Raw genomic sequence first — 140,302 nt, 5'->3', positions numbered from 1 at the left:
ATTAGAGAAATGCAAAACAAAACCACAATGAGGTATCTTACCTCGTATTCAGTAAGAATAGCTCTCATCAAAAAGTCTACAAATTATAAATGCTGGAGAGCGTGTGGAGAAAAGGGAACTCTCCTACATTGTTGGTGGGAATGTACCTTTATGCAACTACTATGGAAAATAGTACGGAGGGTCCCTAAAAAAAAATTAAAAATGGAGCTACCATATGATCCAGCAACCCCACATCTGAGTGTACACCCAAAAGAGACAAAAACTCTAATTCTAAAAGATACATGTTCTCCAATGCTCATAGCAGCACTATTTACAATAGTTAAGACCTGGAAGCAGTCAAAGAGTCTATCAGCAGATGAATGGATAAAGAAGATATATATATATATATATATATATATATATATATATATATAATGGAATGTCACTAAGCCATAAAAAGAATGAAATATTGCCATTTGAAGCAATATGGATGGACCTAGAGATTACCATATTAAGTAAATAAGACAAAGACAAATATTATATAGTATCTTTTATATGTGAAATCTAAAAAATAGTGCAAATGAATCTATTGATATTTACAAAACAGACTCACAGACATAGAAAATAAACTTGTGATTACCAAAGGGGAATACAGGGGTGGGAGGGATAAATTAGAAGTATGGGATAAACAGATATACATCACTATATAAAAAGTAGATAAACAACAAAGATTTAATATATAATACAGGGAAGTTTATTCAATATCTTATAATAATTTAGAGTGGAAAATCTGAAATATATATGCATATAGATATGCATTTATAATATATATCTGAACCACTTTGGTGGGTACTTAAAACTCACTATTTATTATAAATCAATTATACTTCAGTTAAATAGATACATATATACATACAGATCAGAAAGTAAGAAATAGAGTTGTTCATTTTTGCAGGTAACATAATGTGTTACAAAGAAAATCCCAAGCAATCTGCTAAAAAAACTCCTAGAACTAGTGAGTGAGTTCAGCAAGGTCACAGGCTGTAAGATGAATATATACACATCAATTGTGCTTTTATAGAATAGGAATGAAAATATAAAAACTGAAAGTAAAAATACAATACCATTTACAATTGCTAAGAAGAAGAAATGCAATAGGTGTAAATCTAACCCAGAAAAAATTAGATATAAATTTAGCTCATGTTACATTGTCACCTGTGATTTGTGGTTCATGCTAAAGCATCATTGTCATTACATCACTGTGAATGATGGCACGGAAGTGTGTAACTTAAGTGACTTTAACAGTTCACCTTTGACTTGAACTGTGGATTGAGATGAGATAGTGATAGTAAAATTTTTAACATTGTCAATATTGTGACCATGTATTTTAAGAGTTCAGATAATGAAAATAATTACAATACCAATGACAATAGGGGAAAAAGGCTAAAGGACCGTGTTTTATTCTAATTATATTTTCAATTGAAGTATAGTTAACTTACAGCATTACGTTAGTTTCAGGTGTACAGCAGATTTGGCTATACGTATATAACGTGTGTGTGTGCACATACATATATGCACGTGTGCTAAGTTGCTTCAGTCATGTCTCAGTCTTTGTGATTCTGTGGACTGTATGCCACCAGGCTCCTCTCTCCATGGGATTCTCCAGGCAAGGATACTGAAGTGGGTAGCCATGTCCTTCTCCAGGGGATCTTCCTGACCCAAGAATCGAACCCAAGTCTCCTTTGGCTCCTGCATTGCAGGCGGATTCTTTATTGCTGGGCCACCAGGAAAGCCCATATGTGTGTATATATCTATATTATTTTAAAATTTCTTTTTCTTTCTAGATTATCACAAGATATTGAATATATGACTATATACAATAGTGCTATAAAATAACTCTTTTTGCTTATGTATTCTATGTACAGTAGTTTGTGTCTGTTAATCCTAATTTATCCCTCCCCACCCCTTCCCCTTTGGTTGCCATAAGTTTGCTTTCTTTTTTAAAATTTATTTTTACTGAATAATGATTGAATTACAATGTTGTGTTAATTACTATTGTACAGCAAAGTGATTCAATTATACATATGTATACATTCTTTTTCATATTCTTTTCCATTAAAGCTTTCACAGGATTTTGAATGCGGTTCCATGTGCTATACAGTAGGACTTGTTTATCCATTCTTTATATACTGGTTTGCATCCGCTAATCCGAACTCCCAGCCCAGCCCTCTCCCATCTCCTTCCCCCTTGGCAATCACCTGTCTATTCTCTGTCCCTGGTTCTGTTTCTGTTTCATAGATACATTCATTTGTATCATATTTTAGATGCCACATGTCAGTGATATCATATGGTATTTGTCTTTTTTTCTGACTTGCTTCACTTAGTATGGTAATCTCTAGGCCCATCCAGGTTGCTGCAAATGGCACTATTTCGTTCTTTCTTTTAGTTGAGTAGTGTTCCATTGTATACCTTTATACAACTTCATTATAATCCTTATGCACATCTCCTTTATAAAAAATTAATTTATTTATTATAATTGGAGGCTAATTACTTTACAGTCGGTTCAGTTCAGTAGCTCAGTCGTGTCCGACTCTTTGCGACCCCATAATTGCAGCACCCCAGGCCTCCCTGTCCATCACCAACTCCCGGAGTTCACTCAGACTCACGTCCATCGAGTCAGTGATGCCATCCAGCCATCTCATCCTCTGTCATCCCCTTCTCCTGCCCCCAATCGCTCCCAGCATCAGAGTCTTTTCCAATGAGTCAACTCTTCGCATGAGGTGGCCAAAGTACTGGAGTTTCAGCTTCAGCATCATTCCTTCCAAAGAAATCCCAGGGCTGATCTCCTTCAGAATGGACTGGTTGGATCTCCTTGCAGTCCAACGTACTCTCAAGAGTCTTCTCCAACACCACAGTTCAAAAGCATCAATTCTTCGGCGCTCGGCTTTCTTCACAGTCCAACTCTCACATCCATACATGACTACTGGAAAAACCATAGCCTTGACTAGACAGGCCTTTATTGGCAAAGTAATGTCTCTGCTTTTGAATATGCTATCTAGGTTGGTCATAACTTTTCTTCTAAGGAGTAAGCGTCTTTTAATTTCATGGCTGCAGTCACCATCTGCAGTGATTTTGGAGCCCCCCAAAATAAAGTCTGCCACTGTTTCCACTGTTTCCCCATCTATTTCCCATGAAGTGATGGGGCTAGATGCCATGGTCTTCGTTTTCTGAATGTTGAGCTTTAAGCCAACTTTTTCACTCTCCTCTTTCCCTTTCATCAAGAGGCTTTTGTGGTGGTTTTTGCCATACATTGACATGAATCAGCCAAGGATATACATGTGTCCCCTTGTCTTGAACCCCCCCCCCCACCTCCCTCCTCATCCCATCCCTCTGGGTTGTCCCAGTGCACCAGCTTTGAGTGCCCTGTTTCATGCATCAAACTTAGACTGGTCATCTATTTCACATATGTTAACATACATATTTCAATGCTATTCTCTCAAATCATCCCACCCTCGCCTTCTCCCACAGAGTCCAAAAGTCTGTTCTTTATATCTGTGTCTCTTTTGCTATCTTGCATATAGGGTCATTGTTACCATCTTTCTAAACTCCCTATATATGCGTTAATGTACTGTATGGTGTTTTTCTTTCTGACTTACTTCTCTCTGTATAATAGGCTCCAGTTTCATCTACCTCATTAGAATGGACTCAAACACTGAGTAATACTCCACTGTGTGTATGTACCACAGCTTTCTCATCCATTCGTCTGCTGATGGACATCTTGGTTGCTTCCGTGTCCTGGCTATTATAAACAGTGCTGCGATGAACATTGGGGTACACGTGCCTCTTTCAATTCTGGCTTCCTCGGTGTGTATGCCCAGCAGTGGGATTGCTGGGTCATAAGGCAGTTTTATTTCCAGTTTTTTAAGGAATCTTCACACTGTTCTCCATATTGGCTGCACTAGTTTGCATTCCCACCAACAGTGTAAGAGTGTTCCCTTTTCTCCACATCCTCTCCAGCATTTATTGTTTGTAGACTTTTTGACAGCAGCCATTCTGACCAGTGTGAGGTGGTACCTCGTTGTCGTTTTGATTTGAATTTCTCTGATAATGAGTGATGTTGAGCATCGTTTTATGTTTTGTTAGCCATCTGTATGTCTTCTTTGGAAAAAATGTCTGTTTGGCTCTTTGGCCCATTTTTTGACTGGGTCATTTATTTTTCTGTTATTGAGTTGCATGAGCTGCTTGTATATTTTTGAGATTAATTCTTCATCAGTTGCTTCATTTGCTATTATTTTCCTCCCATTCTGAAGGCTGTCTTTTCACCTTGCTTATAATTTCCTTTGTTGTGCAAAAGCTTTTAAGTTTAATTAGGTCCCATTTGTTTATTTTTGCTTTTATTTCCATTACTCTGGGAGGTGGGTCATAGAGGATCTTGCTGAGATTTATATCAGAGAGTGTTCTGCTTATATTTTCCTCTAGGAGTTTTATAGTTTCTGGTTTTACATTTAGATCTTTAATACATTTTGAGTTTATTTTTCTTTATACACATCTTCTTTGTCCATTCATCTGTCAATGGACATTTAGGTTGATTCCATGCCTTGGCTATTGTGAATAGTGCTGCTATGAACACAGATGTTCATGTATCTTTTTGAATGACAGTTTCGTCTGGATCTGTGCCCAGGACTGGGATTACTAGACCATATGGTAACTCCAGATATTCGATCTGGATTTAGAAAAGGCAGAGGAACCAGAGATCAAATTGCCAACATCTGTTGGATCATGGAAAAAGCAAGAGAATTCCAGAAAAACATCTACTTCTGCTTCATTGACTACACTAAAGCCTTTGACTGTGTGGATCACAACAAACTGGAAAATTCTTAAAGAGATGGGAATACCAGGCCACCTCACCTGTCTCCTGAGGAATCTGTATACCTGTCAAGAAGCAACAGTTAGTACTGGACATGGAACAGCAGACTGGTTCCAAATTGGGAAAGGAGTACGTCAAGGCTGTATATTGTCACCCTGCTTATTTAACTTATATGCAGAGTACATCATGTGAAATGCAAGGCTGGATGAAGCACAAGCTGGAATCAAGATTAGTGGGAGAGATATCAATAACCTCAGATATGCAGATGACACCACCCTTATGGCAGAAAGTGAACAGGAACTAAAGAGCCTCTTGATGAAGTTAGAAGAGGAGAGTGAAAAATGGCTTAAAACTCAACTTTCAGAAAACTAAAATCATGGCATCTGGTCCCATCACTTCATGGCAAATAGATGAGGGGGAAATTGAAACAACAACAGACTTTATTTTCTTGGGCTCCAAAGTCACTGCAGATGGTAACTGCAGCCATGAAATTAGAAGATGCTCGCTCCTTGTAAGAAAACCTATGACCAACCTAGACAGCATATTGAAAAGCAGAGACATTATTTTGTCAACAAAAGTCCACATAGTCAAAGCTATGGTTTTTCCAGTAGGCATGTATGGATGTGAGAGTTGGACCATAAAGAAAGCTGAGTGCTGAAGAATTGATGCTTTTGAACTGTGGTGTTGGAAAAGACTCTTGAGAGACCCTTGGACTGCAAGGAGATCAAACCAGTCCATTCTAAAGGAAATCAGTCCTGAATGGTCATTGGAAGGAGTGATGCTGAAGCCAAAGTGCCAATACTTTGGCCACCTGATGTGAAGAGCTGACTCATTAGAAAAGACCCTGATGCTGGGAAAGATTGAAGGCAGGAGGAAAAGGGGACGACAGGGGACGAGCTGGGTGGATGGCATCACCGACTCAATTGACACGAGTTTGAGCAAGCTCCAGGAGACGGTGAACAGGAAAGCCTGGCATGCTTCAGTCCATGGGGTTGCGAAGAGTTGGGCACGACTGAGCGACTCAACAACAGCAACAATAATAGTTCTAGTGTTCGTTTTCTGAGCAATCTCCATACTGTTTTCCACAGCGACTACACCAACTTACATTCCTACCAGCAGCAGAGGAGTGTTCCCCTTTCTCCACACCCTCTTCAGCATTCATTTGTAGACTTAAATGATGGCCATTCTGACCAGCATGAGATGGTACCTTGTTGTAATCTTGAAATGTGTTTTTGTAATAATTGGTGATGTTGAGCATCTTTTCATGTGCCTATAGGCCATCTGTATTTCTTCTTTGGAGAAATGTCTCTTTAGGTCTTATGCCCATTTTTCAATTGGATTGTTTTTATTGTTGAGTTGTGTGAGCTGTTTGTATATTTTGGAAATTAACACTTTATTGGTTGCATTGTTTGCAAATATTTTCTTCCACTCTGTAGACTGTCTTTTTTTTAAATAGGGTCTTTTTATAGGTTTTGTTTGTTTGTTTGTTTTTTAGATTTATTTGGCTACCCCAGGTCTTAGGTGCAGCATGTGGGATCTAGTTCTCTGACCAGGAATCGAACCTAGGCCCTTGCATTGGGGGCACAGAATCTTAAGTGCTGGACCACCAGGGAAGTCCTTTAGTTTTGTTTATGGTTTTCTTTGCTGGGCAAAAGTTTTAAGTTTGATTAGGTCCCATTGATTTATCTTTGTTTTAATTTCTATTGCCTTGGGAGATCTGACAGAAGAAAACACCGGTACAATTTTTGCCTATGTTCTCTTCTATGAGTTTTATGATGTTGCATGTTGTGTTTAAAGCTATAAGCCATTTTGATTTATTTTTGTGTATGATGAGAAGGTATGTTCTAATTTTACTGTGCTGTCCAACTTTCCCAGTACCACTTGCTGAAGAGACTTTTTCCATTGTATATTCTTGTCTCCTTTGTTGAAAATTTTTTGCTCTAGGCATGTGAGTTTATTTGGGGGCTTTCTATTATGCTCCATTGATCCATATATCTGTTTTGTCCCAATACCATGCTGTTTTGATTACTGTAGCTCTGTAGTATCGTCCAAAGTCAGAAATGGTTATGCCTCCTGCTTTGTTCTTTTTCTTCAGGATGGCTTTGGTAAATATGGGTCTTTTGTGCTCCACATGCCTTTCAGGATTATTTGTTCTAGTTCTCTGGAAAAGGCCATGGGTAACTTGACAGAGGTAACGTTAAATCTGTAGATTGCTTTGGGCAGTATGGCCATTTTAACAATATTAATTCCATAAGTTTGTCTGTGAGTCTCTTTTTGCTTTATTCATTTGTACAATTTTTTAGATTCCACATAGAAGTGATACCATATAATATTTGTCTTTCTCTGAATGACTGTGATATTATGATGACAGATAGACACATACAACTGGATCAGGGAGGTAAATAATTAAAACAGAGGACTGCACAACATGCAGAAAAGAATCTGGGCTTGAAGAAGGGGCCATGATGCATACACAGAGACTTGCATAGATGGAATCTCGCAAATTTGGGATGAGTCAGGCAAGTAATTATAAATCAATCAAAAGTTTTTCATCTCCTAAAAGACACCAATCCTCAGTCACAAATAGTGGCTCAGGCATCCTACATGAATGATCAAGCATCATTATATTGTTTACTTGATGGCTCTGTGAAACTGAGTGAAGTTACATTTCCTGATTCAGAGGGTGCAACTAAATGTCTCATGGAGGAACAAAAGGAGATGTTTCAATAACTTGACCTCCGAAAGTGGAGAACTGATTTTTCAGATCTCACTAACAGTCATGCTGTGTATATCAAGTCTGAATCATGGCAACAAAAAGATGTTTCCCCTCAGCTCTTAGGTACTTTACTTTGAAAAACAGTTCAAATGGTCATCTTGATTTCTATGACGATTTTAACACATTCACAGAAATCACAAAACTAAAGGTTGTTGATATCCTATCCAAATGCAAACTAATCTTACTCCTCTATCTTGGACATTCAGGAGACAGGCAAATGTAAACTTTAGCAAATTCCATTCAGTCTGTAAACTTCTTACTGAAAAATAGAAAAGATCTAATCTGCCGAATGTCATGAACCTCCATCCATAGTTAATCAGGTACTCTATCAGATCTAGTCCCTTAAATCTATTTCTCACTTCCACTGTATAATCATTAGGGATTTGATTTAGGTCATACCTGAATGGTCTAGTGGTTTTTCCCTACTTTATTCAATTTAAGACTGAATTTGGCAATAAGGAATTCATGATCTGAGCCATAGTCAGCTTCCAGTCTTGTTTTTGCTGACTGTATAGAGCTTCTCCATCTTTGGCTGCAAAGAATATAATCAGCCTGATTTTGGTGTTGACCATCTGGTGATGTCAAAGAATGCTCAAACTACTGCACGATTGCACTCATCTCATGCTAGCAAAGTAATGCTCAAAATTCTCCAAGCCAGTCTTCAACAATATGTGAACCATGAACTTCCAGATGTTCAAGTTGGTATTAGAAAAGGCAGAGGAACCAGAGATCAAATTGCCAACATCCACTGGATCATCAAAAAAGCAAGAGGGTTCCAAAAAAACATCTATTTCTTCTTTATTGACTATGCCTAAGCCTTTGACTGTGTGGATCACAATAAACTGTGGAAAATTCTGAAAGAGATGGGAATACCAGACCACCTGACCTGCCTCTTGAGAAATCTGTATGCAGGTCAGGAAGCAACAGTTAGAACTGGACATGGAACAACAGACTGGTTCCAAATAGGAAAAGGAGTACGTCAAGGCTGTATATTGTCACCTTGCTTATTTAACTTATATGCAGATTACATCATGAGAAACACTGGGCTGGATGAAGCACAAGCTGGAATCAAGATTGCCAGGAGAAATATCAATAACCGCAGATATGCAGATGACACCGCCCTTATGGCAGAAAGTGAAGAAGAACTAAAGAGCCTCTTGATGAAAGTGAAAGAGGAGAGTGGAAAAGTTGGCTTGTAGCTCAACATTCAGACAACTAAGATCATGGCATCCGGTCTCATCACTTCATGGCAAATAGATGGGGAAACTGTGACAGACTTTATTTTTTGGGCTCCAAAATCACTGCAGCCATGAAATTAAAAGACACTTACTCCTTGGAAGAAAAGTTATACCAACCTAGACAGCATGTTAAAAAACAGAGACATTACTTTGCCAACAAAGGTCCATCTAGTCAAGGCTATGGTTTTTCCAGTAGTCGTGTATGGATGTGAGAGTTGGACTGTGAAGAAAGCCGAGCGCTGAAGAATTGATGCTTTTGAACTGTGGTTTTGGAGAAAACTCTTGAGAGTCCCTTGGACTGCAAGGAGATCCAACCAGTCCATCCTAAAGGAGATCAGTCCTGAATGTTCATTGGAAGGTCTGATGTTGAAGCTAAAACCAATGCTTTGGCCACCTGATGAGAAGAACTGACTCACTGGAAAAGACCCTGATGCTGGGAAAGATTGAAGGCAGGAGAAGAAGGAGACGATAGAGGATGGGTGGTTGGATGGCATCGCCAACTCGATGGACATGAGTTTGGGTAAACTCCGGGAATTGGTGATGGACAGGGAGGCCTGGAGTGCTGCAGTCCATGGGGTCGCAAAGAGTCGGACACGACTGAGCGACTGAACTGAACTGAGTCTGAGCGACTGAACTGAACTGAGTCTGAGCGACTGAACTGAACTGAGTCTGAGCGACTGAACTGAACTGAGTCTGCCCAATGTCCTGCACATCCTGCACAGTGCTGCTAAAACGGTGTGACTGACTTACCTGTGACACTGAGGTTTTCACAACGAATTCTTTCAGTCACTTTTACTTTCCTCAAAACGTGCAGAAGCTCTTAATACGTGTGTTGACCTTGTATAAATGGAAGGAGATCGCTCCCTTGGACATGTGTCCACAGGACAGCTATCAAGATTGCTGTCCATGGTAGAGATGTTAGAGTGTTGAGCTGTTGTAAAATCATATTTTTAAAGAGTGAATTTGGAAGTACATTAAAGATGAGAATGGAGAAAGGGATTAGAGTAAAACAAATGTTTATGCTATTTCTCCAAAACTGCTTGATGACCTTTACAGAGGCCACGCAGAGCCTAGAAAAGGATGAACCAACCACATCTGAGTCGTTCAATGTTATTTGTAGCTCGTGACAAAAACTCATATAGAAAAAAAAAATCTCATACTTTAGAAATAAGGCTGCTTCAAGACCTTCTTAATTTCTCTACTAAAACTTAAACTGACTTGAAATCTGTTAGCCTGGGTTCTGCAGAGAATCAGAATCGACAGGACATTAGATCGATATTGGGCTTCCCAGGTGGCACTGGTGGTAAAGAATCCACCAGCAAATGCAGGAGACGCAGGAGACCCGGGTTTGATCCCTGGGTTGGCAAGATCCCCTGGAGTAGGAAATGGCAACCCACTCCAGTATTCTTGCCTGGAAAGTTCCATGGACAGAGGAGCCTGGCAGGCTATAGTCCATGAGGTCTCAGAGAGTCAAACACAACTGACCTTGAATGTACCACATAGAAAGACATAGATAGATGGGGGTGACCAGATCTGCCCGTCTATATCTGTATGTATATAGATACACACTTATTCATGTTAAGAATTGGCTCCTGTGGTTTTGGTGGTTGAGAAGACTTCTGTATCTATGGTCAACAAGCTGAAGACCAAGGGAGCTGACTGTGGTTCCAGTCTGTGTCCCAAGACCTGAGACCCAGGAGGGCCAACGGTGTAAGTTCTAGTCTCAATCTGACACTCAGGCTTTCAAAGGAGTGGATGAGGTCCCCCATGTAGGAGAGAGCAACCTACAGACTCAGTGTATTCAGTCTACTGATTCCAAGGCTAATCTCATTCAGAAACACCCTCACAGACACGTCCAGAAAAATGTTTAACCAAATATCTGGGCACCCCAGTGACCTAATCCAGCTGACACATAAAAGGAACCTTTGCAGAAATCAACTTTGATTTCACAAATTCACATTACCTCTGTGCTCTAAACCATTTTCCTGAAGAAAGAAGTTAAAGTTCTGATGACATCTGAGTATTTAAAAATTATGGACATTTTAGATAGAGATAGTCTATATGATGAACTCATAGATGCAAAAGACTGGATTGATAAACAGCTGGTCAACCAAAACAGGTCTGTAGATAAAAGTGGATGGACATTTCTTAGGAGCTGTGAACTGATTTCCACAATCTGAAAATACTGAAATGTTTTCGTTGAGAGGATTTTTAGTTCGATGTCATCATGTTGGACTGACACAAGGAATCAGTATAATGTGAGCTTGATATGAGCAGAACTGTAGGTCCAAGTGAATTTTACATTTGCCTGTCTGGAGTTGCACTATTACATAAAAGACGAGAAGGCCATCCTAAATAAAGACCTCAGGCAGTTCAGTTACTGGAAAAGAAAACAGAAAGAGTCAAATTGCCCTACCATGCCACAGGACAGGAAGAAAGATGTCATTGCTCTTTTTAAAATTAAATATGGATAATATCTATTTCATTTGTCCTATTATATTTCTGTTCTCCTTTCAAATTAGCCTCCAATTAAAATAAATATATTTATATTTAAAAAAGACATTTATGCATCTTAAGAATACACAGTAATATAGCCCACAAAATTTTAATTTCAATAAAGAGTTTCCAAGAATTAAAATAAATTTATAAAATTATATGAGGACAAAAAGAAAGATGTTATAAAAATATTGTTATATTTGTTTGGTCCTACTCTCAGTGAGTGCTAATCTCCTCTTGTAACTAGTCTTATTGTTTTGTTTACATAACAGCATTTATGGACCAGAAAAGTAAATAATGGAGAATAACACATAATTTCAAATAGATAACTATTTTCATATATTAATGTTAAAGTCATAGCGCATGGATTTTCCATATATGATATTATTATGCTCTTATATGTTTTTCTGGTATGACTGTGTCCCGAGTTGACTTTAAAAAATTGGTCACGCACGTATGAAGTGATTCGCTGCCTTTGAAAGGCAGGGCCAGGGCAGAACTCAGTTCACAGAGCTCAAAGGAGGTCCCCAGGTCCACTCTGTCTCTCTGTTTGCTTTTCGTGCCCCTCCCCTGCAGCCTGCTCTTACATTACCCCCAACAGTCCAAGCCAGGAAAGCGCTTCCCCGGATGCAGTCCTGGGATTGGGTTTCAGCAGGTGCCCTGAACCCCTTGCATGGCCTCCAAATGGAGTTGCCAGCTCCCACACACACAGGTTACAAGAGTGGAGAGGTGCTTCCCTAAAGGGAAATTGAGGGGCTCTTACCAGAAGGGGGAATAGATGCTGTGCAGGCAAAAACAGCCTCAGCTGTCCATTACCCGGCCGGCCAGGAGCCAGAGCGCTATCTGCTAAATCGTTTTTGTCCAGATCCCTGGAGCCAAACAAACACACATCTATTTGATCACTTAGCATATTTATTGAGATGATCTATTGATGTGTCTCTCTTACCGACTGGACAGTGAGTTTCCCAAGGTCAGGGACCACGTCTGGTCCCTGCGCTGTCCTCAGCGCCTCACACTCAGCCAGCTGCTCAAGTCGCAGGTGCTCAGTAATGTCCCTGGGATCCTGCTCTCACATCTGCTCTCAGCTGTCACTTCACACAGGCCTTGCACAATCTCTTCCACTTCTCTGGCCTTTCAATCTGCAGCTCCGGCACAGGCCCTCCCCCCAAGTCCAGAACAGGGCATATACTCTCTTCTGGACACCCTAACTGGGGCATCCCAAAGGCAGCTCAAATACCACCTGTTGGAAACGGAATCTTCCAATATCATCCTAAACCTTGTCCTTCACTGCTCTCCTTCTCAGCAACAGCACCATAACACTCACTGTACTATGCTCCCACCGGCCACAGTCACTCCCCAAGGGCTACTGATCCAGTCTCCAAAATACCTGTCATTTTTCCCTGCCATGTTCACCCCACGGCCCTGCCTCCCCCACCCAACCCAGGCCTCTCTCAACCCGGCCCTCCTCTGTAACAGGAAGTACAGCTCAAAGCCCTTGGGTGCATCATCTTCACCTTCAGGCCCACACCAGCAGCACTTCAGCCCCGCAGACTCCAGCCCTGCCAAGAGCCCTACATTCCCTAGGGGCCAGCTGGGAGCATGTGCCCCTCTCCGAGTCCGTCCTCCTCCTTTAGGGGCTAACCCCTTCTTGTCCTTGAAGACCAAGCTTACCTCCACGAAGCCCCCCATGATCCCAGCCCAGTCCCTCAGCTCAAAGCCCCACGCCTGGGCTCCTGGGACCTCTGTGCTTTTCGCTTCTCTACCTCATGTGTCTATTGTGCTAGACCGCAATCTGGCTTCCTGCAGTAAAACCTCTGTGGTTAGACAGGTGGTCTCTCTTCTACCAGTCTCTCCCTCTAGACTGTGAGTGCCAAGGGGGCAGGATGACACCCTTAACCTTGGACCTCAGTCAGAAGTTATCGCATAGGAAGTGCTCATCAGTCGTGACACGGGTGATCTGTGGACCAGCGACGGCAGGGTTTGGCAAACTTTGTAAAGGGCTGGATAGGAAATATTTCAGCCTTTGCAAGTCCTGTGGTCTCTGTTATGAGAAAGCAGCCACAGTCAACAGTAAATAACACTGTATTTGCAAAATCAGGTTGGATTTAGTCTGTGGACTGCAGTTTGCTAGCTCCTGAACTATATGGATGAACTCCCCCAGTGCTTGGGGACAACTTCCCCCCAACTTTCATGCCCAGTGAGAGCTGTGCCTGCTTGCTGTTCTGACCAGCCTCCCTTCTCAGCCTGCCCCAAAGGCCCTTCCCCCATCCTCTTCTCTCCCCTTCCCACCCCATTCCACTCTCTGCTACTCATTATCCCCTTCGGGTTCCTAGCTACCTGTGACTCAGAGTTCAGCTTTCTTCCCCTGGGGCTCCTCCTGCCCAGCCACATGGACTCCCCATCATTCCCAGCTTGACACATGATTGCCCTTTGGACAAAGGAATGACAAGCAGATATTTACCATGCATAGCATTTCTTTGGCTGATCAGAAGCACTTTCCTTCGCAAAGCAGTTTACCTGTGGTTTTCCACTCTTGTCAGCCCCTGCCTCTCTTACCTTTAGCTGGGTTCCCTGAGGACTTTCCCCTAAAGGCTCAGCTCTCCTGGCCCCTGCCCTGGCAGATGTGCTGTGTGTCAATCAGCAGCGTTGGTCCCCAGGAAGACGAGCATATGGAGAGGGTTATTCTCCTCCCTGGAAAGCTAAGGAGGGGCAGGTATAGAAAAAGCGTGAGAGATTTTGTTTTCTGATAGTGCAGGAGGCAAGGAGAAGATGACATCCAAGGCATCCGCGCTTGCCCAGCCCCTTGGCCTCGGCTGCACTCCTGGTTAGGCAGGTGGCAGAAGGGTTTATGGGAGAGACTTGGAGCCTCTAAGACCCAGCACAGCTGCTCTGGGGCCCATGTGTCTGAGCTGAGCAGCACCCTGGCACCCAAGGGCTTGAGGTTTGGGGAGCACTGGAAGAAAGCACCCTGGTATTTTTCCCAGAGTACCAAGTCGCTTTGGAGTGGTCTTGTGGGCAAATAGTTCAGATGGGGGACTGGAGTGGCAGAGGAGGGCCAGCAGGAGTGCTGCGGGAACCACTGCTTGGGGACAGGTTTGCACTTATTCCTGGGCTTTCCCTTTGGGGGATCCAGAGATCCCTGGTGCCCCCAGTAAAAGCGGGGTCCCTGACCAAGGAGGAAGAAAAGAGTGGATGTCAGGGATGGGCAACCAATGATCTCACCGCACTGGGATGCTTCCTTACAAGGACAGAAAAGAAGGGGACATCTGAGAAGTCATGTTTGTTCTACAACTGGCCCCGAGGGTGAGGAGCAGGACAGGGGATGGAGAGGGTGAAGGCAGCTATGGAAACTGGACCAATGGAAGGAGGGAAGATGTGGACATCAGCCAGGTGTGGAGAGGCAGAGGCACCCCAGTTATAAAGATGGGGAAGCAAAGGCCCAGAGAGAGGCCACGACCTGCCCACAGTCACACAGCGATGTCTCCCATCTCCTGGGCATTTCTCCAGGTTAGAGCCATCAAGTCCACCACAGACCTGGTGGGTCTCCACAGTGTCCTGCTTGATGAGGTGGACAGGCAGTGTGTCTCTGGGCCTGGGTGTCCACCAGGGATCTCCAGACCCCCCCACTCAGAGCAACCTGGAATCTGCCTTCCTTCTTCTAAGCAGAAAGAGGCCAAGTTTTCTCATAGGAATGGAGAGGGAGGAGCCAACAACACATCCTGGCACAAAGCAGCCAGCTCGATATGTTTAGAAGTAGAAGGAGAAACAGGCAGACAGACAGAATTCCTCCCAGTCCTTGGCCTGGCCTCTCTGCTGGCTGACTATCCTGCCTGGGTGAGGGGACAAGAGCCCTCGCATCCTCTTAGGCTTTCTCTGTCTTGAAAATAAGAGGTCAGACCATAGGAGCAAAGGTGAGGGAGAAATCTCTTTCCTTGGAGATTTTAAAAAATACCACTGCCTAAGCGTGCTGGAAAAGAGAAGGGTTGTGACCTGGAGGCAGGAGGAGGGTCAAGGTCACCCTTGGATGAGTCTTAATGGTCTCAATCCAGGCCTGGGAGATTTGGAGAAGGGTGATGCCCGGGCCCTGACCGCCCGCTGCAGTAAGCGAATCGCCACCAGGTGGCAGGCCTGCCTGTTTCTAACAGATGCGGACTTGCTGCTGGGAACTCAAATTGGTTGCCGTATTTGTTTACTCATCCGTCATTTATTCATTCATGGTTTTATTCCCCAAGCACTTTGGACTCCTCATATATGCCAGCGGGCATTGTGCTAGGTGTAAGGAGGAAACAAAAGTGGCCGAGACAAGGGCTGTGTTCTAGGCACCTCGCACAGCTCCTCCCTGCTTAGCAGCCAGTCCCACACGCAGAGGGTCCATGGGGCAGCCACGTATCTGTGGGTCATGTCAGCTGCCTAGGTTGGTTCTTACTGCAGCCACGTGGGATGGTGCCCCTTGCCTATGTTCTGCAGAGGGAGCCAATGGGCCCTGGGCCCTGAGTGAGGTTTGGATGGCCTCCCATCCCAGTGTCAGATCACCCACAGCAGGTCTCAGGTGTAGCCACACAGTGGTCCCTGGGGCTGAGGTTTTCTCCATCTCTGTTCCTCTAGCCAGGAACAACCTCAAACCACCAGCCTCTCCCCCCGCCCTTCCTCTCTTCAACCGCTCTGTTCTGGCAGCTTTCCTTAGAAATGTCCATCCAGAGAGCAGAGAGTGGGCCCCTGGAGCAGACCCAGGTCCTGGATGCCCTGGAGTCACGTCTGCCTTCCTCAACCCCAGCCCTGCTCCGGGCACCCAGGGCCAGTGTTCACCTCCAGAGCACTGGTCTCCCATGTGCTTGAAGCATCGTGTCTTGACTCCTCACTCCATCTCCACCTGAGATACAGTCTCAGAAGGCCAGGGATCTCAACTTGCTCCCCATAGATGCCCCAGGACCTTGCACGGTGTCTGACAACAGATGTGGGCTGAATCACTCAGTGGAGGTGAGGGAATGCAGCTGTGCGAAAGCTTCGAGGTCTTCGAGGTCTCCCCATGGATCCACAGGAAGGCAAGGTGGACAAGGGTAAGCTTGGATGCTAAGAACACACCTGAGACTTTCCAAGTAGCTGCCTTGAATTGAATTAGAGGACCCCCTGGACCAACCTCAGTGAGGACCACCGGAGCCCCAGTCTGCTCCTTATGCACCCGAACTCCAGACCCAGCAGAGTTGGGGTAGCATCCCCTGGGGTCACTCTTTCAACAGGGGCCCCAGATGGCTTCCTCGGCCAGCAGCCACAGAACCCTGTCGTCTGGAAGAACGCCAGCGGCTGTTCTGCCTTGCTTCCTTCTCTCTCTCTTCCTGCCCCAGCTTCCCTGGCAACTGGGAACCCCCTTGCTCAACCCAGCCCTCTGCCTTCTGACTCATGGTGCAGCTCAGCTAGAAAGCATCTGGCCATGCCCAAGGCCCTGGCATCTGGTGCGTTGCCCTACGTGAGGAACACCCCTCCCTCACATCCTTCATGTGCTTCCTCCATTAGAATTATGTCCACTGAAAACTTCCCCACTCCCTAGAAACCCTCTCTGATAAGTGGGGATGGGGCAAAGCACCCCAGCCCCAGCACTCAGCGTCAGGTGGAGTGGGAGTCCCAATCTTATCAGCTCATCACATTCCGAACATTCCCCGTGGGCAGGGGAGGAGGGAAGCCAGGAAGAGAGTGACGCTCTACCGCGCCGGCCCGTGTCTCTGTTTGCCCCAGTTTCTCCCCCACCCCCACCCTAGCCCAAGCCCCAGGTCCCCTCCGTGTGCCTCACAAGCCCTCCTTGGACCCCATGTCTGATTCCTCATCCTTTTCTAGTCTCTTCTGAGAGTTCCCCGAAAGCACCCTTCCATGTACCGGACCAGGAGTGAAGGCCTGCTCCTCCACCCGCCTCCCACATGCACCAGCCTTGGGCCCCCTTCCTCTCTTGCTGGAGGAGGGGCTGACTGCCCGCATTTTTCACACAGCATCTGTGGCTATTCGGAAAAAGTTGTCCTTTTCCTAAACACTTAAACACACACCCCTCTGCCCTCTGGCCACCTCCTAACTCCTACCCAGAGAGCAGTGACTGAAGGGGGAGCTGAGAGCCAGGAACCTCTAGTTCTAATTCTGGCTCCTGCCACTAACTTACTGACATGAGGCTGGTCACCACCCTGCTCTGAGCCTCAGTTTCCCTGAGGAATGACAGGGATGGACTGGTGGTCTCAGGTTGTTGAGTCTAAGGGGAACACTTGGTGATCCCTTAGACAAAAGTTTTGGTGGAGGACATGGGAGGGAGTCATCAGGGAGGTGCTCCCTCTTTGGAGACAACTCCATTTTAGTTTTCTGGAGAGGAGCAGGCCATTCCTAGGGGTGCCCCTTCCCGAAGTGTTCCCCACCCCAGGTCCTCTTCCCTTATCTGAAAAATGTTTCCAACAAAAAAGTACCATGAAGAGTATCACCAAGCACACGCTCACACACACACACACACACACACACGCACGCACACACAGCCAATATCAAGCTTCATGGTGAATTACTGAAAACTTTTCTACTGAGGTCAGGAACCAGACAAGGTTCTCACTCACTATCACCACTCTGACCAGACCTACACTTGGAAGTCCCAGACAGGGCAATGAAGCAAAACATAAAAGCTATAAGAACTGAAAAGGAAAAATAAAACTATTAACATTTTGAGGGGAAGAGTGAATTATATATCTTATTTTTTTTCACAGTATGAAAGATTCTTTAAATTCTGTAGTGCTTCACAATTTTCAAAAGTTTCACACACATGATTTCATATAATCCCATAGTAATTTTCCCCCCATCCCTATATTGCTTCTTCCCACATTTTCCCTCTCTGCATTGGTAATCACTAGTGTGTTCTCTATTTCTGCGAGTTTGCTTCCGATTTTGTTTTATTCATTAGCTTGTGGTCCTTTTTAGACTTCACATATAAATAATACCATGCAGTATTTGTCTTTGTCTGATTTATTTCATTTAGCATAATGCCCTCCAAGTCCAACCTTTGCTACAAACAGCAAAATTTCATTCCTTTTTTATGACAGAGTAGTATTCCATTGTGTGTGCGTCTGTATACCACATCTTCTTTATCCATTCATCCATTGATGAACATTTAGGTTGCTTTCATACCTTGGCAATTGTAAATAATGCTTCTACAAATGTTGGAAAAACTGGTGGTGCTAAGTGGGAAACAGCCCACTTGCCAATGCAGGACACATAAGAAACGCAGTTTTGATCTCTGGGTCGGGAAGATCCCCTGGAAGGGGAGGAGGATTTTCCTTCTCCAGGAAATCTTCCTGACCCAGGGATGGAACCCAGGTCTCTTATATCTCCTGCCTTGCAGATAGATTCTTGACCCACTGAGCCATGAGGGAAGCCCAGCCCCTGTGGCCTAAAGATTTCCCATCTGAGTGTATATCCAACAGGAAAGCACACACGATGCCCCAAAAGACAGGTGTGAGAGTATTCACCGCTGCACTGTTGTTAGCAGCCGCAAATTTTAAAAGCTGGATGCCCATCAGCAGAAGAAGAGACAAACAAAAGGTGATGTGTTCACATGATGGTGTATTTACTTTACAGCAAAGCAAAGGAACAAACTACAGCTATAAGAAACAACGCGGGGGATCTCACAAGCTTGATGTGGAACAACAAAAAGAGCCAGACACAGAAGAACACGCACTTTGGTGCTGTTGATCAGTTCAGTTCAGTTGCTCAGTCATGTCTGACTCTTTGCGACCCCATGAACCGCAGCACGCCAGGCCTCCCTGTCCATCACCAGCTCCCGGAGTTTACCCAAACTCATGTCCATCGAGTCGGTGATGCCATCCAACCATCTCATCCTCTTTTTGTCCCTTTCTCCTGCCCTCAATCTTTCCCAGCATCAAGGTCTTTTCCAACGAGTCAACTCTTCGCATCAGGTGGCCAAAGTATTGGAGTTTCAGCTTTAACATCAGTCATTCCAATGAACACCCAGGACCGATCTCCTTTAGGATGGACTGGTTGGATCTCCTGGCAGTCTAACGGACTCCCAAGAGTCTTCTCCAAAACCACAGTTCAAAAGCATCAATTCTTTGGTGCTCAGCTTTCTTCACAGTCCAACTCTCACATACACGACTACTAGAAAAACCATAGCCTTGACTAGACGGACCTTTGTTGACAAAGCAATGTCTTTGCTTTTTAATATGCTGTCTAGGTTGGTCATAACTTTTCTTCCAAGGAGTAAGTGTCTTTTAATTTCATGGCTGCAATCACCATCTGCAGCGATTTTGGAGCCCCCCAAAATAAAGTCAGCCACTGTTTCTACTGTTTGCCCATCTATTTGCCATGAAGTGATGAGACCGGATGCCATGATCTTAGTTTTCTGAATGTTGAGCTTCAAGCCAACTTTTTCACTCTCCTCTTTCACTTTCATCAAGAGGCTCTTTAGTTCTTCTTCACTTTCTGCCATAAGGGTGGTGTCATCTGCATATCTGAGGTTATTGATATTTCTCCTGGCAATCTTGATTCCAGCTTGTGCTTCATCCAGCCCAGTGTTTCTCATGATGTAATCTGCATATAAATTAAATAAGCAGGGTAACAATATACAGCCTTGACGTACTCCTTTTCCTATTTGGAACCAGTCTGTTGTTCCATGTCCAGTTCTAACTGTTGCTTCCTGACCTGCATACAGGTATCTCAAGAGGCAGGTCAGGTGGTCTAGTATTCCCATCTCTTTCAGAATTTTCCACAGTTTATTGTGACCCACACAGTCAAAGGCTTTGGCATAGTCAATAAAGAAGAAATAGATGTTTTTCTGGAACTCTCTCGCTTTTTTGATGATCCAGCAGATATTGGCAATTTGATCTCTGGTTCCTTGGATGCTGTTGATAGAAAGTCCAAAACCAGGTAAAACTACTCTGGGACAGTAGAAATCAAGGTGATGATTATCTTTGGGGAAGTAGAAATTAACAGGAGGCAAGAGGAGTTTGGGCGATACTGGAATTAATCTATTTTTTAATCTTCGTTCTGGTTACATATTGTGTTCATTTTGTGAAAATCTGTTTCACACAAAAAAAGCCCTTTTCTATCTGTGTGTTACACTTCAATAAAACACTTACGTTACAACAAAATTAAATGGCTCAGAGAGACCTGTGAACTTGCTCAGGATCACACAGCTCTGAGTCGGCCAGTTAGAAGTTCTAGGTTTTTACTCCTGCTTTGTCCTCTGACCTGGAAGGCCCTGGACAATTTACTTTCTATTCTGGGGCTCAGTTTCCCCATCGATATGGAGTGGGAAGAAAACAAAACCACAGTTGCTATTATAAAAGCTGGCAGCAGAATTCCCCTGAGAGGAGACTCTGCCTGGGAAATAACTTGCTGGAATCTCCTTGGGCATGAAAGAAAGAGTGGTGAGGCCCCAGCTAATAGCCTTTAGCTCTCTGGGTTTCAGGGGAGAGTTCTTGAGCAGAGATGTGGGCGAGGGGGCAGGAGACAGAGAGAGGCTGAGAACCCAGGTAACAAGACGGCGGGCGAGCAGGGTGAGATGAAAACTCACAGCTGGCTGTGAGAGGAGAGGACAGCTGTGGGCTCAAAGACCAGTCGTAGCTGATATTCATCATTCCCCTCCAGCTCCAGCAGCCTCACCCTGAAGGAATTATTCCCCACCCTCACTGCCCTGAGTCACTAGAATTCAAGGTGAAACTAAGGATGGGGGGTGTGCTGCATTCCATACCTGGGCTGACAAAGCGCAGAGCCAACAGCCCGCAGGTGAGAGGCTGAGAAGTGGAGAATTCAGCAGAAGCTGGGACCCTCAGGGTAGGGGCTCATGTTGCTCCAGTATGGTTTTTTAGCATGAGAGGGGAAAGGTGAACCTGGAATTTGGAGCACTCGAGTTCCTTGGGTGACTGACCCTTGGTTTCCATGTGAACCAGGCCGGGAGATTGGATATGGTTGAAGGCCCATTGCACTCAGCTACGGAGAAGGCAATGGCACCCCACTCCAGTACTCTTGCCTGGAAAATCCCATGGACGGAGGAGCCTGGTGGGCTGCAGTCCATGGAGTCACAAAGAGTCGGACACGACTGAGTGACTTCACTTTCACTTTTCACTTTCATGCATTGGAGAAGGAAATGGCAACCCACTCCAGTGTTCTTGCCTGGAGAATCCCAGGGACGGCGGAGCCTGGTGGGCTGCTGTCTATGGGGTCGCACAGAGTCGGACACGACTGAAGCGACTTAGCAGCAGCAGCAGCAGCAGCACTCGGCTAACTTCCCCCAAGCCCCTTCCTGCACTGGCACCGGGCTGCAGAAGGTCAGACCCTTTCAGCCAGATGTGACACAGACACACAGACACTGTGGGGAATGTCTGTGGCCAAAGGCCAAGGTGGCTGGAGGAAGCCATGGAGATGCACCCTGCTGACATCACGTCCAAGAGCTTGAAGTAGCCCCCTTCCCAACCCATCTCCACCCTGTCCTGTCCAGGCCTGTCCTTGGGTGAAAGGACCCTGACACCCCCAAGGGAAGAGTCAGCAGCCCTGAGGAGCTGAGACTGAAGGATGGGGTGGGGTCAGGGGTGCCTTCAGCTCCTCCCGGGGTGAGCAGGAGGATGAGTGGGGAGACTCTTACCACAGCACCTCCCTTGCCACTCACAATTGGGAAACCCCAGTCCTCTGCAGTAGGTGCAGGGCCTCACCTCTCACAGACCTGTCCCTCATCACCCTGGGTGAGGTGCAGAAGGGCAAGAAGCATGCTTTACTCCTGGGGGTAAAGGAGGCTCCAGGTCAGGGGGGAGTGAGGGGGTAGCGAGGGTGAACGCAGCCTCCAAGAGCGACAAAACATCCTCATTAAGGCCTGACTCTGAAGGTCACCTCCTCCAGCAGAGCTTCCCAAATGTCCTCATTAAAGAAGCTGTCCCCACCCTCATCCCCAACTCCCACCTCTCAGAACACAGGCATGCCAGCTTCCCACTCCAGTAGGGGTCTGCTCTGGTTATCCCCCCACCACCACTGACCAACTTCTGAATAGCTGGGTCTAGGGCTAGGGCTCCTCTGGGTCACCCCCAGGCTGCCAAGGTGTGCTTTGCACACGGCAGGTGTTCACCAGCACTTTCTGAGTCAACCAGAGAGGGGTCCATGCCACCTGGAAGACTTCCTGAGGGAGGGATCAAAGGAGGGAGCCCAGGAGGACCTTCCAGAGTTTAGGAGAGAAGAGGGGGGCTCAGATATCCTGGGATAGCCACTGCCCACTGAACCCTGATTCTAGGGCAGACATGCCCTTGCTGCCCTGGCTGGGGCCCCCAAAAGGCATGGAAGGACCAGCCCACCCCCCTAATCGGTCCCAGCTGTGGAAGCCCAGGTCTGGGGAGGAGAGGCCATAACTGGGCAGAGGTCCTGTCCTTTCCTGCAGCCTTGGCCCCACAGGGTCTGGAGTCTCTCGGGCCAACAGCCCATCCCCACATGGGCCAGGGCAGAATGAGGCTCCCCAGGAGGCAAGGTGGCTCCCCTCGCTGTGCTCAGGGGTGTTTGCAGGGAAAGGGTAGCCTTCAGGAAGGAGGAGCAGGTGTTTACCTGGTTGGGAGAGGCTTGGCTAAAGTTCAAGTTTAGCTACTTTACCACGCCCTGGGGGAAGGAGATGCTGTTTGCTCCTGGGTTGCTGCCTTAAACCTCCCAGGGAAGGGTGGGGCTAGATGGGAGAGAAGCTGAGTGTCTGGGTCGCCGCCGTGGAGATCCCAGCCACTTCTCCTGGCGTGGCCCCTCCTCCCACCAGACCTCTCTTGGGTGGGCAGATACTTGTCCCAGCATGTCTGGCAGAGATGAGAGATGAGGAGAGAGGGGACAGAGAGACAGAGGAAGACAAGAAGCACTTGGGGCAGCAGTAGGGTGATAAGGGCAGAGGAGGGGGCAAGGGAGAAGGCTCCAGAAGACACTTGGGCAGAGGCCTGGGGAGTGGGGCAGCGCTGCCCATTTTCCTGGACCAGAGGGAGGGAGCCACACAGGCCTGGCCCCTGTACACTACCCAGAAGCGGCATCTTAGCTCTCTGGGGGCCCACGCATGCCTCTAGTTCTAAGGGTGTGTCTGAGGGCTGTGGCGCATGATGGGATGGTGTGCTCTGGGAGGGGACTGCTTGTCAGCAACCCTCCCCGCCCCCCACCCCCCACTCCTGTCAAGCTCCTTGATTATTTTTTCCTGTCAGCTCTGCCTCCAGGGACGGCCTCCCGCCCAGGATGTAAGGCAGGCAGCAGCTTGTCTGATTCAGCCTGGCCCTGGGGAGCCCCTGCTTTTAGGGGGCCAAATAATCTGAGGAAGCCAGACAAGAGAGACTCTTCCCACCGCCATTCTGGGAGTGAGGGAGGCCCCCCTCCCTGCCCCAGCTCTCTAACCTCTCCTCAGAGAGCAGGCCACGAGCCTTTGGGATGCAGCCAGATTCCTGCTGGCGGGTGGGCTGTGGGAGGATCAGCAGGCAGGCTACTGTTCTCTGCATCTCCCATCCCCCTCGCAGGGTGAGCCAGGCTCCTGCCTCCTCCAGCTTCCCCTCCCTGTGTCCAGGGCCTGCTTGTCGGAGTGAGACAAGAGAAATGGAGGCAGTCAGGGCCTGACCCAAGGGCCTTGGCTCTGGGCCCAGTGGTAGGAACACAGTCCGTAAATATTTGGGGAGTGAATGGTGCCTGCCCCTCCCCACACAGCTGACTCCTGCAGCCACAGAAGGCCTGCCTCTGATCTGGGAGCAGCATCAAATATCTCGGGGTTCAGCCTGCTGGGCCTTCGACCAGGTCTGTCCATAAACAGAAAGCATCTTCTTCATTCATTATGAAGGGCTATGTCATGTCAGCCATGCGCCTGCTTCTAGGTTGGCCACAGGGTCAAGTGCAGCCCGGAGACCCCAAGGCTTCTCTCCTGGGTACAGAATGCCTTGCTGATGGATGCTTTTCTGAAGTCCAGCTTCTGCCCTTCAGAGGCCCCTTTACTTGGTATCGGGGTGGACATGAACCCGGTCTGACCTTGGGAAAGTGAACTGAGGTCCTCAGCCTTCTCTACTGTGCCCCTCCTGGAGAGTTGTCTACCTGCTGTCACCCTGTCTGGAAGGGCTCAGCCCTAGGTGGATGCCCCAAACTCCTTGGGGGTCCCCTTCCTTGTCCTGCTGTGACCCTGGAGGGGAACATGCAGCCCTCAACTTCCCTCTCCCATGGCCTTGGATCAAGACAACAGAAATGTCTTTGGAAGGAAGTCTCTGGACAGTTCCCGGGCCGGGCAGCTGGGAACTGGAGAGAGCCACTGGCCACCTGCAAGGGGATGGCTGAAGCTGTCTCAGGCTGCACCCTGCGTGCACTTCTAGGGCCTTGGGACAGGCTGCGAAGCGGGAGAGCCGTAGTCAGGGAAGAGGGTGCTCATGTGAGCTTTTCCAGCGCTGCTGCGTTGGCCTACCCTCACTTCGTGACACCGCCTTGGCCCACTGTCTTGTCAGTTAATGTTGGGCAAGTGATCGTACGCCTCCAGGGCTTAGTATCCTTGTGTGTGAAATGGGGTTCATAACAGTATCTACTCCAGAGGATTGTGGTAAGGATCAGATGGAATAATGCATACAGGGCACTTAGCATGGGGTAGAGAATACAAGAAATATTCAATAAATGGCAACCATTATGACTAAGACTTTTAAGACTCAAAGCCCAAGTTTTCCACTTCCTTCAGCCCTGAGCTCTGGATGTGCTTCTCATGGCCTGGGGGAAGGAAGGCTGTGGAGGAAATAAAGTGTTTGGGGACTGGATGGACCCCTGCCCCAACCTGCCTGTCCTGAGCAGGCCAACCTTCTCCCATCCAGGGTTGCCCTCCCCCTTGGGTTCTCGTGGGACCCCAGATCTGCTACCTTCCCCCACATTCTTCCCACTTAGCCAGCCTGATGCCCATCCCATATCCAGGAAGAAGGACATAAACACAGCCAGGATGGATTAGAGCTCCCAGCATCCTCTCCGGAAGCACCAGGATGGTTGGGGCTCAAGGGAGGTCCGGGGGGCAGGGGAAGCACCATTTCAGGAGCTTAGGAGAGAGGGAACAAGGTGGTCCCAACTAAAGGTGGTGTTCAGACCCTTGCCACCTCGGCCTGCGCACATAGTAGGTATGAAGTGGTATCTCCTTGTGGATTTCGTTTGCTTTTCCCTGATGACTAGTGATGTTGAGCTTAGTGCTTATTGGTCATTTGTTTATTTTCTTTGAGGAAATGTCTATTCAGATGCTTTTTAACCACCTTGCTGGCAGCAAGTCACTGGTTTGTCCTGCCTACGCCCATTCTCCCCACTGCAGCCTGTCCTCTGCTAAGTGAGGCTCTCGCCAGGCTCTTCCTTGCTTAAATCCTTAATGGTTCCCCTTTGCTTGCTGCTGAACTTGCCAAACTGTGTTCTGTGAAAAGTGTTTGGGGAGAGGTCAGGAGAGGTTTCTTTGAAGATAGTTCCACGGTCAAGTTATGGTCATAGTTTTGGGAAAAGTTATCTTCTCTCACCCATGCCAGGAGTTTGCCAACATATGTTGGCCCAGAGAAGTCCCAAAGCACACACTCCCAACATTTCCCAAATGAATTTGATGATAAATTCACACTCCCCTCACCTTTTATTTTCTTTCTGACAGATTTATTGAGATATAACTCACATATCATACAACCAACTCCCTTAAAGCATGCAACTGAAAGGTTTTAGTCACAGAGACGTGCTGCTGCTGCTGAGTCTCTTCAGTCATCACTGAAGGTTGCTAACTCTTTCCGATCCTATGGACTGTAGCCCACCAGGCCCCTCTGTCCTTGGGATTCTCCAGGCAAGAACACTGGAGTGGGTTGCTGTGCCCTCCTCCAGGGGATCTTCCCAACCTAGGGATCAAACCCGTGTCTCTTACGTCTCTTGCATTGGCAGGCGGGTTCTTTACCACTAGCACCACCCGACTTGCAGCCATTCATCAATTTTGGAGCATTTTCATCATCCCCAAAAGAAATTCCATACGCCAACCTGCCCTCCTCATTCCCTCCTCTCAACCCTGGAAAACGACTGATCTACTTTCTATTTCAATATTTGCCTGTAATGGACTCATACTGGATGCAGCCTTTTGTGACTGATTTCTTTTCACTCAGCAAAATGTTTTCATGGTTCACCCACATTGTAATGTGTATCAGCACTTCATTCCTTTTTGTGGCCAAATAACTGTCCATAGTGTGGATAAGCTACATTTTGTTTATTCACTCATCAGTTGATGGACATTAGTGTTGCTTTTACTTTGGAGCTATTTTGAATAATGCTGCTATGAACACTCATGCACAAGTTTCTGTGGGAACATGTGTTTTCATTTCTCTTGAAGTACATACTTGGGAGTGGAATTGCTGGGTCAAACGGTAACTCTCTGTTTAACTATTTGAGGAAATTCCAGACTATTTTGAAGCAATTGCATCATTTTACATTCTTGCCAGCAGTGTATGAGGGCTCCAGTTTCTCCACAACTTTGCCAACACTTATTTGACTTTTTGGATCTAGCCATCCCAGCAGCTTCCTTGGTAGCTCAGTGGTAAAGAATCCACTTGCAATGCAGGAGACGTGGGTTGATCCCTGGATTGGGAAGATCTCCTGGAGAAGGAAATGGCAACACATTCCAATATTCTTGCCTGGGAAATCTCACTGACAGAGGAGCCTGGCAAACTACATTCCACGGGGTCGCAAGAGTCGGACACCACTTAGAGACTAAAACCAAAACAAAACAGAAAATCCCTACAGGTGTGAAGTGATATTTCATTGTGGTTTGATTTGTATTTCCCTAATGATTAGAGCGGAGAAGGCAATGGCAACCCACTCTAGTACTCTTGCCTGGAAAATCCCATGGATGGAGGAGCCTGGTAGGCTACAGTCCCTACGGTTACAAAGAGTCAGACATGACTGAGCGACTTCACTTTCACTTCTCACTTTCACGCATTGGAGAAGGAAATGGCAACCCACTCCAGTGTTCTTGCCTGGAGAATCCCAGGGACAGGGGAGCTTGGTGGGCTGCCATCTATGGGGTCGCACAGAGTCGGACACGACTGAAGCGACTTAGCAGCAGCAGCAGCAGCAGCAGCAGCAATGATTAGAGATGTTGAATATTTATTCTGTACTTGTTGGCTATTTGGATATCTTCTTTGGAGAAATGTCTCTTCAGTTCCTTTGCCCATTTTCAAACTGGGTTACTTGTCTTTTTATTACTGAATTGTAATGTTATTTATATACACCAGATACAAATCCCTCATCAGACATATGATTTATAATTATTTTATTTCATTCTATGTGTTATCTTTTTGCTTTCTTAAAGGTATCTTTTTATTTATTTTTACTTTATTTATCTTGGCCATCCCATGTGGCATGCAGAATGCTAGTTTCCTGACCAGGGATTGAATGCATGCCCCCTGCAGTGGAAGCATGGGCTCTTAACCACTGTACCACCAGGGAAGCCCTGAAACGTGTCCTTTAAAGCACAATTTCGATTAAGTTCATTGTCTCAATCTATTCAGTCTGCTATAATGAAATACCTCAGGCTAGGCAGCCTCTAAGCAACAGAAGTTTATGTCTTACTGTTCCAGAGGCTGGAAGTCCAAGACCAGGGTGTCAGCACGGTCAGGTGAGGGCCTCTTCTGGGTTGCAGACTTCTTGTTCCAACCTCACATGACAGAAGGGGCTAGGCAGCTCTGTGGGCCTCTTTTATAAGGATACTAATCCCAGTCATGAGGGCAAATCCTTCATGATCTTATAACCTCTCAGAGGCCCCACTTCCTAAAATCGTTATCTTGGGAATTAGGATTTCAACATATGAATTGGGGGGAGGGAGACACAGACATCTGGATCAGAGCATTCAATTTATCTATTTTTCTTTTGTTGTTTGTGCTTTCCGTGTTCTATATAAGAATCCATTGCCAAGTAGAAGACCACAAGGACTAACCCCTATGTTTCCTTCTAAGAGTTGCACAGGTTTACCTCTTATATTTAGGTCTTTGATCCATTTTGAGTTAAGTTTTGTGTATGATCTGAGGTAGCTATCCAGCTTCATTCTTCTGCATGTGAATATCCAGTCCTCCCCTGAGGCTCCCTTGTATATTTACAAAACATTCAGTAGCATCTCACGGAAACCTGGGGCTTCAGGGAACACCACTTGGGAACTGCCAACCTACATGATCAGGTCCACGTCTCTTAGCCTAGTCAAAGCCTCTCACCATCTGCCCTCAACTGGCCTCTTGCTGTTTCTTAAACTTGCACTGGGTATTTCTGCCTCCACAGCTTAGTATATGCTGTTCTAACACTTCCCCCAACACTATCACTATCACATTCACATGTAACACTTGTCTTTTTCTACCAAAATTCACTCATCCTCTAAGGAATAACTATCCCTAACATTTATTGGGCACTTGTTATGTAGCATGTTCCTAAGTGCTTTATTTGTAACAGTATCTAATTTAATCCTTACAATAACCCAATCCTTATTATAACCCTCAGACATATATATGCCTATTATCCCCATTTTACAGATGAGGGAATTGAGATTCAACATGGGTAAGTAAACTGCCCAAGGCTACACAGTTAGCAAGTGATGGAGGGGGAATTTAAATCCAGACCATCTGCCCCTAGAGTTCTTGTAACTCACTGTCCTCCCATCAACCTTCGCTTATCACCACCACTCTGCCAACTACCTCACTGGCACCAAAATATATTTGTTGAACTCCACTATGTGTTTCCCCCTTTATGGGTCACAGCCTTGAGGAGGTGAAGGGGCTTGCATAACTCAATGAAGCTACGAGCCATGCCGTGCAGGGCTACCCAAGACAGATGGGTCATAGTAAAGAGTTTTGACAAAATGGAATCCACTGGAGGAGGAAATGGCAAATCACCCCAGTATTCTTGCTGTGAGAACTCCATGGGCAGTATGAAAAGGCAAAAATGATATGTCACTGGAAGATGAGGCCCACAGATCAGAAGGTGTCCAACCTACTACTGGGGACGAGCAGAGGGCAATTACTAACAGCTCCAGAAAGAATGAAGCGGCGGGACTAAGGTGGAAACGACACTCAGTTGTGGATGTGTCTGGTGGTGAAAGTAGTCTGATGCTGTAAAGAACAATACTGTAAGGGAACCTGAAATGTTAGGTCCATGAATCGAGGTAAATTGGAAGTGGTCAAGCAGGAGATGGCAAGACTGAACATCAACATCTTAGGAATCAATGAACTAAAAGGGACAGGAATGGGCAAGATGACCATTCATCTGATCATCAGTTCAGATGACCATCATATCTACTACTGTGGGCAAGAATCCCTTAGAAGGAAAGGAGTACCCCACATAGTCAACAAAAGAATATGAAATGCAGTACTTGGGTGCAACCTCAAAAAACAACAGAATGATCTCGGTTTTTTTCCAAGGCAAACCATTCAACATCACAGTAATCCAAGTCTATGCCCCAACCACTGATGCCAAAGAAGGTGAAGCTGACCAGTTGTACAAAGACCTATGACACCTTCTAGAGCTAACACCAAAAAAACAGATATCCTTTTTATCATAGGGGATTGAAATGTAAAATAAGAAAGTCAAGAGATACCTGGAGTAACAGGTAAGCTTGGCCTTGGAGTGCAAAATGAAGAAGGGCAAAGGCGAACAAGAGTTTTGTCAAGAGAACATGCTGGACATAGCAGATACCTTCTTCCAATGACAAAAGAGATGACTCTACCCATGGACATCACCAGATGGTCAATACCAAAATCAGGCTGATATTCTTTGCAGCCAAAGATGGAGAAGCTCTGCTGCTGTTGCTGCTAAGTCGCTTCAGTCGTGTCTGACTCTGTGCGACCCCATAGACGGCAGCCCACCAGGCTCCGCCGTCCCTGGGATTCTCCAGGCAAGAACACTGGAGTGGGTTGCCATTTCCTTCTCCAGGAGAAGCTCTATCAGTCAGCAAAAACAAGATCTGGAGCTGACTGTGGCCCAGATCACGAGTCCTATTGCAAAATTCAGGCTTCGATTGAAGAAAATAGAGAAAACCACTAGGCCATTCAGGTATGACTTAAACCAAATTCCTATGATTATACAGTGGAGGTGATAGATAGACTCAAGGGATTAGATCTGGTAGACAGAGTGCCTGAAAGACTATGGAAGGAAGTTCGTAACATTGTACAAGAGGCAGTGACCAAAACCATCAGAGAAAGATACATAAGAATGCAAAGTGGTTGTCTGATGAGGCAGCAACGGAGAAAGGGAAAAATATATGCAACTGAATGTAGAGTTCCAGAGAATAGCAAGGAGAGATAAGGCCTTCTTAATAGAACAATGCAACGAAATAGAGGAAAACAATAGAGTGGGAAAGACTAGAGATTTCTTCAAGAAAATTGGAGATATCAAGGGAACATGTCATGCAAGGATGGGCACAATTAAGGACAGAAATGTTAAGGACCTAAGAGAAGCAGAAGAGATTAAGAAAAGGTGGTAAGAATACACTGAAAAACTGTATAAGAAAGGTCTTAATGACTCCATAACCATGATGGTGTGGTCACTCACATAGAGCCAGATATCCTGGAGTGTGAAGTCAAGTGGGCCTTAGGAAGAATCATTATAAACAAAGCTAGCAGGGTGATGGAATTCCAGCTGAGCTATTTAAAATTTTAAAAGACGATGTTGTTGAAATGCTGCACTCAATGTGTCAGCAAATTTAGAAAACTCAGCAGTGGTCATAGGACTGGAAAAGGTCAGTTTTCATTCCAATCCCAAAGAAGTACAATGCCAAAGAATGTTCAAACTAATGTAGAATTGTGTTCATTTCACATGCTAGTAAGGTTATGCTCAAAATCCTTCAAGCTAGACTTCAACAGTATGTGACCCAAGAAATTCCAGATGTACAAGCTGGGTTTAGAAAAGGCAAAAGAACCAGGGATCAAATTGCCAACATTTGTTGGATCATAAAGAAAACAAGGGAATTCCAGAAAAACATCTACTTCTGTTTCAATGACTACACTAATGCCTTTGACTGTGTAGATCACGACAAACTATGGAAAATTCTTAAAGAGATGGGAATATGTCTCCTGAGAAATCTGTATGCAGGCCAAGAAGCAACAGTTAGAACCGGACATGGAACAACAGACTGGTTCAAAATTGGGAAAGGAGTATGACAAGGCTGCATATTAGCACTTTGCTTATTTAACTTCCATGCAGAGTACCTCATGCAAAATGCTAGGCTGGATAAATCACAAGCTAGAATCAAGATTGGTGGGAGAAATGGCAACAACCTCAGATACGCAGATGATACCTCTCTAACGGCAGAAAGTCAATAGGAACTAAAGAGTCTCTTGCTGAGGGTGAAAGAGAGGAGTGAAAAAGCTGACTTGAAGTTCAACATTCAAAAAACAAAGATCATAGCATCTGGTTCTATCACGTCATGACAAATGGAAGGGGGAAAAAGCAGAAGCAGTGACAGATTTCATTTTCTTGGGCTCCAAAACCACTGTGGATGGTGACTGTAGCCACTGAATTAAAAGATGCTTGCTCCTTGGAAGAAAAGCTATGACAAACCTGTGTTAGTCGCTCAGTCTTGTCCGACTCTTTGTGACCCCATGGACTATAGACCACCATGTTCCTCTGTCCATGGAATTCTCCAGGTAAGAATACTGGAGTGGGTTGCCATTCCTTTCTCCAGGGGATCTTCCCAACCCAGGGATCAAACCTGGGTCTCCTGCATTGTAGGCAGATTCTTTATCTACTGAGCCACCACGGACAGTATATAGAAAATGACAAACCTAGACAGTGTATTGAAAAGCAGAGACATCATTTTGCTGAAAAGGTCCGTATAGTCAAAGCTATGGTTTTTCCAGTAGTCATGTATGCATGTGAGAGTTGGACCATAATGAAGGCTGAGTGCCAAGGAATTGATGCTTTTGAACTGCGGTGTTGGAGAAGACTCTTGAGAGACTCTTGGACTGCAAGGAGATCAAACCAGTCAATCCTAAAGGAAATCAGTCTTGAATACTCATTGGAAGAACTGATGCTAAAGCGCCAATATTTTGGCCACCGATGCAAAGAACTGACTCATCAGAAAAGATCCTGATTCTGGGAAAGATTGAAATCAAAAGAAGAAGGGGGTGGCAGAGGATGAGATGGTTAGATAGCACCACTGACTCGATGGACATGAATATGAGCAAACTCTGGGAGATAGTGGAGGACAGAGGAGCCTGGCATGCTGCAGTCCATGGGGTCCAAAGAGTGGGACACGACTTAGCAACTGAACAACAACAATGCATTTTGTTGAAATACCAAGTTATCTAATGGGTAAAAGAATTAATAGAACTGCACTGACAGAGCTGGAAGGGCCTCAGGCTTCCTGGAATGTGCGGTACATTTGAGGATAACAACCCGATCTGATGGACATGGAGCTCTGTGACATACCCACGGTCACAAGGTAGGGCAGAAACCAGGTCAGGACCAGGTCTCTTCCCCTCCTGGCAGTAGCTCTGACACCATGCCTGCTGTGTCTCCAGTCAGCACACATTTACCGAGGTCCTTCTCTATGCCAGGCCCTAGTCTGAGCTCCATCTGGGGCAAAGAGAACAAGACCCCCGGGACCTGGTCCTGCCTCTTTCCCTGGACACAGTGGGGCTTAGGCCTGATGCGGCTCCTCCCGGGTTTCAAGGGCTATCCCCTGGGCTCCGACTCAGCTTTCCCTGCTCCTTTGGAGGAAGCACTGTGAATGGAAGGTGACAGGCCGTCAAAGGCACAGGGCTGGCGGGGAGGAAGGGCCCCAGGTCCAGTTCATTTCCTGGCACCCTTGTTTGCCGTGTGCCCTTGACTTCCGGTGGCTGTTTCCGCCCCACCCATAGCCTCCCTGGCTGAGTGGGCAGCTGGCCTGGGACTGGAATTCTCCCGCCATCCTCAGTTTGAGCTGTCTCTCAGCTGGGCAGTCCCCCAAAGCCCAGTAGAGCCAGATGAGAATCCTGCTTTCTCTTTCAGCTGCATGACCTTGGGCCTGTCACTTTGCTAGGCTGGGCCTTTGCTTGCTCTTCTGGAAAAGGGGATGATGAGACTGACCTCACAGGTTTGTCATGAAGAATGAAGGATGTGCTATACATAAGGGGCCTGGCACAGTGAGACTTCCAGTACAAAATATTGTCTCTTTTCTCAGGCTAGCTGTCTCCAGTTTTCTCCTCCAGGAAGGCTTCCAGAATACTCCCTTCCCCCTGTGTCCTCATCCCTGTGTTGGGGTCCCAGTCTGAGCCCTGGGGAAAGCCAATCGGGCTCCTCTATGATGGAGGTGCTATGATGGGGTTCCCCAGATGCTGATACCTCCACAATCTCTCAAGTGTCCATTTCACCCACACTGATGTGTCCACGTACCATAAGGAATGGGGCTGAAGGGGACCCACGAGGAACTTCAAGTGTTTTTCAATGTACCCATTCAATTCAATGCACATTATTGATCTCCACGCCAAGCAGAGTATTGTGGCAAGAGCTTTTGGCAGGGTGGAAAGAGAGGGGGCCTGAGCTTGACTTTTCCTGGAGGACTGAGCTGTAGAGGGAGAGATAGCCACTGTCTCCCCACTCCAGTCCCAATTAAAAAATAATATTTATTGAGTTATTACTATGTGATAGGCACTGTACAAGTTCTCTTTTACTCTCCATAATGATGCTATGGTTAGGGTGCGATTTGTAATTCAATCTTACAAATACAGAAATTGAGGCACAAAGAGCTTAAGCAACTCCACTCAAGTGAGTAAGTGGCATCTGGCCAAATGTGACAAACACTGGATCAGAGGGAGAAACACGGTTATGCTGGAGCAGAAAGCATCCAGTGAGATCCAGGGAGCTTGGGAAGACAATGGGTTTTGGTTGGTTTTGAAGGAAGGGGAACTGTCCATGGGCAGGAGGAGGCTGGAGCACCGCCTACAGGCAAGGGCCTCAAGAACGGGGTGAGCAGGCATTTGGGAGATGCAGATCTGCCTGGCAGCTGGGCTGTGTGGGGAGGACAGGCATGTGGAGGACAAGGGCAGAAGGTAAGCAGGACAGTCATGGGGGACCTCAAGACCCCGCTGAGGACCTGGGCTTGGGTTTGGTTCTGCAAGGCATCTGAGGTAGGGTGTGGAGTGGGGTCAGATCAGAGGAGAGGTGGAGGGCTTCCTGGGGCTAGGTGATGGTTGTCTAGGAAGAGAGAAGGGAAAGGCACGGTGGGTGGCCCGCTGTCAGCTGGTCCCCATGTATGATCAGTTACCCTTCCAACAGTCCCTAGAGATGGGCATGATCATCACCCCTTTGCAAATAAACTGAGGCTCAGAGCTGTCCAGAGGTGGGTTAGAGGTGAGTAACATTGGGGTAGGGGTAAGGGCCCCCTCCCTGGGGTGGGGCCAGGGCCAAAACCATGCTTCCCCAGTAGTGGCAAGGGTGGGTGTGTAGTGCTCTGAGGTCTTCTCAGAGTGTCTGTGGGTACAGAGAGGAGGGTGATTATGGAATGAATGAGGTAGGGCCCCTGGGATTACAACTGGGGTCACCAAGAGCTAGAACCCAGGGGGCTGGAAGGAAGAAAGGACAGAGCTGAGGGGCTGGAGCCCAGGGTGCAGGTGATGGGAGACCTAGTGGGTTGGGACCCCAGGGACTACCCTCAGTGAGCTTGCTTTGGGCCCAGGCTGACCATTGGAACCAGGCTGACAGGGCCTGATCAATAGCAAAGCTCAGGCTAGTGCTCCTGAGGAAAGGCGCTGGAGAATTTTCCTCTGCAAACCTTGGTGTCACTTCTGGACTCTGGCCTTCTTGTCTATCTCCAGCTCTGTCCTGGGGCCTTGGGCAGATTGCCAGCCAGACCTGCATCTCCACTTAGGAGGCCCTAGAGGTCCCCCAGACTTACTGGTTGTCCTTGTTGTGGATCCCACCCATGACCCCTGCCTCCCACAGCCACCAGCTCCTTCCTGCCCACACTCCTTGCCCAAACATTTCACAAATCTACAGTAAGGCAGCTCCTCACCCCTTATCATTTCCAACCCCACGTCTGCCCACAGATGGGTCTCCCTGACTCCAAACCAGAGGAAGCTTTTGACTCCACAAAGCCTGACAGCTTACTCCAAAGCATGAACCTGTCATTTCCCTTCAGTTCCAAGGGAGGCAAGCTGAAGCCCAGACTCCAGGCTCTAGTGCTTTCCTGGGCGTGTCCCTTACAGCCAGCTGTGCTTGTGATTGCTGCCCACAGCCCTACCTACTGCATATCCGTGCCCCCTCCCGCCACACTTCTGGCTCTTCCCTTCCCACCCCCACCCTCAAGTTCCCTTCTCCCTTCCTGTAGTAGGCTGTGTTCTCACCCTACCTCAGAGCTACATCTGTCAGCAGCGAGGCCCAGGGCAGCTCTGTCATTAAGGGAGTGGTCTTGACATCCTCCAAGTTCCATCAGTTTCCTTCCCTCAGATGAGCCCCTGACATCCAGGACAATCCTCCAGAGGCAGAAGGCTACATCTCTCAGGGAGTGTTTTACAGGAAAGTAAAATCTCCTTCATCGTTGACCTCATCATGCCAACACTTAACTGAAGAGGGCAGCGTCAGGGCCTGTCTGGAACCCCTGCCTGCCCCGCCCACCCCCACTAAATCATTCTTTGTCCCAACTCTTCCCTCAGCACCCTTTCCTCCCTCTCCCCACCCTCCTGGCTGCCTGAGTCATTTATAACCCAGGGCCCTGGTTTTTGTGGGTGATGCTGTAATATCCGGCCTTATCCCTGCCAAAGAGTCCGCCTGCTCCCCTGTCAGGTAAGGCTCCCTGTATTTCAACAGGAACCTTCAGGAGATAGGCCTAAAGCCACAGGAGGGTTGCCCAAAGGTGAGAATTTCTGTGATCCTGGCAGGAGAGGAGAAGGCCATGAGGAGGAGGAGGAAATTCTGCTGCCTCTCAGATCAGACTCCAGACAGGCACCCTGCTTTGCACATCAGACTCTGGGTCCTGAGAGCAGGCTTGCGTCTCCCTCCTCAGTCTACCCTGTAATCTACTCTTTAGCTCGCTGAAACTTGCAAGCAGATTTCAAGTCGGCACTCACCAGCCCCACAGACCTTCTTGCCACTGCTGGCCGCTCCAGGGTGAGGTTAGAAGTGAGGGGCTTGGAGAGTTGGGGGGAGCGCTAGGATGAGGGGCGAGAGCTGGGAGGAGGCTACAACCTGTGTTACTCAGGGTCTGGCCTGAGTATAATCACACTAGAAGCCCAGCCTACAAGTCCAGAGAGGCAGGGAGGAGGAAGTGAGTCAGTAGGCATAGCCATTCATGCCTCAGAGTTCTGACTTTCCTTTTCAACCCACTGAGCCAAGACATTTGTCCCAACATGATCCCATGGTGGGGGAGGGGCAGGGAGCAAGAGGGTATTTATGAGACAGAGCTGGCCTCTCACTCACTTCTACTAGGTTCCCTTTGTTAGGGTCATAAAGAATATGTGGCCAATTCATATGTGTCTGAATTCAGACACGCTATGGTTGAAGATCTACTGAGTGCGAGGGACTGTCGTGGGTGCTGGAAATACAGGTGTAACTGACATTGAGCACAACTATCAGTGAGATACTTCTGGGTCCCAGTTCTGCTGTTTTTCAACGAACCTCTGAGTCTGGTATCTTTATGTTCAAATTATAGTGAGGAGACTAAGAGGTGGAGAGACCTGTCCAAGGTCATAGTCCTATCCCATCACAGAGCCTCTTGATGAAAGTGAAAGAGGAGTGTGAAAAAGTTGGCTTAAAACTCAACATTCAGAAAACTAAGATCACGGCATCTGGTCCCATCACTTCCTAGCAAATAGATGAGGGAAAAATGGAAACAGTGACAGACTTTATTTACTTTGACTCCAAAATCACTGCAGATGGTGACTGCAACCATGAAATTAAAAGACGCTTGTTCCTTGGAAGAAAAGTTATGACCAACATAGACAGCATATTAAAAAGCAGAGACATTACTTTGCCAACAAAGGTCCATCTAGTCAGAGCTATGGTGTTTCCAGTAGTCATGTATGGATGTGAGAGTTGGACCATAAAGAAAGCTGAGCGCCAAAGAATTGATGCTTTTAAACTGTGTTGTTGGAGAAGACTCTTAAGAGTCCCTTGGACTGCAAGGAGATCCAACCAGTCCATCCTAAAGGAAATCAGTCCTGAATATTCATTGCAAGGGCTGATGCTGAAGCTGAAGCTCCAATACTCTGGACACCAGATGCAAAGAACTGAGTAATTGGAAAAGACCCTGATGCTGGGAAAGATTGAAGGCAGGAGGAAAAGGGGACGACAGAGGATGAGATGGTTGGATGGCATCATCGACTCAATGGACATGAGTTTGAGCAAGTTCCGGGAGTTGGTGATGGACAGGGAGGCCTGGAGTGCTGCAGTCCATGGGGTTGCAAAGAGTCAGACACGACTGAGCAACTGAACTGAACTGATAGTCCTATCAGTCTATAACCACTATGAGCCCAGCCTACAATTCAGTACAAGGTCTGGAAGATGCAAAAATGATTACATCTGTGTGTGTGTGTGTGTGTGCGTGTGTGTGTGTGTACTCAGGGTACAAGGGGGCAGGAGTGAAGGAATACAGTGAAAATTCATGAAAGATTTTGAAGAACAAGTGGAGATTTTCCAAGTGGACAAGGGAGTATGGGGTATTCCAAGCAGAGGGCTCAGCTTGTGCAAAGATCAAGCGGCACAGACCAGCCTTGGAGTGTCCATGGAATCCTGCTGGGGGTGAGGCATTGAGATAGAGGTTGTTATAAAGAAGCAGGCGGTGAGGACAAGGGGAAGGTGCTGAGCAAGATCTGGACACTCAGAATCTGGGAAACCTGTGGGTGGCCAGCTGGAGGTGGTTGACAAGAGCTGAATATCAAGGCTGGGGCCTGGAGGCACTTGGGTGGGGGTCATCAGCAGGGAAGGGAATGCTAATACACAAACAGTGATGTGGGGAGGCAGAGGGAGGAGCAAGAACAGAAGCCCAGGGTGGGCTGAGGAGTCTTGCAAAGAGGGTGAGGTGCTGGGAAGAGACAGAGAGGAAGGAGGACCAAGAGAGGGCGAAGAGGGAGGTCACCAGGGTTCCTGCTGCCACCCCAGAGGGGTTAGGGGCAAAGAACCAAAGACTACTACCGGGTGTGCCCCTCAGAGGAGGCTGGTGCCCAAGGAGATAAGGTTCCAGTGAGGGCAGAATACCTACTTCAGGGACGTGACTTCTAAGCTGTAGAGACTTAGAAGAACAGAAAGCAGCCAAGATGATTGGGGCATGGGGAAAGCAGGGTGCCTGGTATCTTGGGTACCTGAGTACCTCGGGCATCTCAGTATTTTCAGCTGTAAAGTGGATGACATCTCCACCTCATAAAGCTATTAGAAGATATACATAAAGGGCTGGCTACATAGTAGGTGCTCAGTAAACATTAGCTCCCTTTCTGAATCCAAATGTACATAAAACATTCAGAGACAAATAGTCACATAGGCAAACATGTATAATGTGTAAGGGATGACATGCACAGACACGTTCCAACCTACATGTGTGTAGGAATGCTCCGAAGACAACCACACACACATGGCCCTCCACCCCTAGCAGAATCTCTAGGACGTTAGTAGGAGTGGGAGGGGGTTGTAGAGGAAGCCCGGCACCTGTCCAGATTTCACACCTGAGCACAGAACTCTGCCAATAAGAAGGCATCTCCCCACGGGGGCTGGTGACTCAGCTCAGCTGGGGCCACCAAGTGGCCTCTCAAACTTGAAGGGGCCACCTTGGCATGAAGTAGAGATGCTGTAGAGCCCACCCAAGTCCTAAACTTCCAGTCAGAAGGCCTAGGCCATGGGGGACAGCAAGGGAACCATGGAGAGGGTCAGAGGAACTGGAAAGGCGAAGCGGTTGGCCAGCACAGAACTTTCCTGATGTCTGGGGCCTACTCACCAGGCCCCTGTGGGGGTCACTCTAGTCTTTCCTTCCGCTACCCCCTGCATAACACCCCCCCACACACACCTTTACCTAAGTCCAAGTTAGATCAACGCCTTGGGGCCTTCTCACTCACTCTCTCCCTCCCTCCTTCTGCCCCTTTTCATCCCACTTCACCTACTGCCCAAATTATTACAGCTGCCCTCCCAGCCCAGTTCCTCCTGGCAATGCCAACTTCATGCTATAGCCAGAATGTTCTTTCTAACAACCCTCCATTGTTTCATAATCACCAGCCCTAAAATATAATGTGATGTGGATCTAGCCTCTTAAAATCTGAGAGCTTTCAGAATGTGAGGCCAGATGAAACTCTGGCCTCTTGAAGATGCTCTCATTCATTTTTGAGCCTCTGGAGGTTCTCAGCTCTGTGCCAGGACATAGCAGGTTGTCAATGAATGCTTGAGACTGACAGATTCTGAGCCAGAGACGTTTCTTGGCCTGGGTGCCTGTTCTGCCCCCATATCTGGGTCATAAGAGAAAGGAAGTCTGATAAACCCATTCATGCTTCACTGCTTCCCTCTCCCTCCCCAGTAATTTGCATTTTCAATTCAAGTCAGAGACAGAGACCTGAGGCTTAGTTCAATAGCTGAGATTTGGTCCACTTAGTTCAACAAATACTAGGAGCCTTGGGACACAGGGATGTCAGGTGAGGAATAATAAGGGATTTCTTCCAGCTCTTTCATTTCATAGATGGGGAAACTGAGGTCTGGAGGACTTGACTTCTAAGCTGTAGTGTCCTGGAAGAACAGAAGGCAGCCAAGATGATTGGGGCATGGGAGAAGCAGGGTGCCTGGTGGAGGTACCTTGGGCATCTCAGTATTTTCAGCTGTAAAGTGGGTGACATCTCCACCTCATAAGGCTATTAGAAGATATACATAAACGGGTGGCTACACAGTAGGTGCTCAGTAAACATTAGCTCCCTTTCTGAATTCAAATCTACATAAAACATTCAGAAACAAATAGTCACATAGGCAATACGTAACTTGTACAAGGTGAGAGGGCAGAAGATAGCCTGCATTCAGCCCCTTTGGCACCACAGTTCTACTCCATCCATCTCTCTCCATCTACATGCTGACTTTCCTGTGAGAAATGAGGGAGCAAGTGGTGTGGTCTGGGGATCTGGGAGAGTGAGATGGGGGCAAGCGGAGTGTTGCATGGGGCGGGATGCAGAGGAAAGCTGGTATGAACACATACATGGAATAAATGGAAGGTCCTTTACTGCATCTGATGTTTTCATATTACAACTGGGAAAACTGTACCCCAAGCTAAGCCCTGACTCTTCTCTTTCCTCTCTCTTGAGGCACCCTCTTGCTAGTCCTTTCCTTCTCACTCGTCCAGATATTCCTCCTCTAGGAAGCCTCTCTCGCGCTACAGCAGAACCCACAGTTTCTATGTTGTCGTGGTCACCCACAGAGACAGATGGACCCCCATCCAAGATTTGGTTCAGCGTCAAGACTGATGATGTCACACGCACGCCAAGACGGAATGAAAAGTTTTATTATTTACGTAATTGAGGTCTCTGGAGGAACAGCGCTGGCTTCTCAAGCAGGTCCAAAATGGCTTGAGAGAGGGAGGAAAGGAGACTGGCCAGGGTTTTTACTGTGGTGAGGGAGTGAGGTTGGGGGAGCATTTGTGAGGAAAGAGGCTTGCATGGTTCAAACCTCCCATGGACACCAAAGGAGGCAGCACAGCACTCAGGCTGAAGAGGGAGAGGGGACAGCTGACGCGGTGTCAGCAGTCAGACATCAAAATATGGTCTCAAACTCCTCATTACACATGCTGTTCTCTGGGTCAACGTCTCTAGTGGCTCCCTTCTCTACAGGGAAGAGTTGGCCTGATAAAGTCAACTGAGGGATGAGATGAGGCTGTGGATGATAATGCCATTGGACTGTGGATTTCTCTTTCTGCATCCCTCCAGCCCAGAGACCCTTCCAGTCCCTCCATCTCTCCACCTTCATTCCATCTCCCCCAGATCTGTCTGCTGTGCTGTGCTCAGTCATGTCCGACTCTTTGCAACCCCATGGACTGTTGCCTGCCAGGCTTCTCTGTCTGTGGGGATTCTCCAGGCAAGAATACTAGAGTGGGTTGCCATGCCCTCCTCCAGGGGATCTTCCCAATCCAGGAACTGAACCAGGGTCTCCTGCATTGCAGGTGGATTCTTTACCAGCTGAGCTACCAGAGAAGCCTCCAGATTCGTTAGCTTGGGCCCTCCCCCTACCAGATGCCCCCTGCTCCCACTTCCACATTCCCTCTGGAAACTCCCCCACAGTGGAAAAACCATCCCTCATCCCTTTCCTGCTCCCAAGCCTGGGATCGGACATGCTGGGCATTCCTGTTTGGGATGGCCAAAGAGATAACACCTGGCATGGAGCCCATGTGTCATGACAGAACTCTCAAAGCTGTTTCAGGCGGGACCCCTGTCCACACTGAGTGTCCACCCTGGCCCCTGGGTTCCTGGTCCTGGCTGTTTCCCCTTCTCCAAGAATTAGGTGGAGGACCCAGAAGCCAACTGGAAGGACAGCAAGGTAACTGTTCAATCCAGATCAGCTTCCCATTCCTTAGTCCCACATCTCCTAACTCCTGGAGGCTCTGGGCCACAAAGCGGCCTGTGGAGAGAGGCTGGGCACCTCTGAGAGTCACAGCTTGGGAAGAAATGCTGCTCCAAGGGCAGACAGGGACAAGTGTCCTCTCCCCAAACACTTTAGAGAAACACTGCTATCACAGCTGCTTTTGTTCAAGCGTGTCTGGCTTTCCAACCAACATCTGCCTGGAATTTGTCTCTTAAAGACACAGCTGTGGCCAGTGGCCTCCAGTTCTAGCTCTGGCCTCCCATGAGTTGTGCGACCTTGGACATCTAGTTTTCTCCTTAAGTTGAATGAGGGCAAATGACAATGAAATGAGAGTCTGTAGGTGAAAGGATTCATAAAAAGAAGTTCAGCTTGAGTCCCTTCCCATGCTCTGAATCTAATTTTGTACTCTGAATTCTTTATCCTTTTCCTTAAAGAGGGCTTCAAATTGTACAAGCTTCAGGCCCCACCAAACCTAGTTGTGCCCTGTGTATGGTTTGAATGTTAATTATTAGCACAAGTGGTCACAAAGGGCTCTAGGGTCAGAAAGCATAGGATTAAAATCCAAGTTGCGTAGCCTTCAAGTTGCTTAACCTCACTGAGCCTCAGTTTTCTCACCTTACAACAGAGATAACACCTGAAAGATTGTTGTGAGGATTTAATTTACTAATATTTGTAAAGCAGGTAGCATAGTTTACACTGCCCAAACACTACAATATAGTGATCTTATTACCATAAACTCTCAGAGATAGGGGCTCTAAAATGAACTTTGAGAAGTAAGCTCTGAAGAATGAACTGCTGTACCACAGTAAGAAAACTCCTTAAACCTAGAAAAAAGAATGCTCCGGGGAAATGGGTCTTTGTGCTGCAACAAAAGAAATCTGAGTTAGACTCAAGAAAACAGAGTGATCTCTTCAAGTTTCCATTTAGTTAGATTCTTCTGCAGAGAACCAGATCTTTGGACTCCGCCTACCTAACTGAACCTCGTGCCACCCACGACATACCTGTCGGGGCTGAAGTCCCTGCCCAGTCTCCAAACACTCAGTTAGAGCCTGGGTGGGAGGAAGGGACTTTCGGGATTCTGCTGGGCTGGGGCCTGAAGGCAAGGGTGGATCAGAAATGGGTACAGTCTGAGCCTAGCTCCCTGGCTACGGAGGCACTCTAAAGAGAAGGGACTTCTTTCTACACCGACTGGATATGCATGATACAGTAGATGTCAGAGGGCGTAGCCCGTGGGGGAAAACGCTGTCGTTGCCAATTATAATTAGCGATGCTTGGTTATTACCACTGCTAAATATCTGATTTTGCGAGACCATTCCCCGCCCGGGTCAAAGTGGGTGGGAACAAGCGGGTAAGAGAAAAAATCCTGACAAGAAAGGTGAAGGGGCTGGGTACCAGGAAGAACGCTCAGAGACCGCTAACCTCTCAGGGACTCACAGCGCGGCGGCGGAGAGCAGAGCCTTCCAGCCGGTGGCTTGCGGATATTGGTTCCCAGATGCGCCAATGCCGGGACTCTCCAGCCGGACCCACAGAGGTGGCCGCGCCCGGAACGGCCTTTCCAGCGGCCGCAGCAAAGCAGCGGGACAAATCCCACCCCCGGCCCCGCCCGTCCAATCCATCTTGCTCGGAAAGCGACGCTTCTCTGGAGGAGCAAGCGGAGGGGAGGGGAAATCCAAGCTTTTGGGGTCTCCCGACAGGTGTTTGGGGGAGAGGGCGGAGCCGGCTCAGGAAGGATGAGGGAGGGGCGGTGCTGCCCCTTTAAGAGGCGGCGGCCGAGCCGGGACCTTTTCCCTTTCCCCGGAAGGAAAGCTTAGCCCTGGCTGGGCGCGCAAGGTGGGGAGGTGCGGGGCTGGGCGTGGGGAGGCGGGGCGCGTGCGGGGGGACACCCCTCCTTCCTGTCTTCCTTGCGGTGGACTGGTCTGCCTGCTCAGATCCGCCGCCGAACCCGGATCGGAGGCGACTGTGCGGTCAAGTGGGCGCGGCCGGTGCGAGCTGAGGGGCAGGGTGCCCAGGACAGGGGGGCGGTGACCCGGGACAGCGCAGGCGGGAGAATAGACCCGCGGACCTCCGAGGGAAATCTGAGCGTTCAGACCGTGAGCGGATGTAAAATTGACCAAGTCTGGGGGCCAGAAACTGAGCAGCGCTGCGGGGCTTAACTACGCGGCCGGCGGGAGCGTTCTTCGGTGGCGCGGCGGAGCAGGTGAACAGGTCCTCGCTCCCAGCTCCACGCCCTCACTCGCTCTCGCCAGCGGCCAGGTTCCCGCCGGCAGCCATGGGCCCCGGCCCCAGCCGCGCCGCCGGCGTCCTACGCCCGTTGCTCGGCATGCTCGCCTTGATGGTGGCCGCAAGCAACCGCGCCGCCTCCGCCTTCAACCTGGACACCCGATTCCTGGTGGTGAAGGAGGCCGGGAACCCGGGCAGCCTCTTCGGTTACTCGGTCGCCCTCCATCGGCAGACAGAGCGACAGCAGCGCTACCTGTAAGTGAAACTGGCCGGAGTGGGGTGGGAGGGAGAGTGTGCGCACAGGATGCGGATCTCAAGCTGAGTCCGAGCCCTAGGGCCCGGTGGCTTCTAGGCTCGCAGGCCGTCCGCTTTGGGGAGCGAAGATTGAGAGGGCGGGGACCCAGGCAGCTCTCCTGCTGCTGAAGCTTGGCGGGAAATGAGGGACTGGAAGTGGGATGGGGGCAGTAATCATTTGCAAGTGCTGTCCTGGCCAGAACCTGTTTAGACTCAGCCCCTCAGCCTTTTAAACCTCTGTTGAGAATAGAAGTGGAGTCCCCGTTTCCTGAGACCCCTCCCATTCAGTGAACCGGGAATTTAGTGTACCGAATGCCTCTTCTCTCCAGGGCTGGGAACTGGGGAAAACTGCAAGATAAACGCCTTTCCCCTTTCCCGGGAAGAACCTACGGGCATATGCATTTAAACCCGCCCCCACCTCACACTTAGTGTGTGGCCCCGCCAGCCACACCCTGCGTGCGCAGAACCAGACTGGAGGGCCTTCTCAAGTGCTTGGTGGTTGGAGAGAGAGGTGAGGGCGAAGTCTGGGTGGCTGGAGCTGTCCAGGTGCTCCTTCAGACCCCTTGAGGATGCAGAAGTAGCAGTGAGAGGAGGAGCTGTCTCAACTCCCCCAGGGTTTCCTGCACCCCACCCCCACCCCCGGCAGTGATGCCCTCCCACTAGACGTCTCAGTCTCCTCGCATTCCACGGATTCATGTTGAATCTTCAACCCTGAGTGTGTTTGTTTTGGTTTCAGGAGGGAAATAGTGTTTTTCTCTTCTGGTCTCCTTCGCCAACAGCTGCAAGGAGAAGGAGGGGAAAGAGCTAGAGAGGGAAGAGAGGGGAAGGAGACACATCCAGCTGCTTATGTTGTGCCCCCCAGCCTATGTCATGCCCAGAGGGGCATGTCCAAGTTTGAGAAGTTTCTCTGCGTGGGCTCAGTGTGCTGAGGTTGGCAGGTGGAGGAAAAGGGCAGCTGGGGAAGGTGAGGCTGTCCAGGAGGGAAGGCTGTTAGGACAGCTCAGGCAGGCCTTCTTTGGGCTCTTCTGTTTGACTGAGATGTCAAACTCTGCTGGGCAGGAGGACAGGATCAGATAAAGGGTGTGTTGAAACCTTGCCCAATTCTGGCTGGAACCTGCAGAAACTTGAGGAAGCTGGAATGTCCAAAGTCCAGACTCTGCCTCAGCCTTGGCCCCTGCCCTGCTGGCCCAGCCCCTGTCCAGTCTACCTGCCTACTTGGCCTCAATTCCATCTGGCTTCTGCAGAGGTTAGGGCCACCACACCCTTCGCAACCCGGCCCCAGCGGCTGCGGTCTGGCCTTAGCCAGTCCTCCATCTTTTGGAGACCCTAAGTGACCATCAGCTTAAGTTTCTATATTAGTGCTCTTTCTGCCCCAGCCCAGAAAAAGATTTTCATTGCAGAATCAACATAATATAAAGGAATGTAGTGTAAAGAGAACATCAGAAAAGCAAGGGTAGGTAATGGAAAGCTGGAGGAAATAATAGATTCCGTAATATGCAATACTCCCCCCGCCCCCACCTTTTTTTAATTTTTATTTTCTGCTATGTGACCTTAAGCAGGATATTTCCCTTTTCTGGACCCATTTTCCCGAGAAAGGGGTTCAGCTTGGATCTATATATGCCTTCCTGCCTCTGTTGGTCTATAAAAGGCAACTTACTAGTTTCCCATCTAGAATCTGTCACTAATACCTGACTCTTCGCATATTAGGGCACTTTCTTCATGGAGGTAATAGTGAGGTTTTAAGGAGATGATTTGGGGTAAATACTGCATCAGCTGAGGGCTCTTGTGCTAACCAAGGGCCTCACTCAAGGTGACTTAGTGGAGGAGTCCTGCTTTTCTTCCTGGGCAGCTAGAGATGGCATTAGGCCTTTCAGGAGCCCAGAAGTTTCTAAAACTGATGAATCTCAGAGTGACAGGTAGTTCTGGGTGACTCATTTGGGTATCTTCAGTCTTTCCAGGGGTGATTCTACATCTTGGCTCATCTCCTCATCTCACTGAATTCTGCCCCATGACCCTTAGGGAGAACCAGCTGGGCCAGCTGGGCTTCGCTGCAGCCAGCTGTGTAGCCAGATGTAAACAGCTGCCTGAGTACACAGCTCAGGGGAACCAGCAAGTCAAGTGGCAGTCTTATATTCTGTTAGCTTCAAAGTCCCTTTGGAAAATGGGGGAGGGTTCATGATCCTGAACAAAGTCTGAGCCTGGAGTTCCTTGCAGATTTTCAGGAGCTACAGGGACCCTGGAAAGTGTATGCAAAGTCATGCATGTCTGTGCATTGTTCTGGAGCCAGGAGGTGGGGAAAAGCATAGTTTTCATTATATTCTCAATGAAGGCCTTATTGTAGTAATGGTTAAAAATGAAGATGTGTCTTTGTTCCCCATCACCTTCATCTCTAGACTGAGGTTCCATGCCCGCAATATCAGAGGCTTACTCTAACCGCAGCCCCAATTGCCCAGTCTCTGGAATCTCCAGTTTCCTGGTGATCAGGAGCAGGGCAGGGAAGGGGAGAGGACCAGGGTGCTTTGGGCTTCTTAGTGAGATGCTTCCTCTGGGGAAGCAGAGGGACTATTCCTCTGGGAGATGGTCACGGACCTCCCCTGCTTTCCCCCGGTACCTGTTCTGTCATTTCTTCCTGGGAATCCAGGTGTCCTGGGTAGGTGACCTGACCTTGTAGACTATGGGAGATACCCTGGGGCCTTTGCTTGGAAATGAGGGTGTTTGGGAAGCCTGGGGCAGGGGGTGGCCACAGCTCCTGGAAGATGAGGTCATACCTGAGGTAGACAGGAACCAGGCTTACTTGTTCTCCTAAAACATGTTTCCTTGGGTAGGGCAGGCACCTGGCAGCCTGCAAGGCTTGTGCCAGAGGAAATGGGCAGAGCAGCTGTGGCTGCAAGCAGAAGCCCTGGATCCGTACTGTCCTTTTTCTCTGGCTTTCTCCAATGACCACGCCAGGCCAAGGCTCTTAAAACTGGATGGGAGGTAGGGGCAGCCTGATCTTGTAGAAAATGAAGTGTAAAGGGCTTGGTCAGAACTAACAGCAAGAGGGATTGAGGTTAGATGACATGAAAAATGCCCTAAGGGATCAGATGTGGGAAAAAAATACTAAGGAGCCAGAGAAAGGGAGAAGAAATGAGACAAACAGTCTTGTTCTTTATTACTGGAGGCTTGAGCCAGGCCTCTTTCTCCTGTCCTCTCTCATTCTCTCATTTCCCCAGCTTGGTGCTGGGATTCTAGGCTGAGTCACCAGAGCGGAAAGGGGACTGGGGGCAGCTGGGGAGGACGAAGAGGCTGCAGTTTCAGCTAACACAGGAGTGGCCTCTGGGGACATGGCTAATTCAGGCAGAGGGTTGGCACAGAGCTGGGATTCAGGCATCAGAGAGCTGCCCCCTACCCCACTGCCCCCGACCCCACCCAAGCACTCAAAGCTGGAGTGGGACCCTCCCTAACTGGCTTTCTGGCCAAAGGAGTAAGGCATGGGGGCCCATGGCCTGAGTGTTGGACTCGCTGGCCCCTCAGTGTTAATTGAAGTCTTTCCACTGGGGCCACCCCAGTGCCTGCCTGAGGTGATGAGTCTGGGAAGTTGAATCTTACGGGCTGTTTCTCTGAACATCATCCTGCCCCAGTAGGCCCCAGGGAGACTTCTCTGGGGTGAACTGACGGGTGCCCTGACACCCCTGGGCCCTGTTCCCCAGCCTCCTTTGATTCTGTTGCTTTCTACTTGGCTGCTGCATTAGCTTTGATCTGCCCCAGGAAGAGTGGGGGGGAGTGGCAGGAGTGAGAAAGGGCTTCTCTGGATTTGGAGCCCAGGGGCCTCTACAAAGGCCAGGAGGGGCTGTCTGGCTGGAGCCAAAAAGTAGGGTGAAGAGGCAGCTGTTTGAACGCCCTTGAGAGGTCATTTTACTCATCCTGGAGGGGCACCAGCTCCCACCCAGCCCAGCCTGACTCTAGGAGAGAGGCCGTCCAATCTCCTTTCTCCCTTGCTGCAAGAGCTGAACAAAGTATCCTGCCTTGTATCCCACTTCTGACCGCTGCTGGGAGGGTGACCTCAGTGGTGGTCTGGGAGGGATCAGCTTCTGATCTGATCTGATCTGGACCAGATCCAACAGCAGGAGCAGTGTGCTCATTTGCTTAGTAACTTATATTCATTTACAACAGCAACAAAAAGATCTTTCCCACCCTCTGGATTTTCCCACACCTGACTGTGGATGGAGGAAGCTGGACCCGGCCCTCTGCACACCCTCCTTCCCCCTTCTATTCCCAGTCCTCTGACTGTGGATCCATGGGATCCTGGGCTGGGAGCCAGAGGGCCTTAAAGGGCCTCTAAACAGGCCAAGTAGGAGCTAAAAATACTCCAGGGAGGTGGGGGGAGCACCTTGTGGAATCTCTGGGGAGGGAGGGGCCTGGGATGCAGGGCTAGGGTTAGCGTCTTACCCCACTGCCCCTCGGTGGGCACAGGCTGGTGCAGGGTGAGAGTGGAAAGGGTATAGGTAGTAAGGGGTTTTATGTCAGTCCGATTGCTCTTCATGCCCAGCTCTGCCTTCTCTGTACCATAGGAGGCTAAGAGAAGGGGGTCCCTCAGGCCACTCCCTCTAAGATGAGGCTGCTGGGAGGGTGTGGCCACCTGCTCCTCAGCCATTCCAGCACTTAAACTAGGGCCTGGAAAGCAGCAGGCATAGCAATACTTCCCTGGCACTGCTCACCCTGGAATGCAATCTGGGTTCTCCAGGGACCCCTTGCCCACTGAGGCCTGGACCCACCCCTTCAAGGTCATTGTAGCCAACCCCCAACTGCTACCTCCAGCCAAATCTGAGCTCCTACCCTCAAATGACTAGCTGCCAGTAGCGCATTGACCTGACTGATGGGCTGGTGTCTTTCAGCCCCAGAAGTGTTACTTCCACATTACCCTCTGCCCCATCCAAACACCTGAACTAGTCTGCCCAGTGCGCTCTGCTTTAGATGCCCTCATCTGGCAGGGCAGAAATTCCTGGGTCCCCAGAGCAAGGCCTGGGGGTGTGCTGGGGCCATCCTGGTGCCACAAGAAAGCAGAACCACCGTGCTCACATGGGCCTCGGCTTCATAGTCAGAAGGCCCTTCTAAAGAATGAACCCACTGTTCCCCCAACCATCCTGGAGGCTGGTGGGGCAGCTGCTGGCCCATTTTACAGATGAGGCACTCACGGCTCAGAGGGAAAGGAAATTGTCCATTGAGGCAGAACATACCTAGAACCAGACCCCTCAGCTCCAAGGCTGAAATATTCCTTTTCCACGGGCAGTAGCTCCCCGCTCTCACCTGTCAGGCACACAGGGGGCAGATGTCTACAGGTGGTGAGGCCATGAGCTCACTAGGTACCCATCTCAGCCCAGACCAAGGATGACTAACAGGGCCTGGCTGCCACGCTGGTCCCCTGCCAGCCCTTCTGTTGGAGTTGCCCGCCCTGCTTTGCACAGAGAAGCTGCACCCCTGCTCTCAGGAACTGTTCTCCAGGGTGAGGTCTGAGCTGAGTTGTGAGGTGCAGGCAGCGGTCCTTTCACGGTACCCCCAGGCAGCGCATTCCTGACACCCAGTGGGCGGAAGCACCCAGGCCCCGGCATGCCCAGGCCCGGCCCTGCCTAATCCCTGCCGCCCTCTCTCTCAGGTCCCAGGCAGGAGCTGCAGGCAGAGCTGTTGTTTTGCATATCCAGGCTCTAACAGGAGGCCTGGCGCCCCAGTTCTGGGCTGGGAGCCTCAGGAACCAGCATTGCCAGGGCAGATGGAGGAGTACCTGGGAGATGTCTGCCACCCAGGAGGCAGGGTCCAGCAGGATTGAGGAAGCGGTCTTGCCAGAATGTCCAAAGGCTGCTGACAGATGATGCTGGGAGAGCAAGGGGTGGTAGAGCTGGGTTCTCAAACCACGATGTGAATATTTGGGGTGTATGTTAAATATGTGGGTTCCAGGGCTCTACGCTCAGATTAAACTCAGGCTGTCTGTGGTGGGGGAAGGAATTTGCCTGTTGAACAAATATCACAGGGATTTTTTATTCTAGTGGTCCAGGAACTACCTTTTGAGAGAATATGTTAAGGCTGGTCACTTGCCTTCCTCTCCTCTAGTCACCTGTCTGGGATGGGATGCGCTGCTAGAGCCCTAAGAACCCTTGTAGGGACTTGCAGGTGGCATCCTTAAAGATGGGCTCCAGGCAGACTGGGGACAAAGTGACTGACAGTCCTCATCCACCCCCACTCTCATGCGCACCATTCTGCCCAAAGGGTCAGGTACCCAGCTCTCCTGCTGTCACCCCCATACCTCATAAATCTGTCTCAGTGTGGTAGAAAGGGGGCGAGAAGACACTCCAGGGTCCCTCAAGGACCCTGCTGACTCAGCTCACCCAGCTGTGGTTTGGGGTCATTTGTCCTTTCCTGCCCACATTCTTCAGACCACCCCAAGATCTAAGTCCTCCGATGGCTTAAAGAGGTGGGACCCAACTATCCACCCCTCCCTACCCCCTCACACATCCTTTCCCCAGATCTCTGGAAGTTTGAATCTTGTGCCAGGACAATGCCACCTTCTTCTTTTCCCATCTACCTTCATCTCAGAAGCCAAGCGTTCTTTCCCCAAACCAGATCTACTTATGTCAGTCAGATACCAAAACAGTCCTTCCAAACCCAGATCTCGCCATCTTTCTGCCTTGCTTAATATCCCTCCACAGCTTCCCTTCTCACCCTGCCCTCTTGTTCCTCCCCATGTTTCTGGCCTCCGGCTGTACCGAGGGCCTGGCAGATCCCTGAGTCACCCTCTTGCTCACAATTCCTGGCTCTTGCACATGTCAGACCTCAGCCTGCAGTGCCCCTCCTCCCCTTCTTTACCTGGTGAGCCCTGGGCAGCATCCTCAGACTCAGGCCAAGGTACTCTTCTATGGGCCTCCCTGATTGCCCCCATGCAGAGGCGGGGCTGCTTTGCTCCCTGCTTTCCTCTCACGAGGCACTGACCACAGGTGTCTGTCTCCTTGCCTGCCTTCCCCACCCTGGGCGCTCCTCGAGGGAGGGGCACAGAACCATTCGTCTCCTGCTCTCGGCCTGGCACAGAGCAGATGCTCGGTGCATGTACATCAAGCAGTGAGTTGTTTGAAGCAGGCTTTGGCAAGTGTGAGCCTGAGTCTACTACCTTCTTGCCCCCAGGCTCCTGGCTGGTGCCCCCCGGGACCTCGCTGTGCCTGATGGCTATACCAACCGGACTGGTGCTGTGTACCTGTGCCCACTCACTGCCCACAAGAATGACTGTGAGCGGGTGGACATCAAGGAGAAAAGTGAGAAGAGGGCTTAGGAACTGGTGCTGGGTCAGGAGCCGGGTGGAGGAGGTAGCACAGAGAGAATGACTAGAAGAGACAGAGGGCTCGGCTGGGCAGTGTCAAGTGCTTTCTTGCCCAGCTGGGAAGAGGGAGCCCTAGGGGAGAGTGGGACCAGATGGGATTTGTGGAGCTCAGACTGTGATGGGCTGGGGAAGGCAGGGAGGGAAGGTGGCCCTGCTGGAGTGGGAGATCTGGGAGGGACCAAACTCCTGCCCTCTGGAGGCTCTGGATGCCTAGACGATGGGGTGAGGTGCCCTGGCTCATGAGCCCTCTCATGCCCACAGGTAACCCTAACCACATCATTGAGGATATGTGGCTTGGCGTGACTGTGGCCAGCCAGGGCCCTGCGGGCAGAGTCCTGGTAAGTCGGGGCTCACCATCGGATCCCCCTCCAGACATCTCCTTTCATCTCCCGGGAGCTGCAGAGGGAAGCAAAGGGCAGGAGAAGGGACCCTGGTGCATGAGCTTGCAAATGTCGATTTCTGCAGCTGTATGTCTCTGTGGACATGTGTGTCCTTTCATCCTGCACTTGTGGCAGGGGGATGGGGAGGGTGTCTGGCGCGCTCCCAAGGGCCAGCCTGGGTCCTTTCTGAATCACCCATTCCCCCCACCCTGGGGTGGGGGCGGTGCTCACCCTTTGTGGGAATGAGTCGAAGGGACTACGAGATGGAAAGGGCAGAGAGAGCCTCAGGCACTGTGGCCTGGACGCACTCCTTCCGAGGAGGCCAGCTGACGGAAGAAGCACAGCCCTTCTGCCCCAGCTCATCCGGCTTGGGTTGGGGGCCACTCCCTGCTGTCACTTGTCACCCCTAGCCTGCATTCATCAGTGCTGGCCCCTGGGATCTCAATTTTTGAGTCCCAGATCGACAATTTATTTTTCATTTTTAAATTCGTTTAACAGTTACATACAGTGAATGTACAGATTTTAAGTTTCAGTTGCGTTTTGGCAAATTATAAACCCAAGTAATCAATGCCCATTAAAGAAATGGCATGCTTACATCACTTCAGACATGCACTCCTTTTCAGCCACTGTCACCCCCATAGTCATCACTGTTGTGATTTCTGTCACCTTTGAACACTGTTGTAAGCTCCGGGTTTGACCAGCTCACTGAAACACCGTTTCTAGTCTCTTATAAGGATGGTGGGTCCAGAGCTCCGCCTAAGTCAGTCTAGATCTTGGGTCCTTCCACAGCCTTCTACTTGCCCATCCTTTCATTCAGTTTGTTTTTAGTGAGCGTGTCCTGCGTGCCAACACTAGAAACTTCCCAGTGACTCGGCAACAAGAACTAGGTCTGGTTCTGGGTTTCATCTGGCCCCTGGCTGTTTTACAAATACCCTGTTCTTGTTGATTTGCCCAATAAACATTAATGGAGCACCTCTCATGTGCCGCGAGAAGCTTTGAGAGAGAGAGCACAGTCTGGTGCTTAAGAGCTTGACTCCGGAGCCCGATAGCCTTGGATTGAGTATTCCCTGCCTCTCTCTGGATGTGAGGTTGCTTATTTCTCTGTGCCTCAGTGTCCTTATCTAAAATGAGGAAGTAATTATCCCTAGCCCTTAGAGCTGGTAGGAGGCTTAAGGGAATTAATATGCAAAAAGCTCAGACTTGTGTCTGGTGTATACTTACTAAGTAAGTAAGCACTCAGTAAGTATTAGCTACTGCTGCAGTGGTGGTGGTTGTTATTCTAATATTGATCTGTTTATTAAGAGGCAGGATCATCTGGGGACAACAGAGAAGCAACTTTCTAACCTGCTCTATGTCTAGCTCCTTTTAGACCCAAGAACCTGAGCCCTACATCCCCTCATCCTTTTCCCTTTTTATTTTGTCGAGATCTCTACGCCACTCTCAAATCCAGTACCTTCTGGTCTTCCAAAAAATGTTTCTAACCCTCAGGGTAGGTTTTGGAATTCTGGAAAGGCAATGCGGGTCCAGGCATTTCTATGGGAAGGGAGAAAAGCCCGGAGACCTCTTTCCACTCCTCTCCTGCAAAAGCAGAGGTGCATGGGGCCATGGAGACTCCGTACCTGAGTTCCTGCTGTGGGCTTAGCTGTGTGTATTGGGGGGGCGTCCCCCAGGTCTGTGCCCACCGCTACACCCAGGTGCTGTGGTCGGGGTCAGAGGACCAGCGGCGCATGGTGGGCAAGTGCTATGTGAGAGGCAACGACCTGGAGCTGGACGCCAGGGATGACTGGCAGACCTACCACAACGAGATGTGCAACAGCAACACTGACTACCTGGAGACGGGCATGTGCCAGCTGGGCACCAGCGGTGGCTTCACCCAAAACACCGTGTACTTTGGGGCTCCTGGTGCCTACAACTGGAAAGGTAGGGACCGTGGGGGAAGGGAAGAAGAGCAGAGACCACTACCCTTGTTAGGCCCTGAAGCAGTCTGCCAGAGCTTCCACACAAGAGGGCAGAGGAGAGCACGCCCTTGCCAACATCAGCAACCACCTCGACCTCTGATATTTTAAAGCACTTTCTAGGTACCAGAGGTACACCTATTATCTTAATTAATCTTAAAATGCAAGTATTATTATACCCATTTTACAGAAAACTGAGCCTTGGAGAAGTAAAATAAAGTCAAATAAACTGAGCCCCAAGGCCAGTAGTAAGTCCTGAAATGTGTATTGGAATGTAGGTCCATCTGATGCCAGGTTACCATTTAAAAACTTATTAAAAAATAAAACACATTCCTGGTACAACTACTAAATGGTACAGTCAATTAAACAGGAAGAGCGCCCATCTCCCACATCTCCCTCGTCCCATTTCCCAGTGTGTACTGCTAAGTGTCTCGTGGGTCCTTCCAGACCTGTTTTAGAATATGTAGGTATCTTAAGAAACACACATACCCACACAGAAAATCATTTTAAATGTATTGTTCTGCTACTTCCTCTTCATGTATCAATAAATTTCAGACATGTTTTCACGTCAGTACATACAAGGCAATCTTTTGAGAGTGCTGCAGAGTATTTTCTTGTATCAAAACCCATGCTTTGATTCTGCCACACCACATACTGCCTTTCGGGCATCTGATGGCTCACACACCCTCCACCTGCCTCTCTCCACCACAGGCTATAGCAACAATGACCTCTTTTCCCTTACTGCACCTACTATTGCAGAATCAACAAGCAGAGGGAGCCCAGAATCTTTTTTTTTTTTTAATTGCAGTATAGTTGATGTACAATACTATGTTAGTTTCAGGTGTATAACACAGTGATCAGTATTTAAGTACATTGTAAAATGATCACCCCTAGAAGCCAAGAAACCATCTGTCACCCTTCAAAGTGATTACATTATTATTGACTATATTTTTTATGTGGTATGTTACATCCCAATGATTTATTTATTTTGTCCTCTTGACCAACAGATTGCCCAGGGCATAGTCACAGCTCTGGGCTCACCTGAGGCTGAGGCCTCTGCTCACTTTGCTAGTCTTTCTTCCCACTCCTTGGCAGGGCCAAGGGACTCTCCAGCAGCAGCCTGGGGGCAGGGGAAAGCAGGTAGCCTGGGGACAGGATTAGGAGGAGATAATGGTGTGAGTCTGGCTTCCTTGTCTAGGGTGGGGGAAATGTCATCTGTTGATAGTATGCTGGTACCCAGATGACTGGATTCCAGCCATGACTGGACATCCCTGAGCCTCCATCCCTGAGCCTCCATCCCTGAGCCTCACTTTTCTCATCTGCAAAATGGGGGTCATCATGCTAGCTCAGAATTGTTAAAATAAAGAGTAAGTGATTTTCAAATGGCAAAGTACTCACAGATAAAAGAGGTTATTGTTATCCTTGTCTGGAGTGGGGGCTGGACATAGTGGAGAAAAGGAGTGGTGGCTTATACCCCCTTCCTCAAATCTTTATGAAGGAAACAGCTACATGATTCAGCGGAAGGACTGGGATTTGTCTGAATATAGTTACAAGGACCCAGAGGACCAAGGAAACCTCTATATTGGTGAGTCCAGTGGTAGTGGCCTTTTGGTGGGGAGGAAAAAGGGGGCTCAGTCCCTGGCACACTGGTCCTCTCTGCTTCAGTGTCTGGGAGTAGAGAGGCCAGGCTGCCCTGAGACCAGTAGCATTCAGTTCAGCTAGCACACACTTACTGAGCACCAGCTGTATACTCCACCCAGAGGCAGAGTCATGACCCTCATGGAGTTCATGGTCAGGGTACAGTCAGGACTTGGGGCTGGGCATCCAAGGTCCACTTTCTTGCCCAACTTAGAATAGAGGAATAGAAGATAATGGGGGATCCTGGGAGATGACCAGAGTACAAGGGGACCAAGCTTACTGGAGTCTCAATTGACCACCTTCCCCCCATCCCAGGCTACACGATGCAGGTGGGCAGTGCCATCCTGCACCCCACAAACATCACCATTGTGACAGGTGCCCCGCGGCACCAACATGTGGGCGCTGTCTTTTTGCTGAGCCAGGAAGCAGGTGGAGACTTGCGGCGGAGGCAGGTGCTGGAGGGCACGCAGGTGGGAGCCTATTTTGGCAGTGCCATTGCCCTGGCAGACCTGAACAATGATGGGTGAGGATCCAGGGACATTTCTCTGGGGCCAGGGAGAATGATGAGGGGGTGGGCTTGCACGAGTGAGGGCAGAGAAATAGAGGTTTGCAACTGTGCGTCTTTTTGCATGCTGTTTGCAGGGATTTACACATCAGTTTTGCATGTTGATTTGCAATCAGACTTTATGGGATTCGGGGTGTTTGCATGTCAATTTCATAATGCCTGCATCTCACTGTCTGTGCCTGTCATTCATATGGCCCTAGTGGATATGAGCTGTTTGGGTGTGATCTGTGTGTACATGGCTTTTCCACAACCTGTGTTTTCTATCAGATTGGTCACATTGACACTTCCAAGTCCTTCCCACAACCTGTGGCCAGAGGCATCACTTGTAGAGTTGTGTGCCCTGCCTGGCGCAGTTGTGTCTGCTAAATAACAGTTATGCTGCATGTTCCATCTCCCCCTCCTTCTTTCCTTTGCAGGTGGCAGGACCTCCTGGTGGGTGCCCCCTACTACTTTGAGCGGAAAGAGGAAGTAGGGGGTGCGATTTATATCTTCATGAACCAGGCAGGCACCTCCTTCCCAGACCGCCCCTCCCTCCTTCTTCACGGCCCCAGTCGCTCCGCCTTCGGCTTCTCTGTGGCAAGCATTGGCGACATCAACCAAGACGGATTCCAGGGTACGAGCCAGCACTCCCGCCCCAGCATCCACTGACTGAGAGCCAGCTGCATACCAGGCTTGATAGGGCCCAAAAAGGAGACAGACTCGGGCCCAAGTCTGGGGAGCTCGCAGCAGTGCAGACGGAGCCCCCAGGGGTGAGCTCAGTAGACCTCCTGGAACAGTGGACATACCACTGGGCATCAAAGGCCAGGCTGAGTGTACACAATGGTGGGAACAGAAGGGGCAAAATGTGAGTGTGGTACATTTGGCTGATGTATAGTGGGTATGAGGTGTTCACATCAGAGATGTGGCTGGAGAAGTGGGGTGGGGGTGGGGTGGACACACTGAAAACCAGGCAGCAAAGCTAGGGCTTTATGCTTGGGTTATGGTAGAGGGGTGTCGGAAAAGATTTGAGGGCAGAGGTGTGACGTGATAGCTTGGTACCCTGAGAGATGATTTTGGAGGGAGATGTGGGCTGGATGGAGGTGGGTAGCAAGGCTAGGGATATTAAAATCAAGAATATAGTATTACCTATGGCTGATTCATGTTGATGTATGGTAGAAACCAATACAGTATTAAAAAGCAATTATCCTGGTGGCTCAGATGGTAAAGCATCTGCCTGCAACGTGGGAGACCCTGGGTCCGAAAGATTCCCTGGAGAAGGAAATTGCAACCCATTCCAGTACTCTTGCCTGGAAAATTCCATGGGCTGAGGAGCCTGGTAGGCTACAGTCCATGGGGTCACAAAGAGTCGGACATGACTGAGCGACTTCACTTTCACTTTCATCCTCCAATTAAAAATTTAAAAAAGAATATACTATTACTATACCAGGTGTGGAACTTCCCTGGTGGTCCAGTGGTTAAGAATCCATCTTGCAATGCAGGGAACATGGATTCAGTCCCTGGTCAGAGAACTAAGATCATGCTGAGGGGCAACTAAGCCCACATGTCACAACTAGAGAACCTGCATTCTGCAACTAACACCCGATGCAGCCAAATAAAGAAAGAAATATTTTTTTTTAATATATATATAGTATACCAGGTATGGATATTAAGCACAGGGACACGGTAGAAGTTCTGGATATAGGGGATGCCAATTACTATTCCGCTGGACTGGAGACCAATCAGACCTTGCATGTCAAGGAGAGGGATAAATCAAGGGGTTTAGCTTGGTTGCCTTGGGATCGCCTGGCTTTTCTGGAAGTCATTTCTCTGACAACCTCAATTTCCCAGAATATATCTGAAAACCAAAAGGAAGGCAGAGGAACCTCTCAAGAGCCAAAATAGGTGCTAGAAAGTTCAGTTAATGAAGCCCAAGCACTTACTGATTGAAGAGTTGCCCAGTTGCCACTCAAGACCTACTTATTCTTCTTTTGCCTACTTTTCCTACAAGCTTGACTTGCTAGTTACCTAGGCCATATCAGATCAAAAGCAGCAAACTAGAAAGTTTAAGAAGACAAAACATCTTGGAGTTATTTTGTGGAAATAATGGTTAGAATTTAACAAGAAAAGTTATAGTGTTGTGATGAAAATCCCAGCCCCCACTGTTAGACAGACATAGGCTCAAATAGCCTCTTCTCTACTCATTAGCTGTCCGACTTTGAGTTTTCTGAGCCTATTTCCTCATCTGTGAAGTGGGGACGGTATTACCTACTGCCAGCACTCTTGTGAGGACTGGATGAGATGAGTGTTTGAGAACTATCTGGCCAAGTCCCAAATGGGGAACACCTGCTTTTGTGAGCCTGCTCTTAAATATCATGAGAAGAACCAGGTGTCTGGAGGGGCGGTTGACAGGGGAGAAGGAAGGCACAGTAATAATGGAAAACAATAGCCAGTGGTCAGGAATCTGGGGTCTAGACCTGCTGGAGACATTAACTTGCTGTGTGATTTTGGTAAGTCACTTCCCTCTCCTGGACCTAATTTCCCATATATAAAAGGAAGCAATTGGGTGCCTAATGGTCCCAGTTTTAATCCTAAGTCACAGAACTCTGTTCCCTGATGCTCTGAGCACTGCTTGGCAGGGAGGTCATGCCATGCTGGGCTCTGTGGCCTGGAGCATAGGACTGGAAAACCATGGGGCCCATAGTACCCGGGGTGACCCTGAACTGTCTCTCTTTCCCAGACATTGCTGTGGGAGCCCCCTTCGAGGGCTCGGGCAAAGTGTACATCTACCACGGCAGCTCCAGGGGGCTCCTCAGACAGCCCCAGCAGGTACAGACGGCCAGGGACAGAGGCACCTTCTTCCTTTTCCTCACGCACTCCTGCCTATTCCCCATGGGCCCCACTCTCTGGAACCTTCCCCAGAGCTTGTCCCCACCACCTCCCCCTGCCCCCAGGTAATCCATGGAGAGCAGCTGGGACTGCCTGGCTTAGCCACGTTTGGCTACTCCCTGAGTGGGCAGATGGATGTAGATGAGAACTTCTACCCAGACCTGCTGGTGGGGAGCCTGTCAGACCGCATCGTGCTGCTGAGGTAAGCCAGGGCAGTGGTGGATGGGGGCCTCTCTCTTCCTTCCCTGTCTGCACGGAGCCCCAGCTCTGTCCACCGTCAGAATCAGGTCCATACAAGCCTGAGCCCTGACCCTGCCCTGCCCTGCCCTGGGGCAGGCCTGAGGCACTGATGTCTGATTTTGCTATGCAGGGCCCGGCCTGTCATCAACATCCTCCACAAGACCTTGGTAGCCAGGCCATCCATACTGGACCCTGCGTTCTGCACGGCCACCTCCTGGTGAGACCCTCTGGCCCCAGTCTGCCTATTCATTCCTCCTGATGTTTGGGAAGCCCGGGAGGGACCCTGGCTTTCAAAACCCTTCCCTGGCAACTCCTGATACCCCACCATTAAAGGGTTGATTCTTGGGAAAGCATTGCCCTCACCACTCAACCTCATTAAAGAGCAAAATTCCTTGCTAATGGGTGAACTGTGTGGGTGCGGGTTGGGGGGCGGGCAGGTAGGGCATGGTGGTTGGAGCTCTGGTCCACTTGGTTCAGATTCCAGCTTTGCCCACTGCAATGGTAGGGATGGGCTCTAGGGAGTGGTAATATTAATAACCAATTCACAGAAGCTAACACAACGCTGTAAAGCAACTATACTCCAGTAAAAAAAATTTTTTAATTAAAAAAATATAATCAATTTAAGGGTTGTTGTGATAATCAAATGAGGTAATGTACAAAAAGCCCTTAGCATGGTGCTTTGTAAATCCTAAGTGCTCAAAAAACATAGTTGCTAAGATGGTTACAATAATGACAGTGATGACCCCAAGGTCTATTAGTGAATGAGGATAATGGATCAGAAAGCTGAGGGAGATGGAGTAGGGAAGCAGCGGGTGGTGGGGAAAGAGATCTGGACTGGGGATCCTGCCTAAGACGAGGCTGGGCCAACACTTGGCTTCAGGCAACTCCTTTAGTCTCAGGACCTCAGTTTCCCCGTTGGTGCCCTCTAACCCTGTTTGCTAGGGCCTAAAGACACCAGGGACACCCCAGCCCAGCTCTGTGGACTCCTTAGTTTTGTCTCTGCCTTTCCCCCAAAGACCCTGTTTCCTCTTGCCCAGTAAAGGGGGTGAGAGCTGGGACCTGGGTATCTGGGTTCCACCGTGACCTGACCCTCCTGTATGTCCCCCACCCCCAACAGTGTGCAGGTGGAGCTGTGCTTTGCTTATAACCAGAGTGCAGGGAACCCCAACTACAGGCGGAACATCAGTGAGTACTGGGCTGTAGGGCGAGGAGGGGCACACTCACCTGGTCACTTGCTGACCAGCCTGTGCACCCACAGCCCTGGCCTACACGCTGGAGGCTGACCGGGACCGCCGCCCACCTCGACTCCACTTTGCACGCAGCCAGTCAGCTGTCTTCCACGGCTTCTTCTCCATGCCTGAGATGCGCTGCCAGACTCTGGAGCTGCTCCTGATGGTGAGGGAGGGGTGAGGGGTGGTACATTGACTCCATGGTCCCAGGAGAGTCCTGGAGGTCAAGGGTGAGGGAATGAGTTCTCTCCAGAGACAGAGGTGGTGGATTGGCCTGGAAGGTAAGTGGAGGCTACAGTGCACAGCATCCAGCTCACAGTAGAGAACAGAAACCTTTGGAGTAGGGATGGGGGCCAAAGAGAAGTATGTGAGATTCTTAGCTCGTCCCTGGGGAAAAGGCATCCAGAAGCAAGGACAAGCTCAGGCTCTCTCTGGGACATCAGAGTGAAAAGGGAAAACTCAACTTGGGGACCCCAGGAATGGGAGGCTCAATCTTCCTCCAGAGGAGTCTCTGGAGACGAGGAGGCACATCTTTCCAAAGCGGGTCAATTTGGTGAGCAGACCAGAGGGGTTTCAGCCTTACAGGGGTTTTTTAGGGTTGAGGGAGAGGGGCACAGCTCCTCCCTAGAGCCTTAGGTTTGTATGAGGATACAACTTTGTTTGGAGGGCAGTGCAGAGCTGGGTTCAGTTCACCTTCCTTTCCCAGGACAACGTCCGCGACAAACTCCGACCCATCACCATCTCCATGAACTACTCTTTACCTTTGCGGTTGCCTGATCGCCCCCAACTGGGGCTTGGGTCCCTGGATGCCTACCCGGTCCTCAACCAAGCGCAGGCTCTGGAGAACCACACGGAGGTGGGTGGGGCCGGGGCCGGGGCTGCGGCCGGAAGGGCACGGGCCTAGAGAGCTATGGATGATGTGGCCCTTCACAACTCCCGCCACCCCCAGGTACAGTTCCAGAAGGAATGCGGGCAGGACAACAGGTGCGACAGCAATTTACAGATGCGGGCGGCCTTCGTGTCTGAGCTGGGGCAGCGGCTGAGCAGGTGAGCTCTGGGCGGGGCTGGTTGGCCAAGGTGGGCCGGACTTCATTGGCTATCAGGAGTTGAGGGGCGGGGCCCTATTGGTCGGAAAGAGTGGAGAGAACTGTTGAGACCTAAGGAGAGGGGTCTCACAGAGAGGCAAGTCGGAGAGGAGGGACCTTAATTAGCCAAGAACTATAAGATTGGCCTTCCCTGGCCAGAAAAGGGGCTTTCTTCTGAGGGGCGGAGCCTAACAGGTTGGGGCGGGGCTTTGGGCTCAGTCTCGGGCTGCTGCTACCCTCTCAGGCTCCAGTACGGGAGAGACCTCCGAAAACTGCTCCTGAGCATCAACGTGACCAACACCCCAAGCCGGAAGCGGGCTGGGGAAGATGCCCACGAGGCGCTCCTCACCCTGGAAGTGCCTCCCACCCTGCTGCTGTCCTCAGTGCGCCCCGTGAGTACCCTCTGCTTCCTCAGAGCCCAACCACGACCCAGTGCGTCCTTTGTACACGTGTTGTTATTTGCCACGTGTCTCCCCGCCCCCCACCCTAGTCCTCTGGGCTGGGCTTCCTCAGGTGCCTCCAACGTCTCTGTTGCTAGGGGAACCCAGTGCTCAAGCCTCGGGCCCTCTGCCACAGGAGAGGGGTGGGACAAGCCTTAGTCTGACCACTTAGATTTGATTTGTCTTCTTTCTTCAGCCCGGAGCCTGCCAAGCCAATGAGACCATCGTTTGTGAGCTGGGGAACCCCTTTAAACGGAACCAGAGGGTGAGTGCCCGACTGTACTCTCCCAGGGCTGTGGGTCCAAGGCTCCTTCTCTGATGAATTCCTTATCCTCCCTCTGCCTGCCTGCTTCCCAGGCTTCCTTGAATCAAAGAGCTAGAGTTGGGGAGGAGGGGTGCAGTAGGGGCTGGGGAGAGACCCAGAGACAGGAAGATGGAGCCACTAGGGAGCTATGCACAAAGCTAGAGCAGGTGGAGGCGAGAGCAGGTGGAGGCGAGGAAACTGATTTTGCTGAGCACCTGCTGCGTGCCAGGCCCTGAGCCCAGTTCTTTCATATATTTCTCACAGCCTTCTGAGGAAGTTGGTGCTGATTTACAGAAAGGAAACATAGGCTCAGCAAGCTTGAGTGATTGCTCAAGGTCGTGTAGCTCAGAAGTATTGAGCTACATGAGCTATTACTAACAGAAAAGACTGGGAAGAGGGAAGCAGATGAGGCTAGGAAGGTGGAAGAGTGGAGACAAGTGGGAGGTAGACACCAGAGAGGCAACTCCCTAGCACAGCACTCAGCCCCTCTCTTCCCCATGGCATCACCCCTGCCTGGTCTCAAGCAACCTCTCTTGCCCTTATGGCAGATGGAGCTACTCATTGCTTTCGAGGTCATCGGAGTGACCCTACACACAAGGGAACTCCAGGCGCAGCTGCAGCTCTCCACGTGAGTGACCTCAGGAAGCCAGTCTGTATGGGGATTGAGGTATCCTGGGTGCCCCCCAGCCTCGGCTGACATAGTCCTCCCCTACCCTCTGTATTCCTTCCTCAGGTCAAGTCACCAGGATGACCTACGGCCCATGACCCTGCCTCTGCTGGTGGACTACACACTCCAGGCCTCACTCAGCATGTGGGTACCGCCCTAAACCGCAGCCTGCTGAGGAGCCTGGGCCTCCCTTCCCTAAGGTGTCTCTCAGGCTCCTCTGACACACCTTCTTGGCCTGGTATTCTCAACATCACTGTCATTATTGTTACTATTATTGTTGTCCTTGCAGAGCAGCTAGCAGTGGAGGAATCAGCAACTTTGGGTGAAGGTGTTGGTGTGTCCCTGCCATTTCATGAGAGCCCATTGTGCTAATGATTTTATATACATCATGTCGTTGTCTTCTCACAATGGCCCCACGATACAGTGACCCCACTTTAGAGATTAACCTTACTTTACAGTTGAAGAAACTGAGGCTAGAGAGGATAAATTATTTGCTCGAGGCTTTACAGCTAGTAAATGATAGAGCTGGGGTTTGCCTCAGGTCTGCTTGATGTCAGAGGAGCTGTACCTTGGTACCCACCCCTGCAAGTCCCCCTACTGTCTCCTGTCACTCTAGCATCTTTCTCACCCCCAGGGTGAATCACCGGCTACAAAGCTTCTTTGGGGGGACAGTGATGGGTGAGTCTGGCATGAAAACTGTGGAAGATGTGGGAAGCCCTCTCAAGTACGAGTTCCAGGTAAAGGGACCTTTGGGTCCACGGTCAGAGGGTGTGAGGATTGGGGGTTGGTGAGACAGAGGTGGTTTCCCAGGAGAAAGTAGCCGTGACATCCCTTGTCCTCACAGGTGGGCCCAATGGGTGAAGGGCTGGCAGCCCTGGGGACCCTGGTCCTGGGGCTGGAGTGGCCCTATGAAGTCAGCAATGGCAAGTGGCTGCTGTACCCCACGGAGATCACTGTCCGTGGCAATGGATCCTGGCACTGCCGGCCACCTGGAGACCTTATCAACCCTCTCAACCTCACTCTCTCTGTAAGGACACCAGGCAGCGCGTTCACTTGTGGCCCATTTCCTTTGCTAGTTGCAGAGCAGAAAGGCCAACATTTTCCTCTCCCTGCCCTTTCCTCCTCTCCTCACCTCTGCTCCTTCCACCAGTAAATCGCCTCTACCCTCTTCAGGTTCCTGGGGACAAGCCGCCAGCTCCACAGCGCAGGCGGCGACAACTGGACCCAGGAGGCCAAGGCCCCCCACCTGTCACTCTGGCTGCTGCCAAAAAGGCCAAGTCTGAGATCCAATTGGTGAGTGGCCAGGGCAGGGTTGGGGGGAGTATGCCCACCCATCATAAGGTGAGTGGGCACCTCGAGACATACGAAGCAAGATAGGTGCCACTCTCCAGGAGACCCCAGTCTGATCTGGTGATGTGGCCCTTGCCTTGTGCTGGGGAGCAGCCAATACGGTGAACCAAAAGCACAGACACTGATTCTATTCCCAGGACCCCCAACCTGTTGGGGGTGATATAGCTGTTCAAAGCTTTGGACATTAGAACTAAGGATGGGGAGACACAAAATGAAGACAGGGTGCAGGGCGCCCTCTGTCGGAAGGGAGCGGGGAGCAGGCCTGTGCAGCAAGGTGAAGTCTAGCTGGGTGGAGAGGGAGGAGTAGCCTCCAGGGGAGGAAGCCCAGTGTGGGAAGGTGGTGTTCAGGATTGGGCGCCGTGTACCTGAACAGGGACCAGATTTCCTGTTTTCCATGTCGCTGGCATCTATATATGCGTGGTCCAAAGAATGTGCCTTAAACACATATATGCAGGGTTGGCGGGGAATGTGCTTGAGTGAAGGGATGGGGACAGGCCCCTTCAGTTTCAACCATAGTTGGGACAAAGCCTGGAGCAAAGTCTGGAGAATCTAGAGACCCAGACTGTCTGGGACTGTGTTCCCTGCCTATCTCAGAGCTGTGGCAGTGACCACACCCACTGTGTGTGGCTGGAGTGCCCCATCCCTGATGCCCCTGTCATCACCAACGTGACCATCCAGGCACGAGTGTGGAACAGCACCTTCATCGAGGTCAGTGCCGGTCTCAACTGCCACCCACCTCGGGCTGGGAGAGCAACAGGGAGAGGGTGAGGCCAGACTACACATGTGTGCCTGAGTGTTGCTGGTGACTGACTGCATGGAGATGGAGGCATGCTGGGTTATGCACCTGTTACCGTGTGCCCTGTCAGAGTTAGTCTGTGCATCCCTGTGTGGACATGACATCATTTTGTCTCCATAAAATAACATCTCCTGTGTCTGTTATTCTGTTGTGTATCCATTACTTTCTCACCTCTCTGCGCTACCCCATGCTGCTCCTTTCCCCTGGATGCCAGCTCCCATCTGTTACCTCTGCATGTGAACTCCAGTTCAGCCTTCACAGTCTCCCTCAGAGACCACCAGCAAGATCTTTCCTGATTTCTTAGCCGACAATGACCTCTCCCGTCTAGACACTCACAGAACTTTCTCTGAAGCCGCACATGCCACTTAGCACACTCTGCTCTGGGTTGCAGTGCCAGCCAACCTAGACCAAACCTCTTCTGTGGATGACTAGATCCACATCTCTTTTCAGCGCTGTGGGCCACGTGCTTTCTGTTGTAGGTACTCAATTCTGGATTGTAGCAGACTGCTACAGACAGTATCTACTACAGACAGTACGCTGGTGAATGGGCGTGTCTGTGTGCCAGAAACACTTTATTTACAAAAGCAGTTCCTGGGCCAGATTTAGCCCGCAGTCCAGACCTTCACTGTCCCTGCTGTCCCCAGCGTCCAGCATAGGACCTGACACAGAGATGAATGAATGATGTGCATTCGCGTGTAGAGGAGAGGCCTGGTGACAGGTCCTTTGGAGTGCTGTTTAAAGATGCTCTGTGGAGGGAGAGTGTCCCGGGGGCTGGTCAAGAAGGAGGCTCAGAGGGACTTCAGCTGCTCCTTTTGACTCATCATGCCCCTCTCCAGGATTACAGAGACTTTGACCGAGTCAGGGTAGCCAGCTGGGCCACCCTGTTCCTCCGAACCAGCGTCCCCACCATCAACATGGAGAATAAGACAGTGCGGGTGAGTGAGCGCGTTAAGCAGACAGCAGAACCTGGCCAGGGCAAGGGAGTGCAGGGTATCTTCTCAGAGCACTTCCACATACTTTAGCTATTTGGTCTCAGTCTTGGCAGCACACTGGAATCCCCTGGAGGACTGCTGGTTTCTGGACTACACCCCTAAGTGATGAAATCTAAGTCTGTCGAGGTGGGACCCCAGTATTGGAATGCTTAAAAGTACCCCCAAAGATTCTACTGTGCAGCCAGGGTTGAGAACCTCTACTTGGGCTCATTTGATCTGCGTGTAAAGATGTTGCATTTCTGTGAAAACCTGAAACAAAGTTCCCAAACTTGATTCTAAGATATATATGGAAAAATAAATACCACAAAATGGCTATAATTTGTTATGAAAAGGTTAGAAGGGATATGTATAGGAGGTGAATGATGGGTTGATTAAATACATTATCATACATTTCCTAAAATAAATTAAGATAGCAGAGGAAGGGAGATCAATGGAACAGAATAGGAATTTACTTTTATTATACAGATAGCATTTTAATAAGGAGAAAAATATAGATGATGAAGTAGTATTGGGAGAACATATTTGGAAAGTAAAGACAAACCCCTGCCTCACACCATAAACAAAAACATATTTGAGTTAGATTAAATATTTAAATGTAGGAAATAAAACCTAATATGCCAGAAGAAAATTCAAGAAATACTTTAATAATAATCTTTAATTATTGGGAGAGGGAGTTATTTTATTAAACCCAGAAATCACAAAATTTGAAAAATTCAACTCTGAAATTTTAAATCTGTATACAGCAAAAGAGATGGTAAAGAAACTAAGAGGGCAAAAGACTTATTACTGTTTTAAAAGTTTATAGCAGGGATACTCTTTCTACCCCCTTCTGATGTCTATGTCAGAAGCTTTCTCTATCTCCTTTATACTTTAATAAAACTTTATTACACAAAAGCTCTGAGCGATCAAGCCTTGTCTCTGGCCCCAGATTGAATTCTTCTCCTCCGGAGGCCAAGAATCCTGGCGTCTTTGCATGGTTCAACAGCTTTTCAAATCTGCCTGCTATGCAGGAGACCTGAGTTTGATTCCTGGGTTGGGAAGATCCCCTGGAGAAGGAAATGGCAATCCACTCCAGCATTCTTGCCTGGAAAATCCCATGGACAGAGGAGGTTGGCGGGTTACAGTCCATGGGGTCGCAAGAGTCAGACACGACTTAGCAACTAAGTCACCAAACCACCATAGACAGTTAATTTACAACAAAGGAGCAAAGAATGGAGAAAGGACAGTCTTTTCAATAAGTGGCGCTGAGAATACTGGACAGCCACATGCAACAGAGTGAAACTGTGACACCAGCCTTATGGCAGAAAGTGAAGAGGAGCTAAAGAGCCTCTTGACGAAAGTGAAAGAGGAGAGTGAACAGGTTGGCTTAAAGCTCCAACACTCAGAAAACTAAGATCATGGCATCCAGTCCCATCACTTCATGGGAAGTAGATGGGGAAACAGTGGAAGCAGTGTCAGACTTTATTTTGGGGGCTCCAAAATCACTGCAAATGGTGACTGCAGCCAAGAAATTAAAAGACGCTTACTCCTTGGAAGGAAAGTTATGACAAACCTAGATAGCATATTCAAAAGCAGAGACATTACTTTGCTGACTAAGGTCCGTCTAGTCAAGGCTATGGTTTTTCCTGTGGTCATGTATGGATGTGAGAGCTGGACTGTGAAGAAAGCTGAGTGCCGAAGAATTGATGCTTTTGAACTGTGGTGTTGGAGAAGACTCTTGAGAGTCCCTTGGACTGCAAGGAGATCCAGCCAGTCCATTCTAAAGGAGATCAGTCCTGGGAAGCTCCAATGCTTTGGCCAAGGGAAAAAAAAAGTTTATAGCATATATGACAGAATATTGATAGACATTTTTAATATGTAAAGAGAAAGGGTGGCATACATAGGCATTGTACGTATGGTGAAATATAACAGCAATAAGATTTTTTTTATATCATATGAGAAAATATTAAAAAGAAGAATCCTGTCTTGTTCTGATAAGGTAGAAGGAAATGCTATTGACTGGAATATAGATCGATGGATTCTTTTTAAAGATGAATTTGTCAATATCTATTAAATTTTTAGTTGTATATTTCCTTTGATCTTGTATATGATAATATATTAAGGAGCTAATAGGACAAATTTGCAAACATAAATACATGGGGCTATTTTAAAGCATTGTTTATAATGGCAGAAAATTGGAAACAATCTAAATATCTTTCAGCATGAGATTGGTTCAGTAAATTCTGGCACATTTCCTACAATGACGTGCAGTCGTCAGAAGAGATTAGGTTGATCTTTATTAACCGACATCGAAAAATGATGAAAAAGGTAACAGAAGAGTGTGTATAGTACACACAGATCCCATTTATGTGAAAGAAAAAATATATATGTTTAATATATACATTTAAAAATATAAAATAATAAAAGTAACTTTTTAAGAAATCATGTACAGTCAGAAAAATATTTTTCTATAAATAAATATATATGCAGGGGCTTCCCTGGTGGTCCAGTGGCTAGGCCTCTGCACTCCCAATGCAGGGGGCCCGGATTTGATCCTTGGCCAGGGAACGAGATCCCACATGCAGCAATTAAGACCCAGCACAGCCAAATAAGTAAATATTAAACACACACAAAGGAAGTTTAAAATATATATATGTGTATATATATGCAAAATATGTACAATAACTATATTATAAAACCTGTAATATAATATTATATATATATATATATATATCTTCATTGTAGGGGAAGAAAAAATGCTACTATATGCTATGCATTCTATTTTTTTGTAAATATTTGTGGAAGTGTTGCTCTATACCAGGTATTTCTCAAAGCAGTTTACTCATATTAAACACATTTAATCCTCCCAGCAACCTATGATACAGATATTATTAGCATATTCCCTATTTCACAGGTGAACAAAAGAAAGGTTAAGTAACTTGCCCAAGGTCACACAGCTAGTGAATAACATAGTTAGGACTTGAACCGAGGTAGTCTGGCTCCAGAACCCATACTTTTGGCTGCCCTACTATACTATGAGGTAGGCATTACGATCCTATCAGAGAGCATGAAATGGAGATTCAGAGAGGTGAAATTACTTGTCCAAGGTCCCACAGCTTGTGAAGGATGGAGCTGGTATCCAAGCCTGGATGTGTGGGTCACAAACCGGACTCTAGGCTGCCTCCCAGATCTGAGATCTTGGTGTCTGCCTCTAGGAGAAAGGAGAGGACAGAGGAATCTGCGCCTGTCAATGGGCTGGCAGGGGCTTTTCCAGTCCCTGTGTGCCCCCTACAGGCAATAAATCAAACAGCAGGGTTCTGGGTCCAGCTGAAACAGGAAGGATGAGCTCAGGGCCTAAGGGGGTGGACACATGGCTGAGCCCCTTCTCACCCCTTCCAGTTTTCCGTGGACATTGACTCTGACCTGGTGGAGGAGCTGCCGGCTGAGATCGAGCTGTGGCTGGTGCTTGTGGCTGTGAGTGCCGGGCTGCTGCTGCTGGGGCTGATCATCCTCTTGCTGTGGAAGGTTAGAACACCCAGCCTGCCACTGGGACTCCCTCTCTGGGACCCACTGCCAGCAGACCCTCACCAACTCTCCCTTCATCTCATTCCATCTCACCCCACCCATCACCCAAGTCCTCCCCACTTTCTCTCCAGCTCCTGGTCCTGGGTTAATGGGGGACTTGCAAGCCGGAAAGGGGAACCAGGAGCTCTGGCTCCTGCCACATCACCAAGCTGGGGCTGGGAACCAGGCATCCAGGCTCCCCAGCCCTCAGCCCCAGTTCATGAGTGCTGCTGGCAAGGACCCCCCAGCTCCCCCTGACGGCCCCTCCCCACCTCCTCCCCTCCGCAGTGCGGCTTCTTCAAGCGAGCCCGCACTCGCGCCCTGTATGAAGCTAAGAGGCAGAAGGCGGAGATGAAGAGCCAGCCGTCAGAGACAGAGAGGCTGACGGAAGACTACTGAGGGGGGCAGCCCCCACCCCGGCCCAGCTGGGTAACGCGGCCTCCGGGCCCTCTTCCCCAAGCCCCCAGCTGGCTGGGGCCTCTGACTCTCTCCTATCTGCTCCTCTTCCTTTATGGGCCCTCTCTGCACTCCACTCTGTCTCCAGCACCACCCCCAAAGAGCAGGTCACTGCCAGTCTCCCCTCCACATCCTCGGAGAGCCCGGGGTGTCTGCTCTCACCAGCCTCCCCACTGAATCCTTCAAGAGGGAGCCATAAACCCTCCCTGTGCCCCTTATGCTTTCTGGGGATTGGAAAGGGTCAAGGCTAGGCCCCATGTTTGTAGGCCACAAGACAGACTTCAGAGCGATTCCATACCGCCATCCCCACCTCCAGAGAAGGAGGGGACTAGTAGAGCCCTTCTTCCTGGGAACCAGCACTTTTCCTCTTGGGACCCTCTTGGGCTGACAAACTGACCCCTCCCGACCTTGTGGTCACTGTAGATCCCCACCCCTCCTAGCCATTCCATCTGCAGTCTAGGCGACTGCCCCTCTGACTCCATCTGCCTCTCCCTCTCCTCTCTGCTTTCCTCAGCTCCTCCTTCCTCTGGGGTCTGGGGTGGGGAACCTTGTCCTCTTCATCTCAGGGCAGGGAGATGGCATTGTGTTTGGGTAGGGGTCCTGGCTTTGAGGACCTCCTGGAGAGGAAAGAAGGGACTGGGCCTATCTTCCCGCTGGTGTAAATGCTGGCTTCTGAGGGCCTCCCTCTTCTCCCCCTCCTCCAGTGTGATTTCTTTAAGCGGACCCGCTATTACCGGATCATGCCCAAGTACCACGCGGTGAGGATCCGGGAGGAGGAGCGCTACCCACCTCCAGGGAGCACCCTGCCCACCAAGAAGCACTGGGTGACCAGCTGGCAGACTCGGGGCCAATACTACTGACATCCTCCCTGATCGCACCCTGCTCCTCCAGTGTCCTCTTCTTCTATTTATCATAATTTAAGCCCCGACAGACCCCAGGGGCTGCTGCCTCTGGCTGGCACCAGCAGGCTCGGGCACACGCACCTTCCAAGTGCATGCACGTGCTATGTGGCCATGGCCGTCTCCCTGAAGGAAGGCTGGGGCTGTGGCCCGTGCACTGCTGAGCACTGCAGCCCTGTGCCCTGGCCACATATGAGCACATGGGGGCCCCACTGCTTGTGGACTGCGCTTGTGCACCCCGAATGGTGCACGGCCATGCGTGTCCCAGCCTTTCCCAGTGCCAAAACCAAGCCAAAGGCCTTCTGCCAGAGCCAGGAGGAAGAGGCCCCCAGTGTGGTGACCCTTCCTCTGTTCACACTGGACCCATCATGAGCCATAGGCACTGGATTGACCCTGACCTCGAGATGAAAACTACTGACAAGGAGCAGCCCACAGACCCCAGTGGAGCTCTCAGCACCCATGGCAGAGAGTGGGGAGCCTGCCTGAGGGCATTCAAGGAGGTGTTCAAAGGGCCCGGCGTGCTCAGACCAAGAGCAGAATGAACTAGAAAGAAGGTCCCCAGGGGGGCTCTCTTTCATGAATTGCTGGGAAAACCTCTGAACTCAGCCATGGCCATTACGCGCACTCGTAGGAAGCGCAGCCTGAGGACACAGAGGTGGACATGCTGCTAGACAACCAGGACAGGCTGTGCTGGGACCACTCTGGGAGCATGATGGTATCCTCAATAGAGTGGGGACCAGTCCTGGGCCACAGAGATGATGGACAGATACAGAGCAGATACCACTTCTCACCCACATTTACCATCCTGACCTTGAGGCCTGGAGGGATCTCCACGCGATCACAGAGGAGCGACGCTTGAATGTAGAACAGGGAGGAAGCCCCATCACGGCCCATCGGCCAGACCCTACTCTGCCCTCACTGACCGTGGGTTGGAGACCTGGAAGTGGAGCTCTTGGCGCTCTTTGGCTTTTGGAGCCAGTTTAGCTTTGCCGTCTCACCTGTGGCCCATTCTAGAAGTTGAGCTATTTCCAGAAAACCTCTCCTGACCCCGGCCTGTCAGCAGGTCCCCTCCTCAGCCCCTCCCCCCTTTCATGGTACTGTAGCAGGGGAGCTCCTTCCCCCTCCTTGTGCCTTCTTTGTATATAGGCTTCTCACGGCAACCAGTAAAGAGCCCCCTGTTTGTACACACTGCATCTGCCTCCATCTACCCCCACGTCTTACCAACACCATTCCATCTGATGGATCATGATACCTAGGTGATCCATAGGTGGACAGAGCCAGGCGCAGAGCTCTGAGAGGTTGGGAGGGTGAAGCTCTATGGCAGAGATAACAGCTCCTGTTCTCAGGGGTGCCCCAGACTTCAGGGATGGTCACCGTCCCATAACTGAGATTCAGAACATCAGATGAGGAAAGGCCCTGAGTAGACTGTATGGAATCCAAAGCAGCTTCTTGGTGGACACTGTGCCATCCTGGGGAAGGAGTGGGAGTAGAGGCGGTGGTGTGCAGGGTCTGGAAGAGGCAGGAAGCCACTCTGCTGTAGAAGCAGGTAGTCCTGGCTAATGATAGAGTGAGGCTGTGTGCACAGGTGGAGAGCTGAGAGCCCTCATCTGATGGCTACCTTCAGATAAGAGCCTGGTTACTGCCTCGGTTTCCCCACAACCAGACCTAGATACCATGATGAGTAGATCAGATGGTGAACCAGTGACCCAAGGGTGGAAAAACTGAAAAGTCCTAGTGTCCACTCCCTAGCTCTGGGAGGGAGAACCGGGAGCCCTGGCCTGCATCAGCTCTTCCAGACACACTTCTGACCTGAGCTCACAGGCGCAGAGTTGGGTTGAGCTCTCTGCTGCCTCCTCTGGCTAAGGCTGTGGACTGTGCTTGTACACCCTGAATGGTGCGTGGACACGCGTGTCCCAGCCTCTGCTAGTGCCAAAACCAAGCCTCAGACGTGGGAGATGGAGCAAGGCTGCTTACCCTGTGACTTCTCTGTCCTAAATTGTGTCACAAGTCCTTCTGTTAATTGTTCCCAAGGACCTTTGACAAGAAGTATTATCGCTTAGTCATGTCCAACTCTTTGCGACCCCTTGGACTGTAGCCCGCCAGGCTCCTTTGTCCATGGGATTTCCCAGGCAAGAATACCAGAGTGGGTTGCCACTTCCTTCTCCAGGAGATCTTCCCGACCCAGGGATTGAACCTGGGTCTCCTGCATCGCAGGCAGAGTCTTTACCATCTGAGTCACCAGGGAAGTCTTTTTGACAAGAAAGCTGGAAATTACTACTCAGAAAAGCCTAGAGGCAGATCTTCAATTCAGCTTCAGCTGCCTCAGGTGGCCCCCTGTGGCAGCTGTCTGCCCTCTACCCTCTCTATGAGAGCCCACTGCCTCACTTTCAATGCTGGGATTTGTCACTGATTGACAGTGAAATGGTCTAGTTCCTCCAAGAAAACCCCAGCCCCTACCCACAACCAGTGACCAGAGACCTCAGTTCTCCAAATCTGGGTTATTCTCTACGTCAGAAAAAACACACATGTAGGTCGTCAAAGCCTAGCTCAAGTTGATCAGAGTTCAGTCCAGCCCGGTCCAGTCCTTTGCTGCCACTGAAGAATGAAGTGGGATCTATATATCGCTTTGACCCAGGCCCAGCCCCCATCTCCTGTGAGCACTTGTTTGGATGAAAACATACCATCTGTCTCACACACACTTGTGAAAGTAAGTAGACATTTTCAGGACTGTTTCAGCTACACTTTCATGAAAGAAACATACTGGCAGAGATCCAGCAATGCCCACTTTATAGAAAAGAACCCTGTATTATGCCAAGTTTATTGAGTTCCTTGGAGCTGCAGTACCTCCAAACACTTTAAAAGAAGTGTCTTGGCTCTTGTATCAGTTAAAAAAAAAAAAAAACCCATCAGATGATTCTCCCTCTCCTGGGCACAGGGCTGGATTGCACTTCCTAGGTCCTCCTGGTTGGATGATGCCATTCTGGCCAATGAGTTGTCAGCCGGAGGGAAGGGGATCAGTTTTGGGCTGAGACAGTTAATTACTGGGTGAGACTCTCCCAGTTCTGCTTCTCCCAGCTCCGATGCTGTGGAAGCCTGTGTTGAGATAAAGTTTCTGTCAGTCTGAGTCCCTGAGAACGCCCCACCAACCCAAGTTGAACATATAGTGGAAAATTTGGGGATTTGTGCCTTTTGTTACCTGCACTCCATTCAGCTAGCAATTAGGTCATTGACGATTTTGGTGAGTGCAGAAGAATGGGTAGGTGAAAGTGAGAAGAAAGAATGATCCATGGGTAGGAGACCGCATTTGCAACAGTGGGGAGATTGAAGTCTGGTTCAAGGCACTAGATAAGTATGGGTGGGACTTGAGCAGGGGAGTGCGGAAGAGATGAGGCTAGAGAGTTAAAGTAGATCATGTGAGAACTGGAAAGGCTCCGGTAAGAAGTGAAAGCCAAGGCTGTGAGCAAGGGAAGTAACACCTTCAGATTTGCAGTGGAAGATGGTACCTGAACCTGTTTGCTCAACTGTAAAATGGTGGTAACAGCAGCACGGTAGAGCTATCTGGAGAATTCAATGACATGATGCATGCAAAGAGTGCCTGGCATATGGAATATTATTCATTCAGCTAAGAGAGTCCCTTCCATTGTGAAGCCTTGCACACAGCTCTGCACTGGTTACAACTGCATCTGTTGTTAACTATTTAATTATTTACTTATGCAGCTCTCTCAACTGAGAAATGAAATAATCAAGCCAAAAGACCATGTCCCAATCCTGTCTGTGTGTCCCAATCCAGTCTGTGTTTCCCATTCCCAGCATATAAACCTAGCAACTATTTGGCACTTGGTGAGTGTGGGCCAAGGATTGAAGCGGAAAAACACCTCATAGGGGCAAGTGGGTGGGATACCGGGACAGGACATATCCGGCGTTGGACCACAAGAGGACGAGCTTTGTTCCCACGAGAGATCCGGACTGCTGTGAAGTGCCGGCTCTTGGCCTCCAGCACAGATCATCTTCCAGGACCTTTCTCTAAGAAAGCCAAGTGCGAAAAAGGTTGCTTTCTCGGGTCAAATGCTGCTGCTAAGTCGCTTCAGTCGTGTCCGACTCTGTGCGACCCCATAGACGGCAGCCCACCAGGCTCCCCCGTCCCTGGGATTCTCCAGGCAAGAGCACTGGAATGGGTTGCCATTTCCTTCTCCAGTGCGTGAAAGTGAAAAGTGAAAGTGAAGTCGCTCAGTCGTGCCCGAATCTTAGCGACCCCATGGACTGCAGCCTACCAGGCTCTTCCATCCATGGGATTTTCCAGGCAAGAATACTGGAGTGGGTTGCCATTACCTTATCCAAGAGTAGAGAATAATAAAGGTGATTTTAAAAGTTCATTGTAGCCGCCGCTAGGCGTTAATGAGGGGGTTGACTCGGTGTTTTTTAACTGGAAAAGCAAAATGCTGCCTTGTCCTGAGCTGCTTGGATCTTTGTGGAAGTAGCTGTGTTACACGTCTATGTGAGGGATTAGCATGGGCTCGCATCCCGGTTCATCCACAGTCCGAGTCACAGTCGTCCAGACTGGGAACCCACCAGACGCCCTGAGGGAGAGCAGGTGGGTGGAAATCGGGACAGGTGAATCGGGCCCTCGCGGGCGGAAGAGGATGCGTTGAAAGCTCTCGAACAACCTCCGGGCAGGCAAGTGAAGGAGATTCGGGGAGGGAACGGCGAAACGGAGTGTAAGAGGAAAGGGAATAACGGGCCTTTCGGGAGGGAGGGGTTAATCCGGGCTAGGCCGGGAGGAAGAACTCGCGTAGTGACGCCGGGGAGGCGGGCTCTCGGCGCTGCCTCTTGAAAACAGCAGGCCGCTCGGGGCAAACACTGGGTTAAGGGGGCGGGCCCAGGGGGGAGCCACGTGCCGGGGGGAGAGGCTATTGGCTCTCCTGGAGTTGTTTGTGAGACGCCATTAGCGACGTCGGGGCGCCGCAACAAGCCAATTGGCCGGGACTCGGAGCCCAGTCGGGGTCGCGGTGGGGAGGAGGCGGCCGCCGCGGCACCGGGCTGGGCTGGGCTGAGCCGAGCGCCAGCGCTGCCCGCGCAGGGTCCAGAACCCGAGCCCGAGAAGTGGTCGCCACCGCCATGCGCTGGGTCCGCGCGCTGCTGAAGAATGCGTCCCTGGCAGGGGCCCCCAAATACATCGAGCACTTCAGCAAGTTCTCCCCATCCCCGCTGTCCATGAAGCAGTTTCTGGACTTCGGTACGAGTGAGCAGGAGGCGGCTGGCCCCGGGGGTCTGCGAGGGGCGGGAGTGGGGAGGTTGAGTGACAGGGAAGGTTTGCTTGCAAACCTTGGAGTCCAGACAGGAAAGAGTTAACGGGGAGGCAGGGGCCAGTTGGGTTTGAAAGGGTTAAGGGCACCCCGGCTGAAGAGACTGGACTGTTAGGGGGAAGTGGGGGCACTGAGAAGGAGGGGGTCCACGGTATCTTACTGGGTTTTGCGAGGAGTCTTGGGAGAGGAAGGGGCAGTGAGTCAGTGCCGTTGGAGCAGGAGGGTGTATCCAGGCACTGAAGGGTTACTAGGGATTGTCCTGGCGACTCCAAGAGTAAAGGTCAGAGAGGAAAATGGGGGGTGTTGTAGGAGTGACTGGGGGCATTGCGAGCCTTCGGGAAGGAGACCTGCCCTGGGGGTCTGTTAGCGGGAGGGACTCTTTCAAATGAGTCAACAGGAGAGAGGCCCTGACTGGTACACCTCCCCCCACTGAAAGAGCTGGCCCCCAGCTGTCTTGGAGGACAAGGACGCTTGAAGATCAAATCTGCTGTGGCCTGGCCGTCTGTCTCCAGCTGGGTAGGGGTCCAGGGCACCATGAAATGGAGTCAGACAGCTTGTACCCATCCTTGGCTGCCCCTGGGTTCCTGGGCCAGGGTCACCTACCACCAGTGATCGGGGAGTGGGAAGGCTGTGCCAACATGGTGACTGAAACAGGCATTGTTTAGACAGTTTCTGTTCGCACGGAATTTCTATGGTGCCAGCTAGGGACTAGAAGGGGTTGCCCAGGTCTCAAGAGTTGAGGAGACAGTGCCTGGCTCAGGTTACAGCTGCGTCACTGATGGGAGGGGGCGGGGAGGTGGCAGCCAGGACACAGGGCATCTGTTGCCCGGTTACTTGTTCACCTGCTTCCCTCCGTATTTGAGCTCCCGCCATGTGGGAAAGCTGCCTGAGCCCACTCCCAGCCTCCAGCAGTTGTCTAGTCCAGACTGGACCCCAGTTAACAGAACTGTCACAGCAGGGAGGGACTCACAGTAGAGTGGTCCACTTGGAGTTCAGTGGGTAAAGCAGATCTTCAGAGGGATAGTGACATGCCCTGGGTGACAGAGTTAAAAGCAGAACCTGGACTTAGAACCCAGGTCTCCTGACTCTAGGCCATGACCTCATTCAGTCCTCTACTCACTCTTCATCTTCAAGCCAGACCAAGAGTCTAAGTATCTGGGCCCTAGTTCCCCTGTCTACCTCTCAGGTGGGTGGGCATTAATGTAGGGGCAAGTCTACTGTGGACATAAAGACCACCTGGGCCAAGATGATGCCAGGACCCTATGGCTGCAGTGGTCTGAGCATAGCTTCTCTCAGCCAGGGGAGCTCATCTCAAGGTAGGATGGGTTTCCCAGGCTCCTCTGCCCACAAGCCCTGCAAAGTGAGAGTCTACTAGGAGGGAAAGAAAGAGAAGAAGTGAGATAACTTGGGCTAGAGGCAGCACCCAGGGGGCCCAGGGTGGCCCTGTCCCCTGTGGTTGAAGGCAAGCAGGGTTCAGCTGGAGGTGGCGAAAGGACACCACCTCCCTAAGGGTTAGGCTGGGTGGTGTGGTGGCCACTGCATGGGTCAGGAGGGGCCCCTTGTCCTGTGCCTCCTTGTCTTCTTGTCTCTTCTGAACCTTCAGGAAATGAAGTATTTAGTGACCTGACCCCTTCCCCACCACTAGGAGGTCTTCTGGCTCCAGTGCTTTGTAACTCTTAGGCTCACCTTTCCCTCTCCCTGCAGGGTCCAGCAATGCCTGTGAGAAAACCTCATTCACTTTCCTCAGGCAGGAGCTGCCTGTGCGCCTGGCCAACATCATGAAGGAGATCAACCTGCTTCCTGACCGGGTGCTGAGCACACCCTCGGTGCAGCTGGTACAGAGCTGGTGAGACCCTTGGCTAGATCCCCATGCCGCCCACTCCATTGTCAGATGCCCGATGCTCCCAGCAGCCTTGCAGGAGGTGGGGAAAGAGGAGAGGCACAGGGGCTTTGAGAGGTAGGGCAGTTCTCACAGTCAAGTGGGAATCCTAGGCCATAGCAGGGACTCAGATCAAACTTCCAGCCTCCATGTCTCTGAGACAGCCCTATACCCACCACCCTCCATTCTCTGGAAAAGGAAATCATCATTTTCACACCAAAACCCAAATCAGGCTCATGTCAGCATTTGCCACCAGCCCTGACCCTGAAAATCTAGCACCTGTTGGATAACATCTAGCTGGGGCAACTTTGTGGGAAACAGGAAGAAGTGAATCTTCAAGCTGTGTAATGCAAACAAATCAGCCTGTTTTGGATGTTGGAAAACACTCAAATGGACACAAGGATGGCACAGTACCAACCCCAAAGAGCTTTAGACGGGCAAAGACCAAAAGTTTATTGCACAGAGCAGCAGTAGCAGAGAGAAATTCTCAGTAAAGTTTACTCAAAAACTTTGTCCAGGGATAAGTATTAAAAACTGAATGACATTAACCAAAAGCCAATCACATGAAGAATAAACAAAAATTTGCTCTGTAACTGGGTGTGTGAGTAGCTAATCATGGTTAATCTTCACTGGCATGTGTGCAGAAATCTTTTGCCTGTTTTTCTGGCTGTGGCAGGTCTGGTACTACTGTGGCTTCCTTTTTGATTCGGGGTATCCACACCTACTTGGAGCTCAGTGCTGTGTTTAGGTCAGGGAAACAGCAGCAGCAGCTGCTCCTCAGGAGCCCATAATCTCATGGGGAGAATAAAAGGGGCAAGCTTAAGAGCTCCATAGTGGCAGGAGCAGTAAGCTACTGAAGAGTTTGTTTTATTTCAATTAAAAGCAAAATAATATTATTTTAAAATAATGTTGGTTTCTTCCCCTCGTTGAAGAAGTATGACATGCTTACTTTGACATTTGGAGGACACAAAGAAGTAGATAAAAGAAAATGTCAACCCCTCTCTTCCACCCTCTAACCAAACATCCAGGTTTTGTAAGTGCCCTTTATTGATGCCCTTCCAGCTTTTTTCTGTGCATGAATGTGCTATAAATGACTTATTCTAACTAAATGAGGATAAAGTAAGGAAAGACCAGGCACATGGTCTGCGCACAGTGAATTTCAGTTGAATCAGAACATTGTGGGGAAGTTGAAATGGAGGCAGAGTGGGGGTGACGTGTCACTGGGCCTTATAGGTTGCCTAAGTGAACTTTGACCTAGAAAGGAGGGTAGTGTATTCAGACCAAAGGAACTGCGTGTGCAAAGGTGTGGAGGCAGAAGAGAGCCCGGCTAGGGCATCCGAGCACTCACTTTATGGACAGGGCAGTGTTAGTGCAAGTGATGAAGGTGGATTGGGGGACAGAGGGCGGAGCCTGATTTTTGTGTGGCACAATGAGGTCACCCCTGACTGGGGCCTATCCCTTAGAGGTCCAAGACCTCCAAGCCAACCGGCATTTCCTGCCATGGGGCAGCGTGGAAGGCATGGGGAGGAGACAGAAGGTGCCATCTGTTCTCTCCATCCCTCCTCCGGCTCTGTCCAGCTGAGTGACCGGGCTGCCTTTCCAGCTGGTCCTTAACTCCAGGACAGGGCTTCTCGGGCCCCTCCTTGGACACTTGTTTCCTTGGAGAGTCAGGAGATGTGGGGAGGGAGGGCAGGGAGGTGCTGATTGCCCGTGATGCCCCCAAGGCCCATAGCGCCCCTTCTTTTTAAAAAATATTTATTTATTATGTGCTGGGTTGGGTCTGAGCTGTGGCATGTGGGATCTTCCTTGTGGCATGGGGGATCTTTCATTACGACACATGGATTCTCTACTTGCGGTGCAGGGGCTCAGTAGCTGTAGCACACAGGCTGAGTTGCTCTGTGGCTTGTGGGCTCTTAGTTCCCTGACCAGGGATTGAGCCCATGTCCTTTGTATTGCAAGGCAGATTCTTAACCACTGGCCCATCAGGGAAGTCCCGGAGTCCCTTCTTGAAAATCAGTTACACATGTTGGGGCTTGGCCTGACTTAATTCTTCTCTCAAAGCTGGGAAGTAATGACCAGCAGGAGAGAGTGAAGTGAGACAAGAGGGAATGCTTCCCAATGGATGATTCATTTAGAGGAGAGCAGGAGAGGGCAGTGGCACCCCACTCCAGTACTCTTGCCTGGAAAATCCCATGGATGGAGGAGCCTAGTAGGCTGGAGTCCGTGCTAAGGGTCGGACACGACTGAGCGACTTCCCTTTCACTTTTCACTTTCATGCATTGGAGAAGGAAATAGCAACCCATTCCGGTGTTCTTGCCTGGAGAATCCCAGGGAAGGGGGAGCCTGGTGGGCTGCCGCCTATGGGGTCGCACAGAGTCGGACACGACTGAAGTGACTTAGCAGCAGCAGACCAAGGTATTGCTAGAGTGTGCTGACACACTGAAGAGACAGCCTGCTGAGACTCTTTCCAGAGAATGGGCATCAATTGCAGCAAGAGAGATTGTGGTCTGAGGGAAGGAAGGACTTCCTGAGATAGACCTCCCTCTCCATAGGAACCCCCTTGCCAGCTTGGATGATGGAGGTGGTGGAGGTAGGCAGTTTCACGAGAGGAAGGGGACAACCTACCAGAGAGCTTGGCAAGAGGGCTACTGGCCTCAGAGACTGGTGAGTGAGCAGTAAAACCTTTCCTTTGGAAATGGACAGGACCTGCGCATGTGCTATTGGTAACAGTGGTGGCAATATTTAACGTGGCAACAGCTAATGGAGTTTTTACTCAGCTGGGGAGAGGTTCTAGGCAGGAATCACTGTGGGGAAGTGGAGAATTCCTATTTCTAAATGAAGGTGAGTGTAGTTGCTCAGTCATGTCCGACTCTTGTGACCCCGTGGACTGTAGCCTACCAGGCTTCTCTGTCCATGGGATTCTCCAGGCAAGAATACTGGAGTGGGTTACCATTTCCTTCTCCACGGGATATTCCCGACCCAGGGATCAAACCCGGGTCTCCCGCATTGGAGGCAGACGCTTTAACCTCTGAGCCACCAGGGAAGCCCTTTCTAAATGAACCTGATGTATTATTTCAACTGGACTGACTTGGGGTCATGGGATCCTATTTTGGAGGTGACTGGAAGGTAAAGGAAAGCCCTGGGTGTAGCACCGGCATGCCTGACTCTGGGGCTTGGCTTTTGTGCCTGCTGGACACTTAACGTTTGGCCAGCCACATGGCCCCTCTGAGTCTCGGCTTCCTCATCTGTAAAATGGGTGAGACGCCACTGCTGGATGTGGAAGTACACGGAACGCTACACACGAGTGATGTCTGTGGTCTTCTGGCAGCAACACCTTCTGGCCAAAGATAATGTGTTGTGACAGAGGTTCTCTTAAGAGTGTAGTCATGGCATGGTGGCAGGGCAGACACACCTGAAAGGCCTGCTGGCGATCAGGAGCTGCTCTGAGCCTGTCCTTACTCATTGACCCTGCACAGCAACCTTGCGAAGCAGGCCTTTTTATCATCCCTGTTTTGTAGATGAGGAAACTGAGGTTCAGAGAGATTAAGAAACTAGTCTGAGCTCATCAGGTAGTAAGTGGTAGAGCCGGGATTCCAACCCAGGCTGTGTGATCTGGGGGCTGTGCTCGCAAAGGAAAGGGAGAGAGCCGTGTTCTGGAGGAGTCAGAGATTTCTAAGCAAAGCAAGTCAGTGGGAAAGTAGATTTTCTTTACAGAGATTGTTTGATGGCTAGCATTGCGGGGGCCCAGAGGGGTAACCTTGACATCTTGCTGGGGAGAGTGACAGGCTGACAAAGGGCGTGGAGCTGGGGATGTATCTGGAAAACGGAGGGTTGAGTGAGCGTTGCAGAGTAGAATCGAATGACAGTGAGTCACTCCTGTGGCTTTGCAGGGGTGTAGTGGGAAGGGGGCAAGAGTGGGTGCCGCAGCGCCTTCTCACGAACCTCCCTTGCCTCAGCAAGGTGTGTGGACACTACACCCAGTAGTCTTCGCCCTTGAAAAGAATGACCGCCTCACTGGTTCCGGGCACCCAGGGCCTGCTCTGTGCCAGGCCCGGGGCTGTAGCCAAAACCTGCCATTGAATCCCTCAGCCGTCACCTATGTGCTCAGAGTGGAGGCCGGCCGCCAGCATCGCCTCCTCTGATCTGCTCCTGCTGCTGCGAGGCCCACGTCACACAGTGGGGCTGGAGAGCAGCGCCATCAGCAATGGGACCCGGGTCGGCCTGGCTCAGGGCCGCGCCCAGCGCCCCTCCGCAGGCAGCTTCCAGACACTGACTCGCCTCCACCTCTCCCTCCTCACAGGGCCTTTGCCTTGTTCACAGCCTGGTCCCCAGCGGCTGTGGACACTAGTGTGCACACACACACCCACAGGCGTCCAGATTCTCACAGGCTCCCCACTCCTCTGCCCGCACAGCCTGTGTGTGCCTCCTCCCCCTCTGCCAGGTGCTTATTCCGACATCCCTACACCCAGGCTCACCCGCACACACTCACACAGGCGCACACGTGCGCCCTGCTCCCACCAAATTCACCACTCCCCCCTGCCAAATCCAGCTCTGGATTGGCTGGAAAGCCCCAGAAGGCAGGGTCTGGGGCCTTCACGTTACTTGGTGTCGGGGAGGGACACTCCGGATGTCACCCAGGAAGTCCCGGGCGGCCTTGGTTGCTGCTGAGGGTGACAGGCCGGGCCTTCCCTAGTGCTGCCCCTTGGCCCCCTGCCTGTTCTGCCAGGCCCAGGGCAGGTGAGGCGTCTGTTGTCGTGTCACTGCTCCAGACTGTCCATGTCTAAGCCCAGCTCTTTCTCTGACCCTCCAGGGTGGCCAGCCCTGGAGCCAGCATCACGCCCTCCCCAGCATCTTTCCCTTTTCAGGACCCCCGGTGAGGTCTGGCCTGCCGGACTCTTGAGGGGGTTCAGGCCCAGTCATGGTTCCCCTGGAGAATTCTCGTCATCCTTCCTTCTGGGAGTACACTCAGGACCACTCCCCTGATGGAATGTCCCCCAGAGGAAGGCGGGCAGAGATTCTAATCCCTGCTTCACAATCCAGGAGACTGAGGCCTGAATGAGGCTGCAGCTCTCCTGAGAGCCCTGCCAGCTGGCGCTCCCACTGCCAGTCCATCCTGGTGCCCTTTGTTTTACTTCACGCCGCCCCCCTTGGTGGTTCATTAGGTAGCCACGGGGGGCGGGGCCAGCAGCAAGAGTGCTCATCCTGTCCCCAGCGCCCAGGCCTGGCCTAGCTGGTCAGAGCCCCGTAGTTCCAACCTCCTCCCTCTCTGTTTGCGCCCTGGGTCTTGGGAAGGGGTTCCAGGGCACCTACCCCTCAGCTGGTCTCCTGTCTCTCCTGGCTCTATCTGTTCTCACCTTTGCTTACCTGCAGGTCCTCCTGTCAAATCCCCTCTCCCTCTAAGATTCACATGAGCATGAAGCTTTCTCTTGGGCATGGGATCCAGGGATCTGGAGTAACACAGGCCTGTGAGAGAGCATTCCAGCTCTGCATGTTGACCTCCTCATCTGTAAAATGGGTCCAGCAGTAGCACACCCCCCACAGGGTCATTGTGGAGGTTAAACTAGGGGAGCACAGAGCAGAGCCCCAGCACAAGGCCAGCACCGGTACATACTGGCCGCCCTCACCATGGACATCAGCAGCACCCCTGTTAGGACCAATACAGACAGTGAGCACTTGGCCAGGTGGTGTAGACTTGGCATCAGACAGACCTGGGTTTGAATCCCAGTGTGAATGCTTACTGTGTGACCTGAAACATACTATCTGCCCTCTCTGAGCTGATTTTCTTATCTGCAAAAGGGGGGAATAGCGCATGTTCAGAGATGAAAGCCCTTTCATAGACTGAGCATATGTGAGCACTGATGGTCACTGAGTAGGCGTTGGCTGTTGTTATTCTCCAGGAATTCTGAGGTGAGGCTGTAGGAGGGCCGTTCTGACTGTCTGCTGGGGCGCTGAGGATGGTGAGTGGGTTCCAGGGGGAGCTGATTGCCTCTGCTCTCTGGGCTCTGCTACCAGTGACTCTGCCACCTCCTGCCAGGTGCTGTGCTGGGCCCTGTGTAGGGAAGGCAGGCAGCAGCAGCAGGGCTGGGAAAGCCCCATCTGTTCTCCGTGGCCGTCCAGAGCGTGACAGATTCAAACATGGTGTGATTCAGAGCCTGTGCCCAGGGCAACCAGGAGGAGTGCGTCACGTGCCGCCTGGGGACTAAGAGGGCGCACTCAGCTGCTGGCAGTGTCTGAGCCACTGTTCATAACAAGAGCAAGCACTTAAAGTGCTCACTATTTGCTAGGCACCGTGTTAATTACCACATTGCATTCTCCCCAAAAAGCAGTGACAGCAGTAGGTACAATACCCTCCCTTTTTCTGATAAGAAAACTCAGGCCCAGAGAGGTTCCATGACTTCCCAGAGCCACACAGCTCAAAGTGGACAAGCCCAGCCTGGGACTTGCAGAGCCAGCTTCAAAGCTAGCTCTTTCACTGTCTTCTCTACTGGGTTAAGCAAGAGAGGGGAGAGTGGCAGTAGGTGAAGGGAGCCGGGCATTCCAGGCAGAGAGAACCACAGGACCAAGGGGCTGAGCCTTTCTGAGCAGCCAACACTGTATAGTGGCAGGAGCGCTGGAGGCCTGTCTTCAGGCAGCTGCGGAACTGCCTCAGGCCTCAATTGAGGAGACTGTGAAATGGGGCTGATTCCTGCTGTTCTTACTGTTAAAGTCAAAGCCCTGCATACAGGGGACTTTGGACTATGGTGGGAACTCTTCTAGAGGAACTGTTAGGCCCCAGGGCCCTCCCTGGTCAGACTGTCAGTGGCCCCTCCTTCCTGCCAGCCAAAGTGTTTCTGCCAGAGGGAGGCTGAACTCTCTGCCTTCCCCAAGAGAGCGAACTGCTGTAGGCTGAGGTGTTGGTAGGAAAGCAGTGGCTCCCTGCCTCCCAGTCCAGTTTGGCAGCATCTGAGCCCCTTCAGGCTCTCCGTGGGCTCCAGCCCCACCCCGTGTCAGAGCTGGGCATGCCCAGTCCCCACCAACTCCCCCCGACCTTGTTTTTCCTACCCACCACTTAAAATCTAGTTCCCTAGGAATTGGGAATTGGATGACAGCTCCTGGTGTCCAGAGTCAGCGTGTGAGGTTGTCTCCTTGGACCTCTGCTCTGTGAGAGTGCTGGGCTGGCCCATGCGATACAGCAGCGACCCTGCAGGCAGACACTAGGTCTGTTTCCACGACGGCCGGGGAGGCCTTGCTGTCACTGCTGGTCTTGGGCAAGGCCCCCTCCCCAGTCTGGCCCTCAGTCTTCTCACCAGGAGCCCTGTGGGTGGGGCAGCCACCAAGCCCCTTTGAAGACTGCTCTTCTAGGACAGCAAAGCAAAGGCCCTCTGAGAGCCAACAAATTAGAGGTTTTCTTGCACAGTAAGTTTACTGTGTTGTCGGGGAGAGTCACATACAGATGGAGCAGAGTGAGGAAATTGGTGATGCAACTTGTCAACCCGTGCAGCCCACTGCGTGCTGCCCACTGAAGGTGAAGGTGAAGTCGCTCAGTCGTGTCCGACTCTTTGTGACCCCGTGGACGGTAACCTACTAGGCTTCTCTGTAAATGGGATTCTCCAGGCAAGAATACTGGAGTGGATTGCCATTTCCTTCTCCAGGGGATCTTCCCAACCCAGGGATCAAACCCAGGTCTCCCGCATTGGAGGCAGACGCTTTAACCTCTGAGCCACCAGGGAAGCCCAAAGGCACAGGGTAAAAGTTGGGTCAGCAGATCAGGGGGGCAGGGGCCTGGCCCTGAGCTAAGGTGATGCCGCCTCCCCTCCTGCACAGGTATGTCCAGAGTCTCCTGGACATCATGGAGTTCCTGGACAAGGACCCTGAGGACCATCGGACCCTGAGCCAGTGAGTGAGGCCCTGGCTAGGGCCGGGAGGGCAGGTGTGAGCCGCAGCCCCAGGGGCAGAAATGCCTGTAGGGTGACGGAAATGCCCCTGTCCTTGGGGATATCCAGGGTGAGCAGGGAGACAGCCCTCAATCCTGGTTTGTCTGGTGGAGGGGGACCCAGGACCCACCCTGTGGAGCTCCCAGGCTGTCAGGCAGGCAGTGGGAGGTCTGGGGAGGCCTTCTGGAGGAGTGGGCTGGGAAGAGTCGAGTGGGTGAAGGCGCTGTGGAGAGAAGGGCAGAGCAGGGAGGGTCTGAGGGTGTCCCAGAGCCAACATCTCCCTGCCTCGCAGGTTCACTGACGCCCTGGTCACCATCCGGAACCGCCACAATGACGTGGTGCCCACAATGGCTCAGGGCGTGCTGGAGTACAAGGACACCTATGGCGACGACCCCGTCTCCAACCAGAACATCCAGTACTTCCTGGACCGCTTCTACCTCAGCCGCATCTCCATCCGCATGCTCATCAACCAGCACAGTGAGCAGGCACAGGGCCGTTCACCGTTCAGAGGTTCACAGAATGTAGAATGTGTGGGAATGAGACTTCGGAGAAGGATGTTTCAGGCTTGCAGAGGTCCAAAACTGGCCTGATTCGAGGTTGTAGGGTCTGGTCAGAGGAGAGAGGGTAGGAGGGTGGGGAGAGGGTGTTAGGGTCAGAAGTGTTAGAAATAGAGGTGGGGTCCTGGAGAGCCAGGGGAAGAGGGAGGGAGCGCTGAGGCACATGGCCCCGCCAACTGCACCCACCGTTTCTGCCTGTAGCCCTGCTCTTTGACGGCAGAACCAACCCTGCCCACCCCAAACACATCGGCAGCATCGACCCCAACTGCAATGTCTCTGAGGTGGTGAAGGGTGAGTCGTCCTCACTGTGCCTGGCCCACAGAGGAGCCCCAGTGTACCCCCAAGTTTACCTGGCCAGAGGGTGACCCATTCCCCAGTGGGTGGGGGCCACATCCTCATGGGTTTAATGTTGGTGACACCCACTGTTGATACCAAGAGAATTGCCTGCTGCGGGGAGGCTACCCCATTCCCTGATGACCTCTGCTTCTCCCAGATGCCTACGACATGGCCAAGCTCCTGTGTGACAAGTATTACATGGCCTCTCCTGACCTGGAGATCCAGGAGATCAATGGTGAGTGAATGAGGCTGTGCGTGTCTAAGGGCGGGGGACATGGGAGAGGGAAGTGATGAGGAGTCAGGAAACGAGGGAGAAGCAGAGCTATTACTACATAATTATTATTTACCTAGTAAATATTTATTAAGCAGTAAACACAACAGGCAAGGTCCCTGTTCCCACGGAGCTCACATTCTTGGTGTTGGGGAGGTTGGGAAACGGAGCCTTTAACCAGTGAGTGAATAATAAGCTAATTTCAGGTCATGATATGACAGGAAGGAAACAAAATGAGACAGCCTGACAGTCATGGGTAGGAGCAGCGTATTAGATGGGATGCCAGTTTGGCTATCTTCCTGGAATCCAAAAATGCTTAATTTGAGAGAGAGGTTTTCCGCTTGCTAGCCCCTGGGATAGAATGGTCAAAGCCGGCTATACCCCCTCACGTCCCAGTTCCAGCCTGGCGAAGTTTTGGGAAAGAGGATGTGGAAGGCAGGGCCTGGGAGTTGATCACACCACTTCCCTAAGTCTCCCAGCTGCAGAGGAGGCTGAGAATTTAGTGTCTAGCTGGGCAGTTACATGATAGTTAAAACTTTGGGGGAGGGAGGCATCTATTACTGAAAGAAGAAAGGGAATGATGGACACAGAGGACAGCTACAAGGGTCCTACTTTGGATGGAGTAGTTGAGAAACAGAAGGACCAGTGTGGTGGGTTAGGAGATTGAGGGGTGAGGGGCGGGAGAGAGAGGCTGGGCATGCAGGGCCCGTGGGCTGCAGACGGGAGCTGGGATTTGGAGAAACCACTGGAGGTTTGAGGCACAGTGATGACAGGATCTGAGTAACATTCTAAAGATTAATTTAGAGGTTGGAGGAGGCAGGAGAGGACCCAGGAAGACCAGTTAGGAGGTCACTGCAGGTTTAGGCAAGGGGAGGGGAAGGCAGCAGAGAGGAAAAGAAGGGGGTGAACTGGATAAACACCTTGGAGGTGGAGGGGTGAGAAGGACCAGAGACCTGGAAGTTACCTCTCTCCTCCCCAACCCCCCCCGCCCCTTCGCTCCTCAGCCCCTCTGGCCTGTGCACCAGAAACCTGAGGCGCTCATGCCTCTATGCCTGGAAGTCGCACTGCCCATATCCTAGTCTTCCCTTAAGAGCCCATTCAAGTCCAGCTCCTCCGCAAAGCCTCCCCAGACCTCCCAGAGAGGAGTTAGGCCCTGCCTGCCCCAAGTGGACCTCTGAATTGCACTGTTTAAATTACTCGGGGGCAGAAACCGAAGGGCGGAGACAGGCCACTTTACTTCCGGATCCCCAGGGTCAAGCCCAGAGCCTTGCACACAGCTCTGGGCACACCTGATGTGAAAGTGAGGTGTGCATTTCTCTGTCTAGACATGAATTTCTGAGAGGGTAGGGCTGAATTCTATTCAACTTTTTGTCTCCACTTGCCCAGCACAGGGCCCCAGATTCCCTCATTCATTGATCCATTGCACATTTATTGAGCTTCTGCTACATACAGAGCTCTGTGCCAGGCACCAGGAAGATACTCAGTCCCTAAAACCAAGAAACTCTCCAGGTTAGAGTGATTCTTAGGAAGTAGGATGCTGGTGTCAGGATCACCTGGGTAGCCCCTTCCCCTCTCCCCTGGGTGAAAAAGCTCTCCAGGGGACTCTGGTATCAAGGTGAATGCGAGTAGGCTAGGTATAGCACAGATAGATAGATACTATTTGAGGGGATAAATGATGAACAGATGGATGGATAAACAGTGGATGAATGGAAGGATGGATCTGTACTCAGAGTGAATGGATAGATGGAAAAGATAGACGTTTGAACAGATGAATATACTGAAAGACAATTGGATGGTTGGATGTGTAGACAGGCATGAGTGGATGTTGAACGGATATGATTGATGAATGGGTGGATACTGGATGGATGGCTGGACAGACACTGTATGACGGATGGATATTACATGGAGAGGTAAATGGATGAATGGATACAATGAATGAATAGATGGACAAACGAATGAGCAGATGGATGGACAGTGGATGGGGGTTGAGTGTGGGTGTTAGGTGCTGGTGAATGAATGCTGAATGGTGACCTCTTGACAATCTCCTGATCTTTGGTCTGGACTTCCCTGGCAGCATCCAACTCCAAACAGCCAATTCACATGGTCTACGTCCCCTCCCACCTCTACCACATGCTTTTTGAACTCTTCAAGGTGAGGAGACCGGGGGATGTTCCTTTGTGAGGGTGGGGGGTGGTTAGCTCCAGGCTGCTCTCAGCGGATCCTATCACCTTCTCCACTGCAGAATGCCATGCGGGCAACTGTGGAAAGCCACGAATCCAGCGTCAGTCTTCCACCTATCAAGGTCATGGTGGCCTTGGGCGAGGAAGATCTTTCCATCAAAGTATGTGACCCTTGATTTTGAGGGCCCGAGAGCAGTGGTATGGAAACTTCCCTCCTGCCAGGAGATGGGATTAGGGAAGATGCTGGGGGTGAGGAAGACCTGAGAAGATCAGGATGGGGTGTAGAGAAAACTGAGGTCTAGAGACCCTGACACGTCCCGTCTCCCCTAGATGAGTGACAGAGGTGGAGGTGTTCCCTTGAGGAAGATTGAGCGGCTCTTCAGCTACATGTACTCCACAGCCCCCACGCCCCAGCCTGGCACCGGGGGAACCCCACTGGTGAGCTGGCTTCACTCCAGTTCCCCCTGACCTCCTGAAGAATGCCTGTCAGTCTTCTTGTCTCTTCTTATCAAATTGTCACTCGTGCCCATCACTCGCTTCCCTGCCTCCCGCGGCCCCTCCATCCTGTAGGCTGTGTGATGTCGGTCAGCTCTTCCGGGTCTCTCCTTGTTCCTCCTCCGTCTCCCCAGCCTGCACCTCCCTACCTATCTGTGGGTGTCTGTCTGTTGCTTTTCGTCAGTTCTCCCTGTCTTCTCTCGCTCTCCACGAGTAACTACCTCTCTCGGCATTATTCAGCTCACCAGCACCTCCGTGTCCATTCCCAGTGGAATAGGTGGGGCTAAGTGTGGGAAATAGAGACAAAGAGGTGCCCAGTGACCTGCGCAGACCCCTGACTACCAGGGCCAGCCCCCTCTCCTGCCCTGCCTGCTGCTCCCCACCCCCGCCCTGCCCTGCAGCCTTCCTTCCCCAACTGGACTGAGTCCCTCTCCCCACAGTCCCCGTCTCGTCTCCGAGCTGTCCCTCTCTCCTGTCCCCTCCTCACCCTGGTGCTGGGGCCCCCGGTACGACCCAAGCTTAGCCATCCTCATTCAGCATATAGGTCTCTGCAGCTCCAGGGAACCCAGGCCCAGTGTCTCAGAGCGCTCCCTTCCCACCTCCTTACAGGCTGGCTTCGGGTATGGGCTCCCCATTTCCCGCCTCTATGCCAAGTACTTCCAGGGAGACCTGCAGCTCTTCTCCATGGAGGGCTTTGGGACCGACGCTGTCATCTATCTCAAGGTGAGGGCCCCTGCCTGCAAGGCCTGCCCAAGGGGCCAGGGTGGGTTGCTGACAGGTCAGGCCTGTTCTTAGGTTTCTTTTCCACCCCTCCAATCTTTTCCTGATTTCAGACTGAGAATCAGAGCAGAGCTATAGTTCCCCAGCCACCAGGCACTCCTAAGTTGGCAGGCAGTTTCAGTGAGTCTGGTGCATGAATGAGACCCTGTTCTGGGAACCCTTGACTTGTGAGGAAGCATGGAGAACTCATTCAGCTCAGGGGGCGGCGACGGAGGCCCAGAGCTGATGACCTTTTTCAAGGTCACACAGCCTGCCTCCTCCCTCTCCCTCCCTGACCTTTAAGTGAACAGCCTTTTTAAACGGGCAAGAGCAAGCCACAGAAGGGACAGACGCTTTCATGGGTCTTTCTGGTTTAGTCATCTCAACCAATGTGGCACCTTGCTGGGCTGACATGTGGGCCATAGTTAGTGGCCACTGGAGCCCACCACTGGGCAAGGGTGGTCTGCCAGGGAGTGGGCAAGGTGCAGGAAAGCAGGAGAGGCTGACCCTGATGCCCCTCAGGCCCTGTCCACGGACTCAGTGGAGCGCCTGCCTGTCTACAACAAGTCAGCCTGGCGCCACTACCAGACCATCCAGGAGGCCGGCGATTGGTGTGTGCCCAGCACGGAGCCCAAGAACACGTCCACGTACCGTGCCAGCTAGGAGCTACCCAACTCACCTACACCCAGGAGAATGGACTGCTGTCGCTGGGTCCAGCCTCTGTGGTGACCCTCCCCATTCCCCGCCCCCCCAGGTGCAGGAGACTCTCCCTGTTGACCAGCTTCTGTCTCCTTGGAAATCACTGCAGTGAGCAGTCTGTGGTGGCCCCTAAGTGCCAATCTCTGTCTCCATGGAGACCCCTTGGTGGCCTCCCTGGGTCCAGTCTCTGTGGGCAACGCCTGAGGGTTGGAGGGTGTCTCCATCCTGATGGGGTGTTCCAGAGACACGTTTCCATGGCAGTCTTCCTCTCTGAGCCCAGAACTGCCACTTCTCTGCCAGGGGCCCTAGGTCCCCCTCTCTGCCCACCACAGCCCTGGCCTTCCAAGTGGACGCCCCTGCTTGCCTTACTGTCCTGGCCCATGCCGGTACCCTGGCACTGGTCTGGTGTCAGTGTTGGGAAGGGGCCAGGTGCCTGCCACATCTGGGGTAGTGGGAGGGGACCCCTGGTTGGGGATCTGGTCCTATAGTCTCTCCCTCCTCTCTAAGGTCAAAGGTAGGAGGGAGGGGTTTCTCACCTGGGGCTCACCCCTAAAGCCGAATAATCTGGGAGGACACAGAGGTCAGCCACCCAACCTCTCCTCCCTGTAGGTAACCCCAGCAATGTTTCTGCCACCTCCCAAGCCCTTCCCCTGCATGTCCTCATGTGCATACACCTACCCACCACCCACGGTCGCCCCTGAGCTCCAGACCCCAACTCCCACTGTGCCTGGACATGCGTGTGCTTGGGGTGGCTTTCTCCCTAGAATGTTGTGTGTGTGTATAGCTAGTTTTATAGCCCCGAATGCCCCTGCCCTTCCCCTTAGCACACAGGGGGTTAAAGTTGTGTGCTCCTCCCAGTGGCTATGATGGTGACAGTGACATCTACAGTAAAGAGGAGATAGAATGAGACTGCGGCCCATCTGCTTTCCTGGGGGAGGGAGATCCTCTTGTACAAATGGATGCAGACTGCAGTCCCTGTGATGGACACGTGACATGCTCAGGACAAGACCCAGTGCATGCCAGCTACAGCAGTGGACACAGCCGTCCGTTCAGAACACTTGACAGTGCAGCACCCAGTGACAGACCTGTGGCCCTGCTGCACTCAGAGCCCAGCCCAACCCCCAGCTGGGGCAAACAGGAAGGCCACTGGCACATCATAAGTGTTTATTGAGAGAATCTAAGTGCCGCCTCCCCCTTCACATGCAGGTGGGCGCCCAGATAGCTCCTGATGGCTTCAAGGACTTGGGAGCTTTCCATCCTCCCCACCAGCCCCTCTGGGGCCCAGGTGGTACTAGTGCCCCCATGTCCAGTCCCCCCTCTGAAGCCCCTCTCCCAGCACAGACAGCAGGAAGGAAAAAAGAATTGAGACCCAGAGAGCAGGGGTCACAGCCACAGCCCTTGGGCTGGAGCAAGGGGAGTGGGTGTATGGGGGCCTGTCTGCTGCTCCACGCTGGTGGGAGAAGGTGAAGGGAGGTTTCTAGTCTAAGGCCTCTGACCTTACTGCAAACTCTGGCCAGTGCTGCAAAGGCTGGCCAGCACCATGCCTGGACATGAACACACTCACCCTAGAAGGACAGACACCTTCCCTGGGCCGCTGGGATGGCTTCTACCCCCACCCAGGGAGCGGGCCCCACCCCTCCTGTCGGCCAGTTCTGGAGCCCACGGAGGCCCTGATAAGAACCAGGACAGGTTGGGGAGGGCTGATGAACCTTTCAATTTAGCAGCTTTCAGGGGGCTTCCCAGATTTTGCCTCTCTGCCTGGCTGGGATGAGAATTCACCAGTTAAGGGCCATCTAGGTATTGATGGGGATGTCATTTGTCCCCACCAGTTCCCAAGTTTGCCATCTTCAGGGAGGTTCCAGGTGGCCTCTGCAGGAGCAGCAGAAGTGGGCCCAACTTGGAGAGTCGGTCAAAACCCAGGCTTTGTGTGGGCCTCAGGAGGGCCAGACCGGCAAGGGCATCATCTTACTGCTGAGAACCCCCCTTCCTTCTAAAGCCCTTGCAAAGATGACACAGGATAATTGGGCTGCCTTCTCTGCTCTCCTGTTGAGGAGTGCAGACTGGGAGTTTACTTCGAGTGCAACTTGCTGCAGGCCCACCAGCCTCCTGCAGAGCTCTCGACATAACAGTCACCTGGGAGAGCTGGAAAGGAACTACTTTATCCACCTGCTGCTGCAGAGAGGCTCAGCCCATATCTCTGAGCCCAGGGCCTTTGGAAGGTATGCAGGCCTCCTAGTTCACTGGCAGCCCCAGGACCCCCATGGCCTGAGGGAACAGGGTCAGAATCACTCAGGCACCTCTGGGCTCCCTGATTTGCTTCAGCCCTGGCCTCTCTGCCCATAATCTGCCACTTCCCCAGGAACTTTGTGCCAAAAAGTCCTTGCAAGGGGATTTATTACTGGGTCCTCTCCCCTGGGTCTCTCTTTCTGAGGGATCTGGGTCCAGACAGATGACAGGGTGAGAGGGCTGTTCCTCCTGAGAGCATGGAGCCAGGCCAACCCAAGCCTGGTGCCCAGGCCCCTCCTCCTAAGGCGGCCTGTGCCCGCAGAGCCCAGCAGCTTCCCGAGCCGGGTGCCAGCACCTGCCCGCCCGTCTCCCTAGCTCTTCTTGGCCTCCTCCCTGCGCCGGAGCTTCTCACGCTGCCGTGCAGCCTTCTCCTGGGCCTTTCGCTCCTTCTCAGCTGCCGCCGCCAGCTCCTTCAACTTCCGCTTCACCAGCGCCCGATCATGCGAGTTGCTGAGCCCCAGACTCTGGGGGAGGGATCCAAGGGTGAAGTGAAGAGCCCCAGAGCCCCACACCTGGCCAACCCAAGCCCGGGATTCTCTGTACCCCAGGTGTATTCTCGCTGGAGCTCTGCCAGCCCTCAGCCTCCACCTCCCAGGCTTGCTGATGGATCAGAACCCTCAGGGCAAAAATTTGGAATGGGAGTGGCTGGGAGAGATGAGGGTAAATGGTGCAGGGTTCCAGGCCCTTTGCCCCTTCCCCACCCTAATCCTTGGCTCCTATCCCTCAACTCAGGATTTCAGCCTTGGAATAACTGCCAGATTCAGTGAGGCCAGAGATAGGAAGTGAGTTTGTCCGAGGTCACACAGCCAGTCAGTAGCTGAGGCCCCTCCCTGTTCCAAAGACTTCTCGGGGACTCTCCTCACCACTGCTCCCCCAAGCAACTAAACAGACGGTGCAAAATAGGCCAGAAGCCCCCAGAACAGAGCCCAGAGCACCACCTCTGACACCCTCCCTCCCTCCCCCTACTTGCCTCCCACAACCACCAGCCTCCAAGATTTTTAGTCTTCGAGATGAAGACTCCAAAATTCAGATGAGATGACCACGGGTGGCTCATTAGAGTCAAGAGTCAGATGACAGGCTAGTCCTCAAGATCATAGATCAACCTGAATGGCTGGAGCTTGAACGTCAGATTGAGGAACAGGGCTGGAGTCAAGACTGGGAGGGAATCCATGCTAGAGAGCAAAGATCAAGGATCTTGCCTAGACATCAGAGGTCAGGGCAGTGGTCTTAAAGGGAGTAGAAAGGTCAGGATGAGGGGATCCCAATCCTTGAAGGCTGCCTCAGGAATCCAACTGAGTGGTGGTCCCCCCACCCCAACCCACCTTCAGTTTGCTTCCATCCAGCTGCAGTAACTGCGGCCCATCTACCTGCCGCGCAGCAAACTCGGCAGCATACTGCTCCAGGTTGAGGCTCTGCAGCCACTGGCCCACCTGCTGACTGGTCCAGTGGTAGACGGTGGGAAGAGGCTCATCCAGAAACTGGGGTGGAGACCAAGGAGAGTGAGGGGGCAGGGTGTGCCCTGTGGCCCACACATCTGGCTGTGTCAGAGGTCAGGGCCTGCTTACCTCATCGGAAGACTGGGACAGAGTGTGGTAGGGGTAGGAACACTTGGCCGCCTGCCGGGGACCACTTGGGATCTTGGGGCTGCTGCTGGGGGGTGTGGAATCATCACTCAGGGTGGATTCCTAGATGGAAAGGGGGCATACTGCTGAGGAGAGAGCTCACCTCAAGCCCAAGGCAGCAACCCGCAACCCACCATCCCCATTCAGATGGAGCTGAAGTCCAGGGCCAGGCATCAGGAGTTTCTCAGGGCCCTTGGATGTGAGCCAGAAGCTGGGCAGGCACACAGAGCAAGGCTGTAGGGCTAGAACTGAGCAGTTAGTGGGAATGGAGGTCACGCTGCTGTCGCTTCCTTGACAGCTGACTGGGATTCCCCCGGGCTGGGTCAGGTGTGTTCCTGCCTTGAGCCTCTCCAGCATGGCCTCCAGCACCCCAGCTTATAAAAACCTGGTTAGATGTCGTGTCTTCACTGGACTCAGCTCTACGAGGGCCTGGGCTGTGTCTGTTCACCAGGGCCCAGCACAATGGAAGAAAGGGAGGGATGGAGGGAGGGTGTGGGAGAGGAACCCTTTCGCTCCTGAATTTATAGTTTTCTGATCTTCTCTGACCTGGCTACACACAGGAACAGAATCACAGAACAAGCACAGGGCTGGGGGTAATTAGAGCCTGGGCATCTAAATCCAGTTGAGTCTGTAGGCAATTCCCTTCAGTCTGGGCCCGCATTTGCCCATCTGTACAATATGAGCTTCCCTGGTGGCTCACCTGGTAAAGAATCTGCCTCCCATGCGGGAGACCTGGGTTCAATCCCTGGGTTGGGAAGATCCCCTGGAGAAGGGAATGGCTACCCACTCCAGGATTCTGGCCTGGAGAATTCCATGAACTGTACAGTCCAGGGGGTCACAAAGAGTCAGACACGACTGAGTGCCTTTCACTTGACTTCACTTCACAATAGGGATGAGTGTGCCTGCCCTCCCTACTTCACTGAACCTTTGTGAGGGTAAACAAAAGTGCTTTTGGAGCTTTGTAGGCCACAGAATCCTAGTGAACAGAAATAGGCGCTCACTGTTGCTTCCGTTCCTCAGTCTCACTTCACCACAGGGTTGTGAACTTTCCAAGCACTAGCTAGGTTGCGGTCCTGTTCTCTCTGTTCCCCCCAGCCTCACTGTACCACATGTAGTCCAGCTCCTAATACAGGATATGGAGTCAGAACTGAGCCAGGCAGAAGAGTTAGCGGGAACAGAGGAGCCCTACTCTTGCCTGGAAAATCCCATGGATGGAGGAGCCTGGTAGGCTGCAGTCCATGGGGTCGCTAGGAGTCGGACACGACTGAGCAACTTCACTTTCACTTTTCACTTTCATGCATTGGACAAGGAAATGGCAACCCACTCCAGTGTTCTTGCCTGGAGAATCCCAGAGACAGGGGAGCCTGGCGGGCTGCCTTCTATGGGGCTGCACAGAGTCAGACACGACTGAAGCAACTTAGCAGTAGCAGGCTGGTGTACTAGGGGATCATAGTGCTCAGTTACGTGTGTTGGATGGAGACAGCGATGAATGAATCAACAGAGGAACCACTTGGCATACAAACAAGTGAACAAGTGAATGCCTGAACTCAGAGACTGGATGAATTAATGATCACTGAATGGCTCCTTGGATGGACAGATGGACTCCAGGAATGCCTGGATCCAGGCCCAAGCCAGGGTGAAGTATGTCCTCATGTCACCTGAGTCTGAGGGCCAGGGTGGAGGCCAGGAGGCCATGGACTCACCTGAGAAGCTGACTTCTTAGGGCTGAAACCCTCGCGTTTAGGGGAGCAGGACGGGGAGGTGGTGCTGCCAGAAGATGCGGAGCCTTTGCCACTGTCTGTGAACCAGGAAAAGGGCAGGAACGGGGAGCCCCCTGACCTGCTGGACCCCTCCACCGACTCCCTGCAGAGAGAGTACGCTGCATGGGTGCGGGCACCGAGGAGAGGGCTGGAACCACAGGGAGTTATAGGCAGAAGCTGTGGCTGAGGGGCTGTGGGTACCTCTCACCTGCTGCCCATGGACAGACGGTTGCTGCCCTTGTCCTTCCGGCTCTTGCTAGTGGATGCTCGGCGTAAGGTGACCCTGTGGGGAGGGCAAGGGGGAGTGGAACAGTGCTGCCCATTGTGCTACCCAATGCCCAAGCCTTTCTGGTCACTCACCCCAGGTCCAGGAACTTGCGGCGAGTCTTCTTATCCAGGCCAATGGTAGGGCTGGCGGGCTCAGGTGGGCTGGCATCCCGGCTGTCATCTTTCGAGGAAGAAAAGGAAGGAAATTGCCTATGTCGTGGCTTGTCTGCCTCTTTCAACTTCCAATAAGGTGACAGAAATTCTCTTGACTTAGAATCAGGCAACCTTACTCTGATGCCCTTCACTAGCTGTGTGAAGCTAGTGAAGCTCAGAGGTTCCTCCTGCATCTTAAATATGGGGCTAATAACACTGCCTATTTCATGAGACCTAATAGGATGAGATAGTGGACAGGGAAGCCTGGCTTGCTGCAGTCCATGGGGTTGCAAAGAGTGGGACACAACTGAGCGACTGAACTGAACTGAATAAGATGTTTATGAAAGCCTTATACAAACCATAAACCACTCTGGAAAAGTAGGGATCGCTACTCTTTACTGTTAATTTTATCTTGGCCAACTTGTAACCAACCTTCTAATCTTGGCTCACATGTCACTTCCTCAAGAAGACTTGCAGGAGGCTCCCAACTTCTCCCAGGATGTTTTCAACCTGATAAATGTCCTCCCGCCCTGCGTTCCCTTTCTCAAATAGCACTCAAGATCCAACCAGTCCATTCTGAAGGCGATCAACCCTGGGATTTCTTTGGAAGGAATGATGATAAAGCTGAAGCTCCAGTACTTTGGCCACCTCATGTGAAGAGTTGACTCATTGAAAAAGGCTCTGATGCTGGGAGGGATTGGGGGCAGGAGGAGAAGGGGACGACCGAGGATGAGATGGCTAGATGGCATCACGGACTCGATGGACATGAGTCTGAGTGAACTCCGGGATATGGTGATGGACAGGGAGGCCTGGCATGCTGCGATTCATGGGGTCTCAAAGAGTCGGACACGACTGAGCGACTGAACTGACTGACTGAACTGACACCTTGTACCTACCTATACATTTAATTAAGAGATTGCTTCCCCTCAAACTATAAGGAATTCTTTGACTGTTTCCCCTAGAACTTGTGAGCCTCGCGAGGACGAGGACAGCATCTGCTTGCTCTTTTGTGTGTCCCAGGGCCCAGACAGTGTCTGGCACACATTAAGGCTCTCTGGAAATAAATGAATGAACCGTGGTCTTTATTCCCGACCTCCCCTGAGCCACCCTGTGCCAAACCCGAGGTCCGGCCAATTGCTTCGGAGCCCAAAGAAGTGCTTGCCGGCAGGGGGCGCCGCGCCGGCCGCTGCTCACCTTCGCTGTGCAGCTCGGCGCGAGGGTGTCGGCGCACAAAGCTGGGCGAGCTGTCGGACGAGGCAGCGGAGCGGGGCGGCGAGCCTGAGGCGGCGGCCAGACCCTCGTGCGAGGCGGCGTTGTGCAGGGGCCGGTAGCGTGCGAGCGGTGAGGGCGGCGGCTCGTCCTCGTCCAGGCTGCGCCGCAATCCCGGGGGCTCCAGGCAGAAGGAGCCCCCCGCTGGGGACCCCGGGCCCGAGTGCAGAGGCGAGCGCAGCCGGTGCAGGGGGCTCCCGCAGCCGTCGGCTCCCTGGAGGAGGGGCAGCTGCTCACCGCCTACCCTCTTCCCCTCTTCCCGGAGGGAAGCCCGGGCTCCTAGGGCCTCCTCGGCCTGGAGGGAGGGCTTCCTCGTGCCTTGGGCCGAGGGGTGGCTGGGCAGCGAACAGTGAGAGATGGATCTTCCGGTCACAGAGGCAAGGGCTGCATCCGGCCTCCATCACTTACTAACTGTGTGACTTTGTTAGTGAAACTCTTAGAGCTTCAGTTTCCTCATCTGGATAATGGGGTAATACCTTCCTTGAAAGGATTAAATGAGCCAGAATTGAACTGCAGCTAATATTTGTCAGCCTTGTTATTTGAGAAGTCTAGGGGTGTGGTCTCCCTGGAAGAGTGGTTTGGAGGGATTATCCAGGGGCAAGAAGGGTGGGTAGGGTATGGTGATTGAGGGGATTGCCCCAACCTTGCCTCCAGGCCCATCGGAGCCTTCACCATCCTCTGCAGAGCTGGCACTGTCCCGAAGCCTGGAGCGAGAGGGCCGGTGTCTTCGGCCCTTGGCCAGTAGTTGGGCCCGGGCCTTGTGTAAACTGCTGTCCAGTCTGACGGTTTCTGGCACTGCCAAGTCCAGGTCTGCAAACCAGGGAAGAGGGACAGAGACCAGATACACAAGGACAGCACACCCAGAGGCCCGCCTCAAGTGGCCACCTGCACACATACCCAGACATTCAACAATGTCTCAAGTGTTGGGCGCTGGTAGTCCAGTGAGACGGAAAACCAGGTCTCTCACAGTCTCCCAGGGAGCTGGAGATGTCAGCTTGTAAATACAGTGTGTGATAGACCCTCTCACAGGCACAGAGGACAGGACTGTCCTGTTTGGAGGAGGAAACACCAAAGCTGGGTCTTCAGGTCTGTCTGGGAGTTTACAAGAGAGGAGGCTGGCAAAACTGGCATATGCTACACTGAGAGGAAGGGAAGCTGGGGGCAGGATGCCTCCAGAGCAATGAGAGGGCAGGTTTGTGGAGGGAGACACTGGAAGATGAGGCTGGAGAGAACACAGATGTAATGGCTGGCACTGAAGAAGTGCCAACTACGTGTCAGAATGTACATTCATCACCTTGTCTACTCAGAACAACCCACAGGCTAAGGATAGCTTGTATTCCCATTTCACAGCTAAGCAAACTGAGGATCGGAGAGGTCAAGTCTCATGCCTGAGGCCCGCAGCTAGCAAACAGTCTGGGATTTGAGCCTGGCTAATCTAGCTCTGGCTCCAGGTGGTGCAGTGATTAAGAATTCACCTGCCAATGTAGGAGACACAAAAGACACAGTTTCAGTCCCTGGGTTGGGAAGATCCTCTGGAGGAAGGGCTGGCAACCCACTACAGTATTCTTGCCTGGAAAATTCCATGGACAGAAGAGCCTGGTGGGCTACAGTCCATGGGATCACAAAGAGTTGGACATGACTGAGCATGCTCACACAGTCTTGCTCCAGAGACTGGCCCTGCTGGGGATGCTGGCTTTCTGTGCCATGCCCAGGATCACACTCCGAGACAGTACTGTTGAGCAGCTAGATGACTCGCAGTTAACTAGAGGGAGCCCTAGAAGCCAGTGGCAAAGAGGAGAGCCCACGGACCCCTGAAGCCTCTCTCTCCCGTCCTGGGGTACATGGCCCAGGGCTAGGTCCTGGATGAGGACAACGTGGAAGAGCAGGCAAACCCAACAGATTATGCACAAACCCTACAGCTCCGAGTTTCACTTTCCATTTGTTCCACCTAAAATACAGACTTCTTTCTGCAGTGTCCCTGAGATTCTCCAGGCAGAAAGAGTTCTTCCCATATCATCATGGCTTAAGACCTTTCTTCACCACTCCACCCTCCGTGATCTCAGGGACCCCATCCCATCACTCCTGCCTGCCCTGCTTTGCCTGCTCCTCTTCTCTTGTCTGTAGATACACCTTAAATCACCCCTGTGGCTGAACTACCACCTATATCTATTTCCAGCTCTGATTCCTCCCCTGAATTCCAAGTCTGAGCACCTCAACTGCCACATCTAAAGCACCCAGACACCTCAAACTCAGTCCATCAGACAAACGCACCGCCTTGCCTCCGTCCCTGGCTCTGTGAAAGACCCCACTGTCTACCCAGTCACCCTCTCAGACCTAGTGAAGTGAGTGAAAGTCACTCAGTCGTTCCTGACTCTCTGTGACCCCCTGGACTGTACAGTCCATGGAATTCTCTAGGCCGGAATACTGGAGTGGGTAGCCTTTCCCTTCTCCAGGGTATCTTCCCAACCCAGGGATTGAACCCAGATCTCTCACACTGCAGGCTAATTCTTTACTAGCTGAGCCACAAGGGAAGCCCTCTCAGACCTAGACCCAGTTGGTAATTCATGGGTCCAGCTCCCTACTTGACACCTCCACTTGGATGTCCAATGGATATCTTCAATGTACATGTTACAATTGGACTCCTGACGTCCTTACCCCACAAGCTGCCCAGTCTACCCATCTCAGTGAATGACAGCTCCAGTTCTTCCAGCTGCTAAGGCCAAACCGTGGAGTCACCCTTGATTCCTCCCTCTCCCTCCTACCCTACAAACTGATCCAACCACAATTCCTGTTAGCTCTACTTTGGAAATATATCTAAACATGCTGAGATATTTTTGGTGAAATGACATGATGTTTTGGATAAGGTTCAAAATAATCCAGGAAATTAGGAGGGAAGAGAGGAAGGGGATGTAGCTGAAACAAGACTGTCCATGAGTTGATGATACTTGAGGCTGAGTGATATGTACATAAGTGTATGATGGGGTACTTTGTGCTGGTCTCTACTTTTGATTTCCCGCAATAAAATATTGTGCATATGTGTCTTTGTATACACACACTTACATACGTGCCTACATGTGGGGAGAAAGAGGAAGGGAGAGGAAAGGAGTAGAACACACAGATCCCTGGTCTAGGTCACCATCACCTCTTGACTCATTGTTACAGATCCTCCCAGCTAGTCTTCCCGCTGCCTCCCTTTCCCATTTACAGTCTATTTCCAACCCAGCAGCCAGAGTGATCCTGATAAAGCATGTCAGCTCGTGTTACTCCTCCCTCCACGCAGAACCTCCACTGACTTCCATCTCACACAGGAAGAAGCTGAGTTCTCAGCATGGCCTTTAGACTCAGGCTGTTCAGAAACGCTCTCCCTCTTCGTCCCTCTGCTCCAGCCACCCTGGCTCTTCCTTATACAAGCTATCCTACACCTCAGGGCCTTTGCACTTCCCCTTCCCTTTCCTGCAAGGCTCTTGCCATAGATTTCTGCACAGTTCCTTCTTTCAGCTCCTTCAGGTCTCTGCTTAAATGCTTTCTCTCACTGAGAGACCACTCAATTTAGAATATCCCCAAAACCCACAGCTAAATTTTTTCCTATATCATTTATCATTCTCTGGCGTATCATACATGTTATTTAGTTTATTGTCTCTCTCCACCTATCAAAATGTCAGCTCCGTGAAGGCAGATGTTTTTCTATTTTGTTCATTGCACTAACAGGCATAGAACATTGTGTGTGTGACAGTGTCTGTGTGTGTACAAGTGTCCTAAGTGTTTTATAACTACTAGCTCATTTAAACCTCCCCACAACCCAAGGAGACTCCAGGAATTCTCCGGGCAGCCTTAATTTGCCTGAGGGTATAGGGCTGGAAAAGCTATGGCAAACCTAGACAGCATATTAAAAAGGAGAGACATTACTTTGCTGACAAAGGTCCATCTAGTCAAAGCTATGATTTTTCCAGTAGTCATGTATGGATGTTAGAGTTGTACCATAAAGAAAGCTGAGTGCAGAGGAATTGATGCTTTTGAACTGTGGTATTGGAGAAGACTCTTGAGAGTCCCTTGGACTGCGAGGAGATCCAACCAGTCAATCCTAAAGGAAATCAATCCTGAATATTCATTGGAAGGACTGATGCTGAAGATGAAGCTCCATTATTTGGCCACCTGATGTGAAGAACTGACTCATTTGAAAAGATCCTGATGCTGGGAAAGACTGAAGGAAGGAGGAAAAGGGGACGACAGGGGATGAGATGGTTGGGTGGCAGCATCATTGACTCAATGGACATGAGTTTGAGCAAGTTCCGGGAGTTGGTGATGGACAGGGAGGCCTGGCGTGCTGCAGTCCATGGGGTCACGAAAAGTTAGACACGACTGAGTGACTGAACTGAACTGATAGGGCTGGTGAAGAGCAAGCCAGGGTTATAGGCAGTCTGGCTCCAGAGGCTCAGCGAGTAGTTACCAAGCCCTTCCCACCTCCTCTGAGGCAGAGATGGAGAGACTTGTGAATTCAGTCCCTTAGTCTACAGGCACTTACTCTCCTCAGAGAGCAAAGTTCGGCCCAGAATGCAGAGGGAGCGACGGACAGCAGGCAGGACTGCTGGTAGGCAGCTGATGAGCATCCTCAACCAGTCCAGCCTTAGCTGGTGTCCAGCTGCCCTGGGCCAAGGAGAATGGCCCTCTGCACCTGAATCCGGGCCACGTCAAACCATGGTCATCTTACTGTGGAGGGTCTAGGGAGCAAAGGGACTCCCTCCTAAGGGGCTTGGGGATTTCCGAGGCAAGATGGGGTCAGCTTCTCTCCTGGTGCCTTGCTCTAGCAGGCTTCTCTCATCTCCTTCCATCCCTCCTTCCATCTCTCTCTCCCTCTCCCTCTCCCCCTGGGAGTTAGCCAGCCCCGGCTGTGGGAAGTCATGAATATTTCATCACCTTTCTCTTCAGGAAGCCGGCCAGGCTGGCAGCTACCTCTGCAGGTTGGGGAGAAGGAAAACAGGAAGGGTTGGGCTGGGGTTGGTGGCTGAAAAGCCTAAGGAAGGGGGAGTTCACCTCTGCCAGGCCGGGTGTAAGGCTGGACCTGGGTGAGGATGGACAGATTCAGAGTCTGAGGCCCAGAGACTGTTTGAGGCTAGGGGAGTCCCCAAGGCAAAGCTTTCTTGCACAGGCCCCAGGGAGCCCGGGGCGGGAAGCAGTTCCTCAGAAGCCAGGAGGCAGCAGTTCCAGGCATCGCCAGGATCTGCGGCAGCCCCAGGGGAGAGTCAGTTGAGCAGGGCTGGAGGAAAAGGAAGCGCAAGGCAGGTAGAGATGAGGAGAGGCAGAGGAGGAGATGCTGGAGGCCCTATGACATTCCACACCTAGGAGCCTTTCCCGGCTTGAGAGCCCTGATGGCTGTGTACATGACAGCTTTCTCTTCCACCTCTCCCGCCGTGTGCCTCCACCTTCTTTTGCTCACTGACTCCTCCACTGAATCCAGCTGGGAAACGGCCTTTCCACCCCGGTGCATGCTGGGAACTCAGTCCCCTCAGTGGTCTTTCTCTAATCCACACAATAAAGACAGCTGGAGGCAAATAATAGGGTGTGTGTGTGGGAGTCCACGCATCTCAGAACAGAGCGGGTCGATCCTGGGTCCCCCGGGGGTGTAGATGCTAAGTGTGTTATGCATTTTTTATTTTCCTGCACATCTTGTAGATGAGGTCCCTTATTTATGGGACTCGGCCGTAACCTGTGTTGCCTCTGCTGGAGGATCCTGGTATATGGCACAGTGACTGCCAGCAGGGAGTTGGGCAGTCTGGAGTTCTTGTCCCAGCTCTGCCACTAAACTGCCCTGTGATCTTTAAAGCCAGTCACTACAGCACTCTGGGCCCTAGGCTTAATGTCTGCTATATGGGTACACTTCTTAGGATTATTGTGGGGTTAAAGTGATACACCCCCTTCATGGATCACAGCCTTGTCGTGACAAACGGGCTTGTGTAACTCAGTGATGCTATGAGCCATGCCATGAGGGCTACCCAAGATGGACAGGTCATCGTGAAGAGTTCTGACAAAACATGGTCCTGAAATGGTATGGACCTAACAGAAGCAGAAGAGATTAAGAAGAGGTGGCAAGAACACACTGAAGAACTACACAAAAAAAGGTCTTAATGACCTAGAGAACCACAATGGTGTGGTCACTCACAAAGAGCCAGACATCCTGGAGTGTGAAGTCAAATGGGCCTTAGGAAGCATTAGTACGAACAAAGCTAGTGAAGGTGATGAAATTCCAGCTGCGCTGTTTAAAATCCTAAAGATGATGCTGTTAAAGTGCTGCACTCAATATGTCAGCAAATTTGAAAAACTCAGCAGTGGTCACAGGTCTGGAAAAGCTCAGTTTTCCTTCTAATCCCAAAGAAGCACAATGTCAAAGAATGTTCAAACTAAACATTGTAAAATTGTGCTCAATTCACATGCTAGCAAGGTTATACTCAAAATCCTTCAGTATTACATGAACCAAGAACTTCCAGATGTAGAAGCTGGGTTTAGAAAAGGCAGAGGAACCAGAGATCAAATTACCAATTTTCTTTAGATCATGGAGAAAGCAAGGGAATTCCAGAAAAACATCTGCTTCGGCTTCACTGACTACACTAAAGCCTTTGACTGTGTGGATCACAGCAAACTGAAAAATTCTTAAAGAGATGGGAATATCAGACCACCTCACTTGCCTCCTGAGAAACCTGTATGTGAGTCAAGAAGCAATAGTTAGAACCAGACATGGAACAACCGACGGGTTCAAAATTAGAAAAGGAGTACTACAAAGCTATATATTATCACCTTGCCTATTTAACTTCTGTGCAGAGTACATCATGTGAAATCCAGGCTGGATGAATCACAAGCTGGAGTCAAGACTGTGGAGAGACATATCAACAACCTCAGATATGCAGATGATACCACTCTGATGGCAGAAAGTCAAGAGGAACTAAAGAGTCTCTTGGTGAGGGTGAAAGAGGAGAGTGAAAAAGCTGGCTTGAAACTCAACATTCAGAAAACTAAGATCATGGCATCTGGTCCCATTACTTCATGGCAAATAAAAGGGGAAAAAGTGGAAACAGTGACAGATTTTATTTTCTTGGGCTCCGAAATCATTGCAGACAATGACTGCAGCCATGAAATTAAAAGATATTTGCTTCCTGGAAGGAAAGCTTTGACAAAACTAGACAGCATATTAAAAAGCAGAGATGTCACTTTGCCCACAAAGATCTGTATACTCAAAGCTATGGCTTATCCAGTAGTCATGTACAGATGTGAGAGCTGGACCATAAAGAAGGCTGAGTGCCAAAGAATTGATGCTTTTGAATTGTGATACTGGAGAAGACTTTTGAGAGTCCCTTGGACTGCAAGGAGATCAAACTAACTAAAGGAAGTCAACCCTGAATATTTATTTGAAGGACTGATGCTGAAGCTGAAGCTCCAATACTTTGGACACCTGATGTGACGAGCTGACTCATTGGAAAAGACCCTGATGCTGGGAAAGATTGAAGGCAAAATGAGAAGCAGGTGGCAGAGGATGACATGGTTAGATTGTATCACCAACTTAATGGACATGAATCTGAACAAACTCCGAGAGACAGTAAAGGGCAGGAAAGCCTGGTGAACTGCAGTTCATGGGGTTACAAAGTGTTGGACAGGAGGTAGTGACTGAATAACAGCAACAACAGGTGGGATACAGGGCATGTGACACGGCCGTGCTAGCCTGGTACCTGGCGTGAGACAAGCACTTAATAAATGGGGACCCTTATTATCATCACTGTTGTTGTAACTGGATATCTACTCAGATAGTGGTGACAAAGACTCAGACTTTAGGGCCAAAATACACACACCCTGAAGTCCCCGGGACTGCCCCTCCCTCAAAACCTCTTAGCCTTGGCTAGAGATAGAGTCAAAGAGTACTTACCAAAAACCTCGTCCACAGGTTCTCGGAGCTTTGAAGAAGCCATGACTCGAGAGAGCTGGGAGGACAAGAGAGAGAGGAAAAAGAACCATGGATAAGAAGGAAATAGACCACAGCTGGTGCAGGTAAGGGAGCTGCCAATGGCTACCTGTTCCTGGCCTTCTAGCCCCTCACCTTTCCTTACAACTCTTCCTCCAGCCCCTTGAAGAGAAACCATCTGAACCATACCCCAGATGGTGGGCTTGGGCAGGAGACAGAAGCAAGTCCAAGGTGCAGACAACAGGCTCTCCTGTGGCCCCAGTCCGAGCTGATTTGCCTCCGCACAGGTCACTGAACATCTCCCCTTCACCATCCTGAGCCTTTCCATCATTAGCATTTTCTTAAAACATTTAATTATCATAAACTGTCCAACATCAAATCTGGGAGAAATCTTGAAGACTATTAAATCCAATCCTCTCATTTTACAAATAAAGAAACAGATGGGAGAATGATAGACCTAAGATCACATTATAAGTTATGGCAAAATCAGAACCAGAACCCAGGTTCTTCCATCTACTCATCACCTACCTCCCTACTTATCTGTGCATCTACTTGCCTATTTACCCATTCATTCAGTCAGTCATCCACCATCCACCCTATTCAACCATCTACCCATTTTTACATCCATCAGTTTGTACCATCCACTCAGCCATTTTCCCACCCATCACCCAGTCCTGCCTCCCTCCACTCTCATCACTGGTGCAGTCACCACCTGTCTTTCTGAACACGAGCTGTTCAGGAAGCTGGCATCATCAGCAGGGCCTCTGTTCTTAACAAACTCACAGTTCTTACAGTTCTAGACAGACTCACAGACACAGAAGGGTATAAAGAGTACCCACAGCAGAACAGTGGATAGCCAAATATCTGTGATGCATCATGCATGTTCTGGCAAGAAGTTGGACGGATAGGGGTTTTGTTTTGTTTATAGGAGGTAGGAAAGGAAGGGCAGGTGGGGTAGCAGGATATATGTAGCTGAAACAGTTGGGGCAGGCTTCCTAGCAGATGTAGGATTCAGCATCCCTAAACCAAGGCCTGAGTGCTAGAGAGGCGGGTGGATAGCAGATGAGGGGAGAAGGAAGAAGCTCAGGGTCAGGACCACACTACATGGCTGGGACATGATCTCCAGTTATTTCTAACTCTCAGGTCCCCACGAGAAGGAGAGAGCACTGGATTGGACCATACATTTGACACATTTAGGGAAGCTAGAACATATGCCTGCTGGGTTGTTTTCCAACTCTCCTCTTCTGTTATCACGTAGATATCATCTCATTGCATGCTGGCTAGGCTTGGGATTCTTAGCATCCCTACTTTACAGATGGGAAAACTCAGATGCAAGAGGTAAGAGGCTGAATGCAACCTTGATCCCCTCAGCTCTATCCTGGGTGGTGTTCTGCAGCTTTGAAACCTACTCATAAGGAAAGAACACTGCTGGGAGAAGGCACAGGATGGATAGAGTAGGGGAACTGATCCATACTCACTAAGACTCGGTACGTCCACCCCAGGCTCCATGGACACTTGGGGCTACAAGGAGGAAATGAGGTGTAAGAAGGGGCCAGGGATATGGAGCCTCCAAGAACTCTCTTCCATTTTTGAACTCCGGGTGCTAGTAACAAAGAAGTTCTAGACTTCCTCTTCCTGTCCTGAAGGCAGATGGGAAAAGAGGCTGCACCAAAGAATGAACCAGACTCCCTCATTCCGTTGCAAAATCTCATCTGAACAGGACCCAGCTGCCACCTCCACCAGAAAGCTGTCCTAGATAGCCATTACTCCCCTCATTCGTTTATATAATTTCTAAATCCACCCTTCCCTGCCACTAGGAGATGAGTAATTTTTCATACTTCATTGATTCCCTAACTAGGTCACATCTCCCCCACATCAGACAGGAGCTCCTGAGGAGAGGGGCCAGTATTCCCACCAGCAGGGACTCTCCGAAGAGAACTGCCTCTCCCATCAGAATGGAGGCTCCCTGAGCGCAGCAGTGCTGCTCCTCTTAGACAACTTGAGAACGGAAAGCCCCCGTGTGTATGCTCAGTCACTTCAGTCATGTCTGACTCTGTGTGACCGTACGGACTGTAGCCTGCCAGGCTCCTCTGTCCATGGGATTCCCCCGGCAAGAATACTGGGTGGGTTGCCTTGCCCTCCTCCAGAGGATCTGCCTGATCCAGGGGTCAAACCCACGTCTCTTATGTCTGCTGCATTGGCAGGCAGGTTCTTTACCACTACTGTCACCTAGGAAGCCGACGCAAAGCCCAAGTGCTCTTTATTCAAGATCCCAGTCTAGGAACGAGACCCTCTTGTGGATGCCACCCTCTTTTAGATACCCTCTGGGGTGAGCTGGGGCTTCCAGCTCACACCAGTGCCCAGTACATTCTGATTCAGCACAAACTGCTTTCTTTAACAAATGACTCCCTGAGGTGTGTATGGGAGACCTTCCTTGCACTGTCCCATGGGGAACTCTGGCAAGCATGACATCAGGATGTCTCCAGGCCCCTCCTACACCACCTTTCAAAACTGAACCTTGCAAAATTAGAGAACCCCCCATTTATACTCCTACAGCTCTACACTCCTATACACACACACACACACACACACACCATACTCACTCACATTCAAACCAGGTAAGCACTACAAGGTAGAGATGAACTTGTTCTCTGGACACACTGTGGGCTCTAACTCTTGCAGGCCACTCCTTCCTTCCCAAATTTCCCGATTCCCAGAGGAAGAGCACCAGTAGCATTTGTCCCTTCCCTAGGAGAAAGGGAGGCAGGTGAACTCCAAGTTCCCTGGGACCCAGGGGAAGGAGAAAGAGAAACAACGTGTGCCCAAGTCCTGAAGAGGGAATAGAGTATAGGACAGAGACGGACAGGTTGGTGGAGTGTTAGTCCATAGAGCTGCAGAGAGGAAGGAGAAAGAGCAAGAAAGAAATGAGCCAGAGAGCAGCAGCAGCAGCAGCAGGGACAGGGGAAGCAGGAGAGACCGGGCTCCAGCAGCCCTGAGTGAGGCCCTGGGGAGGGGTGGAGAAAGCTGCCAGGAGAGGGGCAGCCCCCAGTGGAGCAGGAAGGAGGAAAGGGGCTCTGGAAGAGGAGAAGGAACCCAGGAGAGAAGTGCAACTGGAAAAGCCTGAAGAGGGGTGTTTGGGAGAGGAGGCTAGGGCTCGGGTGGCAGTGTAGAGCTAGAGAAAGTGGTGGCCCCCTCCCACAAGGCCCAGGCTGGGGGCATCTGGCAAGAGTTCATCTGTCCCCTCACAAGCACCGCTGGAGATGGGGTGGGGTGGAGAACAAGGGGCATCTTCTGCACCCCAGGGACCTTATGCCCCAATCAGACCCAAGTGGCTACTTCTGTTCAATCCATCAGTCTCAACTCCTCACCAGGCAAGAAGGAGTTAAGCTTCACCCCTCCCCCAACACCAGTTTGTTTTTTTAAATTAATTTATCCAGGCAGCGGGCTGAGGGAGAGGATTAGGGACACAGATCCTATCTCCACCCCCTCCCCTGGCAGCCCAGCACCCTACCTCAGTGCAGCACCCCCTAGGGACGAGGGAAGAAAGGTCCTTGTCTCTTGGCCCCATCCAACCGCACTAGGGTTCCCACCATGAGCCCGAGTGACCCCGCGTCCTCGTCCACGTTAGGGATCTTGGGGTCCCAATCCCTTACCTCTGGCATCTGTCATCTTCAGCGTCTGGCGCCTCGGAACCCCCTCAGGCCCATGGTGCTTGGGGCGGGGACCAGGTGGGAGAGGGGCAGGGAGGTTGGGGGGCTGTCACCCCGGCCGCGGGGGGCTCCGGGCTGGCTCCATCCACTCCATCCCAAGAATAGGGGTAGGGGTCAGCGAGAGGGGTCCTGGAACCGGAGGAAACGTGGCGGGGTGGATATTTCGGAGAGAGAAGGTTTGCAGGAAGCAGGAGGCGAGGCGGGCGGGGCAGGACCAGGAGATCTGACTGGGAGGATGCTCTGTGCGTGTGTGCGTGCGTGTGTGTGTGCGTGCGTGTGTGTGTGTGTGTGCGCGCGCGTGTGTGTATGTGTGTGTGTGTCTGAGAGAGAGAGAGAGAGAGAGGAGGAGGAGGGAGAGGGAGAGAGAGAGAGAGAGAGAAGGAGAGGAACCACCTCCCGCCCTGCCAGGCCCGGCTGGATGCGGGGGTCCCCGCCCCGCAGGCAGATACTCGTAGCGTCGCTTCTGCGGGGATCCGCGGGGGTCCCCAGGGAAGAGGCAACGCGGAGGGCGCGTGGCGGCGAGGCGGGAGACAAAGAACGGGTGGAGGGAGGGAGAGTGGAAGGGAGGGGCGGAGGCAGCGGGAGCACGAGGAAGGAGGAGGCGCCCGGGTGACGGGATTCTAATTGCCGATACTCCGCGGCCAGTGGGAGTCGGGCGGGTGTGAGCGCCTGGAGAGGCGGCCCCATCTTAGGACGCAAGGGGCTTCTGACTCCTCTGCAAGGCCTGTGAGGGCTCCTGACTCATTCAATAGACAACCACAGAGCAACTGGGAGCGCTGAAGTGGGAGGGGACCGTGAGGAACAGAATCGACCTGGTCCTGGCCATCGTGGCTCACAGCATTGTCAAGGGGACAGACGAGCAGAGAGGCCCTCAGGAGAGCGGCCCGTGAGCCTGGGTTCACAGAGGACACTTCAGCGTGGGGAGAGCCCACCCAGGGAGCCCCTCCTTGTCTGTGGGTGGCTGAGGAGGTGGGGCAAGGGCTGTGTGTGGAGGAAGGACTACTGAAGAGGGGCCGCATTGGCTACTTCTGCAGGCCAGGCTAGGGTAGAAGCGCTAGTGGCTAGCGGGGGGAGGGAGGAAAAGGGAGGAAGAAGAAGGACGCACGGGGTGGGGAGATTGCACCTTTTCCTACCAGCCATAGTGGGAAAAGTAAGAGGAGTGAGGGGCTCCGATCTGCATTTTAGGAAAAACACGTTGGTTCCTTTGGAGAAGGTAGCCTGAAGGCTGTGGCACGCCTCATGAGGCTGTTGAGTTGATGGTGGTGGGCTCGAAGATCAAAGATCACGATGAGAACTATTAAGGATATAGAACTGAACAAACCGACAGGGTTTGGGGACTGGCTGGCCACTGAGGGAGAAAGAGGGTCTAGATGATTGCAGGTCTTGGCTTGAGGCCCTGGATGTAGAGGGGGATGGGAGTGGATGAGATCAGACTTGGACCTGGTGAGCTGGAGGTGATGGTAGGCCAGCCAGGGGAGACAAAAATCAACTAGCTACTGTACTGAGACGGCTTGGTGGGGTGTGTGTGTGTGTGTGTGTGTGTGTGCACGGGCACACGCGTGTGCATGTGCACGCATGCTCTAAGCACCGTACTAAGCACTTTTCTCAATGTCACCCTCATGATAAACCCATGAGGTGGGTGTTTCTATTGCCCCCTTTGTTTGTTCAAGAGCAGGTGGTAAGGTTGGACGAGTGGGTCCAGAGCTCAGGGGAAAGGTTGCACACCTCTATCCCTCGTTCGGGAGGGGTAGAGTTGCCTCATGGTCTGCCAGAGTCGCTGCAGTCCCAGGTCTCTGAGGAGCTATGGGAGGTGGCGTGTTGAGCCCAGACGGTCTTGGGACCATAGGTGAGGATGATAAATTTTAGGGGTTAAGATCCAAGGAGATCTATGGGAGTTTGGGTATCTCTGTCTTCAGAATCTGCTGGCAGCTGTGAGTTGCTGGCTAGATTGTGGAGGTCTGGGGAGGTCCTACTGGGGCTGTCTGGGGTCTTTAAAGAGAACATGGTTTGCAGGCATTTGGTGAGATCTGGGTGGTAGGCTGGAGTCGGGGATTGATTATATAACTCTCATAGGGAATGGGGAGATGATGGGTATGTAAAGTCAGGGCTGGGGCAGGTTCTGTGGGAGGGTGCCTATAGGTCATAAGACCCCCTGTTCCTATAGGCCATAGGACCCCCAAATGAAATCCCCCTCATCTGATTTCCCTCCCTTGCGGCAAGTGTTGGGCTGTCACAAACCTGCTCAAGCTCCTAGGAACTGGGAAGGGGGCAGGGCTGGACTGGAGTAATGCCTCACATAGGTTTGCCCATGTGGCTTGCCCTTGATGTGTCTCACAGGTGAGTCATATCTCAGGCCTGAAAAACCTTGCAAAGCTATACCCACCATCCCCAGCCACACACTATACTTAAGATTTGGGGGGCTACTTTCTGAAAGGGTTCCACCTTTTGGAACGTACAGTGTGCAAGCCCCTCACCTAATACACAGGACAGACAGGCATAGGATGCTCAACTCTGATCAGATCAGATCAACAGAAGCCTTCATCACAACTCCCATGTCTGCCTCAACACCCAGGGAGGTCCAGCCACTTCACTTCTGGGAACTTGGCTAGGTTGCCTGAGCAGGGCCTAAGTCACCTGTAAGTCAGGAGATATGACCAGTGACCTTGTGGTTTGGTGGTTTCTGATCCTGGGATTCAGCCACCTGAAACTCTCTTCCCTGAAGTGTTCCAAGGAAGATCCACTTGTAAAAGAAGATGGCTCTCATGAAAATGCATGACCACCATCTCCAGGTTGCCAGGTGATTCTCGAGTGGCAGAGCTGGACTGGTTCTATATGGCCCTGAGGTAACTAGGACTTTTGAAGGGAAGCTATCAGAAGCCAGAATTTGGCTTGACATGGAGACTTGGGTGACGAGCCATCCAGAAGGGAGTGGCCAGCACAGGAACTGACTGCAACTGGGAGTTCTGGTTGAGGTCACTCATCTCAGGTTTATCAGGGACCCACCAAGGTGATCCTGAAGGGCCCTAATTTGGGGACTTCCGTTCTTTAGGGCAGAGAGGTCTGTGAGAATCTTTTTTTGGGCCAGGCAAACTGAAGACAAGTGCCTTGTGGTTCAGTTTTTTTCACATATAGCACACAGTTTCCCAAAGCAAGGAAAGGCTGGTGTTGGGGGTGGGCCCCCTGCTCTCCTCTCTCTTTGGGACTTGTCTTTGGAACCCTGGCATCTGGACTCCCAGACCCATTGGGATTAGAACTGGTGAGTTAGCAACCAGAGCTGCGGGCAGGATAGAGGGCTAGGACTACTTCTCTCTGGCCAACCCCAGAGGGATTTTCTAAGACCCTGGGCACAAAACTGCTCTGACTATCACTTCCCATCCCCAGCTACCACCTCCACCTTTAATCTTTCCTGTACCTTCTACAGGGTGCCTAGTGGGAGAGTAGGGGCTGGGTATCTCCATTACCGTATCTAACACATCCTCTGAATTCCATTGGAGGCCTTATAAGAAAGGGTTGAAAGTGATGAGCCTAAGGAATGCTCTAGAAATCCCAGTCCAGAGGGATGGGAGCTAGGGTGGCAAATGGAGTTTGCAAGAACAAGGGTTCTCATAAAGCTCCTCAGGGTCAGAGGTAGCACTGGCAGACCGCCTGACTCAGACTGGCCTCCCTCACCCACTCCCGCGAATCAAGAAACCAGGCGGCAAAGCTCTGGGGACTGCTTTTATGGGGGTGACCTGACAGAGGGCATGATCCGTACAAAACCGGGAACAATACATACATATATATATTATATACAGAGACGCAGTCCTACAAAAGGCGGGGCTAGGGTGGCCCTCGGCCGGAGAAACCGGAAGCCCCCCCAGCAGCCCCGCCCCTGGCCCCGCCCCCTCCATCTGCTGAGGCCGAGGAGGTGAATTGCACGGGCCCAGGCACTGAGACAGCCAGCTCTTTCAGGGGGTAGGCGCACATCTCGGGGCAGGAAGAGATTGCTGAAATACTGATTGATGGCATGGCCTATTTACAAGGGACGAGAGGAAGCCAAAACGGATGGTACAGGGGTTGTTTTTTTAAAAAAGAACAAAAACCCAGGCTGAGGCAGGGGCATGAGGAAGGGGCAAAAATGAGATGGTTTCTGAAAGGGGAGGGGACCTGAGGTAGGGGTCTCACCTCCCTTGGTCCAAGCCCCGATTTGGGGTTAAAGTGGGGAAACAGAGTCGATTTCACTTAGAAAGCAGGCTGCTAGCAGCGCAGCCCTGGTCTCCAAAAAGAAGAAAAGTAGTAAAATTTTGCCCTCCAGTCAAAACACTGGAAAACTGTGGGTGTGGGTGGGGTGAGGCTGAATCTCTGTGATGTTAGTACAAGGCTTCCAGGTGTGGCCCTGCATAGGGCAGGACGGGACTTGGCTCTCCAGTAAGAAATGTTCCCCTTGCCTAAAATCAGGCCCTCTAAACTGACCTCTTCTCCTCCCTTGCATTGCCAGGCTTGGCCAGGACACCTGGACCCCAAAGAGGCCACACAATGGTTCCAGGAGGAGGTTATGGCTATTTGGCACCTGGGGGAGGGGAGGCACAAGGAGAAATTGAGGGCTGCTGCCCCAGGAGAAGGGGGAGCTGGACACCATGTCCTGGACTCTCCCCTTTTCATGAAGGATACATGAGAAATCAGTGCAGGGTCAGGCCCAGCCTCCAGGCTCTGAGCGGACTCTATCCCTCCTGGGAGGGTGGACAAGGATGGGAGGTGTGGAGACAACCCTTCCCAGCAGGAGGATAAGAATGCAACAGAACAGCACAATGGTAGGGGAGGAGGGAAGGGCCAAGACGGCAGAATCTCAAGTCAAGAGGCCCAGGGACCACCTAGGAGCTCCGCGATCAGGAGGCAGCCTCCAGGCGGTGAGATGCTGGGAGAGCCCCCAGCCCCATTCCAGTCCAGAGACAAAGGCTGGAGGCTGTGAAGTCTGGCAGTTTGGTCTGCAGGTCCTTGTGTTCATCCACCACCCAGGCCAGCCCCTGGCATTCCACGGCCTCTGTGCCCCAGCCCCATGGGCAAGGAGGCCATCCTTCCAGCCCTGGTCTGCCTGGGCCACCTTAAGGGGCCTATATGATGTGGGCCCTCTGGTCCCTGAAGCTGGGTGAGGTGGGGTGGAGGCATGGGGGAGTTGGGGCACCTGTCCCCAGGCTGATAGGGGGCGGGGTCAAGTATTGAGGACAGGGGAGGGAGGACAATGGGAGGGGATTAATTATTGTCCCGTTAAGGAATGATTCCTGTTAAGTAGAATTGGAATTCCTCAGTGTTTGCAGGTTTCCTTCCAGTTCTGAGATCTGAAAAAAAACGGGAAGAAGGCATCAGGACTAAGCACTGGCCTCAGGCCCTGCCCCGCCTGGCCCCCTGCTGGGGACATGACCCTGAGCTCCCTCCAGGATCCATAGGGTGAGTGAGCTGCTGCTCCCTCCTGCCCCTGGGGCATCCTGGGCTTACCTTGTCCAGGAGCTTGTCCATCTCCTCCTTCCTCGCCAACTCTGACTCCTCCAGAACCCTGCGCTGTGCTGTCTCCTTTTTCAGAAACTCAATCTCCCTGGGGATCAGTGGGAGACAGACAGTGGGTAAGGCTGTGTGGTCGGGCTTCCGTTCAGAGAGTCTCAGGGTCTCAGCCCTGTCCTTGGCTCCACCTGGGCAGCTCTTGCCCACTCCTTGTTCTCAGGTCTGGAGATCCCCAGCCTTCCCAAAGCCTCTGGGGCCTGGCTTGTTGGCTCTGGCACCGTCATTACGAACCCAGGCACCCCCCTCAACAGGACCCTCCAACTTCTGTGCTCCTGGCCCCCCTACTTGGCTGGGGTGGGGAGGGAAGGGCACCACGGGCCTCTCCATCCTCCTGAGGTCCAGGGCTCCCAGCCCCCACACGTACTTCTGCTGGTAGTCTTTGATGAGGCGCTTGGCCTTGCTGTATTTGCGCTCCAAGGCCTGGTACTGGGCCTGGGTCTCCCGCAGGTGCTCGTCCACAGCCTGGCACAGGCTCTGGGCCTCACCCCAATAGCCCTCCAGTTTTTCCATGCGTTCCTTGTTCTCCTCCACGCTCTGCTCCAGCTGGGCCTTCTCCACCCGCCACCGCCCCTTCTCCTGCTCCAGGCTCTGCAGCTGAGAGGAAGGAACAGCCCTGGGTTGGTGGGGACAAGTCTCTGGATGATTCCGGCAGATATAGAGCCCACTGCCCCCCAACTACTGACTCTCCTTGGCTGAGTCTGGGAACCGAAACCCAGAGAGGGAGGACCCCATCTGTCCCAGCCAGGAGCCCTGACACGTGCTACACTCCTAGAAGGCAGGCCGCCCGCGTTCATCACTGATGATCTCCGTGACCTGGGGTAAGGCCACTTTTGTCTTAAGCTGCACTCCTCCCATCAGTAAAGTGGGACTGATTCCTGCCTTGCCAAGCTCACAAAGGCTACACAGTGTGATGGTAGATGGGTGAGAACAGGGCACCACTGCCCTCTGTTCCCTCTCTGTAGCCCTGGCTTCTGCGGCTTCCTAAATAGTCCTGGCTGCTCGCCTAGCGCCCGTGCCACCCCAGTGCAGACCTCCTAGCTCCACAGCCCAGTCATAGGGCCTCTGTTCCCTCTGTACTCACTTTCTTCACCACCTCTGTGCACCGAGCCCCAAATCTCCAGCCCAACTTTTCTTCGGGTTCCTCAGAGGCACCCTGCCCCAAACTTGGCCCCACCCACACAAACTTATTCCTCCTTTTCTGACTAGCCCACCTCCAGCCAAAGGTGCCATCATCTCACTGCCACCCCAGTGCTGAGCTTCAAGCCCCTGACTGCCCCTCCAACCTTGCTGGCTGTAAACACCCCTTGCCCTCTGTGTCTCAGCCACACAGGCCTTCCTACACATCCTTGGACCTACATTCCCTCTTGCTGCAGGGCTTCGCCTCACCGTTCCCTGTGCCTGGAATGCTTCCATCTACCCTCCCACTGCCTCATCATTTCCCACTAGCTCAGCCTTCAGCTGAGCTCAGTATTTCACTTCCCCAGAAGTCTCCTGTGATTCTCTCTGACAGCACAGCCCCCCACATTCCAGCTTCATCAGGTTCCATGAGCTCTAGGAGTTCAGCAACCTGTCCTCTCCTATAAAGCCTGTGTCAACTTCTATGTACAAATGTTGGTGTGCAGACTCTAAGCCACACAGGGCATCTTTTGCCCATCACACGAATTGGATGGTGCCACACTAGAAAGAAAGTGAAAGCTGCTCAGCCGTGTCTGACTCTGCGACCCCATGGACTGTAGCCTGCCAGGCTGCTCTTGCCGGTAGCCTCAGGCAAGAATACTAGAGCGGGTAGCCATTCCCTTCTCCAGGGGATCTTCCCAACCCAGGGATTGAACCCAGGTGTCCCACACTGCAGGCAGATTCTTTTACCATCTGAGCCACCAGGGAAGCCCAAAGGTGTTTATAAATTAAAAGACCTTTGACTTGTTCCTTCCCTTCATGCTCTGCACCTACTCTAAGAACATGAATTGTCACCTCGACAATTGCCAACTCGAATCCATCCTTCCTATACACCCTCTGCCTGTGCCCCGGGTAGCCCTGCCCATACCTGCCAGGGCACCACTTGGGCCTCTAGCTGGTTCACCAGTCTCCAAGTCCTGCTCACCCTCATGCCTCCCACTTTGGGGGTAGTGACCTTCCTCCTCCTGGTCTCATATGGCCACAGGATCCAGGCTGGAGTCCTCAGTGGGGAGTCAGGATACTGCTACAGCCCATCCTGCCAATCCAGCTCTACCTCCCCATGGCCCCCGCCCTGGAATGGCTGCCATAGCCTGCAGGTCTCTTTCCAAAGCCAGCCTCCAAGCTCACGCTTGTCTCCCTGCCAGGAATGCCCTTCCTCTGCCTCAGTCACCGAAACCCTTTCTTCCCTCTGGGGCTCAGCTTCACACTCTCCTGTCTCCAGGCATGCTGGTCTAAGCCCACATATGGGAACGCACCTGTGTGTGCCTGGGCGCACAATGTGTGCAAAACCCGTGTGCCTCTGCCTCTCCCTGCCACACGGGAGTCCCATGGGGATCGGGACTCCTGATGCCCAGGCCCAGTAGGGGCCCAGCACAGACTATGCTTCAGAAGTCTGTACCTATGCCTGTAAGGGTGCTGGCACCCAGTATGCTTGTGCGGGTATCTGTACATGGCATCTCTCTGAGAATGTGCATGTTCCATGAAACGTCCTATATCTCACAGCAGACAGACACGTAAGCAGACGGACACAAAAGTCTTGCTTGTGCAGCATGATGGGTCCACTGTCCTCATGTTATGTCTGAGCAGAGTGGGTGTCTCTAGGTGTCTCAGTGGGTGGGTCTGTGGGTACCATGTACCTGGGATCTGGGCTGGTGTTTGATCTCTGGGTGGTTTGCATTTAGGCTAGGCTAAATGCTAGGCTTTTATGTAGAGGACATGTGTGGGACTGTGTGAACGTGAAGACATCCATGTTCAGCTATTAGAGGGCTGACAGCTAATAGCTCAACTTTTTATTAAGCAACTAGTATGTGTCAGACACTGTACTAAAGACCTTACATGTATTATTCTATTTTATTCTCACAATGGTCCTATTATCAAACCATTTTATGGAGAATGAGGCCCAGAGCAGGGAGTGAGTGGTGGAGAGATGGTCTAGAGCTTGAGCTCTTAACACTAGCCTCCCTTACTTCAGAGCAGCTTGTTTTCCATGCGCCTGTGGGTGGTGGACAAGGGTTGACATGTACAGCTGTGAGGGTGGAAGGCTGTCCCCCCCCACCCATGGCCTCCCCTCCCCCACTTCCCGCCGCTCTTACCTTTCTCTTCAGCTGCTGGATCTCTGCCTCAGTCACAGCATGCTTAATCTGGAGCTGTGGGGCGAGGGCACAGACACTCAGCTGCGGCTGGGGCAGGGGCGCTGCGGCACTGAATGCTGGCTTGCCCTCGCCCTCCGCCAGCCCGGGGCCCCTGCGCACCTCCTTGAACTTGTGCACCAGCTTCTCGGGCTCCATGTCCACAGGGGACAGGGCGTCTTCATGCTCTGCCAGCTCGAACACCTCGATGGCCATCTCGCCCCCTGGGAATGTGGGGCTCAGCTCCTCATCCTCGTCGGTGGCATACTCTCCCGTCTGTGAAGGGGAACAGGAGGCTGTGCTCCCTGCCCACGCCAGCCTCCCTCAGCCCTGACGACTAGGGCTGAGACCAGCGGTGGTTGGTCCACGGCAGACTGGGAGCAACCAGGCGTGTGGTTCATGACCTCCTCCCTCAGCCAGGGGCCCACACCAGGGGCATGGTTTTGACTTCAGGAGAGTCTCCTGAAGGCAGGAGTTATCCCCTAAAAGACTAAGACGCCTGAAGAAACAGCCTTTGCTTTCCCCTCCTCACGCAGCAGGTCCCCTGAGGTCTAGAGCTGTCTCCTTCCTCAGACTAGTTCCCCTCAGGGTGGCGGCTCTTAGAGGGAACTATGTTTTCTTTGTAGGACCAGGAAGGCTTTCTGAAGACAGAGGGTGTGACTCCTCCATCAGATTAGAGATTCTTTAAGGGAGGGATGTGCACTCCTTCTCAGATTAGGGGCTTCCCCAGGACAGGAGGGGCACTCTGGGGTTCTTCACAAGGCCTGGGAAAGTGGCAGAGGCAGGGGACAGCTGTAATGCTCCATCAGGCCACCAGGGGACGATGACGCTCCCAGCCAAGTGGAGTCCCTACCTCCTCGTCATCCTCGCCGTACTGGGCATATCTCTGCTCCATCATCTCCCGCTGCCATCGCTCCTGTTCCAGGGTCTGCTGAATTAGCTGGGCCACCTCACTCTGCTCACCGGGCCGCTCCCGGCCAATCATAAACCTGCAGGGGTACCAGCACTGTCTCCTTTTCCTCTGTCCTTAGCTGGAAATGCCACCATCCTCCCCGTTGGTACTCCCCTATCAATACCCACGTCCTCCCAGGGGAGGTGAAATGAGAGGGCCGAGTCCAGAGGCTGCAGAGTGTTAATAATGAATGGGGGAACAGGGGGCCCTTATTGGGTTTCTTCCCAGGAGTAGCAGAGACTCATTAGCTCTCCTGGCCAGTTCGGGGGATGGGGAGATGTTAGCCAAACTTCAGGCTAGGCTGTCAGGGACATGAGGTCAGGAGGTGCCAGTGTAGCTCTTCCCTCACCACAGGGGAGAAAATGAGGCAGGGGACTGGCAAAGCTGACCCTGGAGCTGTGGAGGGGTGTCTTATATGCTCTCCAAGTCCTTGAGCTTCAGGAAGGGGCGGGATGATGGCAACTGGAGATTAGGATGGAAAGGAAATTGTGGAACTTCCAGGCACCAGCCCCTCCTCTCCGTGGCCACCCACATCCTGTTTCTCTCTACCACCCTTTCCTGGGGGCAGTGCCCCTTTTGGAGTGGGCAGGGAGTTGTCCCTGAATGTTATGCCAGAGATGAACATAGGGAGCCTCTAACCCAACCTCTTCAGTTGGCAGACCCAAGGAGGAGAGTCCTCACAGACTATACCAGGCTAGAGGGAGGGAGGGATGAACCCCAATCTGGATGGCATCCTTCCTGCACATCTTAGGATCTTCAATGAATAGTCAGGACAGACGGGGGAAAGAAGACAACCAAGAGGCCAGTTTGGAGGCATGGTGGACAACAGGCCTGATGGCTGAGTGCTGGTGGCCAGCAGTGGTCAGGGGCAGGAGACGTGAAGGGAGATGGGGCAACGGACGAGCACACAGCAATTCCTTTCCACAGTGGAAACTTCTCTGTAAGTTGGGCCACAGAGGATCTTAACTGGGTGTGGACAGGCGGGCAAAGTGGCCAGATGAGGGCTGAGCCTCCTGTCTGCTCCCACTCCCCACGCCCCCACCCTCCTGGGCCTCACCGCACGCGGCCCTTGGTATTCCGGAGCACGGAGGCTGCAAAGCTCTGGGTCACTCCCACCAGACTCGTTCCATCCACCTCCACCAGAAGATCGTTCACCTGGATCCTGGGGACGGGCGAGAGGGAGGTGGGTGACATTGGTTAGGGGATCCCGAGGGGAACTGTGGAGCTGGGGTAGACACGGCCCACTTCCCATCAGAAACTCAAGCTCAGTCCCCACAGGAACCCGGTACTTAGTCTACCTGCATAAGAGGCATGAGGCTGGAGGATCAGGTATCAGCCAGGCCCGTGGGCAGTGAGACCCAGGCAGACACACTTCCCAAGACAATCACACACTAGTCCCTTCCTCCATCACTCGACAAGACCAGCGTGACATCCACAGAGTTCATCATGGCCACGCACACCAGCTAGGGCCTCTAGCACACACGTGACATGCAGCCAGCCCTCTTACACACCCATTCTGCACAGACCTGAGCCCACAGATTTCTTTCAATTGCCCGAGACCTGTGTTCACTACAGTCCCACAGGGTTAGTCCCCCCACCACACGTGCACAGCCCCCAGTACACTCCAGCTATGGCACTGAAAGCCCTGTTTCCCTACTCCCACAAGGAGAGATGGGAGTGGCCCAGCCTGACCGCAAGGGGGATGAAAAGCATGGGCGGGACACTTGGCCACCTCCATCCTCCACTCCCATCTCCCCTCAGAGTGCCAGGCCTCCTCGCAGGGCTCCCACACAGAAGAGGAGGAAATGATTTGCTGTAAACAGTTTGCCCCCACCACCCACCCCACATGGGGACACCCTCACACGCACACACACTCCTCAACTGGCCAACAGGCAACCATGGGAAAGGCTCTAGGAAGTTCAAATGCGGGAGTAAGTAAAAGAGCAGGGGTGGTCACCTTCCCTTCTCTGCTCACTCCCACCCCTGCCCGCCATGCCATCCGGGCTGCAGCAGACAGAAGCTTCCTGAATGAGGCAACTCCACCTCTAGCAGCATGACCCCAGTCCTCACAGGAATAAACAGTCACCTCTGCCACATGGAGGGGTCTGGGCTTAGAGGTAGCACAAGGCACCCTGATACTAACCTTTAACTTACAGCCTGGGGGTGCCCTACAGCTGTTCCCACTCCCCCTCAGCAGTTCACACACAGTGGGGAGGCTCCAAAGGGCTCACTGGGCTGCCCAGAACTCCAGGGGTTCTTTCCTGAGCCCTCTGACCCACAGAACTCACACCTTCCAGCCTCAGGGGCCAAACATAAGCATGTAGGCAAGGAGCAGCCTCCTCCCCGGCCCACCCCCACGGGCTCTTCTAACCTCATAAGACACCTGAATCCCGTGGTATCTAGCTCCAGCCACACCTGCCTGCTTTCAATGCCCTGCCTGGGACACTGCACACCCCACTCCTGCTCATGCTTTAGGTCTCAACTCCAATGTCACTTCCTCCAGGAAGACCTCCCTGAAACCCCAAGAGGTCAAGCCCTCCTGACTGAGGTTTTAGTGCCACCCTGTACTTTTGTCCATTTCACCATTTCCTGCGTGCCCTCTTGAATGCCCATCTGCCTTACTACACTACGTGCTTCTTCAGGGCAAGGCCCTCATCACTGATTCCCAGGGCCTGGCACCAGCCCTGCAACAGTGTCACAGGCTCAGTATTTCCTAAATGAAAAAGACAGCTCAATGTGTACTCTACTAGGCACAGAGCCTCCGCACCCACGCTCTCCTCACCATGGCCCGAAACACAACACCTACACAGCATGCGAGTGCCACGGAGCCAAGGGCCCCGTCTGTGCTGCTCACCGCTCCCTGGGGAGTGGGCCAGCAACAGGCACAGTGGTCTCCGCAAACATCTGAGCCCCACACAGGCACTGGCCCATGACCTGCCCAGTGACCTGCCCCACAGACGGTGGCTGATAAAGGAAGGGGAGGCGGTACCTGCCGTCCCGATGGGCTGCGCCGCCCTCAGTCACGGTCTTGACGAAGATGCCCAGCTTCTCAAGGCCCATGTCCGCCCCGGCCCCCATGCCAATGATGCTGATGCCCAGGCCCTCGGAGTCTGTGAAACAGAGGGTGATGAGAAGCCAGTAGGGGGGGCAGGATGGGTTGAGGATTTGCAGGGGAGAGAGTGAGAGGCCCATCCCCAGCCCTCACAGTGGGGCACAGCCTCACCTCAAGAAGCAGTCTCCATGCTGAGGGGATGTCCCACATGTGGTTCTGTCACTCTCTCTTTGCCAAGCCAACTAGGATGCTCTTGGGTCACTGTCTGCCCTCTGCCCCAGCCAAAGAACTGATGGGCAGCAGGGCGTGCTGAGGGGGCACTGTGTGTATGCAGATGAGGTGTGTAGTGGCCATGCGGACCGGTGGGGGAGCCACGAGGGGGCTGATCGCCCCCCTCCCTAAGCAGTGTTATCCCTGCTCACAGCCTCAGTGACTCAAGACCTCCTGCTTTTCTCTCCCGCAAGACCCACTCCTCTCTCCACAGCTGCACCCCTCTGTCTCATGGGCCTCTGACATCTGAACGAGATCTTCCCCCACAAATAGGCTTTTCCAGCCTGCCCCCGCTTCACAGGGCCTGGGAGTCACCTGGATTCCTCCCTCCCGCTGCAGCCTCTGTGGAAGCCAAGTAACCCCCGAATCCCGTCAATCCCACCTTCCAAGAATCTCTCAAATCCAACCCCCTTCCCACACGGCAATCACCGTGTCCACACTAGAGGGGCCCCTCTCCAACCATGTACAACCCTTTGCCCCACAGCACAGCTTGGTATAGTCTCTCTAGAATACCTTTCTCACACCTTGCAAGGTTGCCAGTCCATGTTAGAAAAGTGGTTGACATGGTCTTGTATGCACAGCCTTCTCCCCCACCCTCCGAATCTACCAGGTCTCTCTCCTCTTTTCTGCAGACTCCCCTCATCTCCTCTTCAGAGTTCAACTCAAGCGTCTCTTTCCTTGGGGATCCCCCCAGGTCTGGTCAGGTCTCCTGTTAAATGCTTTGACAGTGGCCCCTCCTTCCTTTCCCGGCCCCCTCACTGTGCAAAGGATGCACTTAGATGTGAGCGTTCCAGCCATGCCTGCCCTCTCCCCGCTCCATCTCTCTCCCACTGTGGCTTGGCCCGCAGAGCCCAGGATCCAGCCCACAGTGCTCGTGAGGGGCCTGGCAACTGCAGCAGCAGAGTGCAGCGGGACAGCGTGGTGGTGGGGGTTTGGAATGGGCTGAGTCTGTGTGGCTGGGGGTTGCTGACAGAGGCCCAGTTAGAGGAAGCAGAACATCTCAGTGGAAGCCCTGAGGGTCCCCCCAGGGCGGAAGTTGGCACGAGGCAGAGGCCCAGTGGCCCAGCTCACCCTTCTCCAGTTCCACAGGGAACAGCTCCAACCTCTCCACCCGCTTCTCCAGCTCGTACTCAGCAGAGGCTGCCATGGGATCCACGTCCTCGTTGCGACGATCGTAGTCCTCGTTGGAGTAGGTGCTGAACACCTGGGGAACAGGCTGCTTGTCAGAGGCGCCAATAGGAGGGCAAGGGCTAACCCAGTGAGAGGAGGCTGGAGGGGCAGGCTGCACCAACCACTGCGCTCCCCTCCTGCCAGAGGCCTCCCCAACCCCCAGACAGGTTGAGGTGAGGCCTTCCCCAGCCCGCGCTGCTCCCAGCTCAGAGTGGGGCCCTTCCAGTTCCGAGTTAGGGGGCAAGGCAGAAAGGGACCTAGCCTTGCCACATCCCCACCATGACTCTCTCCTGCAGCCCTGACCACACAAGCATGGCCAGTTAGAGGAGGAAAGGAAGGTCAACGCTGGAGAAACTGTCCTACTCATGAACCCAGGCTCCCAGGCCAGAGAGAGGCCAACAGACAGTCCCCATCCCAGACAAAGACGAGGGTGGACACAGATAGCAGGAGAGAGGAAGAACACGCTGAGCAGCAGAGGGGAAGAGGAGGAGGGATAAGGAGTGGAAGAGATGCGGGAGGATGCCAGATGGGGAGGGGGGAGCGGGTGTGAGACACGGGGTGGGGGGGAGGAGAGAGAAGGGCAGAAAGAGGAAGCGGAGCACCAGGACCCAGCTCGCCTGGACCTGAAGCGGCCAGGGTGGAGGAGAGAGGCAGAAGGACCACCGGTACCCGCACGGAGAATGGGTAGGCCCTCCTCTTGAGGGGCCCCTATGGCCTTGCCCACGTGGCCAGACCTCAATCTCCCTTCTGAACTGCAGCTCTCTGAGGTACTCCCCTTATCCCCAGGGCATTAGGAGGCCCCAGGCCCAACACCTTGCAGAAAGCAAGGAGAGCAGGCAAGTGGCAGCCTCTGACACTGTCCACAGTGAACCTGGCCTCACTGTCCTCTGTACTCCTCTGGTGGCTCAGCAGAGAGGGGAATCCCCAGCCTGACCCTCCTCCAAAGAACCGAGAAGGTAGGACAAGGGCCTTGCAGGAGTGCCTAAGTTTGGGTCCAGGCGGGGTGCTCCTGGTGGGAGGTTAATGAGCACCATTTGGGGTACCATGACATGTTCCCACTTCACTGCCTGCAGCGACAGGTTGGCACCACTTGGAGCCAAGCGGGGGCGATGAAGGGTAGCAGCAGCTCTATCAGATGGCTGGGCCTGAGGCCTGAGCAGCTGGAGTGGGACACTGTCTCCCCCGAGGCCCCTGCCAGGGTCCCTCTCCTCCAGAAGCAGGCGCTACGGGCACCCAGGCCAGCAGCTCTTGTGTCCCAGCCTTGGTTTAGTGTCACCCCCCCAAGCACCATGGCTCCCACCAGGGGGCTCTAGCTGGGAGGGGCCTACATGGTCACTTAACTCACTGCCCTCAACTTTACAGCATCAGAGAAAGAGCGCAAACCCTTAGCGTTCTTTGTCGATGGTGCAGCAGTCAGACTGCCCTCTCGACATCTGGCCAGTAGCCCCAAGCTCCTGGGAGAAATGGGCCACCTAGTCCATATACAATGCACGATGCTAGACCCACTGTCCAAGGTCACGGGAGCCAGCCCATAGCAGGGTGGGATGAGACTGGTGGGTAGGTCACTGGACTTTGTCCCCACTGCACACAGGTCCCAAGCCCCAGGACGGGGCTGCCATGCGCCTAGATCTCGCAAACTGGCTTTGGCCCACTTCTGCATGCCAGTCCCTTGACCCTCACCCTCTATCCCAGCAGAGAGGGTCTCTTCATCCCTCAGTCTATGTGGCAGCCTGGGTCAACCAAACTCCTCCCCACCACGAGTAAGCACATGCAATTACACAAACACAGACACACACTGTGACCTCCAAAACACCCTCACAGCCTGTCCTAGGCTTTGTCCTCCCTTCTTTTCTCAGATTATTAAATCCTGCCCCCTGCAGGAAACTCAGGCGGGAGGGTCAGAGGCCTCAGACCACCATTCACACTGCCCACCTCCATGTGTCCAGCCTATCCGAGGGCCCTGGGTCCAGTCCCCCTCTCCAGATAACTATCTAGAATTGAGGTTTCTATCCTCAGCGGAAGCCTCTGTATTGTGGGCAACAATTGGGTCATCCGAGGGGCACAAGACCTTGGACTTAGTATTAGTGCAGGGGTGGGGGCAGAGAGAGGGAAAAACTGGGTGGGGAGGAAGACATCCCCAGCAAGGTCAAAAGTCAGACACACAAAGCAGCACCACACACCACAGGCGAGCAACTGTCACCAGGGAGTCAGGGAGCACTGCTCCAAATCATGTGCTATTTTTTACCCAAAAATCAGGGTAAGGTGTCAAATATAGACAGTCAGAGGCTCAGGACTAAAAGACCAAACTCTACCTCTGAGGGGATCAGGCAGTTCAGAGAACTGCTGTGGCAGGGCCGTGGGGTGTCCTGACCCCCTCAGTGGTCCCCACTTGCATCCTCAGTGTCCCAAGAAACACCCCATATCCTTCAGTTCTCTGCCTCCAGGATCCCAGCACTTCAGAAAAGGAGAGGAGAGGCAAAAAGGCTTGTGAGGTCACAGCCTGGGGGAAGGGGCTGGCCTGAGTGGCGAGCTGTACTTCCCAGGCCCCCTGGGGTGGGAGGTGGAAGAGGAACAGAGGTTAAGATGCTGGGGCAGGTGGGAGGAAATGGGCAGCTTCAGTGTCCAGGAGTTATGGAAATTTCAATCAAACAGAGGGGGGGTTTGACTGGGGAGGGGTAAAGGCTGAACTTTCCTTGGCCTTGACACCCCCATACAGCAGACTTGGACTTGGGCACAGCTGAGCTAGGGGTGGTGAGAAAAAGTCTTTAAGCTGAATGTGCCAGCCAAGAATAGAGGGTAGAGCACTGCAGGCGGATGCTTTACCATCTGAGCCACCAGGGAAGCCTCAGGAAACTGGGGGCTGGGGTTCTTAATTCTCCCAGGGATCTCTCCCAGCACTCTCCTGAGGATCTGAGGGCACTGGCACAACCCACAAACCAATCACCAACAGTGTATGTGCCCCCCAAAAGGGAGGATCTTCTGTCCTTTCAGGGTACCCAGAGAATGAGGCAAGAGCGCTTGGTGCCTGCCAACACCAAGAGCAAAAGTAGGAGGCTGCTGCCAGGCACCTGGGAGTTTCCCAGCCCCACCCCCTCCTCCTCCATACCCTGCTGAAGGCCTAGGCTCCTCAAAACCCACAGAAAGTGCCTGCCTATGTAACCTTGTACCCCCACCTCGGGAGCTGGCCCAGCACAGACCCCAGGGAACTGGGCCCCCAGTCACATGGTCCCAGCTCAGCTCAACCTCAGAGACTTGCTTCCCTCTTTCACTTCTGCAAAGTTGGGGTGAGGGCTACAGCCAGTTTGAAGGAGGGGCTGCACCTTCGTTTTGGGAAGTTTCTGGCTCCTCCACCCCCGTGTGCAGCTCTGGTGCAGGAGGAAAGCAGGGGTGTTTCTAAGCTCCTCATGCCCCTCCGATCCAGAGAAGAGTAAGGACCAAAGCGGGGGTGCTCTTCTGAGGTCACAGGTACACACACACACACACCTTCCCACCACTTAAGCCCAGGCCTCTGGCAGTCTCCGGAGGGAGAATGTCTGGAAAAGGAAGGGAAAGCAGGTGTCCCAGGACCGGCGCATGGCAGGGTGGGGCAGCAGGCAGAGGAACCCGAGGGCAGGTCAGGGCAGGCCACCTCATCTCAGGCCTAAATACTCTCCCCCGCTGACAAACAGCTGGAAGTCCCCCACGCCCCCCTCAGGGAGGTAACTTCTGGGAAGGGGGCTGGGTGACAGGGCTGACTCAGCCTGCCAAAGCCGGCTGGCTGGCGAGGCGGGGGCGACTGCGCGCACGTGGCAGGGGCGGCGCGGGGGCGGGGAGGGGGGCTCACTCACTTGGATGGGCGCTGTGCTGAAATGGATCTTTCGGCTCGGGGCCGGGTCCTCTTCTTCCGAGAGCCCTGGGATCTCCACGCACCCCGACTCGGGCTCGTAGGGGGGCTCCCCCTCCTCCTCCTCCTCTTCGTCGTCCTCCTCCAGGGCACTGCCCCCAGAGTCCTCCCCCAGCCCACTGTAGGCGCTCACGTCCACCAAGTCCGCCTCCGAGAAGTCCTCCTTTTTGGACTCGTCTATGTCCTCGGGGGCCACGTCCGGGGGCCGGCCATTGCCCACCCCCTTTTCAGGCACCGCCACGGTCGCCGCCTCCTCCTCGGGAGCCGCCTGAGCCTTCTGCTCCTCAGGCGCCGGGCTAGCGGTGGTTGCCAAGGCGCTGCCATTCTCCAGGGCCGCGTGGACTGTCACCTCCGCCTGGATCACCTCTGTGGGCGCTGCCTCGGCCTCCGACTCCCCGCTCTCCTCCACCTCCACCGGCTTAATCTTGCGCACCTCCCGGGGCTTGGGGGGCGGCCGGGCGGGGGCCACTCGGTGCTGCGGGGGCTGCTGCCCTCCGGGGCCGCGCTCCTTCTCGGCTGGGGCATCCCCCGACGGGGCGGGCGGCGGCGGGGGCGGCTGAAACACCCGGGACCGCTTACTGACCAGCTTCGAGTTGACCTGGGGAATCCCGGCGGCCGCGGCCCTGGGCAGCCCGGGCCCGCGGTGGAGGCCGGTCCTCGAGTCGGCCTTCTCAAAGACAGCGCTTAGCTGGCTGACCGTCGGAGACACGGCGTCGGCGTCCAGCTTGTCCAGCGCCTCGGTACTGCCGTTGAAGCGCACCACGACGTCCAGCTTCCGGTCCTGCAGGCCAGCGCGCTCCTGCCTCAGCAGCCGCCGCGCCGCGGCCTCCTTGTCGCCGCCCGCGGCCGCGGGGACGCTCCGTTCGAACAGCTTCCGCGTCTCCTGCAACCGGGACGGCGGGTGTGGCGGCGGCGCGGGCTGCGCGGAGGGCGCGGGCTTGGAGTCGAAGCGGCTCACGCGCTCCGATACGCTGGTGCCCAGCTTCAACAGGGCGCTATGGTCCACGTTCTCGTTCAGGCTGCTGGCCCGCGGCAACGACAAGCGCACGCCGCGCTCGGGCGCCCGCAGGGCCTCGGTGGGGCCCGCGCCGCCGCTCGCATCACCCGGCGCGCCCGCCGTCGTGCCCATCTGCAGGAACATACTTTTGATGCGATGGACGTTGGAGCCATATTTCTTGTGGTGGGCTGCCTTGGGTGCCTCGTCGGGCCCGGGCGCGTCGGGAGGTTTCAGAGCCTGGATGCCCGCCTCGTAGGCGCTGCGGTGCGGGGAGGCGCTCCGGAGGGGACCCCCAGGCCCCCGTGGCTCCGTCTTCATCATAGTGGGGGGAGCTGGGTTCACATCCCAACGCTTCCCGCTCCCCCCTTCCAACAGGCGGCGGGCCAAGTCGGGACCACCGCCCCCTCCCCCAGAGAAAAGGAACCCCGAAAGGCCTTTTTAAAGCCTCCCCCCAAAACCAAGCTACCCAAAACAGTTAACCTCGCTTTAAAAAAAAAAAGGAAAAAAGAATCTCCGAGCGCCCTGTGCGGATCGCCTCCCCCAACCAAGCTGCCAAAGACAGCCCGCCCTTCTACCAAAGCCCGAGCGGCCTGGTATGGTGGCCCCCACCCAAATTAGAAAAGCGGCGCTCGGAGCCGGTGGGACCGCTTGCCCTGCAGCAGCGGAGGCGCCCGCTCACATCGTCCGAGGCGGTGTCAGCGGGGCTGGTAGCCCCGGCACCCCCTACCCCGGTCGGGGGCCTTGGCTCTCCAGGGGCCCGGCACCCGGGCGCCCATAGCTGCTCGGCCGGCCCGGGCCGCTCCGCCGCCGCCGCCGCCGCGCCACCCTCCCTCCCTCCCTCCCCCCCGCGCCCCGAGCCTCGGTCTTTCTCTGGCTCTGCCCGAGCGGCGGCTGCCGGAGACCAAGCGGCTGCCCTTCTCGCCGCCGCCGCTGGGGGACTGGCATCTCTGGGTCCTAAAGGGATCGAATTTCCGGGACCGGAGCCTGTGAGCCCTCCCCTTCCCCTCCACCCCAATGCATACTCCTCCCCTACCGGCCCTCGCCATAGCCTTCCGCTGACCCCAGTGGTTGGCCAGTCTTCTTCAACCCTTCCATCCCAACCTCTGACTGTAGCTTCTCACAACATATATAACCTCACCCCCCCATTAAATATTAAGTAAGTGTGTTAGTCCCTCAGTCGTGTCGACTCTGCGACCCTATGGACTGTAGCCCACCAGGCTCCTCTATCCATGGAATTGTCCAGGCAAGGATACTAGAGTGGTTTGCCATTTCCTCCTCCGGGGAATCTTCCTGACCCAGGGATTGAACCCCGGGCTCCTGCATTGCAGGGAGATTCTTTGCCGCCTGAGCTACCAGGGAAGCCCTTCACTAAATATTGGGGGAAGGCAGTCCAACCACTCAGTAGCCTCAGTGTGGGCCTCTACTCTTGAGTGTGGAGGGGGAATAATGGGGGAGGGACAAAGGATCATTTTCAAGATTCTCAGAGCTGCCTAGTTTGAACTTTTTTAAAATTCAGATTTCTGGATCCTCCCCCAGACTTTGTGAAGCAGAATCTCAGAGGCTGGCCTTGGAATCTGCATTTTAACAATAGGGAACCTTTGTACTTTTTAAGGTGTGAAACTTTGGCCCGATGTTTCTGGTCTCATGGTGGAGGAGAAAGGGAAAGAAAGGAATGGTCCTCATCACCCATGTGGCCGCCTGAAGCTGGCTTTTGCCCTCTGGAATTCTGAAGAGGGTATGCTATCAACTGCCTGCATTGGGCCCAGGTTGGAAATGAGGGGTGGAATCCCTGTCTTCAGGGCCTTACTAGGGCATTCCTGCCTCTCAAACAGGAAGAAGGAGTTTTGGAGGAGGAATTCTGGAGGCCTGGGGCCCGGGTTTCACCAGTGAGAGCTCTAGCTTTTATCTCTCATCTAAAGGATTCTGGCCACTGTGTGAAAGTGTGACTGCAGGGAGGGAGGGGAAGGGTGGCAGTGACATCTACGTCCGCTGTCCTGGCAGCTGTTTTGATACTCTCCTCAACCCCCCATGCATAACAAGGGGCCTGAGACTGCCCTGTACCCTTGCTCAGGGCCTGGGAGTGAAGGTCCACCCCCTTGGCCATGATAGATGGAGATGCGCAGCCTCACTCCACAGAGCCCAGAAAATAATGAACATTGTGGACCCTAGGACCCAGAGAACACCTCAGGCACAAAGCCTCCCCCCACTCCCAGCTGCTTCCTGCATCTCAGGCCTTCCTGCAGCCTCTGCCTCCTCCCCCTCCCTCTTCCCTTCCATCCTCTTCCTCTTCTTTCCGATCTCCCACCACCCGCCCCCCTTGCCTAGAAGGGCTGTTCAAAGGAATTCTCTCTTCCCTCCACTGTCGGGATGTGTGTGGGTTTTGTGGGATATAAGCTGGGTAGCACGTGCAAAAGCTCGTGGGGGATGGGGTGTGGGACGCCTCCTGGGAACCCTGAATATTGGGACAGGGAGGGGCCAGGAGCCACAGGACTGATCTTGAGGCTGGCAATCCTGAGGCCAAGGGACAGGGAAGATTTGGACTCTGAGCAGGAGCTTCAGTGACTTGGGTTTCCAAGCTCAAGTCTGGGACTTGACCCTCCCCACCTACAGGCCCCACCCCCAACGTCATTCTGGAAGTTGGGTGAGACAGAAGTCTCACTAGTTGAGTGTTTGGGCAGTGTCCTCAAAAGCTCTTGTGTGGATTGAGGGAGGGCTCAGGCCCCAGGGTATTCTGCCCAGAATCTCCCACACCCTTTGATGAGTCATTCTAACTGATCCCAGCCCAAGGGGTCTGTGCCCACGCTTCTGGCCAGGTAGGGAAGCCAGCTTCTAAGGATGGGAGGAGGAGCTAAGAACCAACTGTCAGGTCCAGTAGACACCCCACCCCCCAGCTCCAGCCCCCAACAACATCTCCAGCAGCAGCTTGGGTTGAACTCTAATTGTTGGGATGCTTGGGTCTCTCTTGTCCTGAGACTTCCAAGAGTAAAACCCCTTTAAGTACTTTGGGATGCAGGAAGATTGGAGCCAGCCCAGAGCTCAGATGACTGAGGCTAAGGAAAGGGAATCATTATCTCCTGGGCTCCCAGTTAGCTTAGTGGACCACCCCCCACCTCACCGCCCCCGACCACCCCAGACAAGATTCCCAAAGCAGCTTTTATGAAGCAATGAGTGCTTTAGTTTGTCCTTCCCTGGGGTCAGGCGCCAGGCAGGCTAGCCTGTGAGAGGGGTGGGGAATGGGGTGTTATCTTCTCCACCCATCCCTGCCTGCCCGAGGCAGTAATCACACCTGCAGAAAGAGGAGGGTGAGGAGGACGGTTACTTTGGGAATGGTTACGCCCAAACTGAAGGGTTTTAACCTAAGTTTCATTCCTCAGGCTGAGATCCTCACTCAGCTCCCAGAGTAATTTAACCATTATTTCTCTCTCCTTTATCCTTTGTGCGGTTGCCCGGTAGTCTTCTAACCCTTCCTTAGCTCTGTTGTGAAATAGAGTAGAATGAATGGTTCCCAAAGCTGGCCCAGGAGCTAGGTTGCCAGAATTCAAATCCTGGATCCACTACTTACTAGCTGTGTGACCTTGGACAAATTACTTAGCTTTTCTGTCCTCAGTAAGGGTAAACTGAAGTGAAAGTGGATGGAACACAGAAGATAGGCTGTGTGCCTTTTCCAGCTGTTGCTAAAAAGCCTGGAGGCTTCTTTAGGGGGAGATAATTCGAACCCAACCTTCCTCCAGATAAAGCCCCTCCTTATTTTCCCACCTATCCTCAAATTTGAGGAGGGCCTTCTGAGACTGCTCCTTGAGGCTTGCCTTTTAAACATCAGGTGTTAACTGCAAAGGTAGGTGAGAAATGCAGAGAGAACTGATTTGTGATAAATAAATCTGGAGCTCTTAGGGCCCTGGACTCCTGGGGTGGGCAAGCCAAGGTTGCCTTCTCTTTCCAGCCCTGGGTCTTGAGATTTAGCCTAGGAAAGTGGTGTTTCCGAGGCTAGGGTCACCTGAGCAAAGGCTGGCCTAGACCCTGCTCTTTGGTCATTCTGTGGTGAGCCAGTGGCCCCTGTTCCAACTACTCTGCTTTTGTCCTCCTCTGCCAGAGATTTGGGCTAATTTGAGGATGCTGGAAAGGGTTGCCTGTGAATACATTTTACATACAGGAGAGCTCAAATCCAGGATGTCAGTGTTGAAGGGGCCTTAGTGGCTCCTGGCTGACCTCTTCCCGGTGGGAATGAAGAAGGCTGAGACATGAAGTGGGAAGTGACTTTCCAGTTTTGGAGAAAAGAGACAGAGGTTTATAAGGTCTGAACTAAGCCCTGTGATGTCCCATGGACTATAGCCTACCAGGCTTCTCCGTCCATGGGCTTTTCCAGGCAAGAGTACTGGAGTGGGTTGCCTTCTCCAGGGGATCTTCCTGACCCAGGGATCGAACCCGGGTCTCCCACATTGTGGGCAGAGGCTTTACCCTCTGAGCTACATGCCCTAGCATGAACTAAGCCCTACCTCCATGCATTTAGAATCTGCCTGCAGTGCAGGAAACTTTAGTTGATCCCTGGGTGGGAAAGATTCCCTGGAGAAGGGAATGGCTATCCATTCCAATATGCCTGCCTGGAGAATTCCATGGACAGGGGAGCCTGGTGGGCTATAGTCTATGGGGTCGCAGAGAATTGAACACAACTGAGTGACTAACACTTTTCTACCCACTTGCTGAGCGACCTTGGTTGGGCTAATTGTTTTTACTCCCTAAGCCTCAGTTTCATCAAATTGTTCAAATTTGAATGTCTGAACTTGGTGTGTAGGCTGTTATTGATTACATGGCTATCCAAACATGTAACGGTATGTGTGTACATGTGTGGGGAGGTGTGGCTGAAACAAGGCATCAATATTTGCATTTCTACCTGTGTCTCCACTGGGCTATGGGGCCTCTCGTTTCCCTTTAAGGTCTATTATATGAGATTCTGAAATATAAGCACACCTTGTCTCCAAATCTTTTGGGATCATCCCTGGAGTGAAGGTGACTTTGCTTCTCTACCTCCCAAAGGGTTTTTCATTCCTGCCTCTTAGTGTCTCAAGGCCCCCAGTGCCCCTGCAGAGAGAGGGATTCTTTGAGGTCCTCCCGCAGCTGGGAGACTGCCTTTCCTGGATCCCTCTGCTTGAGCCCCTATTTCTTTCATTCACCCTCCACATTTTGTTCTAATGTCACTTGGAAAGTTCAGATGCCTTGAGATTTAGGACGGAGACCTAGAAGGAGGAGTCAGGCTGTGTGTGTGTGTGTGTGTGTGTGTGTGTGTGTGTGTTGGGGGCAGGGAAAGGATAGGACAGAGGAAAGATTTCTCCAAATCATCAGTTGCTTTAAAGGAAAGGCTATATTTAGCCAGGCTTAGAGGGCTTGTAAATATGTATTTTGTAAAGCAGACAGCCATAGCTATGGGAACTCGAGAGATATGCAAGGAAGTCAAAGAAAAAAAAAAAAAAAAGGGAAAGATTGAGCAATGTTATTTTGTCATCAGCAGATTCGAAGAACCCTTTTTTTTTCCTGCCTGCTCCAAGTGCTATTATTACACATTCCCGTGTTTTGATGTTGGTTTCTATTGTTCATGTGCTGTCTGGGTCTGCAGTGGGTGCCTGGGAAAGAGGTTGGCTCTCAAAAGGCATGTTCCCGTCAGCCTTTGCCTCACCTGCCCAGGGTCAAGGGAGAGCAGATACTGGCCCTGCCAGGTTCCCTAACAACTGGCTCCACCAGGCTCAGCGGGCTGCATGTGCCTAGCCCAGGTACCCTCTGCAAAAGCAGCTCAGCTCTAAGGCTCCATGCTAAACCCCTTGCACTTCAGGTGGCCTTGACAGTGAGGACTGGGGTGGCAAATCTTGCCACTTCAGGGCAGTTCTATTTAGAGAACTCTCTGTTCTGAGAGAGAAAAGAATTTACACACCTACGTTTTTACTTTTAGTTTGAAAAGTTTCTTAAAAAATAAGAAAAGTTCAGGGAATTTCTTGGCAGTCCAGTGATTAGGATGTGGTGCTTTCAACTGCTGTTGGCCTGTATTCGATCCCTGCGAGAGGCCAAAAAAGAAAGAGAATCACATAACAAACAATTAAAAAATATTTTTTTGACTGAGGCAGATCTTCGTTACTTTTTTGTGTGGGCTTTCTCTAGCTGGGGTGAGTGGGGTGGGGGTGGGGGGCGAGAGGGTTTCTCTTCATTGCGATGCATTGGCTTCTCATTGGGGTGGCTTCTCTTGTCGTGGAGGACAGGCTCTAGGCACAGGGGCCTCAGTAACTGCAGCATGTCGGCCTGGCAGCTGCGGCTCCTGGGCTCCAGAGAGCAGGTTCAGTAGTTGTGGCACTCAGGCGTAGTTGCTCTGAGGCATGTGGAATCTTCCCTGACCAGGAATCAAACCCATGTCCCCTGCATTGGCAGGCAGATTCTTATCCACTGCTCCACCAACTGCTGCTGCTGCTGAGTCACTTCAGTCGGGTCTAACTCTTTGCGACCCCATGGACTGTAGCCCACCAGGCTCCTCTGTCCATCGGATTCTCCAGGCAAGAATACTGAAATGGGTGGCTATTTCCTTCTCCATGGGATCTTCCTGACCCAGGGATTGAACCTGTCCGTATCTGTCTTATCTCTCGCATTGGCAGGCGGGTTCTTTACCACTAGTGCCCCTTGGGAAGCCCCCAGGAAGTCCACAAACAAAACTGATTTATAAGTACCAGCAGAGACTTCCCTGGTGGTCCAGTGGTTCAGACACTGCACTCCCAAAGTAGGGGGTACTGGTTGGGAAAATAAGATCCCTCGTCGCAGGAAGTGGCCAAAAGGAAACAAAACAAAACACAAAATCCTGCTGTTATTGTGTCATTTTTGCTGCAGGTTCTTTCAAATAGAAGAACAGAACATGAGAATTAGCTGAAACCCCTTTCTCTGGCTCCCTAATCCCACTGCCAACGCTACCCACTCTCAAAAATTTGGAATGCATCCTTTATGGTCCAGAATTTTTTAATAACCATTTTAATTGTCAGATATACATAACATAAAAATCACTATTTTAACCATTTTAAGTGTACCGTTCACTGGCATTATGTACACTCGTGTTGTGATGCAACCATCACCATTATCCATCTCCAGAACTTTTTCCTCTTTCCAACTGAAACTCTATCCACTAAACGGTAACTCCCCAGGCCCCCACCCCCAAGTCCCTGGCAACCAGCACTCTACTTCCTGTCTCTGAACTGACTACTCTAGGTGCATCATATATAATCTATATTATAGATGGAATCATATGGTATTTGTCCTTTTGTGACTGGGTTATTTCAAATAGCATAATGTCCTCAAGATTCACCCACGTTGTAACATATGTCAGAATTTCCTTCCCTTTTAAGTCTGGCCCATAATTTCATACTTTTTCTATACCTTTAAGTATTCATAAATCAGCATATAATAATGCTTTCTGTATTACTAAAATGTATATAAGACCATCACGCTGTATGTATAATTTGTGTCTTTTTTTCACTTGAGGTGCTTTTCATAATGGAGCCACATTGACATATGTGGCTTTGGTTCATTGATTTTAACTTCTGTTTACTATTTCATCATATGAACAAGCCACAACTTATTTATCAGCTCCTCCGCTGATGGGCTTTTGAGTTGTTTCTGTTTTTCTGTAATAAGCAGGGCTGTGATGAGCATCCTTGTGCTCATCTGAACCCATCTCTGGAGTGTACACCTCGGAGCGGGAAGCCAAGGCTGCAGGCACACTGTCACCTAGACCAGTCCTGCTGAGCTGTTCTGTAGCCTGTTTATGCTCCTGCCACCAGCATTTGTAAAAGATGTCCTATCTGACCACATCCTTGCCAACATCTGCTCTTGTTAGACTTTCTATTTTTGCTAATCTGATGGGTGTGAAGTAGTATCTCATTTGCATTTGCATTCCTTGCCTCTGAGGCAGAACATCTTATCATGCTCATTGGCCATCTGGGTTTCTTCCAGGCAAATTGCTTACATCCACATCCTTCGCTACCCAGTGCAACTATTGATATAGTTACAGAAAGTCTGGTTAGAAGTGGTTTAAGCAAAAAAAGGGAGTTATATTATCTCACATAACAAGGAGTCCTAGGTTTGGTTCATTCAGAGACTCAACTGTGACATCAAAGAAGAGGTTCTTTCTTGCTTCCTAGGCTGGCCCCCTTATGGTCCAAGATGGCTGCCTCTTCCCTGGGTGTCTCATGCAGACAACAATGTCCAGAAGCAAAATAAATGATGCTTTCTTCTCAGGGTGGTTTTTTTTTTTTTTTTTCCCCAGAGTCCCACAGGAAATCTCCCTTCTGGTCTCAGTGGACAGAACTGTATACATATCTATATCTAAACCAATCACTGACCAGAGGAACTTTATCAGCATGCTCTCCTTAGACCAATCACTGTTCGCCTGATGGGAACGGGGAAAGCCCAGCCTCATCCAAAGCCTAGACCCTTGACTTTTGAATCAGGAGTCTATCAGTAGGAATAAGGAAAAGAATGTCATTTGGCGTGGCACTCAAAGCTCTGCGTTTGCTTATTGATGTGTAGGAGATCAATACCCACATACTAACCTTTTATCTGCTGTATGTCCTACCAATATTATCATCTAGGCTGTTGCTTATCTTTTGTTTATAATGTCATTTTCATAGGACAAAGCTTTTTTTTTGGTGATGTAGTGAAATTGATCTTTTATAAATTATGTCTCTCATCTAAGAAAACGTTTCCTTCCTGAGATTTCCTACATTTTCTGCTAATTATTTTAAAGTTTTGTCTTTCACTTTCAGATCTTTAATCCATCTGAAATTAACATTTATGGATGAAAAGTCAATTGTTACAACATTTTTTATTGAAATGTGTATTCTCGCTAAGTTGCAAGGCCACTGCCGTCATAAATCACATTCCCACATATGCTTGGATCTGTTTCTGGGCACTCTATTCTATTGATCTCTGTCTAGCCCAGCAACAATACCACATTGTGTTAATTACTATCGCTTTCAAATAAGTCTTCATTTCAGAATTGTCTAATCTCTTCTTGGTCCTCTTCTCTCCCATATGAATTTTAGAATCAGTTTGCCTAGCTCTCTGAAAAACCCTGTTGCAATATTTAGTGGGCTTGGATTGAATCAGAAGATTTTTATGGAGAGAACTGTCTTTGTGACATTGAGGTTTCTCATCCCTAAACTTAATATATCTCTCCATCGCTCAATTTATTCCTTTTCTAGCTGGTAGTTTTTATGGTTTTATAGCCTAGTTTTGCTTCATAAATATCTTTTAATATCTTTTCTAAGTTTTTTTTTCTGGGTTCTGTACAATTTTAATTTTGGGTATGATTTCTTTCTAAAAAGATATTAGTTTCTAATAAATTATTGCTTGAGTATAGAAACACTGTTGAATTCTGTATTCTATTTGAATTTGGATGTTAAATTTTGTCCAGCATCCTGGCGATCTCTCTGAGTAACTCTTGACAACATACCTATGGAATCTCTTGGGTTTTCCGCATAAATAATCATACCATCTGCAAAAAAAAAAAAGTTCAGAGACTTTGTTTCCTTTCTTTCTTTTGTCCAAGGTTTAGGGTGAAAATACTAAACTACAGCAGCAAGAGTCAAGTTTCCATGTGATGTTGTGAAATTCATCCCAACTGTGGGCACAATGGCCTGCAGTTTGAACAGACTGCCAAAGTTCAAGAGCTTCAGCACTTCCTTAGTGTCAGAATCTACAATACTTCAGTGATCTCTCCAGCCAGGGCCCCAGGCCTCAGGCATGTAATTATCTCTCTCCTCCTGCAGCCTGATGGAGATACCTTTCACTGGAAGTCGTTGCCGTGGTGCTTCTGTTACTTCTCAGTGATGACCTCAGCTACCTTCCTTCTGGTTTTGGTGAGACTGGGGCCCATGTTGGCAAGTCCTTGGTAAGACAGTGAAATTCTGTTTATCTCCTAATCCTCTAGAAGAGATGGCTTCTAAATCTGACCTCTCCCAGCTCTCAAGCTGTGCTAGTGGGCTGACCCTGGGCAGCTATTGCCTTGCACTGTCAGTTATAAATAAATAAAAGCCCCCTTACTTCCTCCAGAGTTTTACAGATTATAAAGCACTTTCACTTCCATTATCTCATCAACCCTTATTGCCCCCACTTTACAGAAAGGGAGTGTCTGGACAGGACTCAGCTCCAAGTCCAGAGATCTAGCGGCGCAGATTGCTGTGGGACCTCAGGCAGACCCTCTCATTCTGTTACCTCCTCTAAGCTAAAATGTTTGGCCAGGGGTGGCCTCTGGCCTTCTCAGATTCAAGACTGATAGCTGTGGGCGGTCAGGGGGTGGCCTCTGGCCTTCTCAGATTCAAGACTGATAGCTGTGGGCGGTCAGGAGGCTCAAGGAACCCCTTTGAAGACAAGTTCACCGATAAAAGGCCGAGTAGGGGAGGGGTATTATGGGTACACTTAGGTCTTCAGGCTGGTTCCCCCAAATGTCGTGGGGGTGGGTAAAAATGGAATTGTCCTTTTAAGTCCGAGGAATGATATAGATGATGGGGAAGGTAGGAAAGAGGGCATTGTGTCCAGTCCCCTGCCTCCCCTCGGGTCCTCCTCACTATTTTGATGTTTTGGGAGAACATCCTCTGGACCCGGAAGGGGAGGACA

General features: G+C 51.6%; 4 protein-coding genes across 10 annotated transcripts; 2 read left to right on the top strand and 2 right to left on the bottom strand.

The window, feature by feature from the left end:
- The first annotated feature begins 43,621 nt into the window (after positions 1–43,621).
- On the top strand, positions 43,622–72,280 carry ITGA3 (integrin subunit alpha 3). The gene is made up of 27 exons (XM_069543160.1): positions 43,622–43,666; positions 44,083–44,311; positions 51,500–51,627; positions 51,954–52,030; positions 53,743–53,992; positions 55,526–55,612; positions 55,981–56,188; positions 56,647–56,843; positions 58,947–59,035; positions 59,161–59,297; positions 59,466–59,552; positions 60,453–60,520; positions 60,594–60,730; positions 61,271–61,420; positions 61,514–61,611; positions 61,894–62,041; positions 62,286–62,354; positions 62,942–63,021; positions 63,127–63,204; positions 63,695–63,797; positions 63,905–64,087; positions 64,234–64,353; positions 65,005–65,118; positions 66,043–66,141; positions 69,577–69,702; positions 70,030–70,170; positions 70,902–72,280. The coding sequence occupies exons 2-26, from the start codon at positions 44,106–44,108 to the stop codon at positions 70,138–70,140; spliced, it is 3,150 nt and encodes a 1,049-aa protein (XP_069399261.1). The 5' UTR covers positions 43,622–43,666; positions 44,083–44,105; the 3' UTR covers positions 70,141–70,170; positions 70,902–72,280.
- Positions 72,281–75,890: 3,610 nt separating this feature from the next.
- Positions 75,891–92,397, top strand: PDK2 (pyruvate dehydrogenase kinase 2). 6 transcript variants are annotated; one of them, XM_069543154.1, is made up of 11 exons: positions 75,891–76,329; positions 78,104–78,245; positions 86,082–86,153; positions 86,484–86,668; positions 86,950–87,039; positions 87,242–87,319; positions 89,430–89,506; positions 89,598–89,696; positions 89,866–89,973; positions 90,640–90,753; positions 91,312–92,397. In XM_069543154.1, the coding sequence occupies exons 1-11, from the start codon at positions 76,212–76,214 to the stop codon at positions 91,450–91,452; spliced, it is 1,224 nt and encodes a 407-aa protein (XP_069399255.1). In that variant the 5' UTR covers positions 75,891–76,211; the 3' UTR covers positions 91,453–92,397. The 6 variants fall into 6 exon arrangements, with proteins under 6 accessions (XP_069399255.1, XP_069399254.1, XP_069399259.1 ...); XM_069543153.1 differs by having other exon boundaries at positions 86,484–86,701; XM_069543158.1 differs by lacking the exon at positions 75,891–76,329 and adding an exon at positions 76,492–76,915.
- A 238-nt stretch (positions 92,398–92,635) lies between these two features.
- Positions 92,636–111,107, bottom strand: SAMD14 (sterile alpha motif domain containing 14). 2 transcript variants are annotated; one of them, XM_069543151.1, is made up of 10 exons: positions 110,444–111,107; positions 106,755–106,809; positions 99,489–99,655; positions 98,771–99,059; positions 97,517–97,604; positions 97,365–97,439; positions 97,100–97,259; positions 95,340–95,459; positions 95,097–95,252; positions 92,636–94,238 (listed from the first exon to the last, which is right to left on the bottom strand). In XM_069543151.1, the coding sequence occupies exons 1-10, from the start codon at positions 110,450–110,452 to the stop codon at positions 94,086–94,088; spliced, it is 1,272 nt and encodes a 423-aa protein (XP_069399252.1). In that variant the 5' UTR covers positions 110,453–111,107; the 3' UTR covers positions 92,636–94,085. The 2 variants fall into 2 exon arrangements, with proteins under 2 accessions (XP_069399252.1, XP_069399253.1); XM_069543152.1 differs by lacking the exon at positions 110,444–111,107 and adding an exon at positions 108,269–108,306.
- A 3,097-nt stretch (positions 111,108–114,204) lies between these two features.
- On the bottom strand, positions 114,205–130,834 carry PPP1R9B (protein phosphatase 1 regulatory subunit 9B). The gene is made up of 10 exons (XM_069543149.1): positions 128,612–130,834; positions 124,686–124,818; positions 123,282–123,402; positions 121,350–121,454; positions 120,194–120,329; positions 119,464–119,616; positions 119,305–119,358; positions 116,400–116,629; positions 115,973–116,069; positions 114,205–115,815 (listed from the first exon to the last, which is right to left on the bottom strand). The coding sequence occupies exons 1-10, from the start codon at positions 129,983–129,985 to the stop codon at positions 115,762–115,764; spliced, it is 2,457 nt and encodes an 818-aa protein (XP_069399250.1). The 5' UTR covers positions 129,986–130,834; the 3' UTR covers positions 114,205–115,761.
- Between the last annotated feature and the right edge of the window lie 9,468 nt (positions 130,835–140,302).

Source organism: Ovis canadensis, chromosome 11 (genome assembly GCF_042477335.2).
Source record: "Ovis canadensis isolate MfBH-ARS-UI-01 breed Bighorn chromosome 11, ARS-UI_OviCan_v2, whole genome shotgun sequence".
Classification (NCBI taxonomy): Eukaryota; Metazoa; Chordata; class Mammalia; order Artiodactyla; family Bovidae; genus Ovis; species Ovis canadensis.
This window is presented reverse-complemented; position numbering and strand designations above follow the sequence as displayed.

Bases quoted from the DNA above. Each gene is read 5' to 3' on its own strand.
- PDK2 (XM_069543153.1), top strand. From the start codon at position 76,212: ATGCGCTGGGTCCGCGCGCTGCTGAAGAATGCGTCCCTGGCAGGGGCC. The intron at 87,320-89,429 runs GTGAGTGAATGA...CTTCCCTGGCAG, and splicing joins GGAGATCCAGGAGATCAATG to CATCCAACTCCAAACAGCCA. The intron at 89,507-89,597 runs GTGAGGAGACCG...TCTCCACTGCAG, and splicing joins TGCTTTTTGAACTCTTCAAG to AATGCCATGCGGGCAACTGT.
- PPP1R9B (XM_069543149.1), bottom strand. From the start codon at position 129,985: ATGATGAAGACGGAGCCACGGGGGCCTGGGGGTCCCCTCCGGAGCGCC. The intron at 121,455-123,281 runs GTACCGCCTCCC...GCCCGTCCCCAG, and splicing joins GCAGCCCATCGGGACGGCAG to GATCCAGGTGAACGATCTTC. The intron at 116,070-116,399 runs GTACGTGTGGGG...ACTGATCCCCAG, and splicing joins ATCAAAGACTACCAGCAGAA to GGAGATTGAGTTTCTGAAAA.
- ITGA3 (XM_069543160.1), top strand. From the start codon at position 44,106: ATGGGCCCCGGCCCCAGCCGCGCCGCCGGCGTCCTACGCCCGTTGCTC. The intron at 60,731-61,270 runs GTGAGGGAGGGG...TTCCTTTCCCAG, and splicing joins CTCTGGAGCTGCTCCTGATG to GACAACGTCCGCGACAAACT. The intron at 62,042-62,285 runs GTGAGTACCCTC...TTCTTTCTTCAG, and splicing joins TGCTGTCCTCAGTGCGCCCC to CCCGGAGCCTGCCAAGCCAA.
- SAMD14 (XM_069543151.1), bottom strand. The intron at 97,440-97,516 runs GTGAGTGACCAG...CCCTCCCCACAG, and splicing joins CGCAAGTTCCTGGACCTGGG to GGTCACCTTACGCCGAGCAT. The intron at 94,239-95,096 runs GTGGGTTGGGGT...TCCCTCCCCCAG, and splicing joins TGGATGGAAGCAAACTGAAG to AGTCTGGGGCTCAGCAACTC.